Source organism: Crinia signifera, chromosome 2, assembly GCF_055691185.1.
Source record: "Crinia signifera chromosome 2, ASM5569118v1, whole genome shotgun sequence".
NCBI classification, from domain to species: Eukaryota; Metazoa; Chordata; class Amphibia; order Anura; family Myobatrachidae; genus Crinia; species Crinia signifera.
In genome coordinates this window covers 348,441,353-348,571,655 of record NC_139218.1, presented here as the reverse complement: position 1 = coordinate 348,571,655, position 130,303 = coordinate 348,441,353, and the positions used below count along the sequence as shown (strand labels likewise).

Here is a 130,303-nt window from a genome sequence, read left to right as displayed (position 1 = left end):
CTCCACCATCCACGGCACACCTGCACCCACCCGTCCACCATCCTCTGGATCTCCTCACCAATATGCCCCACACACGCACCTAACCCACCCACGGCACCCTGGCAGCTGCCCTTCCTTTCCCCTGCCACCCGCAGTGCCATCGGATCGCCAACCCCATCTGCAGCACCCACGCAGCCACCCCTCCCCCACCCGTGGCACCTCCACACCCCATAATTTTGCCACAGAACACTGCACCCGCCACTCACCCACCAGAAGCATCTACATACCCCCTCCCACATCTGTGCCACCCACCTGCACCTTGCCCTCACAGATACAGTACTTCTCGACTCCCTGCCTCATCCGCGGCACCCTCCCACGTGCCACTCTCACACCTGCCCTGCTCCATACTTACCTACTGCAAAAGTTCCTCTCCGCAGAGGAGAATAATTCAGGGGGAGTGGCAAGGCACAGACATTATAAAGACCCACCCAGTCAGGGCCGGCGCCACCACTAGGCAAATCTAGGCATTTGCCTAGGGCGCCGGCCACTGGAGGGCGGCATTTTGCCCCCCCCCCCCGTGCCGCCCGGGTACCTGTCCTGCGGCGCTGTCTATTTAAAGCTGGCGGCGGAGGCAGCGGGGGTCCCTGCAGTCCATTAGACTATGCGGGCTATGCGGAAGCGCTTCTGTTGTGAAAACACTGGCAGCACGGCGCACGCTGATCTCAGCCAATCAGCGTGCTGCCAGTGTTTTCACAACAGAAGCGCTTCCGCATAGCCCGGCGGATAGCTCTTGTTATTTCTAATGGACTGCAGGGACCCCCGCTGCCTCCGCCCCCAGCTTTAAATACACAGCGCTGCAGGACAGGTAACCCCCTCCCCCGCCACCGGACAGCGCCGCAGGACAGGTACCCCCCTCCCCCGGCTCCGGACAGCGCCGCAGGACAGGTACCCCCCGGCACCGGACAGCGCCGCAGGACAGGTACCCCCTCCCCTGGCACCTGGGCGCCCCCACCCCGACTCGCCTGGGGCGCTCCGGTGCCTTGCACCGGCCCTGCACCCAGTCACAGTAATATGCTACAATTTGCGCAAACCCCAATCTGCTACAATTTGTGCAGACCATAATTAAGGGGCAGGGCTAAATAATGCCAGTCTGCTTGGACCAACGTCTCAAGTAGTTGTCTCCCCATTCTTCCTGCTCCAACAAGAAGCAGGCAGAACGCGGGAGGAACAACCACTCTTAAGACCCCCATACACTGGCCTGATTTGTCCTTAAGACAAGTCGGACTAGTTTGCCCAGAGCACCCATTATTCACTGACACATTATAAAAGATCCACAGGTGGGGCTAATTACTTCACTTGAGATTCTTTTCTGTGTGGATACCTGGAAAACGTGAACTGTTGGGGGGTTCTGGGGACCGAGGCTGAGAACCACTGGCCTAGTGTGTATGGGGTTTTTGTGTATTAACGGGCTGGATGTAGAGATGATAATATTTCCATAAGTGACCATTATAATTTACAGATCCAGGTCACATATCCACACTGTATTATTAGCTAGTACACTCTTTGTTATATAGAAGTAGAGTAGCAACATCCCTAATTATAATACAGTTCAAACAGAGAGTCAACTAATCCAAATCCTGTTAATTAAATTATAAAATACAATTTAAAGGGGATTAAAAAAAGGTTAGATGTGGTGCTGACGTTTTACAACTAACTGGTTAATCAGATCATAAGAGTACTTTAAATGGCTGAAGCCATAAATGCTTAATTATCACTAAAAATAACCATGGGTCCACTATAGTTGTTCATACTGTATATGTATAAACTATGCTAATGTGTCTCAAACTTGACCCCGAATGCAGCTGGGTACACCCATACATTACCAGATCTTTGTTCACACCAGATTGGATAGATAAATCTGTAGGTGTGTACCCAGCTTAACAGATCAGATCAGGTTTAAAATATACCTATGCACATAGGCGTGCGCAGCCCATTTTCTTAGGGGGTGCACCATGGGGGGGGGCGTGTCCATCACCATCTATTGGGCGTGTCCATCACCGCCTATGGGTATCATTGCAAACTAAATAGGTGACTTAGTTATGTATATGCACTTCAGAATACCAAAAACAGGGACAGTGCGCGCCGAAGGTGCGCTGCAATAATTTACACTGTAATGCCCATTACACATAATGCCACACATAGTAATGCCCATTACATATAATGCATTGCACAGTAATGCCCATTCCACATAATGCCATCCAACATAATGCCACACACCATAAGGCCCATTACATGTTGCGCCTCACACCGTGATACCCATTACAAGTGCGCCTCACACCGTGATACCCATTACAAGTGCGCCTCACACCGTGATATATATGTATATACATAAACTCATACTGTACTTGTAAATGTGGAAGTGCTGCCTTACTTTCACTTATGTAGATGCCTGGCGGGGCAGACAAGCTGTGCACAACGTGACTCCTACAGCACTGCAAGTTCTCCAGACCACACCTCCTTCCTTCTCCCTGCAGCCTGCGTGCTCAGCCAGTCACTGAGCCGCAGGGTGCTGTGTCAGATATGATTGGACAGCTGAGCCATCGCTCAGCTGTCCTGTCCTCTACGGCGCCGGCACCCTATATGGTGCTGTCAATCAGCGTCAATTCGGTCCCGGGACCCGGAGCAGAGCAGCGCGATAACTGAACTAAACACACAACCTGTCCCTGGCAGGCGTCGGCCTGCTGGCGGGGTCTGCCTGGCTGCAATCGTGCGGGGGGGGGGGGTGCCCAGTCATTAGGAGGTGCCTGTGCACCCCCCGTGCGCACGCCTATGTCTATGCATAGGTACAGGTGACTTAATTAGAAGCTCAGTCGTTCTGATTTTATTAAGATGTATACACATGGGGCGATTCGTCTAATTCTGATTGCTAACTACATCTTGGGAACACTCAGTCCAAATCGCCGGGTCCCGTGTGTACACCCCTTAACTGTGTTTAAGTATGGACATCCTTAAAACCTGTACAATTAAGGTGTTTTGAGGACCGAGATTGTAAAACACTGATCTATGCAATTCACTATAGCTTCTTAGGGAATTGATGTGACATCACTGAAGCCGATTACCTTCAATAAGATCAATTCATTAAGTGACTTTTAAGTCAGGCTGCTGAGAAGTCACCTAACACGGGATCAGTCCTCCAGAAAAGGGGCGTACTGCTGCAAGCGTTGTATCTCGTGGGAAGTTTAGTTATATTAAGGTTGTCTGTCTTTTAGTAATGAATGACATCACTGAGGCGCGGGGTGTATTTTTTCAATTACGTAAAACTGATTGTTAATATTAGGATAATGGAGCTGGGTAAATTTTGTTCACATTTATATAGCCAACATCAAAATCTCAACATGGTCAAAAGGTCAACATAATTATCATGTTGATTTTGACTATATTGTTGACATTCATAGATCTAAAACGTTTTATCCCTAATGTGTTTCATTTAATTTAAAAGAGAATAAAGGGTTTCTTAAACAACCCAGGTTGAGTGTCCGCGGAATCTGACCAAGGCAGTTACCAAGGTTAGACCTGGGTAAGGAAGCAGTGTCTATTAAGGTATAGTAACATCCTACTCTAGTTACCCTATATAATCACTTAAAAATGGGTGGTGATATGAACATGTAATACCAATTTTGGATGCAGAGTCTTTCTTGTTTCCTCACCTTATTCCAATATGTAAATCAACATGGTTTGCTAAATGATATGTGTATATATGCACTTATTGTCCTCTTCTGTTCTCCTCCCTCCTTCTATAAATTCGCTTTGAATTATAGTTGTAAATATGCTTATATTTGTCTTTCCTATGAAATTTTAAAATTATATTCTACTTTGTAGATCTGATATTAAATTGTTCACCCCTGATGAAGTCTCATAAAGAGACGAAACGCGTTGGGTAACCTTTGAAAATCATCACGATCTGTAAATCTAAAGAATACGTCTGTATTAGAAAGTTTGTCTCAAAACTTGCACTTGCATTTTGTTTTAAATGTTTTAATAAATGTTTTATATTGAAAAATGTTGATGGTAATTGTATTATAAAGGAAAGACTGGAAATATCTTGATCAATTGTATAGGGCGCTACATAACACTATTGGTTTGGCTATTGGTTGTGGATCTCTCTAGTAGGAGATCAAGTGTTATAAAGCGACCGACTCTGCTTAGCGCAAACTCTAGAGATATTGTGTACTATACGATATATGAATGTATCTAATATGATAGTATGGATAGTGTACAAATAAACTGCTATTCCTTTATTTTGTGCAGTAAAATGCAGTAGAACAGGTAGACAAAATTTTATAGTAGGTAATTTTAAGATCACCTAGTTAACAAGAAGTCTAGGTTCCCAAAAAAAGATATTCACTAATAAGCAGATGTCACTCCACAAACATAGAAATGCAGATTTTTCTAAAGCTCAGAGAGAAGTGTGCTGTGTATCACAGGTTCACAAAGCTAGTGCCCTGATTCCGACTGTCGTGCTCCTGACAGTTGGGATTTCAATGTTGGCGAAACGACCGTCAGAACCCCGACAGTCGATCACTCATCCAGCACCCGCTATACAATATTGAAAAAGAGATTCCAATTCATCCAGTAGTTCTTGCGTGATGCCAGAACGAACATAGTTCATAATCAGTCCTCAAAAGTATAATTCTCAAATAATGAATTCTATATACAGATACATCCCTTAGAGTGTATTATATGTATATATATATATATATATATATATATATATATTAAAGGAGTATTTGAAATAAAAGAAATGGATATAGAAAATTGCAATTGCTAGAAGCATAAGCGAAGTGCACATTATAGTGTTGGTAGGTTAATTGGCTCCCAACAAATTAACCCTAGAATGTCTGTGTGTGTGTGTGCGTGTGTGTGTGCGTGTGTGTGTGCGTGCGTGTACACATTGTAGGGAATATAGGGCCTTATTCTAGTTCACTCTTTCTGACAAAATCCTTCTTAGATGGACAAAACCACATGCACTGCAGGGGGGCAGATGTAAAATGTGCAGAGAGAATTAGATTTGGGTGAGTTATTTTGTTTCTGTGCAGGGTAAATACTGGCTGCTTTATTTTTACACTGCAATATAGCTCTCACTTTGAAGTAAAACTCCACCCAATTCTAATTATGGCCCTTATTCTGATCGGTGCGGCCGGAGCCGATTATGCGGCCAGGACCGTGCGTGCGAAACCCCGCCTTCCATACAGATCGCCAACTCCGTCCGTATGCGGTAAGAAGCTGTCCGAACGGACCGCACGTGTATTTTTCACGGAATACGCCTCCTCCATCTAAGGGAACCTCCCCCATCATTCGATGGTCGCAGACCATCGAATGCAGGACCGTGTGCTCCACCAGCACCCGCAACCTCAGACCACACGGACATTTTTCCGTGCAAAAGCAGGGATTTGGGCGGGCAGCTGACATCCGGCGATGTCATATGTCCGCCCCCTACACGTGCGTCACGGCCGCATTACCATACGTACGCCCAGCGTTTTCATGGGAACTCCCATGAAACGCGGGGCGTATGCATATGGTAATGAGCCCAAATAGCCCTTCACGCCCCTCTCCACCCCCTGTTCGGAGTGTTCACATATCATGCGGGATTTGGTCGTACGCCCCGCTCGCACATGCGCAGAGACGCCTCTGCACATGCGCAGACACAAAACATCGGCGGGCCGAACGCACGTGGATATATCCGCACCGATCAGAATAAGGGCCTATATCTGCACAAGTTACATCTGCCCCACCTGCAGTGCACATGGTTTTGCCCATCTAAGAAGGATTTTGTCGGAAAAAGTGAACTAGAGTAAAGCCCATAGAGTGTAAACTCCACTGGGGCAGGGATTGATGGGAATGTTCAAATATTCTCTCTGTACATCACTACAGAATATGTGTGCGCTATATAAGAAACTGTTAATAAATAAAATAAATAAATAGTGTTATGAATAAGGGATGACGTCTGCTGATATTCTGAAGAGCATTTCTGTTCTATGGTCATAACACAATAACGTAATTATATGGTGATCAGAGCGTACCATTCACTGACATCAAGATCTGCACATTGCTAAAAACAATTGTCATTGTAATAAACAATGCTGCATTCTCTAGTTAAATAAAACAAGTCATTGTTTATAACATCAATCCCAAACTATCATGTCTGTCATTGATGTAATATCTATTGGTTAAACAAACTGTTCCATTGATACAATCATCCGCCATGAGCGCTATCAACAATAACCTTAGTCAGTTTTAGACACATAATTAAGGGGTTTATTCTAGTTCATTCTTTCTGACAAAATCCTTCTTAGATGGACAAAACCATGTGCACTGCAGGGGGGCAGATGTAACATGTGCAGAGAGCATTAGATTTGGGTGAGTTATTTTGTTTCTGTGCAGGGTAAATACTGACTGCTTTATTTTACACTGCAATATAGATCTCACTTTGTAGAAAAACCCCACCCAAATCTAACTCTCTCTGCACAAGTAACATCTGCCCCACCCGCAGTGCACATGGTTTTGTCCATCTAAGAAGGATTTTGTCAGAAATAATGAACTAGAATAACCCCCAAAGTGTAGAAGATATGTATCCCGTGATCACACAACCTGTGCCAATATCGACCAAATAGTTATGTATCGAATCATAACAATAGTTTTTTTTCTGCAAAAGGAATTAGATGCCTCAGCTATATCTATAAATACATATGACACATACATGCAAAAGAGCGCAGTATTTTGTAAGAACAAATGTACATTAGTAGTATGGCAGCATTCTCAGACAGCGGTGCTGTGTCCTCTCTCTGTATGCGCAACGTGACATCATATCACAGCTTGCATACAGCCAGAGGGAGATAAAGCCTGGGGCACTGTCAATTAAAACAGATAGATAGAAAATAAAATAACTGTATACATTCCCACAGACACAATCTAACCGCAAGACAATTGGATGAATATGTTCCAGTATTGTCAGCTGATACAATTCATTATTATTCTGCTAAACCTGGTCTACAGGTTCGCCAGTGGCGTAACTAGCTTTTGGGCGCCCCCCCGCCGTTAAAGGGAGGGCGCCCACCCACACACCCCGCCGCACCAACCTCCGCCCGCCTGCCCCGCCGCACCAACCCTCGCCCGCCCCGCCGCCCATGCAATCCCCCGCAGTCTTACCTACACTCAGTACGCGCTGGTCCCGGCTCCCTTCTTCTGCTATGAGGACCACCACAAAATGTCCGCCCCCATGCAGCAGACAGTTTCAGAGAACTGTCTGCTAAATGGGGGCGGACATTTTATTGTGGTCCTCATAGCAGAAGAAGGGAGCCGGGACCAGCGCGTACTGAAGACACTGACAGGTTAGTAAAGACAGCGGGGGATGGCGGCGGGGTGTAACTATAGCACTGCAGCCCCCGGCGCCTGCACAGCGCCCCCCCCCCCCCCCCCCCGCAGTCGCGGGGGCTGCGGTGCTATAGTTTTGCCCCTGAGGTTCGCTCCCGCTGTACTCTCTTTGGGTACACCTGAGCACCACTGGCTGCACGTTTCTCCAGTTCCCACTTGCATACCTCCCAACTGTCCTGCTTATCACAGGAATGTCCCCGTTTTTCGGACGTTACTGCATCCCTCCTGCGGCCAGCAGTGTCTCACATCTTTTATTCCTGCTGCCGAAGGGGCTGGGGGCATAGCCCCCACAGTGGCGAAAACATGCAACATCGGGTGCTGGAAGAGGGCACTTTTTGCACCATAAGTTGCGACAGTCGGGATCCCGGCAGTCATTTTCCCGATGTCATTTACCCGACTGTCAAAACTCCGACAGACAGTTGCTTGACGGCCACCGGCTATTCTCCCTCGTGGGGGTCCACGACCCCCATAGAGGGAGAATAGAATAGGTGGCGAGCGTAGCGAGCCACCGTGCCTGCAGCGTGGTGAGCGCAGCGAGCCCGCAAGGGGCTTTGTTGTGCTCACCATGCTGTCGGGATCCCGACGTCGGGCTAATGACTGTCGAGATCCCGACTGTCGGTACCCTATACCACACCCAAATGCGACCAGATGGTCCCATTGCATGCGATCACATAAGTGGATGGGCACTATTAATAAGCAGCTGCCACTTTCTTGCTTCCAATAATTTATTTACATAGTGTCCTCTGTTTTCCTTCAACAGTAGTTTTGATCTTATATAGATCTTAGTTCCACCTTTACATATATTTGTTATTTGGTCACCCTTTCCGTTAACTGTGGTTTCTTGTATATGCCCTTTCATCTGATCGTTAGTATGGCTCTCATTATTATGGAGCCCATACACGCTTCGTTGTAGTCCGGCTCCGTTCAGTACTATGCGATGCACGCTCCCGCGCATCACATAGGCCCTTATTCTGTTTCGTGCGGTACGGCCCGCGTGCGGCCGTACCGCCGATGTTTTTACTCTGCACATGCGCAGAGGTCAATCTGCGCATGTGCAGCCCCCTTCGCCGCAGACGTATTTCGTCCGCCGCAAAGGGGGCGTATAGGGGCGTGAGAGGCTTCATGCCCTCATTTCCCTATGTGTACGCCCCGCGTTTCATGGGCGTTCCCATGCAAACGCGGGGCGTATGCATGGTAATGAGGGCATGACGCAACTCATGGGGGCGGAAAGCTGACGTCGCCGGATGTCAGCTTTCAGCCCCCATACAAGCTACCACACGGACGATTGTCCGTGTGGTCTCAGCTTGCGGGAGCTGCCGGGGCGTGCGGACCTGCCTTCGATGGTCGACGACCATCGAATGCAGGGGGCAGCTCCCACCATGGTGGAGGCGTACGCCTCCACCATTTTTATGCGGATCGCCAGCCGTCCGTGTACGGACGGCCGTGGCGATCCGTAGGGTGGGCGGGGATTGGTTTGTGCGGCCGGAGCCCCGTGTGCGGCTCTGGCCGCACCAACCAGAATAAGGGCCATAGTATGGTACAAAAAGTATGTGCTGCACATACTTTTTGTTCTAGCTACACATCATATCGGATCGCAGTGCATGCACAATGCATACACAAGGGATGCGATCCGATACGATGTGTACTTTAAAAGTACATAACGGAGCCGCAAAACGGAGCGTGTATGCACTCCTTTACTGTGGCCAATATGCTTAAATGAACATTTTCTGGAAGCATCTGTATGTAGGGTACTTGTGTAATATCTGGGCGCCCGATATAGTTAATTGCATGTCTTAACTTAAGGCATGCAACGCGATGCGACCGACGCGATTTTGCAGAAAAATCGCGTAGATCGCATTGCATGCGATGCGATCAACGCAATTTTTACATAGTAATCAATGTTAAATGGTCCCAAATGGTCCCTGAGACCCGATTTCACATTAGGGGCAATGTTAAATGCCCCCCCCCCAGGCCCCCCCATTAGGTGTATTAGGCCAAATGCCCCCTCATTGTTAACGCCACCCCACCATCAACGCCAACCCAGAGCGTGGCGAGCGGCGGCGGTATGCGTCCTCCGACCTTTTCATACCCCCACTATCCACATCGGCGTGGAGTTGATTTTATATAGTGTGGCGAGCGCAGCGAGCCACCGAGCCCGAAGCGTGGCGAGAGCAGCTAGCCCCGCGAGGGGACCCGGATTACTTAACATGTATTTCGCGTCCCCTCGTGGGGCGCACTGCGCTCGCCACGCTTAGGGCTCGTATTCCTCGTCCGCTTGCCACGCTTTGGGCACGGTGGCTCCACGCCAACGTGGATAGTGGGGGTATGAAAAGGTCGGAGGACGCGTACCACTGCGCTCGCCACGCTTAGGGTTGACATTGATGGTGGGGTGGCGTTAACAATGAGGGGACATACAAACAATGGGTGGGCCTGGGGGGCATTTAACATTGACCCTAATGTGAAATCGGGTCTTTGGGACCATTTAACATTGATTCCTATAGAAAAATTGCGTCGATCGCATCGCATCGCATGCGATTTGGTTGCATGCGATGCGATCTACGCGATTTTTACGACCCGATGAAAAAAATCGGCGCCCAGATAATACACAAGTACCGTGTGTAGTTTATTTGTGCTCCCTCATATTGACCCATGCTCTCAGTGATTATGGTGCCTCATTATCACTTGTTGTGTCCAGATGTCATCTGTTGCATACGTTTAATGCTTTTCTTTACTATTGTGTGTTCTTTTCAGCCTGCCGTTACGATGTCTGATTTTTTTGTCTTTTTTTCTCACAGATAGTCACCATGGTGATGGAAACAGTTGTCTGGCCACTCCCACCTAGGTCTTTGTGGATGTCGGTGCTGGGTGGTGCGTATGACGTCTTCGGCCCCTGTCGGAATGGAGGGGCTGGAGTTCTGCTGCGCCGGGGCACACTCCATTCACTGGCAATATGGTCTATTTCCAGCAATTTCGGCCCCTATCGCCCCCGTGTGTACACAGCATTACTGTGATCATAGCTTTCTCATGCACCCTAGATAAGCTCATTTACCTGAAACCTGTGACAGCTGCCCCTTTAATACTAATTCAGGTGCTGTGTTTGGGATTGTCTCGCCTTTAAATGCCATAAGGTACTTGGCAGGTGAGCTTTAACCCAAGAAAAAATATGTAAGCAGTTGCCAGTTTCCTAAGAAAGCCAGTTGTTAGTGTAGGACTTGCAGTGAACATTTCACTTCATCGAAGTCCTCGTGACGAAATGCGTAGGGGCGTGGCCTGGCGTCGGTCAGAACTCCGTGTTGGACGAGAGAGTGGTGAGAGCTCTCAGATTCCAGTACAACGCTGCTTGGGGCAGCAAGGTTCATGCTGTTTATCACCCGCGGTTGTCTCTTGCGGTACGTGATACCAACCTGTACTTACCTTTCGGATATTTTAAATGTATTGAAAAATAAAAAGATAAAGCACTATTTGGAGCGCTCCTCTTTCCTTTCCTAGAGAATCCATTACCTGTGAATCCAGGTGCCCGCAAGGGTAATTGGAGGAAGCTGCCGGTCTAAGAACAGACCTCAAGTGCTGGGAATATTAACACAGAAGGGACGGATTTGTTCCAGACCATAGACATTCCTTAAGGACTTGCGCGCTAATTGGACTTTTTGTGATAGATATATATATATGTTTTTCATGTACTGTATGTCTTGATAAAGGGCTTTGGTGCTCAAAGCGGTACTTGTTTCCTAGTACGCGCCGTCGGGTCCCATCGCATACCATTACTTAAGGTATGCGATGGGACCCGATCTGACCCGATATTTGGGTTTTAAGACCTTCATATACAATTTAAATTGCGTCGCATTGCATGCCATTACAATGGCATGTGATGCGATGCGACGCGATTACACCCGATTTCCCATTGATTACAATGTTAAATGCAGCCACACTATATAAAATCAACTCCACACCGACGTGGATAGTGGGGGTATGAAAAGGTTGGAGGACGCGTAACGCCGCCGCTCGCCACGCTTCAGGTTGGCATTGATACTGGGGTGATGTTAACAATGGGGGGGGGGGGGGGGGGGCATTTGACATAATAATTACCCATCAGGGTGGGTGTACAATTAAAAATCAGGTCTGGGGGGGGGGGCATTTAATATAGGAATCAGCCATCAGGGTGGCTGTACAATTAAAAATCGGGTCTAATCTGTTGCATGCGATGCAATGCGACCCGATATCATAGACCCGATGCCATACAATTAAAATCGGTGGCGCCGTGCTAGGAAACAAGTACCCTCAAAACTTTGACTGTAACATAGCCATGTATTGGCTCATCATTATATTGCAAAATTATGCTGAGTACCACCGAGTGAACTACCTGTAGTTTCCAGTTTGAGTTGGATGAGAGGGCACTGCAGTTTATCATCCTGAGCTCTAGTTTTGTATTAGTGGTCAAGATTAATTTCTGTTTGTTAACATATGTTATGATTTTCAGCCACCAAAATGAGTTTTGCCTGTTAGATTGACCTTAAATAACTTGGTCCTGGACCACCAATCAAAGGCACCCCTACAAGTTCTCTGAGGCACCCCAGGGCACAAAGGCACGCTGTAGGCCATACTTACCTACTTTCTAGCAGCCAGCTCAGGGAGGGGGGTGGGGCCACTAGGAGTAAAAAGGGGAGGGACGGGGCAGAGTCACATGAGTGGTTACCTCTTTGGGGGCGTGGTCAGAGCGATCACATCGTTTTAGCCACGCCCTGACATGCAATACCGTTTTCAGTCATTGCACTGCGGTTAAAATGACAGACAGAGAGCTGGGTGGCTCTGCGGGAGGGTTGCGCCCCTTTTTCGGTGGCCGGGAGGGGGACCCCATTTTCCGGGACCCTCCCAGCCATTCCGGGAGGGTAGGTAACCCTGCTGTGGATCTTTTGGACGAGTAAGCGAGTGAGCTGCCGATCCCAAAAAGGTGAACCGTCATTCTTTTACTTTCAGTTTCGTTTTTCATTACAATTTCCTGAGCAATTCACATTTTCCAGAGCACAACACTGCCACCTGTGGCAGCTGAGATGTACTAACTCTGGAGACTGAGTACAGTGCTGTGACTGCAAGTGAAAGAAAGAATAACAAGGCTGCTGCTGCTAGGGATGGCCATCGGTACAGACGCCATCGATGGCGATTCTGCACCCAGTCATCAATCAGTGTTTTTATACGGTCATGTATGTTCTTATTTGTTCAGCTCACTGTTTTAAATTAAAAAAAAGTTTTAAAAAAATAATTTATTTATTTATTATTTACAGTTTCTTATATAGCGCAGCAGATTCCGTTGCGCTTTACAATAGTAGACAGTGATAAAACAAACTGGGTAACAGACAGACTTGGAGGTAGGAGGGCCCTGCTGCAAGCTTACAATCTATAGGGATATAGGAGGGAAACACAAGGACAGGCACCAGTAATAGCATAGCAGTCCCAACACGTTACAGGTCCAGAAGGGAAGCTATATATTACATAAGTGCCTCGGAGGGTTATGCGTGTAGAACTTAAATATGATAGGCTTTCCTGAAGAGGTGTGTTTTCAGGGAACGCTTGAAAGTTTGGAGGCTAGTGGAGAGTCTTATTGTGCATAGAAGGGCATTCCATAGGGTGGGAGCAGCCCGATGAAAGTCCTGTAATAGTGAATGGGAGCTAGTGATCCGTGCAGAAGAGAGACGCAGATCTTGTGCAGAGCGGAGTGGTCGAGATGGGAGATATTTTGTGATAAGTGCAGAGATATATGCTGGTGCAGTATGGTTAATAGCTTTATATGCGAGTAGAAGTGTTTTATATTGAATACGGTAAAACACAGGTAACCAATGGAGGGACTGGCAGAGCGGATCAGCAGACGATGAGTGTCTTGCAAGGAAGATCAGCCTAGCAGCAGCATTTTAAATGGATTGTAGTGGTGAGAGTCTGTTCTTGGGAAGACCAGTTAGGAGACTATTGCAATAATCAATGCGGGATATAATGAGTGCATGGATAAGAGATTTAGTAGTGTCTTGTGTGAGATACGGTCGTATTTTGGATGTTTTTTAGATGCATGTAACATGATTTGGAGGCAGATTGAATGTGGGGAAGAAAGGACAAGTCAGAGTCGAGGATGACCCCTAAGCAACGAGCTTGTGGGGTAGGGTGGGGGAGGAGGGGGAGGGTACAGAAGAGACTTAAAGGTGTTAAAAAGTCGGTTAGGGTTGGTGGCATGAGAAGAGATGAGAGATTGGTAGTAAGTTTGTTTGGCCGTGTCCAAAGCATTGCAGTAGGAGTGGTAGCTAGTCTTATATGTGAGGAAATCAGTCATACTACGAGATTTACGCCATTGGCATTCTACTTTACGTGACTGATTTCGTAGTTGTCTTGTTGTTTTGGAGTGCCACGGTTGGCATCTAAGCCTACGTGGGGTCATCAAGGGCTGTTTCAAGAGTCAGGTAGAGGTGGGAAACAGCAGAGTCAGGAGAGGTAAATGTAGAAATTAGTGAGAGCTGTTGTTGGAGGGAGGTGGAAAGTTGTGGAAAATTAATAGCATTAGTATTTCTGCGGGTTAGAGTAGGCATGCATGATTTCTGTGTCAGTGAGCTTGAGGTAATGGAGGAGAGTGAGAGGGTAATGAGATTGTGATCAGAGAGAGGGAAGGGAGTGTTCGTAAAATCAGAGACTGAGCACAGCCTGGTGAAGACAAGGTCAAGGCAGTGGCCTTCCTCATGAGTAGAGGAGTCAGACCACTGGGAGAGGCCGAGAGAGGAGGTTAGAGAGAGGAGTTTGGAGGCATGCAGATATGGTGGACTGTCAATAGCAATGTTGAAGTCACCCAGGATGATAGTGGAGATGTCAGAGGATAAGAAATGGGGGAGCCAGGCAGAGAAATCTTCCAGAAATTTAGATTTGGGAAGCCCAGGTGGGCGATAGATAGCAGCAACACGCAGAGGGAAAGGGGAAAAAACCCTAATGGAGTGTACTTCAAATGATGTAAATGTGAGTGAAGGAACTGGTGGTAGAACTGAGTATGTGAAGGCTTGTGACAGTAATATACCAACTCCACCTCCTTTACAGTTACCAGGCCTGGAGGTGTGTGTGAAGTGGAAACCACCATGTGACAGTGCTGCAGGCGAGACCGTGTCTGATTGTGTGAGCCAGGTTTCTGTAATGGCCATCAGGTTGAAGTTGTGAGAGATGAAGAGGTCATGGATGGATGTTAATTTATTGCAAACAGAGCGTGCATTCAATAGGGCATATGTAAGTTGTTTGGTGTGTGGTGGGAGGCATGTGATATTTATGAGGTTAGCTGAATTTCTAGGCTTAGAAGCAATGACATCTGAGTGGGACAGGTGGTTGGGGCCTGGGTTTGGTGATATGTCACCAGCTAACAAGATTAGAAAGGAGAGATAGATATCGGTGGATGTTTGTGTTTTCTTGTATTGGTGGTGGGATGTGGATGTAAAAGTACAAGTAGAGAGGTAAGTAAAGAGCTCATGAGTGTCTAGAAGAGGGGAGTGAATAATGGAAGAGGCAATGTGTACTGAGTGGTGAGTGTCAGGGAGATTATAGGATGGTGGAAGTTTGGTGAGTATGCCATGTAGTGAAATGAGAAGTAGCATTGTGGTGAGCATGGTGTGATAGTTTGTCTGTTGGTGACCAGGTTAAGTCGAGTGGATATTGTTTGAAATAATGTGAAATAGTATTGTATTACCTTGTTTGGTGTTGGTCAATGTTTTTCCACTGTTTCATACCTCCCAACTTTTGACCTGAAGAAATAGGGACACACGCGCGGCGAAGCCGCGCGAGCGTCCAAAAAGGGGCCGGCGTATGCAAATGAGGGCGCGGCTTATGCTAATTAGCCACGACCTCATTTTCATACGAGAATAGACGCTGTACGCATGCGCACAGCGTCTATTCTACTAGATTGGGGGGTCTCCCAACTGCCACCCCCCGCAGCGGGACAATGCCTGCCGCGGGTGGGACAGCGGGACAGGACCCGAAAATCGGGACTGTCCCTCTAAAATCGTGACAGTTGGGAGGTATGCTGTTTTATAATTGTTCTTTATAAGTAAATCCACTTTGTATATTTCCCACTTAGTAGATTTCTCAATTAAAGAACTGCCCAGGCAGAGGACTGCCTTCTATATGACCAGATATAGCAGGTATCATTAGGAGAGCCTACTACAGCTGAGGTCACATGACCAGCTAATCAAGGCCTGTGTAACATAAACACTAGCCAAGACATATACTACAATAAACTATGCCTCACTGAACACAGCTTCAAACAGGTACTATAAAGACTAGAAACACATTAATAATACAGCATTTGTTATGCAATGGGCAAAATACAGATTATAGTGTTTTATATACCAGTTTCAATCACATACATTGTATACTGCTGCAATGGGCTCATATGGGTTTATGCTGAGCAGAATGCTGGGATTTGTAGTGAAACAGGCCAGTTTAAATCACATACCTGTGAGAAGAGAAATAAACAGAAGATCAGTCCATATTCAGGGAAATTCATGCAGGATAACTGTTTTATAAATGGCAATAAATGATTGTAAAACAAATTATGCTGCGGTATTATCAAATTAACCCTTTTTCAAAGCGAGCCGATGATCCGTCTAAAAAATCCGGATCTTTTCACTGATTGATCACTTGATCCCAGTTCTTCTTAGTGACCCATTTTGCCCATCTCTAATATGTACAGGCATTCACTAGCATACAGATTTTAAATTATATCACCATCTAGTGGATATTTTAAGAATTGAACATAATATGTTGTATATAAAAGCTGGTAATAATACTTATTATTATTATTATAATTTTATTTATAAGGTGCCACAAGTGTTTCGCAGCGCCGTACAAAGGAACAATACAGGGAGACAAAGCTTGGCATAACATTGAATAAATAACAAAAATACAGTACAAATAAAGAGCGCCACAGATCAATACACATTACAGCTTGGATATAAGTAGTGAGGACTCAATCAACATACAACTAGAGGCTTGAGGCCAATGATGGAGATGAGTATGCAGACGAAAATGGTCACTGAGTATTGGAGTATAGGAGAGCTGTGAGTGACATGTGAAGAGAAGAGGGCTTTGACAACAGGAGGGAAGAGGGCCCTACTCAGAGGAGCTTACAATCTAGTAGGAAGGGGAGACAGACAGATTACAAGAGGTGCAAGCAAGTGGGTGGTGGTTAGATAGCAGGATGTAAACAGGCAAGGGGTCGGAGAACCATCTGGTTTATGCAGTGGAAGGGTGTGCTTTGATGAATAGGTGAGTTTTCAGTGCCCGTTTGAAGCTTTGCAAGGTCGGGGAGAGTCTAATGGAGCGAAGGAGTGCGTTCCACTGAAGGGGTGCAGCACGGGCAAAGTCCTGTACTCTAGCATGGGAAGAAGTAATCAGGGTGGTGGAGAGACGACAGTCGTCAGCCGACCGTAGAGGCGCTGGAGGGTGTATGAATGGAGATGAGGTTAGAGATATATGGAGCAATGGAATTAGAGATGGCCCTGTATGTGAGTGTGAGGTGTTTGAAGAGGATTCTGTAGGGGAATGGAAGCCAGTGCAGATTTTGTTGAAGGGGAGTGGCAGAATTAGAGCGGCGGGAGAGGAAGATAAGCCTGGCTGCAGCATTGAGGACAGATTGGAGAGGAGACAGTTGGGATTGAGCGAGGCCGCTGAGGAGAACATTGCAGTAGTCGAGCCGTGAGATGACCAATGAGTGGATGATCAGCTTAGTTGCACTCTGTGAGAGAAAGGGCCTGATGCGAGCAATGTTGCGTAACTGGAACCGGCAAGAATGGGCCAGGGCTTGGATGTGGGGTGCAAAGAAGAGGGAGGAGTCAAGAGTGACACCCAGGCAGCGGAGTTGGGGAACGGGGGAGATGATGGTGTTGTTAACAGTGATAGAGATATTAGTAGGGGGCATAGCTCTGGGTGGGGGAAAGATAATGAGTTTGGTTTTGTCCATATTCAGCTTCAGAAATCGCTCAGACATCCAGGTGGAGATGGCAGACAGGCAGTTGGAAACCTGAGAGAAAACAGTGGGGGACAGATCAGGAGAGGAGAGGTAGATTTGGGTGTCATCCGCATAGAGGTGATATTGGAAGCCAAAGGAGTTAATGAGTGCACCCAGAGAGGAGGTGTACAGAGAGAACAGAAGGGGGCCAAGGACGGAACCCTGAGGGACCCCGACAGTAAGGATAGAAGGTGGTGAGGTAGAGCCAGAGGCAGAGACTGAGAAGGAACGGTTGGAGAGGTAAGAGGAAAACCAGTTGAAGACTGTGCCAGAGAGGCCAATGTTTTGGAGTGTGTGGAGGAGGAGAGGGTGATCCACAGTGTCAAAGGCAGCAGATAGGTCCAAAAGGATAAGCAGGGAGGAGTGACCCTTGGATTTGGCTGACAGCAGGTCATTGGTGACTTTCACTAGGGCAGTCTCAGTGGAATGAAGTGGGCGAAAGCCAGATTGAAGGGGATCAAGGATGGAGTGGTCAGACAAGTAATAATACTCACAAATATATATGTGAAAGGTCCCATATCTAGGCAGAAAAGAAATACGTCTGCACTCAGCTTTACCCATAGTGTCCATGGTCACAGCCATATATGTAAACAAAACAGAAAGACATTGATTGTGTCACACTGGAAATAACCACAAGGGTAGGGGCAGGAGGCACCCTGGACAGTTAGACCAGAAGGAGGACCACAGAGATAAAACACAAGTCTTTATTAAGCCCACAGATGATAAGATTTGATATAACCAGGGCTATTTTTGGGCCGGAATGCCATTCCTGAAGCTCTTTCGCAAAATGACGTAAGCAGGAACAGCGTTCCGGGACCTCTGTGGCCTGCCCCGCTCTGATGCGCCGCTGCTCTGAGAGGTGTCCCTGCTGTCATCAGCGTCTCTTCTTCCCTTCCTAAACTGTGTGTCCTTGTGACATTAGACAATGATAGCTCGCGGGCTGGCTCCTGATTGGCTGCCAACTCGCAAGCCAATCAGAGCTCACGTGCCGGCAGTCAATCAGGAGCCGGGCCGCGAGCTTTGATTGTCTGATGTCACGGGGACACACAGCGAAGGTAGGGAAGGAGAGACGCTGATGGGGTATCGATGTAACCCGACGTCAGGCGAGACGTTCTGCTATTTCAAAGCCAGCCACCGCGGGGTTATGAGCTGCGGTGGCTGTTTTTGCACTTCTGCTGCAGTACAGGTGCTGGACGGTGGCTAGGAGAGGTATCCAGAACCTGTTTAATGTGAAGTGAGTCAGCTCTGCACAGCAGCGCACGGAGGCGCCGGACTCCCTACCTCTTCAGTGTCCACTGCTGCTGCACACTGACAGGCAGAAGGAGAGTAGCCGTGTGAGGGTGACACAGTACAGTACCAGCGGTATGATCGTGATGGTGGGGTGGGATGGGGAGGACTACCCTACAGGTGATTTAGATGGGAGCTTGCAGGGAAGCATCACCTTGGACAGAGTGGAGAGGGGTCTAAGTGTTTGCACATTGTGGTCATTGTGTATCTGGCATTACTGTGGGTATTGGGGGCATTGTGTAACTGGCACTGCTGATGGCATGTGTATATATAGCATTACTGTGAAATTAGGTCTCTATATGGAACTGCTGAGGGCATTATGTGTTAAAAAAGTTTATGCAACAATTGATGCCCCGCCCCTTTAGTAGCTCCACCCACATCACCGCCCACATCTGCCCTGCCCACAGTTCCTGAACCAATTTTCCTAGAAAAATAGCACTGGATATAACGATCTCATAATGGCAGTAATACAGGAGATCAAGTACCACTAGGTATTCCATACATTGGAAGACATACATTATCCCAACTTCCATGCTCCCAACTTCCATGCTCAAGCGGGACGTAGTCCTGAAATTAGGGGGCATGGCATGCCAAAAATGGGGCAGCATGGCCTATAATGGCGTCCTCCCGCGAGGCCACGCCCTATTTTGACGCTGTGGGGGCATGGCCCAGAGGCTCTGTGAGCCTATGGCCATGCCACCAGCCCCTCTGGCTGTGGGAATAGACGCTGTGCGCATGCGCACAGCGCTTATTCACCGCTGCTCAGTTGACGACAGGGGGACTCCCACCTGCCCTTCTCCGCCATGGGACACTGCTGCCAGGGCGGGCAGGATGCGGGAACGTCCCCCAAAAAAACAGGAAGCGGGACTGCTAGGCAAAGCTGCAAATGGTATAAGATAATAAAAAGACATGCATGCATTTATTATGTTTTTAAATCTTTATTAGTGCTGGACACATTAACATGTTAAAATGGCTTATGCAGCAGCACTATAATGGCAATTCTTTTTTTAACACTGTTAATGAAGGGGGCACATGGCGACAGAAGGGAGTGGCGTTGCGGAAGCACAGAGTCTCTCTCAGCATTACAGAGGCCCTGTGCCCCTCCAAAAATGGGCACCACCACAGAGAAAACAAGCTAGAAGTACCTCTGCACCTCTAGTGGCTGTCTCCTTTACCGCGGCCATCTCTGGAGGGAAGCAGGGTCTCTAATGCTGTCAGAGACTCTGTGCCTCCGCAGTGCTGATCCCCTTTCAATTAAAAGATTTAAATCCACCTGGGCAATGAGCATTTAACCCCCTATGGCAACAAGCATGTAATCTAGAATAACTCTTCCTTTTCATATACACCTGATGACAGGGGCGTAACTAGATATTCATAGGCCCCATAGCAAAAGTTTGTAAGGGCCCCCTATTTAGCAACTGATGGTGATAAATGTATGTAAAACATATTACTTAGACAGTAAAGATGGGCCCCATTCAGCTCTGGGCCCCATAGCAACTGCACCCCTTGCACCTATGGTAGTTACGCCTTTGCCTGATGATTACTAAATTGAATAAGCAGCTATCATTTTATATTGCTGTTCTGAGACGAATGGATGGGGCCTGCATTTTGTGGGCATGCTGGTCCTTGTAGTGCCATATGGACATACCTTCCAACATTCCTGAAAGACAAAACAGGCAGTGCCAGATTAAGGTCTAAATGGGCCTGGAGCTGAAAATTATCAAAGGGCCTATTATGCGCAATAATCGGGGTTGTGGCCAGCACCTAATAATGTGGGGGGCATGACCAGTGTTCTGTTTGGGTGGTCTGGTCATGGATGTGTCTCTATTTGTGTAAATACTTTCAACTAATTATGTATGCCTGGAAAAGGCAGGGTAGGATACATATTCGTGTGTGCCCTCCAAAGGTGCACCCGCAGGATGCCGATGTCCTAAGATACTTGCAGGGTCAGGCGACACTCCAGCCATAAAAAATACTGAAAGCCGAAACTTGGTAGACAACATTTCAGCACCTTTTATGTGGTCACCTAAGTTAACCACACCATACTGTATACCCCTTATACAAATCATGCAACACAATAGTAACCCCCTTATACTGTACTTGCCTCTTACACATTATGCCACATGGAATGAGCCAAAATTCACACTATGGCACACAGATTGAGTCAAAATTCACGTTATACCACATAGATTAAGGCAAAATTCACATGTTGCCACATGGATTGAGCCAAAATACACACTACACCAGGCCTGGCCAACCTGTGGCTCTCCAGATGTTATCAAACTACAAATCCCATCATGCCTTGCCAGTTTTGCTATAAGGGAGTGTTACAACTGTGGCAAGGCATGCTGGGATTTGTAGTTTCACAACATCTGGAGAGCAACAGGTTGGCCTGTCCTACACTACACCAAACAGTTTGAGCAATAATGCAGAATATGCTCCATAAACAGGGGCATTGCGCACCAAAGGCACGCATTAAAAATTTACACCATAATGCCCATTACATGTTAAGCCACATACCATAATATCCATTATGTATTTTGCCAAACACCATAATGCGTATTAAAAATTATGCTACATAAGTGATGCTTACCTACATACTCATTGTCTGGGGTTCCATGCTCATTGCCAGGGGTCCCATGCTCGGTGCCATTTGGCATTACATGCTCATTGCCAAGGGGGAATACATGATCGCAGTAGCTGGGGGACAGCCGCCGCCGGGCAGAAATGACAGCCATTGTCAGCCGGGCAGAAAGCAGGGGGCTGCCTGGCTGTATTCAGAGCACTACAGGTCCCAGCTCTTTGAAATAATACCCCTTTTACACCAGAAAATGCAGAGACTTACCCGGGAATATGGTCCCAGGATCATGCAGGTACATTCCCGGGCTGGCCCCTTTTACACCAGCCTAGCCCCTGCATTTTCTGGTGTGAGTAGTAATCAGCATTAATTAGCAGACCCAGGCATCCACTCTCATACGGTATCTCTAGGGGTGGTTTGAAGCTATTTTTGGCGTCCGCCTGTTTTTGGGCCAAAATGCACGTTGCGTTCGCTGATCGAGCGGTTGTAGCACCGTACATTTTTGGTGTACACCCCTGTGTACGCCCATGTTTACACCCAGTTTACGGACAGGTTTTTTCGCACGGAGAGACCCGTCCATGAGCGGTGTGAGGTCGCCGCACCTGCGCATTGCGAAAGCTATGCATGCGCAGATGAAAAAAAAACCTGATCCGACCGCGTACGGTCCCACCGCACCAAGCAGAATAAGGCCCTTTGTACCTGTATTAGTTTCTTTCATTACAAATATCTAAAACAACCCGACCTCTCTGTATTTTCTATTATTATTTAGCACATTTGGTCATGTCATTCTAAAGGCAATATGGGTGAACAAAAACCAGCTGACATGCTGTGGAATGGATTTTAGGTCATGGGAACATTACAATTGGCTTTTATTTAACCAATTTTTGTGTACTTGCATTCATTAACATGTTAGCAGATGTATAGTCACACTACTAAGGTTGAGAAAAACAATAATATATAAACAATATCCTCCTTCTTAAATACATTGAAGATAAATGCCACACTTAACATGACATATTAAACTATTACATTTTGTTGGTAGTTCTTACAGACGCCTACTCATATTCCAAACTCTCCATGGGATAGAAATAACTGTATCTAATAAATTAGCTAATGCAATGAATGTCTTCCAGACGATCCTGTATACCGTGTTCATTGCATCTGGTTATCTGACTCCTCCATTTTCTTAACAATAATCGGACACCAGATCCCCATGTGCTTCCCTGTCACCATGGAGAGGAACACTTGAGATGCTTTGTTGGAGACTGTATCAGCGATGAGTCTTTGTGTCTGGGCCGGCTAACTCTGCAGTGCACTTAAAGGATGTGGAACGAAGAAGCAATTTTTATTAGGTAACAATCTGTATGATAATATTGATGTAGAATTGCATTTTCTCTGCTTGAGAACAAGAAGTTCATGGGTGGACCGATCACAAAGGTCACAAGTGCCAGTCTTCTTCATGCACCAACCTATGATGTCTGCTTGCGGTTCCTCAAATAGGTTGGGTTGCCTGGAAGACAGTAGCTTAGATGCATATTGGAATTATACAGCAGAGTTTTGAAAAAATAAAAAAAACATGCTAAGAAAAATCCATTCAGCCTTTCACCCGAATTCCTGCAGTCGCGATCTTCTAGAAGGTAACGCATCTTACGATGGCACGCTCTCGCCAGTACGATTGGTCCGCAGCACCTCTATGTTTGTGGTTGGAGGTGGAAGACAGACTGGCTCATTAAAGAAATTCAAAAGCACCACAAATATTGAGGGGTCAGGATGCCATTACAAAGATGACGACTCAGCGTGGATGTTTGCCAAGACTCAGGATTTTCTCCAATACCTCCAGGATCTCTTAGCGCTCAGAAAAAAGTACCTGAGCAGTCTCCATAACTTGAGGTGTATGACTGGAGTCTCCGAATACTCTCCAATATCCACCAAGTCTTCCAGAGCTGGAAAAGTAACACCAACACATGAGACCGGTGATTGCAAGGTAAGAGACGGCTATGTCCAAAAATTTCAAATTTATATTTAATTTATGAATTTTGTGGGGTTTTTTTTACAGTAAATATGAATTATATGTAGGATTGAAGTTGTATAAAATTAAATATCATTAAAGAATGTTATAAAAAGCCTGTTCTGAACATGCCTCTAAAGAATATAAATTCATCTTGGTTCCTTCTTCTCTGGTCACATGTATTGTAGTAGTTTTTAAAAATTGTTCCATTATCTTTATAAAGAGGAGGGGCCTAAATCTATGGGTGGAGTTAGAATGTAGCCTAGTGACATCACTTACTGTAAGCAGACTGACTCATTCAGATGTGGCTGGATGAGCTATCACTGCTGACACAATTGGCTGACTGTGTGACCCATGGGGTCGCACCAGCTGGCTGCTGCAAGTCGTACCTAGAGACCAGAAAATCTCTGTCCACTGAGGGAGATAATGGCCTTTTCCCACCCCTGCAATGATGACAAATGGAGGCCATCGCGAACCCTTCTCACACTGTCCTGCATCCGTTGTTGCAGGACCCAAACGCACATGTGTAGAACGGGTCTGATACTGTACGGATAAATAATTGGTTCTTTGTTATGATCACAGCAAATCTTTAGTGCTTTATTGCAACTTTATGGCAGGTAATTGTATTTTTGTTCATTGTACCTTTCTGAGGAATACTCAATAGGCAGGTGCTAGATGTGACTGTGTTTGATAAGGTGTACAGTATGTGTTAGCTGTATCATATGAATCAAACCTTCACAAGAGAGAAAGTTGACCATAGCAACCAATTAGCGTCTGTCCTTTTGAAGTAGTCATATCGGTGGCTATATGCTAATGCTAGTATAAGCCCCTCCTCTGGTCTACAAGTGTGCATCTGACTGTGCAAGGACTGGGACACCCACTTTGTGTGTCTTCAGATGCTGTGATACCACTTAGTGTGTCTTTTGGCACTACCATTAATCGCACCATCAAAACTTCCAATAGCCCTATGGAACTGTAGCTGCAGGTTTTCCAAGAATGTAAGCGATTAAGCTTCTGTGTATACAGCCACTTCACTCTGACACACCCGCAACACTCCCGTAACACACCCATAGAATCGACCATCTCTGTGCAACTGCCACCTCACATGCATTGCCCAGGAACCCAAAAGCAGTTGTGCAATACACAGCCATAAATCATAAATATTAAATTGTGTTTATATTTTTCCACACAAAATCATGCAACTATTGTACTTTTACATTACTGGGCCCAATCCAGCCCTGGACCCCTAAGTGTTTGTTTACTATAATGTTAAAGCTCCAGACTCCCGTTTCCCTCAGCGCTTTGTGGTGCCCTACCTTGCCATGAAGATGGAGCAGCTCTCAATGGAGCTGCTCCTGGTAATAGAATCGCCAATCGCCGCCCCACGCCAACTGCCACTTTTCAACAGAAGGGAGTGCACATGCACTAGATGCTCGCGTGCCCCGTTCTGTCAGAGCTCTCCGCCGGCTCCCCGCAGCCCCACTCCACTCCCCCACATCTCCCCCCGCAGCCCTACTCCCTGTCTGTCTCCCTGAAGCGGAGACGGGCAGGGAAACTGCTCCCTCCCACCTTGCTGATAGGGACGCAAGAGAATGTGAGATGCTCACGCCTCCCCATCAGATGGAGCTCATGTCCGCCAGCCTGCGCCAACTCAGGACATCTGGTGATCCCGCAGGCTGGCTGACAGGCGCTCCATCTGTATGTTCATTAATCCAGATCAAATGACACTGAATCACACAGTGTTAGCTGCATTTAATGCAGATTTGATTCCGATGCGCGATTTGATCCTGATCTCCTAGATTGAAAGCAGCTGCCTCCCTCCTGGCTGATGCCTGTCAGGGTCCCAGCGGCTGTTGATATCGAATTGGTATCGATGTCCGCCAGGTCAGCCCGTGTGTACACCCAAATAAACTAATGCAGTACTATTTTTCTGGAAAAATAGGTTCAGGAACTCCAGGTCTGGGGGTGGATCAATAAAAAACAAAACAAAACATATATAATAGAGAGAGGGAGGGAGAAATAGATGTATATATTGTATTTAGAAACAAAGGCACTCACAGGTGACTTTAAAATAAAACTTATCTTATGAAAAGTACATTTTCAGTTCCTGATGTCATATTTAATTAGAGGTTCAGGAACTGAGTTCCTGGTGGTTTCTGCTGAAAAATAGCACTGACCTAATGTGTCCAGACATATGTGGTGCTATGACCAATGTGCAGAGCCATATGTGACATTATCAAGCCCCGCCCCCTCACAAAAATGCAGCAATTTGTACATCTACGGGGAGGGAGCAGGTCTAAAATGACGTGATTCACTTCTCTAGGCTGTAGATAGGATGCGGGACATCTACCTGTTTTTCCGCAGGCTTTACCAAAAATAGGGAGCCTCCTGCAACTTCCGGGAGAGTAGACAAGTATGTTGCAGAGTAACTGCAAAACAATCAGGTGCGATATGGAAATGGAATTTACATTTAACTACTCTAAACAATAAAATTCATACAGACGTATATCTATAAATGTTTGTCAATGTAAAAAAGAGCGCCACCCATCTGGAGAATTTATGAATACAAATAAATGGATATATTAATTAGCTACAATTCATTCTAAAACATATCATCTCCTTAATAAATTGATAGCAATTAATATTCTCATGCTGTATTAGCTCCGGAGTGGTACCACCTTTTTAATTAATGAGTAAATGGAGTCTGTGAATACTCAAAGGGCATAGTGTAAGATGGGCAGTTCTTTAGGGATCCCGTAAATTGGAAAAGCAGGTGAAATAGTGGTTTAGCCCACCTGACGTGAGGTAATAAGCAATCCTCAGATTTTTAATAGGGAAATAAATGAACAGCGGTAATACTGAATGAGTCCAATCCTCACGGCAGCCAAGAGATATTAAACACGAGTGTCAGGGGCTGCTCAAGCTACACCCGCACAGCGGTCGGCATAGAGCCGGCTGGCCGCTGTAGATGTTTGAGCCGGGAGCGAGTGGCACGAACCTGTGATGGAATGCAGGTATACTGTGAACGGCTCCGGAGGTTGTTAGAAGGCAGTAGGTAACGGCAGAGTTCGGCAGTTAGGAATAGGTACCGGCTGTTGTTTAGAAGGGGCAGGCAGTCCGAGTAGGAGATATACTGGAGATATGTGCTGGAAAACAGTCCTTGACGCGTTTCTCCGCTGTAGAGGAATAGCGGTTTCTTCAGAAGTATCCATTTATTTTTATTCATACATTCTCCAGATGTGTGGCGCTCTCTTTTACATTTACATACATTTATAGATATACGTGTGTATGAATTTTATTGTTTAGAGTAGTTAAATGTAAATTCTATTTACCATATATACTCGAGTATAAGCCTACTTTTTCAGAATATATTTTATGCTGAAAAAGCCCTCCTCGGCTTATACTCGAGTGAGGGTCCCGCTTGAGTCAATGAGTTTTCCCAGTTTTTTTGTTGTAAAATTAGGTGCCTCGGCTTATATTCGGGTTGACTTATACTCGAGTATATACGGGTATGTTGCAGAGTAACTGCACTGGGGCCCAGGATGGACCATAATAATACTGCACTGTAGTGCCCTCAGCTTATATTATGCCACATTGTAGTATGCTAAATTCCCTCTAGTGGACTCCTGCTTACCACATTGCTCACTGGCAGTATCTGTTAGGGGGTGTGAATCTTTCTGACAGACAGTGTAATTTTCTGCCCTCACTATCTGGCACATATGTGACCACAGGGATGGAGGCAGGACGAACTAGTGGTCTAGGCCCCATAGCAATGTCATCCCTGTACTCATTGCCTCTGATTGACCAGTATGAGTAGCAGACAGCAAAGCAAACATCCCAACATATGAACTTCGTGAAGAGATAAATATAGATAAAGTAGAATTGATAACGCACCAGTCAATCAACTCCTAACTGTCATGCAAGCCTAGGCCGCCCGTCCTGCGCCGTGCCTCGGCTTGATGATGTCACTGCGCAAAGCTGCGCATGCGCACTGACATGCGTGCCGGGATTTTATGGCCGTACAGGGTACCGGCGCAAAATGTTATATTGGTACGCCGTACCACCCCGTACCACCACACTTTCACCACTAGGTATAAGAGTCCTTGCAATGCAGGTTTAGTCATTTAGTTAATGCAAATGATTAGTCCCATTTAACGACATAGGTTAGTGATGAATTTGGTAGTAAATAGAACAGTGCAATATTGCAGCATAGGGTTATGAGTTAATAAAGATGACATGATATAGTTATCACTTTGTTGCAGTGACATTTGTGGTCAATGGCCTCAGGCAAATTTGGTTGGTAAAGGTGGCCACCCAGTGGTGATGGCTGAATTGCGGCTCCTGGCTTGGTCTGGTTAGCACTCTTGCCATATCTGTATCTGCCCACAAAATGGTCACCGATCAACGTGCAGAAACTTAGTACTAAAGGAAAGCAATCTCTGCCTCCTACTGCTCAGCGGCTTCCTCAAATAATGTCATTCCGCAGTTATGCTGTCTCCTGATTTACTCTGTGCTGCTGTCCCACCCCTGGGGGTGTGCTACCCCTAGAGTGTTCGTTCCCAGAAGTCATGTATGTACCAAGTTTGGTTTAAATTGCTACAGTCATTCCGGAGTTATGCTGGAACATACTGTACATATACAGTAAGTGTACAGCAAAAATTGTGTTTTTTAATTAATAAAAAATCAACAGTAATTCATTTTTATTTGGAATATTTTTAGTTGCCTAGGCCGTGTTTTAATACGCTCATATGTAAAATTTCATGATCTTCCTTTGTAAACTGTTGTATCAGTGGGTGTGATCAGTGATCTTGGTAATTGGAATGAGTGTAAAGCAAAAATTGTGTTTTTTTAATTAATTAAAAATTATCAGTAATTCATTTTGATTTAAATTGTTGGTACTTGTGTATTAGCAGGGTGCCCACAAAAAATCACATCGCATGGTCATTTTAGGGTCGTGCGATGCAATTTTCCTATGTAATTTATTCACTGCTCTCTTGGCCCCGGCTGATCGCATTGCATGTGATCGCACCGCACACAAAATCACATGCGATTTTATAGGGTGCGATGCCATTCAATTTACTATACACTTCTATGAGATGCAATGAGATTTCGGCACCCCCCACTATCCACGCCACCCTGAAGCGTGGCGAGCAGCGGCAGAACGAGTCCTCCTGACCTTTTCATACCCCCACTATCCACGTCAGCGTGTTGATTTTATATAGTGTGGCGAGCACAGTGAGCCACTGAGCTCAAAGCGTGGTGAGCGCACACGTAATACATGTAAAGTACCCACGGCCGCTCGCCACACTTCGAGATCGGTGGCTCACTGCGCTTGTCACACTATATAAAGTCAACTCCATGCTGACGTGGATAGTGGGGGTATGAAAAGGTCGGGAGGACGCGTTCCGTCGCCCCTTATGGGGCACGCAGCGCTCGCCAGGCTTCGGGGTGGCGTGGATAGTGGGGGGGGTGCCTAAAACCTCATTGCATGTCATAAAAGTGTATAGTAATTTAATGGCATCGCACCCTATAAAATGCGATTGCATGCGATTTTACATGAGGTGCGATCGCATGCGATGTGATGCGATCCGCTGGGGCCAAGAGAGCAGTGAAGAAATTACATAGGAAAATTGCATCGCACGGCACTAAAACGGCCCATGCCATGCAATGCGGTTTCCCTACGCTAGCGTACGCCTGCTAATTGGGCCTGCTAATACAAAGTACCCAATTTTATTTTATAAGTTCCCTCAGCCGTGTTTTCATACACTCGTATGTAAAATTCCACAATCTTGGTTTGTAAACTGTGGATATGTATAGAAAGACAGACAGAAGGACACATTTTCACTTTTGTATAGTAAATAAAGGGTTAACATATTCAGAGTGTGTGTGTGTGTGTGTGTGTGTGTACAGTTGACAGGAGACCCTAATGTGTGGCCTGTGTGGCCCCCACTTCCTGTGTAATTTCAGGCCTTGGGTTTGGAGCTTGTCTTATGTAACGGTAGTGGGACCCCATTATGTGCGTCTCCCTGGTTTAGCCTAGTATTTCCTCTGACCAGACCAGGCTTAGAGGACCGGGCTGGCTTTGGACAGGGGTGTCATATGCAGTTCCCCTAAGCATGACTAACATCTGATAACTGGCACCAGACTATACCAGGATGGGCTAGACACACTATAAAAGACACAAATCTATTCATGTAAAACTAGCCTCAACCAGGTCAGCATCAGGCTGAAATCCCTATAGACAGCAGACTCATAGTACAACAATTGGACCTTCCCTCAGAGACAACCAGCCTGTGCTGAATGGCATTAGCAATACAAATAATAATAAAACATAACAGAGCAACATTAGTGGCTTAGATTGGAGCAGTAACAAGAGTGAATGAACTTAGCTGACCTTGAGGGGTCCATAGAGGAATAGGCAATCAGAGCAGCAGTGTTCCCACGCCATCAGACAATCAGATGCAAGTGACAACCATACTGACCCCTTCATTCATTCTGGTCACAGCTTTGCTAGAGGAAAGTAACACTGTTCTGTTATTGCAGAAGATTCTCTGTGGATTTAGGAACTGAATCAAAAGATAAACAAAGGTTTTAGGGGAGATTTTAATTGAATTTAAAGACTCTTTCTGTAGTGATTGTGTTTCTTTTTCTCTCTTAGGTACTATTGTGCAACTACATATCCCAGCTGGCCTTCACTTCCAGGGCGTGCTGGTGCTTGTAGTTCCCAAGCTCTAGCATACTTTGGCACTACTGGTAGGGCAAGCTCTTACTTATAGTTCCACAAGTGTTAGCATGCCCAAGCTGCGAGACTTGACATTTCCCTATAGCACTTAATCTATAGTTCACCTTTGACTACTGGACCCAGGAACAACATACTGTAGCTGGGGTTTGATTGGCTCTGGCATGAACTGAGTTCCTGTATACAAACAGGAAACTGGAAACATGTTGCTGTAGTGTACCCTTGTCTGTGCGCATGGCAGGGCGAGCTTGCTTTTAAGGATTGTACAAAATGTTCAACCAGCCCCGTTGTAGCTGGGGAGGAGGTAATGTGATGTATTCCATTTGTCTTCATGAAGATCTGAAACTCGTCAGTGGTAAACTGAGGCCTATTATCACTGACTGACTGCTCTGGTATCCCTGTTCTGGCAGCTGTAGTAGAAGCGACTGTAACAACTGGAACTTAGGGCCATTTGGAATAGGCATCCGCCATCACCAGAAACATGGACCCCAGAAACGATCCCACAAAAGACCACATGAATCCACTGCCATTGGTGCATTGACACTGGACAGATTGGCAACCGGGACACTCTATGGCAGTGGTTTCCAAAAATTTTTAAATCATTGCTCCCTACAATATCAGAATTTATTTCACGGCACCCCTAGGCCAAAAGTTTCTTATTGTGAAATTTAGAAAAAAATAAAAATTTACTGAGTAAATTGTATATTATATTTCATCCTTAGGTTCAAGTATGTGATGAGGGACAGGTTTCACTTTTGTTTGTCCTCATGTGTTCTGATTGTGAGCCGCCAGCCCTGGTGTTGCCTGTTACATAGACCATAAATAAATTTAATTAAACCTAGACCACCAATCCAAGGCACCCCTACAAGTGCCTCGAGGCACCCCAGGGTGCCATGGCATATAGTTTAGGAACCACTGCTCTATGGTTATATCCTCCAACTGCTGCTCCAACCCTGCCCGCCATAAGAAACTCCTAGCCAGTGCCCTTATGTTGGCTACACTTGCCTAAAAGGAGGTCCTCCAAGACTCGTGCTCATTTGACAGATAAAGCAGCCAGACTCAACTAACAAAAGCCAAGCTGCCAGAAAGTCAGCTGCCGGCACACAACCCTCCCCCCCCCCTTTTTGTTTTGTGTGAGCACTTTAGCCAAACTGGGTTCTCGTGAAGTATTGTGTCTGATCAAACTGGTGGTTATGGATAGTCATTTTAATGACATCATTGTGAATCCTTGTTTTCCTGTGTCATTGTGGCAGCCTGTAAAGGCAATGGCAACAATCCATCTACATTAGCAGGTTGTGCACACTCCCCTGAGCCTGTGTCCATGTCACACATATACTGACTGGAAAGCAGCAGACAGGAGTCAGCAAGGATCCCTGCTTCTCATACTGCAAGCACCCTCCCTCCTGGTATCAGCGGAGTGTGACATACTCCTTGCCTGGGGTGGCCTTGTCATAACTCCCAACTTTGAGAGCATGTAAGGACGCTGGCCAGCTCTGTGAGCAGCTGGCCATGCTCCCATCCCTCTGGCCATGCTCCCATCCCTCTGTCTACAGTAGGGGTGGGGAACCTTTTTTCTACCGAGGGCCATTTGGAAAATTTGAAAACCCTTCGGGGGCCATATAAAAATTATCAATTATCGGCATATACACGTGGGCATTATACACAGGGCAGCGGCATATACATGTGGGCATTATACACAGGGCAGCGGCATATACATGTGGGCATTATACACACTGACAGCGGCATATACATGTGGGCTTATACACACTGTCAGCGGCATATACATGTGGGCATTATACACATGGGCAGTGACATATACATGTGGGCAGAGACACCATAAAAAGTGACAGTGTGGAGGAAGGGGGGGTGTTACCCCCAAACAGGTTAATGTGATTATGTCTGATTATGAGAATCAGACATAATCACATTAACCTTTTTGGGGGTGAATCCAAGGGGAGATGTGCAGAAGACGCGGCCGCCAATCACAGTGGCTGTGGAGGTGATGCGCCGGCAGTGATTGGCGGGCGCGTCTTATGCACATCTCCCCTGCGGCAGCAGCAGCAGCCATCCCCGTATGTAATATAGGCGGGCGGCTGATACTTCAGTAATATAGGCGGGCGGGCAGCTGATTAATCAGTAATATAGCGGGGCAGGTGGCTGTTTAAAAAGTAATATAGGCCCGAAGTGTGGCGAGCGCAGCGAGCCCGGCAGGGGCGGCGGTACGCGTCCTCCGACCTTTTCATACCCACTATCCACGTCGGCGTGGAGTTGATTTTAGATAGTGTGGCGAGCCCAAAGCGTGGTGAGCGCAGCGAGCCCCGCGAGGGAACGCGGAATACATGTAAAGTAATACGCGTGCGCTCGCCACACTTCGGGCTCGCCACACTATATAAAATCAACTCCACGTCGATGTGTATAGTGGGGGTATGAAAAGGTCGGAGGACGCGTACCGCTGCCCCTCGCGGGCTCGCCATGCTTCGGGTTGGCATTGATAGTGGGGGTGACATGGGGGTGCATTTAACATTGTAAGCACCCATTAGGGTGCTTAAATCGCATCGCATTGCATGCGGCTATATGGCATGCGATGTGATACAATGCATAAGATAACATATGACTGAAAGTCGTGGGCGCCAGGCTAGGAAACTAGTACCATCACTAAACTGAGAAAACTGAAAGTTTTGATAAGGGCTATGGGTACTTGTTTCCTAGCAGGGTGCCCACTAAGCAAATAGCTTAGTGAGCGATTCTGCGCAAGAAAATCGCATCACATGCCGTTTTTGCGTTCGATGCGATGCGATTTTCCTATGTAATTTATTCACTGCTCTTTTTTCTCCCTGGGCGGTGCGATCGCATCGCATGTGTTCGCATTGCAGTGCAAAATCGCATGTGATTGTATAGGGTGTGATGCCATTTACTTTACTATACAGTTGTATGAGATGCAATGAGATTGAGGCACCCCCCCCCCCCAGTATCCACGCCATCCCGAAGCGTGGCGAGCGGTGGCAGAACGCGTCCTCTGACCTTTTCATATCCCCACTATATACGTCAGCGTGGAGTTTATTCTATATAGTGTGGCGAGTGCAGCGAGCCACCGAGCCCGAAGCGTGGCGAGCCCCGTGAGGGAACGCGGATTACGTTACATGTATTCCGTGTCCGCTCGCCATGCTTCGCGCTCGCCACACTATAAAAAAACAACTCAATGTACAAAGATGTAGGAGACAAGCTATCAACAAAGTGTGACAATGTCTATTTGTTTGTGCAGATTTCAAAGGACAATGTAAGACCGCATCCCAACTGTGATATCTTAGATGCAATCGCTTATTTCGACGCGGTCATTGCAGAACTGGACACAGAAAAAAGAACAAGGACGACTACAAGTGATTTCAGGAATGCCGATGTGGACTTTGATGGTTTGTGATTTTATCCCAATATTACTAAGTAAAGAAAATACACTTATACTATTTGTTTAGACCCTTAAAAAGAGTGACATCCAATCTACAATTTTATGTTTTTACAAAATGACGTGTGCGACTACACTTAAAGTGAGCAAAACTTATGCTGGGTACACACTAGACCAGATGATTTTTTGAACAATTTGGATGATTCAGACCCACAGGCGGATTTAGACCTCATGGGCCCCTAGGTAGTATACCAGTTTGTGGCCCTCCTCAAACCATCCATAGCATTATTACTGTGAACGATATTGGTCAGTGTGTATGCACTATTTTGTTCTCGCCTGGCACCACCGATATAATTTACTATTTCTGCAGCCGCGGGAATTGGTAAGCGTGTACCCAGCATAAGTGTTCCAGTAAGAATATGTTGTAGCCTAGTTTACACCAAATGTAACAATGTAGAGACATTGCTGTGTAATACAGTATTCACCGTTTATAACACAGGTGCTAGTAAATATACTCCTGGGGTTCATAGTTAGTGGCAGCTGCCTCTTGTTGGCTGGACTGGTGGTTTTGGGATTTAACCCTTTCAGTGCCAATATCTGTGAGAGATGCGCAAAATATCCGCTAAAAATGCTGCTCACATTTTTTTTAATATAAATTGAGATAAAAAATGTGTAAAAAAAGATTATATTTAATATTTACTGTAAGGTAGTGTGTATGCACATCAATGATTCGATTCGAAATCATCGATGGTTTATGGGCGATGTTTAATACTTTTGCCATCGATGGGGGGAGAACCAGATGGTTTCCCTCCATCGATGGCACAGCAAAACTGATGTGTTTTTTTTTCCAGGACCCCGAAAACCCCGCGAAGCCCAGCCCCCATGTTTTGATTGGCCCACAGGCCAATCAGTCAAACAAAATGGATGACCATCAATATGAAAAGATATCAAGGTCATCCATTGCATAGTCTAGCACTATCGATGGTTAGCACTATTGGCATCGATGGCAACCATTGATGGCATTATGATGAATAACAACGTTTGCTTGCCAATTTTCACACCTATATTGACAATTCAACCTTACATTTAGTATTATTGCTGTTTTAATTCCTGCAGTCAGAACTGCCAACATGCCCCTAAAATATAGGTCAGATGCTTTCCATAGTAAAGCTTTTGCAACAGTGACATCTATAGTCCTAAAGAAAGCGCTGCAGCGTAGTAGAATCACACCAAGAAGCAAAACACTTGATGTAAATGAGGCATTCTTGCAACAAGATACAATTGAAAGGTTTTGCACAAAGCTTTACCGATATGAGTTTCCTTTGCGATTAGAAGGCTTCCGTGTTTATGACCCTGGAGTCCCTCTGGGCATGTGCGAGCCGCGGGTAACATAGCAAGGGTTGTCATTGGAACCCTCTCTGGTAATATTGCGGAGAGAATATGGTATATGCATATGGTAAATGCAGTCAGGACTCCATATTGGGGGTAAGACTGCCATATTGATGGTGCTGCATCTCACCCAATATTTTTAAAAGATAATGGGGAAAAAAATAGTGTGTGTCATAGTTGCCTACCCTCCTGCATTCTGCAGAAGACTCCCTGAAATAACACCAATCTCCCTCATTAGTCTAGCAATCTCCCTCATTTTACCTACTGTAGCTCACATTATACTGTTATATTTTTGGGGGTAAAAAAGGAATAAGAGATAGATACATTTACATTGAATCATCAGCACCATTTCCCAGCTCTTTACCAAGTATAGTAACTCACTAACTGCTTTGGGGCTCATTTACATTTGGATATGTAATTTTAAAAGATTCCTCTCAGATGTAGCAGTACACACCCACGCTTCTAGATGCTTCTTTGACAATCTATTTGCACAATCTCTCCATATATGGAACTAGACACGCCCTTTGGGTGGAGCAGGACAGGGCCCCTGAATGGGGCACTGAGCAAAATTCTACTATTCTACAAAAAACTATTAACTCCCTAAAACAAGTTTTCAAAAGTAGACCATTATGGTGTGTATAGATGTTAACAATGGCAACCAATCAGCTTCTAAATAGCATTTCTCAAGTAAATTCTTTAAATTGATATATAGGAGCTGATTGGTTGCCATGGGCAACTTCTCCATCTGTCAGTTATCCCCTCTTTAAAGGCTTCGGTACATGGTACATCTCCTCTATTATCTGAAGTCATAACTTTAAAATTACCTGAAATATTTTTCATTCAGTGAATTCTTGTATATATGTTGAATGAACCTGGATATGGTCTTGTCTTGTTTTCTCTTCTGCCAGTGGCCACCTGTAGCAGAGATCACACTCTACATTCAAACTGGATTTTACGAGCGTCACGAAGAAGCACAGAGGAGGTCTTCAGGATGTCTATTTACAGCCAGTCCTGGAGAGGCTGCAGCAGTAACACTGGCGTCAAAAGGATAGAGCGATATCCAATCTATTTGCCGAAAGCTGTTGAAGGGGCATTTAACACATTGAAGTTTAAACCTCGACCCAAAATAAAATAGCTAAAGTGTAACCGCTAAGTTGCTGCTAGCCCCAAAAACAAATAATATCAGTATTATATATGGGGTTAGGGTGACCCTGTGTAGCTTGTCCCAGGCAGATTTTTGTGCACTCTATAGTGCTTCTCCACATTTTACTAATATATAGTAGGGATGACCATTGATGATTTGAAATTATTGATGGTTTATGGCCGATGTCGAATACTTTTGCCATCGATGTTGGAAAACCAGATGGTTTCCCTACATCGATGGCAAAGGAGAACCAATGTTTCTGGGTTTTAGTTTTTTTCAAGGTATTGGGACACGGAGCATAGCTCTGCCTCCTGACACCCAGAAGTCCCAACTCCGAGTTCTGATTGGCTCACGGAGTCACGGGCCATTCAGTCATATATAATGGATGACCATCAATAGCTAAAACTATCAATGGTTATCCATCAAATAGTTTACTACGATCGATGGCTGGGTGCAGAATTGCCATCGATGACAACCATCGATGGCATCTGCACCGATGGCTATCCCTAATATATAGATAAGAAGTTGCTGATAACTGGTCTCACTCTCTTTAGAGTGTGACACAGATACAAATAAGGGGAACGGAGGAGCAACTTCAAAACGTCAAAAAGAAAAGAAAACAAGACGCTAACACAAAAATAACAATCCAATTTTAAGAACATGATATGTTCAGAAAAGGAAGACTCAAAATAAATAAAATGTTGGAGCTATTGCTAGTTATAAACTATGTGATACTCTGCGTGTATTGAATCTATTAAATAAGTCTTTGAAATCGGTCTACTGAAATACGTACGAGTTAGTCAATGTGCCACATAATATATAGACAGTAAACATATGATCGGTGCACAGATACCAGAATGTGAGACAGATCTGAGCTGAAGAAGGGATAAGTCAAATATAGAACAGTCAATAAAATAACACAACACAGTACAGTATATGACTTATATTGATGGTAGCTGTGTGGAATCTTCTTGGTCTTCCAGCTGTCTGATTATCATGAAATACCATTCAACAAAGAGGACTTTTTTTTTAAATGCAAAGCATTGTTTTATATCTGGTTTTATACAGTAATCTGTTAAGGTGGTACATACCAGTAGACACAAGCGGAGGATTCTGTTGAATTGTAAAGTTGTAAAAAAATGAATAATTTGTTTTTAATAAAATCATATGAAAAAAAATCAAAAATGTCTGATCTCATTTTGGTAAGTGTGAAATTCCACGATTAGAGATGACAATATTACAAAGTAAATAATATCATTAAAATAACAGACTTTGGGGCAGACTTATTAAGCTCGGTGAAGTGATAAAGAGTCTGGTTTTTATCACCAGCCAATCAGCTCCTACCTGTGAAGTTACAGGCTTGGTTTGAAAAATGACATGTAACAGCTGATTGGCCGGTGATAAAAACCAGAGACTTTATCACTTCACGAGCTTAATAAATCGACCCCTCTATTACCAACCAGTTGCTGGCCTGCGTAGGGGAAGATCAACCACAACTTGCTGCAGTAATATAACTGTACAGATTGGTGGAATGAAACATAGGGGCCAAACCAGTTATGTCTCTGCATAAAGAACATTGGGCCTGATTCAGGCCTGTTCGCTAGGCTGCATATACCCGCAGCCTAGCAAACAGGTCAGCATTGCCCAACAGCCCACCAAACCCCTATGTTGGGCCCATTAATCACCTGTCCGCGAGCGGTGGCATTCTCCATGCTAATGACAGGGCATACATGCACTAGAAGAGGAGTCTCTGAGTTGTAGCGGAGGTTCAGTAGAACAGTCAGTACCAGGGGTACTGTGAGGCTTGGTTTCTGGTCAGCGCTGCCATCTTGGATAAGGGCAAAAGTACTATTGGCCAGCCATAGCTTTCTTCCTGGGTCCTTCTCTGTTAGCCAATCGCTATGGTTCTCAGCATATTTAGCCAGGCTAAGCTGTCTCCAGAGCGCTACACTTCCTAGAACTTCCTGGTGTTTGGGTCTTGCTTGGTACTCTGCTCAACCTACCTCAGCGGTGCTTCCTGGAATCCTACTCGGCTTGCCATACTTATCCCTGACATTCGTCATATTTTTTCTGGACTACCCTAGACCTTGTTACATTCAGCTAAGTAGATGCACTACCCTCTTATTTTGGCTCCTCCCCCTCAAATTGTTCACCATCTTCCAGCACCTCCTTCTGAACGGTCATCTCATCTTCTCCAGTTTTTCACAGTATTTATATTGGATTCTGTTTCCAAAGCTTAGGAGCTTTCTCAAGAGTTATTGGGATTGCTTCAGTTATGTTTTTTATCAAAATATTCTATATTCATGATTGTGTTGTTCATTGTTAGATTAAATCAGCTTGTTTTATTCCAAAACTCTCTGACTCTCAGTTATCCCTGCAGAAAACACAATACCACCCATACCACATTCTATGACACGCACCTTATACCCATTTTATCAGCAGCGCCTCTGCACAAAAAAAATATGTTTTCAGTGTTTTGGGCAATATGGAATTACCAGGACAATAACCAATGTATAATTTCTACGGAACCCTGTGCAGTAGTAGTCTGACACAGCATTACGTCTACTAGTGAGAGAAGGGGGCCCGGACAGGTCCTGTGAATGGGGTTCTACCTTTATAAATACATCCCCGTGGGGGCTGCAGGTTAGTGGACAGATATATGTCGTAGGGTTTAGTGTTGTCCTTGGCTGATGAAGTTTCATGTTGATAGTTGTATTTGTTTTGAGGGTGGTTTTAATTGTTTAAAATTTTAAAGCATATATGTTACACAACATAACACCATATATGGGTATCCAGACGGTAGATCAACAGTGTCTGGTCAACAATGACACAATTCCAACACAAGCAGAATATCGTCATTGCAATGGTGACACATGAAAAATTCATGTGAATTTTTCAAGATTTTATGGGACTCTGACTGCGAATGGTATAGTGTGCCGAGGGCAGTGGTAGAGAAGCAAGGATCTTGGGCTGAAGCATGGTGAGCAAAGCCATCTATGCAAAGGTATGCGGTTCACTACTTGGGGGTCCAAGTGCTCAGGCACCAAAACCCCCCTGAAAAAACTCATGGTGACCTGGATTTTGCTTGTGTTGACCTTTTGTTATTGCCATTCTTGTGCATGTCAACCTTTTGTCAATGTCGACCATTTATATATCAAGCTATTGACTGTCTACCAAGACATGTCATGGAAGTGTAGGCATGCAGTGGACATGGGACGGATCTTATGCACCCGCAGTAGGGTGGGTGCAAGCCCAGATACCAATGCTGATGGTTGTGGATGGTAACACAGTGGAGGGTAGCTTCATGTGCAGTCTAGCATAAGCTAGTAAGCCGGCTGCCATGGGTGTCCAGAAATCTCAGAGTCAGCCCTGAAATGGAAATGTTCTTAAAAAAAAATAAAAAAAATGCCCAGCTATTCTCTTATGGCTCCCTGTTACACAATCTGGATGTTGGCTTCCTACTCATGTAGAATGTTACCTGATTAGCATCCAAGACCTCCCTCCCCTAGGTGTGCTGAGATGTACAGTGCGTCTATATAATCTGCTTTCTTGGCAACCTCTAATAGCACAAAGGGTGACATAGAAGATATTATTAGTCCAGTGAGGAGCTGTCTGGCACAGAGACAGGATCATTATCTGCAGGACCATGGTAAGAAAATCTTCAGACGCTTCTTTCTTTTCAAGTTACAGTACAGACAATAAGACATCTATTTTATATTGATTTTTTCATTATTATTTTTTACAAGAATATTAATCATTTAAAATAATTGTTTACATTACAAATGTCAATATTGTTCTAATTATACATTCATTAAAATAAAAGCAATGATATATTATAATGAAATGTTAAAAATTGCTAACAATGCTACAATACAAATTATATCTGAAGTTATCATCAGTAAATATTTCACGTTATTTATTTCTTTACTTAGTACGGATTTATCAATACATGTTTAAAATCGCTGGTAATAGAAAAATTTGGGGAGGACACCTGGCTAAAACTGAAGTAAGTAAGAATGTAATTGAATGTACTGTACTTTGTTATAGTACTAAAGATGATGAAATATTTGGCTTGGGAACTATTTGTGTTATCAGTGATTGTAGCATAAATGATCCAAGCTGTGTACACCCCTCTATAGTTATAATTAGGGTTACTGCCTCATCCCTTTAATTCTGGACACATATTAATTGCACAGGTTCTGTGGCTGGCTGACTTCAAGACTCCGTTTCACCTGGTTTTAATCAGCCACAGAACCTGTGTAATATGTGTTCAGAATGAAAGGGATGAGGTGGTAACCGTAGTTATAAGTTATCAGATGTTTGTGGGACTTCACTAAAGATATAGTATTTGGGAAGGTCTATAATGTTAGAGCAGGGATCATACGTGCACGCAGGGGGTTTTAAGTACCTAGAATCCCCCCTACTTGCCAATCTAGCGGTGCAAATTACCGATTTTTATTTATTAACTTTATTAACTCTTGCATTAAGAGCTGTCTTTTGCGGTGAGCCGGCGTTGCGCGGCGGGTCCCGGCGGCTCCCCCCTCCCTCCCTTACCCAGTTAATTTTGCTGCTGCTGCAGGGGGAGCAGGCTCTCCTCCTCCCTGCACCCGGAAGATGATTCTCAGTGCAGGGAGGAGGAGGTCACAGGTCCGGGCAGCGCTGTGCTGCCAGACACAGGTGAGGGGGGGTCGGCGCAAGTCGGCGGTGGTCCGTGTGGGTCACGTTAAGAAGCCCATATGCCATACCTCCCAACATGACCCTCTCCAGGAGGGACACAATGCTCTGCTCCTGCACTTTTCTCTTAATTAATGATTGCCATCACCTGTGGAGAAACACCTTTCTTATTAGTAAAACTGTTCAACACAGGTGATGGCAATCATGCATTAAGAGAAAAAGTCCAGAAGCAGAGTAATTTGTCCCTCCTGGCATGGGTCATGTTGGGAGGTATGCATATGCTTCTATGGGGTATCGCCAGCTTTTGCTGGTGATAGCCCCCGCAGCGAAAACCTGCCTTGCGGGTTTTGCTGCATATCAATATGCGGCAAAAACCCTGATAACGGGGGTTTTACCGCATTTCTGTTTTAGAGAATCTCCCCCAGAGGCTGCTGCTGTGCTGGCTGCAGATAGGGGGAGCTAGCTGCAGAGGCAGTGTGCAGCTCCTCCTAGGCAGTCCTTAATGTGGCTCTGAGAGAGAGCTTGTCAGGGAAGGTACGCATTTCACCAGAGAGGGGCATGGTAGTTTCTTTAAATAATATTTGAGCCACTGTGATTATTTTTTTAAACTGTTATTTGTGTGTAGATCTTTATTAACCCCTTCCTGACACAGCATGTTTTTGCCTTCCTGACAGAGCCATTTTTTTCAAATCTGACATGTATCACTTAAGTGGGGATAACTTTTTTTTGCTTTTACTTATCCCAGTGATTTTGAGATTGTTTTCTCGTGACACATTGTACTTCAAATTAGTGGTAAATTTGGGTCGATACAGTCTGTGTTTTTTTGTGAAAAATACCAAAATGTCGTAAAAAAATGGAAAATTTAGCAATTTGCAAAATGTTAAATTTTCTGCTTGTGAGACAAATAATCATACCACTCAAAATAGTTAATAACTAAAATAGACCATATGTCTACTTTATGTTTCCATCATTATTTCAACTTCCTTTTAATTTTTTTGGACACTAGGAGGCTTACAATATGAATAGCAAATTTTCAAATTTTCAAGAAAATTTCAAACACTGATTTTTTTAGGGACCAGTTCAGTTCTGATGTGACTTTGAGGGACTTGTATGTGAGACACCCCCATAAATGATGCCATTTCAAAAACTGCACCCCTCACAGTATTCAAAACAGCATTTTGGAAGTTTGTTAACCCTTTAGGTGTTTCACAGGAATTAAAACAAAGTGTAGGTGAAATTTCAAAATTTCATTTTTTTTGCAGATTTGCAATTTTAATACATTTTTCTAAGGAACACAGTAGATTTTACTAGAGAAATGTGACTAAAAATTGATTCCCCCAATTCTTTTGTTTTCATAAATATCCTATATGTGGCCCTAGTGTGCACGTTGACCAAACCACAGGCTTCATAATAGAAGGAGCACCTACTTGATTTTGGAGCCTCCTTTTTATGAGATTATTTTTTAGGCACCATGTAGGTTTCTAGGCACCATAAGATGCTAAAAGTTAGGAACCCCCCCACAAGTGACCCCATTTTGCAAACTACACCCCTCTGGGAATTCATCTAGGGGTATAATGTACATTTCAAACCCCCAGGGGTTTCACCAATTGTGGTACAACTGGGCAGTGAAAATGAAAAATTAAATTTTTTACACAAAAATGCAGTTCTGGCTCAAAATTTTTCATTTTCATAAGGTATGAAGGAGAAAAAGCACCCCAAAATCTGTGCCCCAATTTCTCCCGAGTATGGCAATGCCTCACATGTGACCAAAAAATACCAGTTGGGTGCATGGCAGGACTCAGAAGGGAAGGAGTGATATTTGGATTTTGCAGCACAGATTCTGGTGGAATTTTGGTGGGTGCTATGTCGCATTAGCAAGACCCCCAAAGCACCAATACAGTGGAACCCCCCCACAAGTGACCCCATTTTGCAAACTACACCCCTCAGGGAATTCAACTAGGGGTATAGTGTACATTTCAAACCCCCAGGGGTTTCACCAATTGTGGTACAACTGGGCAGTGAAAATGAAAAATTAAATTTTTTACACAAAAATGCAGTTCTGGCTCAAAATTTTTCATTTTCACAAGGAATGAAGGACACAAAGCACCCCAAAATCTGTGCCCCAATTTCTCCCGAGTATGGCAATGCCTCACATGTGACCAAAAAATACCAGTTGGGTGCATGGCAGGACTCAGAAGGGAAGGAGTGATATTTGGATTTTGCAGCACAGATTCTGGTGGAATTTTGGTGGGTGCTATGTCGCATTAGCAAGACCCCCAAAGCACCAATACAGTGGAACCCCCCCACAAGTGACCCCATTTTGCAAACTACACCCCTCAGGGAATTCATCTAGGGGTATAGTGTACATTTCAAACCCCCAGGGGTTTCACCAATTTTGATACAACTGGGCAGTGAAAATGAAAAATTACATTTTTTTACACAAAAATGCAGTTCTGGCTCAAAATTTTTCATTTTCATAAGGAATGAAGGAGACAAAGCACCCCAAAATCTGTGCCCCAATTTCTCCCGAGTATGGCAATGCCTCACATGTGACCAAAAAATACCAGTTGGGTGCATGGCAGGACTCAGAAGGGAAGGAGTGATATTTGGATTTTGCAGCACAGATTCTGGTGGAATTTTGGTGGGTGCTATGTCGCATTAGCAAGACCCCCAAAGCACCAATACAGTGGAACCCCCCCACAAGTGACCCCATTTTGCAAACTACACCCCTCAGGGAATTCATCTAGGGGTATAGTGTACATTTCAAACCCCCAGGGGTTTCACCAATTTTGATACAACTGGGCAGTGAAAATGAAAAATTACATTTTTTTACACAAAAATGCAGTTCTGGCTCAAAATTTTTCATTTTCATAAGGTATGAAGGAGAAAAAGCACCCCAAAATCTGTGCCCCAATTTCTCCCGAGTATGGCAATGCCTCACATGTGACCAAAAAATACCAGTTGGGTGCATGGCAGGACTCAGAAGGGAAGGAGTGATTTTTGGATTTTGCAGCTCAGATTCTGGTGGAATTTTGGTGGGTGCTATGTCGCATTAGCAAGACCCCCAAAGCACCAATACAGTGGAACCCCCCCACAAGTGACCCCATTTTGCAAACTACACCCCTCAGGGAATTCAACTAGGGGTATAGTGTACATTTCAAACCCCCAGGGGTTTCACCAATTGTGGTACAACTGGGCAGTGAAAATGAAAAATTAAATTTTTTTACACAAAAATGCAGTTCTGGCTCAAAATTTTTCATTTTCACAAGGAATGAAGGAGACAAAGCACCCCAAAATCTGTGCCCCAATTTCTCCCGAGTACGGCAATGCCTCATGTGTGACCAAAAAATGGCAGGACTCAGAAGGGAAGGAGTGATATTTGGATTTTGCAGCACAGATTCTGGTGGAATGTTGGTGGGTGCTATGTCGCATTAGCAAGACCCCCAAAGCACCAATACAGTGGAACCCCCCCACAAGTGACCCCATTTTGCAAACTACACCCCTCAGGGAATTCAACTAGGGGTATAGTGTACATTTCAAACCCCCAGGGGTTTCACCAATTTTGATACAACTGGGCAGTGAAAATGAAAAATTACATTTTTTTACACAAAAATGCAGTTCTTGCTCAAAATTTTTCTTTTTCAGAAGGTATGAAGGAGAAAAAGCACCCCGAAATCTGTGCCCCAATTTCTCCCGAGTACGGCAATGCCTCACATGTGACCAAAAAATACCAGTTGGGTGCATGGCAGGACTCAGAAGGGAAGGAGTGATTTTTGGATTTTGCAGCTCAGATTCTGGTGGAATTTTGTTGGGTGCTATGTGGCATTAGCAAGACCCCCGAAGCACGGTGAAATTATGAACCTAATAATCCATAGATGTGTGGTATATTTTAAAACACTCCTTTATACATAGGCCGGGTTTGTCGGGGCAAGTGTCACACTGGAAAATAGTTTGCTTTCTTATTCCCTTTTTATAGCAAACTTTGCACCTTTTTTGTGTCCTGCCCTTTTTTCCAGTGGAGGGGATTTCATCAGGAAAATGCTGCCCTGGTACAATACGGGGGCCAGTACTAGAAGTACTGGGGCCCTCTGCCTGCTGGTTCCCAAATATTAGGCCCTTTATGACTTCCTCTTGAAAGTGCATAAATGTCCCCCTCTGGCTGGTAGAACGGAATAGCACGTAAGCGTTATACAGTGCCATCTGGATGATATACACGGCCAGCTTCTTGTACCAGATTTTTGTTTTCCGCAGGGCACTGTACGGCTTCAGTACCTGATCTGAAAGATCCACTCCGCCCATGTACCTATTGTAATCCAGGATACTCTATGACACTGCAGCAGCAGCACTGACAGTTATATATATAAAAAAATAACCCCTGCACCCCCAAAAAGTTGCTGGGGGTGCACAAAAGGGGGGCAGCCGACACAAAATATAGCACTCTCTATCACTATCTCTCTCTATCTCTCTCTATCTATCACTCTATGACACTGCAGCAGCAGCACTGACAGTTATATATATAAAAAATAACCCCTGCACCCCCAAAAAGTTGCTGGGGGTGCACAAAAGGGGGGCAGCAGACACAAAATATAGCACTTTCTATCACTATCTCTCTCTATCTCTCTATCTCTCACTATCTATCACTCTATGACACTGCAGCAGCAGCACTGACAGGTATATATATAAAAAAAACCCTGCGCCCCCAAAAAGTTGCTGATCAGTTAATTTATACTGATCAGCACAAAAGGGGGGGGGGCAGCAGTCAGTTGCACACGCAGTACAGCTGTATATATATAAAAAATATATAGCACAATCTGTCACTATCTCTCTATCTCTCTCTATCTCTCTATCTATAACTCTATCACACTGCAGCAGCACAAAATATAGCACTCTCTGTCACTAGCCCTCTCTATCTCTCTCTATCTCTCTCTCTCTATCTATAACTCGAACACACTGCAGCAGCACAGCAGCACAACACAGCACAGCACAACACAGGAAGTCACAAGATCCAGGAACGCTACAAGCAGTGATCAGGTAAGTGTTTGCAAGGATCAGGTCAGTATATCGCGGCAGATAGGCACGGTGACCGCACTGCACGCAATTCCAGACCGGAATGGCGTCTGCAGTGCAGTCACCGTTAGTTTAAATCACCCTCCATGGCTGTGATTGGTTCGTCGGTCCGACGAACCAATCACGGCCTTTGGGGGCGGGATGGGTGAGGTGGGGTGACACCAGTGTCACCCTTACACCCCGTGGTGATTGGTGCTGTACTTTACAGCACCAATCACCACCGATCCCTGTGTCACCGGCGAACGTTATTCGCCGGTGACACAGAAAACGCTGGAATTGGCTGTTCACACTGAACAGCCAATCACAGCGATCGCCGACGGGGGGGCGGCATCGCAGCCCCCCCTGGGCATGCAGGGACATGTCTGCTGTCAGGGACAGCAGACATGTTTAAACTGTCACCGCGTCTATAGACGCGGTGACAGTTTAAAGCCATGACGTACATTTACGCCATGTGTCGGGAAGTACATCCCGGCCATGACGTAAATGTACGTCAAATGTCGGGAAGGGGTTAACAGTTTAATTGTGTGTACTTTAATTAATATTTACATTATTAATAGTTTATATTTAGCTCTGTAGCATACCTTCCAACATGGCCCATTCCATTAGGTACAAAATGCTCTGTTCCTGGACTTCCTTACCAGTGGCAGTTGCAGAGGTTGGACTCCAGCACAGTCCAAAATTCCAAAAGGGGAGCCACACCTACTGCCACTCCAAACATCACTGTCCTGGACTCACTGGCAGTTGATGTGACCCCCCTCTTTGAATTTTGGTCTGTGCTGGAGTCCAACCTCTGTAACTGCCACTGGCAGGGAAGTCCAGGAACAGAGCATTTTGTACCTAATGGAATGGGTCATGTTGGAGGGTATGCTGTAACTGTGTTTGTGTGCATATAAGTACATCATTTATTCACAGTAAATGCACACAAACACTGGTACAGAGAAAATCAATCTAATAACCTGCAAACATATAATGACCGTTTGCAATGAGCAGTACCCAGGAAATTGCAGCCCCTCTCTTAAGTCTAAAGGCAGGAGCCGCCACTGCTCAAAAGTCAGGTTGGAATCACAGTGCTAGAAGTAAAAATAGTAACTTTAAATAACAATACTGACGTGTCTGTGGGAAGCAGACCATCTTTATCATGGCACTGTACAGCATTGCACAAACAGTATTTATAGCCCATTTGAAAACTGGAGCAGACCAGTTGCCTAGCAACCATGGATAAAAAAGCAATAAAGCTGCAGGTAGGAGTGGTATGAGGTGGGCGTGGCAGTACATGTGATCACCAATGACAATTAATACCCAGAATAATGCAAATATATACAAGCTGGAAAATACAAAGAATCAATCAATACAATACTACAAAACAAAAACAAATGCAGGGGCATAGCGAGGATGGAGCAGGTGGAGCCTGTGCTCGGTGCCCAACTCCGCCCATGGGCACCATTCGGGCCACATACATAGCCCCTGCCCACAACCACTGCTGACCACCGGGGATTAGAAAAAGGTCCCATTATAGCAAAAGCAGAAAAGGTTCACTGCAAAGCTAACGAACCATTGTTTAAAAAAATATTCTGATGGATCGTGCCAAACAGAAACATCTTTGTCTATACAAATGCAATACAATGCCATTCTCAGGGTTAAACAGCTGAATTCTGCTTGGATGGCTGTTGCTTTCACGCCTGTTGATGGTGGCTAACATCAGAATTAAATGATGGAATCCTCTAAATTCATCAGAAATACAATGCCTATCCCTACACTACATAGAACTCAATATGAATGCTGTCCCTTCCTCTATCTGTAACTTGTATTCTGCACTGGCTAGAACCACAGGCGGAGCAGTACAATGACAGGAGTGATCAGCAAGAAGAGAGATAAGTAAACAGGTGACCACAGTAGCTCCAAGCCACCCCCCCCCCCCCCCCACACACACACACAGTGTGTATTTATCTGTCATTCACTGTCTATGTCTCTACCCTTTTATTTCCCTGTTTTATCACCAATTCTGTTTGTTTCAATTTGCCCATACCTATTTGTGCCACTGCCCCTTTGTGCCTCAGCTGTAGCTCATGTGTGCCACTTGCTTTACTCATGTGGGTTTCTGCTCCCTACCCACTGTCAATATACTGTTTATGCACCTCTGCCCCTACCCATGTGAGCCTCTGTCCCCATATGTATTACTGTGCATCCCTGTAGGCGTTTCTGACCATTTCTTTCTCCCGTCTGCCTCCTCTCTTATATAAATACACAACACATAGCATATATGAAATTTATGGTTTTAGACAATTTTTCCCATAAGTTACAGTGGATATCACTGTATGTCACCAGTGATGTGCTGATGCTTTCTCTAACAGCTGGCTTTAAATATTTTGGGTGAAATTTGCTAAGATGTGAAATACACTTCACAGGTCATGTTGCTGTGGGCAACCAATCAGAAGCTACTTCGATACTTGTGTATTTTCACGGCGCCCCCGATATTGATTGCGCGATGTTTTAATCGCATCGCATGCCATACACCCGATTGTATGCGATGTGATTTTAGCCCCCTATTCGATGAAAAATTGTATAAGCACCCTAATGGTTGCTTACAATGTTAAATGCACCCCCACGCCACCCCCCAGTATAACTGTGAACCCGAAGCGTGGCGAGCGCAGCGGTACGCGTCCTACGACCTTTTCATACCCCCACTATCCACGTCGGCGTGGAGTTGATACTATAAAGTGTGGCGAGCGCAGCGAGCCCCGCGAGGGAACACGTATACCTGTGAAGTTATGCACGTCCACTCGCCACGCTTTGGGCTCTTTATAAAATCAACTCCACGCCGACGTGGATAGTGGGGGTATGAAAAGGTCACGTACCGCAGCCCCTCGCTTTTAAAATTGTATGACATTGTAGAACATCGCGCGATATCGCATCGCATGCCTTATGGTATGCGATGCGATGGGCGCTGTGATAATGCACAAGTACCGCTACTTTTTATTTATTTACCACCCTCTAGAAGATAGTAGACAGGATGTGATTGGTTGCCCATAGCAACATGACCTGTGAAGTGTATTTCACATCTTAGTAAATTTCACCCTTTATCTCCTTGTCTTATGGCTATGGCAATGGCAGTGTCCTCCTGTCTAGTCCTCATATAATATTGGACTCTAGCTACAGCTTGCCATATTTTTACAGGTTAATTACAAGTTTATTAACCTTTTCTTGCATGAGTTAAGGTGCCCATACACAGTACAATTATTGTGTACAATATCTCATCGCATTGCATAGGTTCTGCAGTGCAATGAGATGAGATCTAGTACAAAAAGTATGTGCAGCAAATACTTTTTGTACTAGATCTCATCTCATCGCAAAACCAAGATGCAATATTGTATACAATAATTTTACAGTGTATGGGCACCTTTACATAGCAAAATGTTAATCTTTGTTGACTAATACTGGGTGACGTTTTACAACAATTTGTTGATGACAGTGAGGCTGCCATAATAGAGAGGAGAGGGATTGTAAGTGGGTACTATGAGTTCAAAGAGGTCCATACTTTAATAAAACAGGCTATATTTCATTGGCCACACCATGTATATAATATGTTTTGAAGTTGGGCAAGACCAGGCCATCACCACAGGAATTTTTTTGTAAAACCTTGAGGCTTTTGATGGTCCAAATAAAGGTCTAGGTAATGTGCTGAATGAATTCATCTCAGCAGGGGACAGTGGTTGTTTGGAACAGAGTGAAGGCTTTTCATGGAGAGCAGAGTCTCAGTGCCAAATTCTGGTGCCACCTCTAGACAAGCTATGGACAACCTCCAAAGCTTCAGATGCTCCAGGAGCCACTCATGATAAGGTCCAGCCATGGGATGGAAGATAGAACCCTGGGAAGTGAGTGTGGACAGCAGGAAAGCAACTATCGTCTGGCTCAGATGGCTGGAAGAGAGGCTAACCCTATAACAATTGTCTTCAATTTGTTCGGCCAGGGAGGATCAGAAAAAACTGCATGGAGGACCAGACAGAGACAGCGTCTAACAAGCCTGGTGGTGCTCCAGATCTCTGCACAGGTCTCTCACAACAAAACAAACAAACAAAAATAAAAAACAATGCAAATGGTGGACTGTCAAGTCAAGGACGATGTTTTTGAGGCTCTAGAGTGGTAAATTCAGCCAATGGGCCAGATTCTCTAAGCTTCAAAAGTGATAAAATGGAGAGTAATAAACAGCCAGACAATCAGCTCCTATCTGCCATGTCACAGACTGTGTTTGAAAAAATGTCAGACAGGAGCCGATTGGCTGGCTGTTTATCACTTTCCATTTTATCACTTTTGAAGCTTAAAGAATCTGGCCCAATGAGAGCAGAGTGCCATAGAGTATCACACTCTCCTAGAAAGGGAAGACCATAGTAGGCTATCATGCCACAGCCCTGAAGCAATTCGTTTTCAAGCATAACCAGATTGTCCTTAAAGCTAGCTACCACCTTAAATCCAGTGGCTGTATCATCTAAATTGCATTAGTCCCTGAAAATCCTAAACTATTACATTTGGGCCTTGATGCTATATTAATACAATTTGAGGAGCACAGTAAACTTATGTGCTTTCACCTGTTATTTCTCATCCTCTTTTGGAATATGTTAAAATGGATTAATGGAATCATCTAAACAAATTAATGGAAAAAAAACTATTTTTAGCCCATCCATAATCTTATTTGTAGGTACTCTGCTTTAACATAGGCTTATTGTAGTACAACTAATCCTATCTCATTTTCAGAGGCTTGGCTCAAGTTCAGGATACATTTATGACCTATGAAGTTTATGACGATGTTATTACATTGAGAATGATCAAAGAAGCTTGCAGTATGCTTAGTAAGTGCCTTATTCTAAGTCCCTTTATTAGAGTGTAATCTGATCGTGCCCAAATTTTGGGTTTGGGGTCCAAAAAACCTGTATATACAATACATTGAGGTAATACTGCTAAGGTTGTCAGAAAATATAGGGACCGGTCAACAACTTTGGAGGTCGATATCATACTCACCGGCATCATTATTAGGACATTGTATAAGGGTGTAAGAATATATGAAAGTGGAGGGTCTCTGAATACGTTCCAGTGGGGGAGAATTTGCAGATCTGACTGTACATGGTGATACTGTAAGTAATGACAATGTAATTCTGTCTGATAATTATAATAATGTGGATTTGCATGAAACTAATGACACATTTCATATTGTCACTGATATAGGCCCTTATTCAGATCTGATCGCAGTACACATTTGTTCTTAAAATGGGCAAAACCATGTGCACTGCAGGTGGGGCAGATGTAACATGTGCAGAGAGAGTTAGATTTGGGCAGGGTGTGTTGAAACTGAAATCTAAATTGCAGTGTAAGAATAAAGCAGCCAGTATTTACCCCGCACAGAAACAAAATAGCTCACACAAATCTAACTCTCTCTATACATGTTACATCTGCCCCACCTGCAGTGCAGCATGGTTTTGCCCATTTTGAGAACACATTTTCACTGCGATCCGACCTGAATAAGGGCCATATAGTGCAAAATATCAATGAAGACAGTCTGATGCCGACCTGCATCAGTTGTCGCAGAACCCGCTGATACATGTGCAGAATAGATCCTGCACATGAGCAAGGCACCAATAATCGGTACTTTGTGGAGGACTAAGCAACTACAATAGCATCTGAATTACCCCCAATGTGTGTGTGTTTGTACGGTGTCCTGCCTGGTTCAGTGCATGGATCCAAAGTCACAAAACCATCATTTCTGTATGTGGTATACACTGTGATTGGCTGCATGGTTTGCAGTCTGTGTAATAGACACATTTTAAATTGAAGTTTTGGGAAAACTGCGCTTGGATACATCCTTCCACGTGGAAGCCTAAAATATGTGACTTTTATTTCTTTATTTTATGTATAAAATCATCGGGATGGCGAGTTATAGCCTGCCAGGTTTTAAGAGGTCTTTGCAGCAATCTTCCAGTCACTTTCTCTTCCATAAATACAGTAGTTTACACCACCCAAAAACAGGTGAAAACTTAAAGAAAGAAAATTGTTGATAAATCTCCCCCAGTATCATTCAATGCTGCTGGTGTTTTCCTTTCATTGTTAGATGTATCTGAGGAAGAAGTTCTCAAGATGTTCGGAGTCTATTTCTTCTCCTTCTGTAAGCAGTCTGGATATGATCGAATGTTACGAACTTTGGGAGGGAACCTAATGGAATTCATTGAGAATCTAGATGCTCTTCATAGCTACCTGACACTTTCCTATAAGGTAATATTCTGTATCCATTAAGGGCAATTTGGGCTTTATCCCAGGACAATGAAAATAAAAAACCCTGCCTGATTATATAAGTGCATAACAGATGCGGAGTATTACATGACTTTGAAAACCTTTTTAAGAGGAGAAGATAATAAGAACCACAACATGCCACTAGTCAGGGCAGTCGCCGGGTGATAATAGATCCTGTGTTGGCTCCAGGCCCACAAAACTAATATAATGGCCACCAGGGTGAGGAAGTAGCTGAGCACCAAAAGTGTACGTACATAAGCGCTGGCATTGCGGCGGCCGGGCGGTGAGGGGCGGCAATGTATATTAATACACTAAAACCCCCTAAGGGGGTTTTACAGACCTGATCAGGTATACACTGCCCAACACGATAATGGGCGGATACCAACCCCAAATGCCAGCTTTCTGTCATTCAACTTACGTACTGCCGGCGATAAAAAAAGTAGCAGTACTTTATCGCAAAACGCCTTGCACATGTCACTCACCAAGCATTTCAGTCTAGTCATCCTCCCCTCATACTCTGGTTTCCCTAAATTTGGATTCACGCTCTTGCCCTTTAGAAATCATTTTATGAAACATTGCCCAGATCATGTTGCTGTACAAATATGTCTGATTAATGTATAAACTGCATATGTTCTACAGAAAATGAATGCACCTTCCTTTCGAGTGGAAAAAACAGGTGATGGAAGAATGCTCCTTCATTATTACTCGGACAGAAGCGGCTTCTGTCACATAGTTCCAGGTATGAGATCAGCTGGCTGCTTATTAGGCGTTGTGCTGCTGCTCGATAATAGGCAATAGATAACAGGTACAAACAATATGGAAATACTCTGCGCTAAAATGCAATCTTAATTGGGAAATTGCTGACTGACAGTAAAGACTACAGACCACACAGATTAATAGCAAAGAGAATCTTTATCTCGTAAAATAATTGACCGGTCAATAACAATTAAATTATATCATAAAACAGCAAAGCGAAAACATGTACAATAAAATATGTCAACTGAAATCATTTTCATGTAATTACATATTGAAAAGGTGGATCTCTTCAAAAGTGGAATATGGATAAACTGTAATAACCTTTGGGGGACAGAAACAAATTCTGCTCATATACAAAGTCACAGTATTCTGTTGAAATGATGTTATTTCTTTAGTAGGAATAATTGGTATAGTCGTGTGCACGTTACTACAGGTAAGTATGGTGTTGATGCACCCCCAATGAATGCGGGAATCCGCTCCCAGGAGACTGCCATATGTATTGCAGCAGGAGCCAGGTAAAGATGGTGAAAGCTGCTTCAATATCGTGCCGAGGAGGGCCCCAAATGCAGACTTTGGGCAACATCTTCATTTTAGCTCTATCCAAGGCTTGATGCAGCCCTCCCTAACAGCCAATCAGCTTTGAGGTGACTTTGATCTGGCGCAGTTTTTGAATCGAAAGTTAAAAGCTGACTGCTTTGGGTACTTATTCATTTTCTCAGTGTCCAAGTCTTGATACATCTCATATATACAGTTTATTGCAATTTCTTAGAATGTGCTGGACGCAAGAGAAATGGAAAACAAAAAAAATTATTGTCTACATAGGTGTGCGCACATTGAGTGTTAAGGGTGCACAGGCACCCCCTAATGCTGTGCCCACCCTTATGAACACCTATGAATACCAGCAATACCTTTTACCAAAGACTTTTGCTTTTTAGAACTGTATTCCATTCAAAGAAGAGCCCATCATTCAATTACAATAGGTGTGTTTGTTACTTGTACTAGACCATTGTCATATCACTACATACCTGCGTCATCCATATATATTTTTGACTTTATTTGCATGTACTGTTACACAGAGTAATTATAAGATTAAAACTGAAAGAGGCAGGAGATTATGGTGTGTCTGAGAGACGTTTTATATTGTAGTTAGTGCCCATATATGATGGTAGACACGCCTGATTGGCGGTGTTAGACATGCTAGGCACACTCCTTTGATGGTGCACCCCCTAATAAAATGTTCTGCGCACGCCTATGATTGTCTACCATTGTATCCACTTCTTTATTCTGTCACAATACCTTAAACATTACCCCTGATACATTCACTAAGAACAATGTGACAGATGTCGAAGAGATGATTACACTGTAAATGTTTCACGGCTAACCTATAACTTGGTTTCACAGGGATAATAGAATCTGTGGCCAAAGATTTCTTTGACAGTGATGTAACAATGAGGATCATTTATCAGAGTGAGGAGATGGAGCGCACTGGGAAGAGGGAACACGTCATATTTGAGGTTCTGCAGACGGTGACAGTGAAAAAGAAAATGTCAAAGCCGAGGCAGAACTTGGTAGGTACTAATCATAACCAGTGTCAATATCAGAGAGATCAGCTAGAGCTGGATCTGTGACTTCGGTATATGTCCAGTTCTATCTGATATACAAGTTCTTCTATGGCAATTTTTTTTAACATTTGCTAAGATAAGAGTTTATGGGGCCCATTTATTATTGGATCGCATATTCAATGCGATCTGGGTGGCATTTACTACCTACTCGCAGCAGGTATCGGCCATTCCTGCTGCGGTCCCTAAATATATTCTGGTGATACATAATATTTGCGGCTAATATTATATGATAAATAGGCCCCAAAAGGAGACGGTTATGTTTCATCACCTGTAACCCCACAAAGCTGCACATGGTGAAAGAAGAAGAGCCAGAGACGATGCAGCCCTTACAATAGTTTAGAATACATTTTAATATGTTCATTACAATTGCACCTACAATACACTTTCACTTATTAAGGGTCTAGTGCAGTGATGGAGAACCTTGACACTCCAGCTGTTGTTGAACTACACATCCCAGCATGCTGTGCAACAGTTTTGCTATTTGGCTATGCTAGAACTGCTGCAGGGCATGTTGGGATGTGTAGTTCAATAACAGCTGGCGTGGCAATGTTCTACATCACTGGCTTAATGGTTGTACGTAAATAAAATTGACTAGGTTACGGAACTGGTAGTGTTAGCAAGCCAATCTGCTGGCCAGAAATAAAAGATGTCCATAGGAACCAACACAAACTCGCAATTGCGCACACATTCACAGCCTACTGTATATGCTAAAATGAGGAACGTCGAGTTTAAGAGATGGTCACAGCAGTAGTGACGGAGACGCCATGCTTGGCACGTATGAGCTCACAAGTGATGTCAGACACACACCATGAAATCGTCACAATGACAGGCCTACAATTTTTCAACCACTCCTCATTAACACTTATAAATGGTCTCTTCCTGCAAAATCCTCTTTGCGAATGAGATGGCAGCGGCACCTTGGCGCTTGATGAGATGAGCTGAAGAAAATTATTGATTTCTTAGTTGTAAATTGTAAATCTAAGTCATGGAAACAAAGTTCATTATCAACAATTGCCTTATGGATCTTAGTAAATCTATTTGATTAAGCTTATGTGAAAGTTTCTCTTTATATACACAGGATTATAATAAGGAAGAGTTACAGCAAATAACTGATGGAAATAATATATCACCTTATAATCAGTTAAAGAGATCACATTGGGACATCATCAGAAATGTTGTCAGGTTTGGAAGAGGTACTTATTGATATCACTTCAGTTATTACAGTAATACAAACCAAAAGCAATGTTTCAATATGCCTAGAATTGATATTCAATGGCGTATCTATAAAGGGTGTAGTGTGTGGTGCCCGGTCCAGGGATTCCCACTCCATATGCCCTGCACCCATATATTATGCCCATCTCTCTGGCTTCCTGTGTTGCTCATATCACTTGGAAAATAGCATGGTGGCCATTTTTGTGAGGATTTCAGCATGAGCAGTACAGAAGTCACCAGGAATATGGCTCAGGCGCCATGTTCCCACAGACCTGCGAATGAGCAATGCCGGAGTCTTCTGCTCCATGAGAGAGAAAGGGGTTAACACAGAGGCCGCACATGGCCCCCTCCTCATTTGACATTTCCTGTTTGTACATGGGATGCATGTGCCAGTACAAGGAGAGGAACTTATGATCTATGCACTAAGCTTGGCGAAAGATAAAGTGGATGGAGATAAAGTAACAGCCAATCAGCTCCTAACTGCCATGTTGCCAATGACAGGAGCTTGTTGGTTGTCACTTTATATACATCACTTTATCTGTGTACAAGGCTTAGTACATCTGACCACTGATCCAAGCACTGTCATGATGATACCTGCTAGTGCAGAGTTTAGTTACAGCAGGGGGACTGATGATCCATCTCCCATGACCATTCTCTCCTGATCTCAGCTTAATGCTGGAGTTGGGTGTCTAATTGCGCATAGGACTATTGTCAATGGAGGAAAAGGGGGGTGGTACTGTCAGTATGACACATGACATTGGGGGGGAGAGAGATAGTAGGTGCCACAATGTAAACTGTTGATACTGGTGGTGCAGGGGTTAATGTCACTGGTATCTATTACCACTAGTGAGTGTAGAATAATACTACTAGAGATCTATTGGCACTGATGGCTGGGAGGTAATTTTTCAATAGAATCCTATGAACAAGGAGGGAAGGGGTGCGTGACCCCATCTGGGCATATATTTTAAAAATAAGTGATTTTTTTTTTTCCCCAGGAAGTTTGCTATATTCCTTTCAGCCAGTTTATCCTACTAGGCTATGGATGGATGAAAAGGCCTTTTGCAATGAGTTTCCCTTCCATATCGTGTTTGACAAGCAAGTAAGAGCCATCATTTTTGCATTGTGGTTTTTGAACACAATACAGTACTATTGCATTAGACACAAGCCATTATAGTCATGGTAACATCTTCGTGCACTAATGGGACCTGTCACCTGCACACAGTGGAGGGAGCCATTTTGTGGGAGTCCTTAATGCAATGATGTCACTGGTTTCTAGAAAACAGGCTACATTCTCAGGAAAATAGTTTTAGTCACAAAATGGATATTTACAACTTAAGTGGCTGATATGTAGACCTGAGAGACAGGGATTGGGAGACCCGCACCATAAGTTTAGTGGTAATAGTTTGTATTGTTTTGTGGGTGGAAGAACGGTCAGCCTGCCAGGAGTTTTATCCAAATACAATTCCTGACCTGCTAGGGTGCAGCCCCCTGATTTAATATTGACACATTTGAAACAAAGAGAAAGAAAAGAAATCAGTTTGGACGGGACGCACTCCTCACCCACAATGTCTATTTTAGACTCTTTATAAAAACATACCTACAATTAGGTGTATACTTTATTGGTGTATATTTACACATTGACCTAACCGGTCATCATTTATTTTGGAGGTTCTCAATTTTATTAATTGTATGCAACCTTTTTTATATATATGTTCCCTTTGCAAGGGATAATAAGTAGCAAAATTATTAAAAACAAAGTGAAGATATAGAAGAAGAAAGGTATACCTAGGTGTTGAGCCTTTGAAAAAGCTACTGAGCGAAAGTACATCCCCACTGCTTAACTACCAAAGTGCAAATATCTGCAAGCGCGGTCTACTGTACTAAAAACATCCGCAACTCTCAGTATTCTGACACCTTGCGGCTAGTGTTTAAAAGGTGTGGAAACACTGTGTTGTATTTAATCACCACCATTTACAGGCAGTGGAAATAACCATTGCTTGAAAACAAGTCCAATTTAGGAACCAATTTCGGGATTGCTCCATGTGTACGCAAGATGTGATGAGATTAATAACATCTATAAAGTGAATCCTACTGATCAATGTGCAGATGTAAGGGGAATTAATCACTAAGTAAATACCAGTACTAATAAAATCTGCACAACTATTTGACACACAACCGCGATCAAATCTAGTGATCTCCTTGTGTGTATGCAAAAATTCACTTTTTTGCTATAAACAATAAAAATATCTAACATTGATATGTGATACACATTTGAGAATATAACTCATTTATAGATTGCAATAAAAGCATCTAAGTATAGTGTCTATACACATGTACATCCCCACTGCTTAACTACCAAAGTGCAAATATCTGCAAGCACGGTCTACTGTACTAAAAACATCCGCAACTCTCAGTATTCTGACACCTTGCGGCTAGTGTTTAAAAGGTGTGGAAACACTGTGTTGTATTTAATCACCACCATTTACAGGCAGTGGAAATAACCATTGCTTGAAAACAAGTCCAATTTAGGAACCAATTTCGGGATTGCTCCATGTGTACGCAAGATGTGATGAGATTAATAACATCTATAAAGTGAATCATACTGATCAATGTGCAGATGTAAGGGGAATTAATCACTAAGTAAATACCAGTACTTATAAAATCTGCACAACTATTTGACACACAACCGCGATCCAATCTAGTGATCTCCTTGTGTGTATGCAAAAATTCACTTTTTTGCTATAAACAATAAAAATATCTAACATTGATATGTGATACACATTTGAGAATATAACTCATTTATAGATTGCAATAAAAGCATCTAAGTATAGTGTCTATACACATGTACATCCCCACTGCTTAACTACCAAAGTGCAAATATCTGCAAGCACGGTCTACTGTACTAAAAACATCCGCAACTCTCAGTATTCTGACACCTTGCGGCTAGTGTTTAAAAGGTGTGGAAACACTGTGTTGTATTTAATCACCACCATTTACAGGCAGTGGAAATAACCATTGCTTGAAAACAAGTCCAATTTAGGAACCAATTTCGGGATTGCTCCATGTGTACGCAAGATGTGATGAGATTAATAACATCTATAAAGTTAATCATACTGATCAATGTGCAGATGAAAGGGGAATTAATCACTAAGTAAATACCAGTACTAATAAAATCTGCACAACTATATGACACACAACCGCGATCCAATCTAGTGATCTCCTTGTGTGTATGCAAAAATTCACACTTTTTTGCTATAAACAATAAAAATATCTAACATTGACATGTGATACACCTTTGAGAATATAACTCATTTATAGATTGCAATAAAAGCATCTAAGTATAGTGTCTATACACATGTACATCCCCGAATAAAATCACAGTCGTGCACCATTTCGTACTACCATTTATGCACACAAGCAGCTGTGACCCTCACACACTGCGCGCACCCCCATGGGAATTTTCCCCGATCCCAAACATTAAATAGAAGAGAGTGCCGGGCTGAACGGCAAGCACCCCTCTCACATGATGTTTGGGATGCATTACTGTATCTTAGGATACTAGGCATTTAGAGACTTGATGTGTAAGTGAAAATACAAACGTACACTCAGAATAAATACACCAAAGCTTGAATAGAAATAAGACGATTTATACACAATTAAATACTCCAATGAATACTACATTTGTGTGACATAAAGAATCAAAGGAGGAATGTAAAAATCGAATCTAGACGAGAAACATAGCAGACTTGGAAATTCACTTTATTATAAAGTAAATACAGATTTGGATACATTTGCAACAAATTAAGCAAACTAAATACAGCAACAAACAGATCACAGAGATACTTTTAAATCTTTATTAAACCCTTTCTTCTTCTATATCTTCACTTTGTTTTTAATAATTTCGCTACTTATTATCCCTTGCAAAGGGAACATATATATAAAAAAGGTTGCATACAATTAATAAAATTGAGAACCTCCAAAATAAATGATGACCGCTTAGGTCAATGTGTAAATATACACCAATAAAGTATACACCTAATTGTAGGTATGTTTTTATAAAGAGTCTAAAATAGACATTGTGGGTGAGGAGTGCGTCCCGTCCAAACTGATTTCTTTTCTTTCTCTTTGTTTCAAATGTGATATATAGACCTGAAAGAATCCCACATAACATTAAGTGTACTGTGTACACACACTTGCTATAAGATATTTTGTGATCATAAGATAAAATAATGAAATACTTATATGGGTATAAATCCTTTCATTGCACAGATGAAGGTAACAAACAGCGAAAGAAACAAGAATTCCTACAAGGGGCACTCTGGACTGACATATGTGAATTTAATCAACATATGTTCCATATTTTGTGTTTCCAGTGTCCCAAGAAAATTTTAAAACTTAACTTTTATTTATTCTACTGTTAAGAACTGCGAAATATTAAAATAAAGTGAAAAAAAAGTGTATTAAGGTGATCAAAAATATTAAAATAGAGCTGTCCGTCTCCAATGTGTCTTAAATCTTTTACGTCAAATGACTTATTGGCTCTATTGCTGTACCGCAAGAAGGCAGAAATCAGTTATAATTGTTCCTTTGGTAGTATGGGATTTCTCACGTTAATTACTATGTGGAGAGAATTCTTTGTCACTATATGTATTAGGTGGAAATAAATTTCTATGGTGTGGTCATCTGTCAATCACTAGGTACCTTGTAACTACTCAATCCTTGTAGTGTACTATGGAGTGAGTTAGGTGTAATTGTGGGTTAAATTACCCTTTTATGTTGGCGTATCACCTCAGTATATGATTGAATATTCACCCAATGATGTTGCCTGATGAGTGTATGGCACCTTAAATTAGCAGTATAGATGCCTGCAATTTCTCACCGAAAGTGATTTTATATGAGTGTGTGCCATTTATCAGGGTTGGGTATTAAGAACTGAGACAGTGGTCCCTATTTAGTGATGACTGTCTTCCACACTCCACTGGAAATCAGTGGTTTAGTAAGATTAATATTGCAATGGAGGATGTATTGTTTGCCAATCCTCCATCAACTATATAGTAGGTTGACAAAGATATCTTTGTTACAATATCAGGTTGATACAATAAGTGTCAAGGTATCCACATAGTAATATCCTCTGGTGAGTATGTAGCAATAATTTGGCAGTCTGAATATCTGCAGTTTTTCACTGGACATTAGTTTTATAGTCCCATATATTACTCATCAGGGTTAGATATTAAAATTGAGAGAAATATCCTTTTATAATAACTGATAGCTGCAGTACATATTAGACCTTCCACCTGTTTTTTATTTTATCTCTCCGGTCAGTTTTAACAAATATAATTAGCGGTATAAATACCCGCAATTACTTGCTGACAATCGGTTTGATAATCAAGTGCACAAAGTGCCAAATAGGTGGATGTAAGTGGTATTGGTATCAATTCTATATATATTTTATCCTCCACTTATCACAAAGAGTTTCTGGACATGTAATATTAACCATAATTAGCGGTACAAGTATCCGCAGTTTTTTACAGACCAGGTGATGTGGATTAGGATACTGTTATATTCAGTATGTACTGTTAATAATTTATCACAGAAAAAAAGGGTGCTATTCATGTTTATTATATCACTGGAATAAATTCATTTGCCAAGCCTATGCAATATTAAACACTGTGTTTTAATGGTTTCTAAAATGTGGCTGTGCTGTCCTGATCAATTAATTATTGTCAGGGATATCACACAGATCACAAGTCCAGTCCCATTCACAGGATAAATGTCAGACAGTGATTAGCAATATGGTTACAAAGTCTGTGACTAATAGAGAGTCATTTGTCACATTGTACTAATATGTATCCATTTATTTCATTTGGGAACGCTCACAAATATCTGCTTTATAGCATCAGCGTTTCCCTATATTGCAGGCTGGTTCATATATAAATTTTTAAACATGAAAGCAATTAGTTTAAAACTCTGCAGACATTTACACAGTAGTTTTAATTAGCAGCGGGCCACGTGTATTGAGCCCGCTGTGCACAAATAATATATTCTGTGTATTATCAACAAGCGCGGTACAGCGCAAATAGCCTTTGATTAGCAGCGTGTGATTTCGCACAAGGCTTATTCATAGGACCAAAGTTTGGTCCTATGAATAAGCCTTGTGCGAAACGTACGTTAGGAGAAGACACAGGGGGGATACGGCACTGATGTATATGTGACCGACCCACCCTGTTAGAGCCTGTCCGCCGGTGAAATGTGCTACAGCACACGCTGCTAATCAAAGGCTATTTGCGCTGTACCGCGCTTGTTGATAATACACAGAATATATTATTTGTGCACAGCGGGCTCAATACACGTGGCCCGCTGCTAATTAAAACTACTGTGTAAATGTCTGCAGAGTTTTAAACTAATTGCTTTCATGTTTAAAAATTTATATATGAACCAGCCTGCAATATAGGGAAACGCTGATGCTATAAAGCAGATATTTGTGAGCGTTCCCAAATGAAATAAATGGATACATATTAGTACAATGTGACAAATGACTCTCTATTAGTCACAGACTTTGTAACCATATTGCTAATCACTGTCTGACATTTATCCTGTGAATGGGACTGGACTTGTGATCTGTGTGATATCCCTGACAATAATTAATTGATCAGGACAGCACAGCCACATTTTAGAAACCATTAAAACACAGTGTTTAATATTGCATAGGCTTGGCAAATGAATTTATTCCAGTGATATAATAAACATGAATAGCACCCTTTTTTCTGTGATAAATTATTAACAGTACATACTGAATATAACAGTATCCTAATCCACATCACCTGGTCTGTAAAAAACTGCGGATACTTGTACCGCTAATTATGGTTAATATTACATGTCCAGAAACTCTTTGTGATAAGTGGAGGATAAAATATATATAGAATTGATACCAATACCACTTACATCCACCTATTTGGCACTTTGTGCACTTGATTATCAAACCGATTGTCAGCAAGTAATTGCGGGTATTTATACCGCTAATTATATTTGTTAAAACTGACCGGAGAGATAAAATAAAAAACAGGTGGAAGGTCTAATATGTACTGCAGCTATCAGTTATTATAAAAGGATATTTCTCTCAATTTTAATATCTAACCCTGATGAGTAATATATGGGACTATAAAACTAATGTCCAGTGAAAAACTGCAGATATTCAGACTGCCAAATTATTGCTACATACTCACCAGAGGATATTACTATGTGGATACCTTGACACTTATTGTATCAACCTGATATTGTAACAAAGATATCTTTGTCAACCTACTATATAGTTGATGGAGGATTGGCAAACAATACATCCTCCATTGCAATATTAATCTTACTAAACCACTGATTTCCAGTGGAGTGTGGAAGACAGTCATCACTAAATAGGGACCACTGTCTCAGTTCTTAATACCCAACCCTGATAAATGGCACACACTCATATAAAATCACTTTCGGTGAGAAATTGCAGGCATCTATACTGCTAATTTAAGGTGCCATACACTCATCAGGCAACATCATTGGGTGAATATTCAATCATATACTGAGGTGATACGCCAACATAAAAGGGTAATTTAACCCACAATTACACCTAACTCACTCCATAGTACACTACAAGGATTGAGTAGTTACAAGGTACCTAGTGATTGACAGATGACCACACCATAGAAATTTATTTCCACCTAATACATATAGTGACAAAGAATTCTCTCCACATAGTAATTAACGTGAGAAATCCCATACTACCAAAGGAACAATTATAACTGATTTCTGCCTTCTTGCGGTACAGCAATAGAGCCAATAAGTCATTTGACGTAAAAGATTTAAGACACATTGGAGACGGACAGCTCTATTTTAATATTTTTGATCACCTTAATACACTTTTTTTTCACTTTATTTTAATATTTCGCAGTTCTTAACAGTAGAATAAATAAAAGTTAAGTTTTAAAATTTTCTTGGGACACTGGAAACACAAAATATGGAACATATGTTGATTAAATTCACATATGTCAGTCCAGAGTGCCCCTTGTAGGAATTCTTGTTTCTTTCGCTGTTTGTACATTTATACCAATTCCTGGGAAGCACCTCCCTATATATTAATACCCGAACTTTGGGTGATAGAATTAATAGGGTGACTGATTGAAACATATATAAGACTGTGCGGATTAAATTCTCTCGCTCTCTAACAGATGAAGGTAAAACAGGCTGGGGTGAACATACAAAAATATGTCCCAGGTATACAAACCATGGAGATCCGACTAGATGAATATTTCACCATTGTCCATCCACAAGTTACTTTCACCATAGCGAATATTCAGATGTTTGTGAATAGTCAATTTGTACTAAAGACAAAGCGGGAAATGATGCCGGAATCCTGGAAGAAACAGCCAATGCTAAAGCTCAGAGGTACCAAGTACACCAGGCCTGGCCAACCTGTGACTCTCCAGCTGTGGTGATTGGTGAATCTACAAGTCCCAGCATGCGTTGCCACAGTTTTGCTATTAGAGAATTCTAAAACAGTGGCAATGCATGCTGGGATGTGTAGTTTCACAACAGCTGGAGAGCCACAGGTTCGCCAGTACTGTGTTTTGAATTGTTTTCTGTATTTTTCTATACCATTCATCTAGTTCTCCCAAACCCAGTAATAACTACTGGGGGGGCAATGCTTTGTACAGACAAGCAGCAAAGTTGAAAATTAGCTGTAACCCATAGCTGTTTTTGAGAGTCTATTGAGCTAGGACTCCTACTTCTAAAACTGAAATGGCACTATAAGCTTTGCAACATTCCAACTGGCACTATTGGTTTTACAGCCACGAGCAAGAGCTGTAAAAGCAATAGTGCCATTTGGAATGTTGCAAAACTTATAGTGCCATTTACATTTGTCAGAGTGTAATTTGTTAGGCAGCTTAACCTTTGAGTGCCAACATTTTGTGGTTAAAAATGCCAGCGTCACGCACATTTGTTATATAAATTCAAATTAAATAATTCAAAGTAAAAAATATTACATTTCCTACATAAAGTAAACATTACAGGTCATTATGATGAATAAAAATCTTAACAATTTTCACACCTATTTCATCATATTCACTTGTCACAAAAAGGGTTAAGTTGTTCCCCTCATGCATTGCATCTTTCCCCCCTCTAAATTAAAGGTTTTTCTTCCAACTTAATTTTATCGCCTCTTCATGTTATTCTGATTTGTGTTTATTTTTTTTCTACCCACTTTAGCTTTCCCTTTCGCTCTTTAAAACTGTTTCCATCCCCTTATGTTTTAGCTGTAAAATATACTGCATGTTATGTTGCTATATAAAAGTTGCACCTACATAAATAGCCCTCCTTCTGATTGCTATGAACTTGCATTTACAAATACACTAGAACAGGGGTGGCCAAACCTGTCCTCAAGATCTACCAACAGCTCACGTGTTTCAGGCAACCTGTGGATTCATAGTAGGAATGAATGCAGAATTTTTCAAAAAGTGACAGTTAGTAATGACTACAGCTGTGCACCTGCTAGGTGATTTGGAAAACGTGGACCATTTTAGATTCTCAAGGACTGGTTTGGCCACCCCTGCACTAGAGCTTAGCCAGTGCATCACAAAGGACTTATTGTTTCTTTAAGGCCATATGATTTGGATGGAGTCCATACAATGCATGATCTACATGTGTTCTCCTAAGCTGCGAAGTCTGCAGGAACTGGAAGAGATAAATATGCATATGTCTGACATTGCAAAACATGATGTAACTAGAGACCTGATCCTGCTGAATCATCAGAGACTAGCGGAGATTGAGCTGTCCAATCAGCTGGAGAGAAAAAAGGAAGAGCTGCGCATACTGTCAAAACACTTGGAGATTGAGAAGAAGAAAACGGAGACCTTGCTGTATGCGATGCTTCCCCAGCATGTGGCCAATCAGCTGAAAGAAGGCAAGAAGGTTCAAGCAGGTACTTCCCTTCCACTATTTAACTATATAGGGGAGTATTCAATCCTGCATTCTGACTGTTGTAACGTCCCAGCCGTTTCTGACGGGTTCCGACAGTACATTGACAGTCAATATTCAATGTATTGACTGCCGAGTGTCAGAAACTCTATAAATTGTCTGAAATGGCCACAGATTGCCGGAAAACGGCCGTTTCCGAGAAAACAGATCCGACTTCAAAGAAAAACATGGATCTGAGAGCCTTCGATGCTGTCGTTAATGGCAGCATTGAATAGGTGAGTGCCGATATTTCCCCTGTTGGGAAATATTGGCACAGATTGAGTACCCCCAATAGCCTCACCTGCCCAATGAGTGATTGTTCTATTGAAACCTACGGGAACCCAAGCGCAGGGCCAGATTAACAAAGGTGGAAGATAAAGCCACAGCACCAGGCCTTCACATAAAAATAGACCCATCATCAAGGCACATGATAAGGATCTGCTGCCCAGCTGGCCACAACGTCAGCCATGAATCATAAGTATTAAAATGTTGTCTAATTTTCTCACAATAATTAGCTTTTTCTATTTTTATGTATTTAGGAAGACATTGGGGTTCATAGTGTAGGGAGCGCATGCACCCACATACACTGACCACACCCACAAAGTAGCAGCGAGGTGGAAATGGTGAGTTCAGCCATCAAAACGGCAAGGCTTGCCGCTATATGCAGCGGGCTCCCTGCATTTGCGGCAAACCTCGCCATTCTGTGGAATCCTTGCCTCCCCTGATGGCGAGGATTTCCCCAGAACATAGATTACAGCGAGCAGCCGGCGAGGGGACTGGACAACGAGGATGGCTTTTCCTTGCTTAAAAAAAGCCATACTCACCGTACAAACCCCCATCTCCACCACTCACCCTTCGCATTGAATACCGCCCATTGTCATATTGGACAAAGCCCTAAAAAATTATTGTCTCTATAAATAAACAAACAAACACAAGGGGCAGACTCGCTGGAAACATTCTAATGTCTGCATCTCACTGGATATTACATTCCCTGCATGTTATGTTCCAAAATTAAAATAAGTTTTGAAACAAAATATTCCAGTGTATGTTTAGCATATTAGCAAACCTTTTTCAGTATTGGACAAGCAAACGTCAATGCAGGATGCATACTAACATATCATTTCCCACATACAGGAGAGTTTCAGACCTGCACAATACTGTTCAGTGATGTAGTGACATTTACCAACATATGTTCTGCCTGTGAGCCCATCCAAATAGTCAACATGCTCAATGCAATGTATTCAAGATTTGATCGACTTACAAGTGTCCATGATGTATACAAGGTATAATTATGGCTACCACCTAAATTCTTCAACACCTATCAACTTTTTTGTACTTTTCACTATAGTTATAGCATCTATTGGGGGGTATTCAATCTTGGCCGCTATTTCCACCAAGGGAAATAGCAGCCGCCGCATATTCAATGCTGCTGTTTCCGACAGCATTGAAGGCAAATTTAAAACAAGTCTGATCTGTTTGGTCGGAAACGCATTGTTGAATTAATGGCCGTTTTTCGACAATTTGCGGACGTTTTCACTGGCGCACACTTTCATTTCACATTCCTCAGGCGGAACATTGACTGTCGAGGTTCTGTCAAGCTGAGCAAAAATGGCCCAGCATTCCTACTGTCGGAATGTTCTGACAGTTGGAATCCCAGATTGAATACCGCCCATTATATTCATTCTTCAATAACAGTTACACATGGACATTCAGAAGGGGGCTGGAAATTGAGAAACTTAATAAACTGGAGCACAAGAATGATTTCGGGTTTTGAAAGTGACTTGTCCACTTGGGTAATTTGGCTACATATGAATGGAGGAAATGTGTTCTATATAAGGGCTGGCACGTGTTCAGTTGCATGTGGTCAACTCAGTGCCCTAACAATCTTCCTTGTGAAAAGGTTTTAGCCCAGTCTATGAGGTGTATTGAATGCCACATTGAGGGAGGTTTGTACGGAGAGGATGGCTTTTTTTCGGCGAGTAAAAGCCATCCTCTCCGTCCAACCAAGATAATGCAGCAACTCAGCTGCATTTTGTTGCGAGCCCCGCCTTTTAATGGGAACACTCGCCGTGAAGGGGAGGGAGTTGAATACTCTGACGGCGAGCTGTCGGCACTGCCCGCCATCATAGCTCCCCATCAGGGGCAACTGTTTAATCCCACAGTCATCTTTAAAGCATCTACTACCACAGCATAGATCGCACCTTACAGTATATTGCATGCTGCCTTTCATCATAAGCTATCAGTCAAAAGTAAAACCCACAAACTAGGATTGGAAATTTTTATCTTGCTGAATGAGTTGTTTTACTATCTATAATATGATGTACTGTAGCTGTATTAAATAATAATGGTTCCACAAAAGCAAGTCAAGCAACACATATAAACATTGTGAATTTCCCAAGGCCTACATTAGCAGAATGTGGTAAAATACTGTAGCTGGTAGTCCATAGCTAATTGCCTTTCCTGCCATGTATTACTAACATATTTTGGCCATCTTGTGAACGGGTAGGGCTACTGCGGCATCAGGAGACAGACAAATCACCAATCACTGATGACATAACATACCAGCATGATGTAGGTACTGACACAGGATGTGCAATTTAAGATCCTATTACAAATAGACATATACAGAAGGGGTTTATTTACTAAGATGGGAGTTCTACTTCAGATGGGATGTTGCTCGGGGCAACTAAACAGATTCTATCTATTATTTTCTAGATAGAATGTGCTAAATAAATAAGAAGTAGATTCTGATTGGTTGCCCATAGCAACATCCCATCTGAAATAGAACTTCCATCTTTGTAAATAAACCCCATATGCTTCTATTGACTACATACCGACCCTGCATGTTTCATTTGGATGGTACATTGGGGTTGATTCTAGTTGACTCAGTAAACTGCGAAGGTTGTTGTGACACCGCCCCGGTGATGCACGCCCCCGCCCGGCACCATTTCCCATCACAATTATGTGTAATGAAGACACATCCCCTCACATGTGCCCGCAGCAGGAGAAATCATTCGATGGTCGGCAACCATCAAATGATTTCCTGTCTTCGCAAGTGGAGACAGAGTTATATATGCGGGCAGCGGGATGAAGACAGGGTGGGCGGCTGACATCATGGGACGTCAACCGCCCGCCCCGGCAAACCTCGTCCTGTCCGCAATCCCATGGGAACATCCAGATTTGTCATGGGGATGCCCATGAAATGCTGGGTGTTCCCAATGGCGGCACCCAAGCCCGCTGCCACATGCATGCGGCCTACACGGCATGTGCAAATGGACCAGCAACATTGTAAATCACCGCGGCCAACGGGGGAGGGGTTGAATTTGGTTCACTCCGAGTGAACCGGAATCGGCCCCATTGTGCCATGTGTTAGTTTGAGACCTTGCTCACTTCTGTTTTCTACATATAAATGAATGTCATATAATCAGTAATGTATCTTTTTCACAGGTTGAAACGATCGGTGACGCATATATGGTGGTGGGAGGTGTACCGGTTCCCATGGAAACCCATGTGGAGAGAGTTGCTAATTTTTCCCTGGGCATGAGAATAGCATCAAGGGAAGTGATCAATCCTATATCTGGGGAACCAATTCAGGTGAATAATGTGCTCTATAGATGTAATCCACTGGATTGTTCCTATTTATAACTAGGAAAATGTTAGATATTCAAGAGCCACCATCACAATTATTATGCACTGTAATAAAATAAAGTGGGCAATGTATTCTCCGAGTAACAGATATCCATATACTTTCATATTTCAGATCAGAGTTGGCATTCACACTGGGCCGGTGTTAGCGGGGGTTGTTGGGGATAAGATGCCCAGGTACTGCTTGTTTGGCGATACAGTGAACACTGCTTCCCGAATGGAAAGTCACGGTGTTCCAGATAAAATTCACCTCAGTCCAACAACATTCCAGTAAGAGTAATGTGTATGTGTTTTGTGCTTTAGGCTAGAATGTGAACTATGAATGGGATAAAGAACCACCAATGAATGTGTCATGTCTTCTACCCCTGCCCCATCTTGTCCTTTTGTAAGAATTAAGGTTACCACCACCCATCCAGGAATAACTCATGTCGACCTTTCGACTGTTGACCTTCCTATTGTTGACCTAATGCTTGTGTCAATCTTCCAATCCTGTCACCATTTAGTGGTCGACCTTCGTAGTGTCAAACCTATGACCCATACCGTCTCAAGTGCATTATTACATAAACTGCATGACTATGGCCCTTATTCAGATTTGATCACAGGGTAAATTTAATCTGAATATGGGTAAAATCATGCTGCACTGCAGGTGGGGCAGATGTAACACGTGCAGAGAGAGTTAGATTTGGGTGAGGTGTGTTCAAAATGAAATATAAATTGCAGTGTAAAAATAAAGCAGCTGGTATTTACCCTGCACAGAAACAAAAAACACCCAAATCTAACTCTCTGCACATGTTACATCTGCCCCACCTGCAGTGCACATAGTTTTGCCTATTTTGAGAACAAATTAGTCATGCAATCAGGTCAGAATTAGGCCCTATATCTTGTTGAAGGCTAATTATATGCATCTTGTATGGACTGTCCACAATCACTCTCAAATCAAACATTTGGAGACCCCCCCATCCAAATAGGAACAGAAAAACATTGGTGAACCCTGAGTGTTTTCATGATCGCATCCCCAAAAAAGCCAGCATTTATCATGGATTTTGTTTTGCCTGCTTTAGGCAGGTGAAACATAATCCCTGATCATTTCATTTTTTCAGGGGCAATAGGATATTGTATTGGTTACAGGGAAAATGACTTGCTGAATATGTACACAAAAGATTATATATATTCATAGATTCTACATTTTATAACAGTGCCACAGTTTACCTAGAACTAACTTTGGTTTGCAAACATATACAGTCTCTGTTTAATTATCAACATACAATAAATTTTGTTATGCCCACAACAAATGTAATTAAGCCATTTTCAATTTTGGGATTACCTGTTATTTCTGCAGTGCTCTGAAACATGAAAACTTTGAAATAACAGAAAGGGGAGTCATTGAAGTAAAAGGCAAAGGGAAAATGAACACGTATTTTTTAATAAAGAATTTGTGCTTATCGGAAGAGGAAATTATGTGTGGGACAAAATGCTGTGACCCTCGCCCAAATTCTAACAGCACTGTAGGTATGTGATCATACTGGTATCATCCATGGGACACAATTAGGTTTTGTTTGTGTACCCATTTAGCATATTTTGCCATCTAAACCCATTTCTTACTTTTTTGGGGCATTTTAAGAAAATACGAAATCCAATAACAATGTCAATAAGTACATAATGCAACAGAAAATTAACTAATGCTAGAGGATTATTTCATATTTGTAAAGATAGAATTCTGCAATCAATTTGTTTGCATATTACGCAAAAAACATACTGCAGAAAGGATGCTTTCAAATATAGATGACAAAAAATATATATATCCAAAATTAAAAATACCTGTTTTAATTTACTTTGGTAAAGTCATTATTTTCACATTTTTATTATTGCTATCAAAATAAAGTTCTTACTAACAAGGAAGCCACAGAATGTTTTGGGCTGCTCACTATGGCCCTTATTCTGGTTCACTCACAAAGGCAAATTCCTTATGCACAAAACCATGTGCACTGCAGGTGGGGGGCCGATGTAACATGTGCAGAGAGGAATTAGATTTGGGTGGAGTTTTATTTCAAAGTGAGATCTATATTGCAGTGTAAAAATAAAGCAGTCAGTATTTTCCCAGCACAGAAATAAAATAACTCACCCAAATCTAACTCTCTCTGCACATCTACCGCCCCTGCAGTGCACATGGTTTTGTCCATTTGAGAAGGAATTTGCCTTTGCAAGTGAACCAGAATAATCCCCTATATGCAACCATTGTGTGGGTTGAATGGCAATTCTGCTTTATTGTAAGTAACCTTACATAGCTTTGTGTCATCAATAAATAGGACACTAAGGGGAATAATTCAGCTTTGATGGTTAATTAGAGAATTCGTAATCCGCTTGATTTTTTGAATGACTGTGCCATAAATGCAGTTAGCGAATAAATATTTGTATGCATATTGGTCACACAGTTTGATTGACAGGAAGGCAGTATTTAAGAGCGGAAACATGGGATTTGTCTGGGTGGTTTTTAAAAAAAAACTCAGATGTGCCCTTCTTTGGAAGGGTTTCTGCCGTCAGCGAGGATGACTTCCAGCTTGGTTCTTTAGCAGATTAATGTAAGCCCTAGATTTACGGGGCATACACATAGGGCAATTTACAGTGCTTTGCACGGGGTGTGTTGTAATCACACCCCATGCCATTTTTTTTTGGTTGCCTCACAAACTGTAATTAAAATGGATTGTTTGAAGGTTTGAATCATTTCATTCACAGACCATGCCTACAACTTTGAAGAAGTTCTTTTTTTCTTTTTTAGTGCAAAGCAAACAACAAATAGGACAAAATAACAGAAAACTATTCACTACCCTAAAGTCAGTACTTTACACCTTTGCGGCAATTACAGCTGCAAGTCACTTTGGATAAGTCTCTATGAACTTGCCACTGGGAGTTTTGCCCATTTCTCAAGGCAAACTACTTCAACTCCTTCATGTTGGATGGTTTACGCTTGTAAACAGCAATCTTCAAGTCTGACCACAGATTCTCGATTGGATTGAGAACTGGGCCATTGCAACACATTTAAATGTTTCCCCTTAAACCAGTCGAGTGTTGCATTAGCAGTATGCTTCAGGTCATTGTCCTGCTGGAAGGTGAACCTCCGTCCCAGTCTCAAATCATAGGCATAGTTTTCCTTGCTCCGAGGAAGCCGACCAATCATATAGGCGGAGAAACACGTAAGGGCTATCTGGTACCAGCATCTACTTTCTGTCCATCTGCGGTAACTACTCTAAAGATGGACTCAGGATAAAGCAGACTGGAGTGCTAACCGAGCCGAGGGCTGTCATGCCCTGGTGGCCACCTCTTTACAACTGGATATTCTGGTACAATTCGGTGATTGCAACAATACCAAACAGAAAGGAGTGGTAAATATACCAACAAAAAGCAATCCTTTAATATAATTATTTGCCAGTAATGTGCACATTTTTTCAGAGTTTTTAACAAAAGGAAAAATCAATTTGTACATCTATCTCTAAATGGGACTCTATAAGGTTTATTCACTAACAAAAGAATCAGCTATTTAACATTAGAGACTCTTTTTCTTTGCCATCTGCATGTGACTAACCTAGAAAGTTGGAATTCCATACCATCACTAACCCTTATGAACATACCAACATGTATTTGAAGTACTAATACAGGGGTGGCCAACCGGTCAGAGGTAAAGAGCCAAAAAATATCGGTAGTCAAGCTAAAGAGCCAACATCATGCGCGCGCCGAAGACGCATGCGCCAAAAAAGGGGCGTAGTCTATTTTGACCGCTTGGGTGGATGTGATACAAATATGCCTCCAATAGTGCAGTGCCATATATACATATGCCCCCAATAGTGCCAGATACACATATGCCCCCCACACGGTGCCAGGTATGCCCCCACAGTGCCAAAAAGCTGGTATGCCCCCACAGTGCCACAAACTGCTATGCCCCCACAGTGCCACAAACTGCTATGCCCCCACAGTGCCACAAACTGCTATGCCCCCACAGTGCAAATTTCCCAGCAGCAGCACTCACCGTTGTTGCTGCTGCTGCCGGGCGGGGAGAGGACAGTCTGGCATCCCCCTGCAGTCCTGTGATGTCACCGAGGGGAAGGAGAGCACAGCACACCGCGCGTCTCCTTCCCCCTCACTTCCCTGTGAGTGGGCCGTCCACCAATCAAATCTCGCTGGCCGGCTCCTGATTGGCTGCTGGCCCGCGAGCTCTAATTGGCAGACGGCCCAGTCACAAGGATGCACAGTAAGGGGTAGGAGAGATGTGCGATGCGCGCTCTCCTCCCCTCAGAAGGAGAAGGGATTCCGGGAAACGGCAACAGGGGGGACTGGGACAGATGGTGGGCGGCGGGCAGCAGGAGCCACACTTTACAAGGGGGAGAGCCGCATGAGGCTCAAGAGCCACAGGTTGGCCACCACTGTTCTAGATGAACAAAATCTTTTTTCTTCTAATCTAAACTCATGCCCTCGCATCCTAGATTCCTTTCTAGTAGAAAAAGGGGTGTTTGACAGTTCCTTATATTGGCCCCTAATATATTTATACATGTTGAGCATATCCCCCCTTAAACGTCTTTTCTCTAGTGTAAATAGTCCCAAATTGTTTAATCTTTCCTCATATCTTAAATTCTCCATTCCCCTAACAAGCTTTGTTGCTCTTCTTTGGATTTTTTCTAATTCTATGATGTCCTTTTTATCGTGCGGGGCTCAGAACTGCACTGCGTATTCGAGGTGCGGTCTAACCAATGATTTGTACAGAGGCATAATTACTTTTGAGTCCCTAGTTTCCATGCCCCTTTTAATACATGCTAGAATTTTGTTGGCCTTTTTTGTTTCTATATTACATTGAGCACTACACCCCAGTTTGTTGTCTATTTGGACTCCTAGATCCTTTTCGAGCACTGATTTACCCAATTCATCCCCGCTTAGGTTATAACTAGCACACTGGTTATGTCTCCCAAGGTGCATGACCTTGCATTTGTTCACATTGAACCTCGTCTTGCACTTTTTTGCCCACTCATCTAGATTGTCAAGATCATTTTGAAGCGTGGTGACATCTTCTGATGATTTAATAACTCTGCTCAGTTTTGTATCGTCCGCAAAGATGGATACATTGCTGGGTAACCCCATTCCAATATCGTTAATAAAAATGTTAAACAAAATGGGCCCAAGAACCTAACCCTGTGGCACTCCACTTAGTACTGGTATCATATTTGATACGGCACTGTTCACGACCACTCTTTGTTCTCTATTACACAGCCAGTTCCCTACCCATCTACAGATATTTGCCCCTAATCCCATGTCCTCCATTTTATTTATCAACCTCTTGTGTAGTACTGTGTTGAAGGCTTTAGCAAAATCTAGGAAAATCACATCTACAACGTTTCCATTATCAAGGTTTTTGATAACCTCTTCATAGAAACCAAGTAGATTAGTTTGGCATGAACGATTTTTCACGAACCCGTGCTGGTTATTACTGAGTAAACCATGAAGGTCTAAATATTCCTGGATACCATCTCTTAAAAATCCTTTAAATAGTTTACCCACTATTGATGTTAAACTAAGAGGTCTGTAATTAGCGGGATCCTCCTTTTTGCTTTTTTGAATACTGGCACTACCTCTGCTGTTCTCCAGGCTTTTGGTACCTTTCCTGATGATAGTGAATTATCAAAGATTTAATGTAGAGGGGAAGCTAATTCCTCCCTTAATTCCATTTGTACCCTAGGATGAATTCCAATCGGGCCCAGGTGATTTATTTGTTTTGATTTTGCTGAGCCTTAATATTATTTCCTCGGTAGAGAATTCAATATTGAGGTCCGGCTTGTTCATCCCATTTGTGGTATGTGTGCGTTCCACAGTCTGCTCTACCTTAGTAAACACTGATGAGAAGAACTCATTTAACAGTTCTGCTTTTCCCTTGTCCTCCGTAAAAAAATTTCCATTGATATCGGTTAGTGGGCCTATGTTGTCCTTAATTATACGTTTACTATTTATGTATTTGAAAAACTTCTTGGGGTTAGTTTTACTTTCAGTGGCTACGCGCTCTTCATAATCCCTTTTAGCTACTTTGATTGCCCCTTTGCAAATTTTGTTTGATTCTTTGTATTTGGTGAACGCCTCCTCATTTAAGTTATTTTTATAGAATTTAAATGCTCTTGTTTTATTGTTGATTGCTGACCTAACTTTTTTGTCCAACCATGGTGGCTTTTTTTTAATTGAATTTACTATTTTAGTTACTTTAGGAATGTATTTAATAGTTAATGATTTGAGTATATTTTTTAGAGTATACCACATTTCCTCAGCATTTATCCCCTCAAAAACTGTTTCTCACACAATTTTTTTTAGGGCTTCTCTCAATAATTCGAAGTTAGCTCTTCTGAAGTTTAGTATTTTTGTCGAACCTTTATGATGTAATTTACTGAAGTTGATTTCCAGTGAAACCATATTGTGGTCACTGTTCCCTAGGTGTTCAATTACTTTTGTGTTTGAAACTAAATCTATGTTATTTGTTAAAACCAAATCCAATAATGCCTTATTACGAGTTGGAGCTTCTACCATTTGTGTGATAAACTGGTCTTTAAGTAAGCTTAGGAACCCACTGCTTCTTGCTGTTTTACATGTTTCGTTTTTCCAACATGTAGCAAGTACTGGGATTGGATCTACCTATCTGCATTGCAAAAATATTTCCCTTACTCTCCTTCAGCTTCCGGTGAGTCTGGGACTACAAAGGCTTGTTCTGAAAATGGTCTACAAGAGAAAGAAGGCAAAGAGCAGAGAATGATTGATGTCAATGATCTGGACAAGACCACTGGCACTTCTAGAACATGCATAATGTTGTAATAGTTGTATATATTTATAGATATGCATTTAATATAAATATGGTACAACAATCATAATGGGGGAAATGTAATAGGGTGACAGAATCAGAAAGTGAGAGATTTGTTAAGAAATCTCCAGGTTTTTTTTAAAGAGGCAATCATTTACACTGCAAAAACAGTTTGATTTTTGCTGTTTAAATAATTGCCGCTTGAAAAAAACCTGGAGATTATTTACCAAATCTCTCACTTTCTGATTCCCTCACCCTATTACATTTCGCCGAATGTACCTATTTGACTAATATCCCATTAAAAATGGTGCCGGCGCAATGAAGGACTTTTCAGCTTTCACTACCTTATATGGCTACGGATGACTACAATATGCATGTTTAGCAGTAATAATGTCTCTGAAAGTAAATGTTCTGGGGGGGGGGGGGGTTTCCACAATCTGAAAGGCAAAACAAAGATCATCAACAAATTAAATGCTCAATATACTCCATCAGGTTTTCACCCTCAGATTTCAGGGTTCCATTTTACCAGGTGTAACCTGGAGTAAGACATCTTAGTTATCACCCTTCAAAACTATGGGGCCAATTCAGACCTGTTTGCACAGGTCAAAATTCGGTGCGGTCAAGCACATGCGCACAAACTCCTTTGCCCGAAAATTTCATCAGTGCCCCCTCTTCCCCCCAGTAAAATGAAACCCCCCCAAACCCTGCCTTACCCCTCTGCTTGTCGCCGGGTCTGCAGTCCAGGCGCTTCTCGTGGCTACTGCTGCTAATGAAATTGACCCTCACAAAATGGCTTCCTCTAACAGCAGACCATTTTTAGGATTGCTAGAGGTGGCCACCATGGCCGCCTTTAGCATCCTCAAAAATGGTCTGCTGTAAGGGGGTGGACATTATGTGAGGGTCAATTTCATTAGCAGCCGTAGCCACTGTGTTCACTTGCCAAGGCATTCGCAAAGTGAGTGATAGGCAGGGGGGCAGTCGTTGGGGTCTGGCCAGCGTTTCATGGGAGTGCCCACAAAAATGGTGGGCGCACCTATGCAAACGCTGGACAGACATCTGCGAACGCAAATGTGCTTCTTCCTGCTTGGGGCGGGCAGATGCCGTTACACGGAATTTGTCAGGAAGCATCCATGAGAAAAGTATACGCTTCCTTTTCTTTACGAACAGAGGTAAGCGACCATCAAATGTTTTCTACTAGCTAACTAGCAATAAAATATATATTAACTTTATATCCTCACTATAGGGACATTTCATTATATCTCCTACCCCTGTAAAGGTTTAAATTGTATCAAATGTAATGATAGTTTGACATCAGGGACTAATTTCAGAGGAAAATTAAGAGATCTGTATTTATACCATTCAGGGATGGCTTTCCCAACAGCACTATAATGTTTATTCCCAGCATTCAACATGAACATAAAATGCTGACTGTGGCGGTTCGTCCTCGCAGTCTGAGGTTTGGCGACTGATTCTAATAGGCAATTACAGGGCTGCAGGGATGAGTGACCATATAAAATGTGTGGGGGTCTTTGCAAGGAACCACCACAGTTCTTGCAGTTGGGGGAAACAAGTGTTTAGGAAGAACGGAGGCAAGAAATCAGGCAATAGTGCACAGTAACACAAACGTAGGTATTAAGCAGCATGAAGCTTAATAAAAGATCTGCCAAGAATAAAGTCACATTTCTTGTGACCCCCCCATGGTGAGACAAGTGATCCTGCAGAGCAGAATAATCCCGCAATATGAGTGACCATATTCACTTATACAGGCTCTGGAGCATTTAAATGGTGGTTACAATAAAAGAGAACTGATGCAGCCCTAGAAGGAAACCACTATACAGTATATCACTGCAAGACTAATGTACAAATAAATGTGTGGACAGAGGCTGCTTGTTTTCTGTGTACAGTGATAACAGATAACATGTCACAAGGGTGGGTGGCCTGGGTATTGGACATGCTCTCCAGTGTATCAGTCTTCCTCAGAAACAGATTTCCTCTATTGTTTACACGGTACACCAGTTCCTTCACCTAAGCAGGTGATAATTGGCTGTGAGCTACAAGGGGAACAATCATTCCCATGAAACATCACATATATTTCACACATCATTAAAAGGCAGAAGAGCCAAGGGTTTCTTATGTATAAATTTAATCCAGAATAGATTATCTGTATGTCTAAAGATATTAAAAAGATGATATATCTATTGATGTGAGAACCACAAGAAAGTATTTGTTTTATTATGGAGAAGGGGAAAAAAAGAACAAAGGAAGTACAGTACTTGTTGGTTCTCCCACTGGGGGAAATTTACTAATATGGGAATTGTATTTCAGATGGGATGTTGCTATGGCCAACCAATCAGATTCCATCTATTATCTTCTAGAAGGCACTAAATAAATAAGTAGATTTTGATTGGTTGCCCATAGCAACATCCCATCTGAAATAGAACTCCCAACTTAGTCAATTTACCCCCACTGTGGGCCTTGATTCAAATGAAAAAAATATAGAGATTGGAGGTATACAGTATCTGTAAGATAAAGTATTTTCTTACTGCTAATGATCAGCAGCATTTGAATTACACAGAAGATTTTTACTATAGGTGAGATAATATGGCAAGGAAGCTCTTCATCATGATGTTATTTTGTGTCAGTGCTGAGGATTCAAATTTTACACTCAAATCACTAACATATTGACTTATTTTGAAAGTTTTACGAGGACATATATAGCCCAATTCCAACATAGTATCTTCTACATCACTTACTGAGTGAGGCAGCTTTTCCTAAGCTTACTCAAAAGCAAAAGGGATATGCTGGCTAGGGAGACTACAGAGGAATTGCTTGAGGTGTTAGAAAAGCAGCATTCGCAGAAGATGCTATAACGACAATAACATATTCAAATACTCTGAAAAACCACTGTTTTTGGAATATTTCTGTTTTTAGAATGCACCGGTAAGGTAAACTCGACCTGTATATGTTTGAGTTTTTGAAGACAAACATGCAATGAGCAAGGATCAGAAGACCATTAGCGTTGGAATTCTATCTGAAACCAGTATATACTCAGTATATATCTAACAAAGTAAATGGGCTCTGTTAAATACTATATCAGCTCTCTAGCAATAGCGCGCACAAAACAAAAAACATATAAGACAAAGTCCAGACGATAAAGAGGGGGAGGGAAAGTTAAGGGAGGGAAGGATGGAGGCTGGAGTAGTATAACCATTGTGTCCAGATCCTAAACTAACTCAGCAATATAAGCTACAGACAATTTAGATTGGCAGCACCTTTCCAGAGTCAAAAAGTTGGCCAACTCTTAGAATGCCCTTCTGTATCCAAATACGGAATTGTTTGCCAGAAGAACCAGGAGGGAAATCAGGATTGTCAAAGAGTGGGTTCAGAGGAGAGGAAGAGGAGGAAATCCAGGGCTGTCTCCTCAGCTTGTTACATCTACCCAGTGTGGGGTCAACTGTGGGATGGGATAAGAGAGGCACCCTGGATCTCCATGGATAGAGTATGAGCAGCAGAAACAGAGCAGCCCTCCAACTGAACCCACTGCCGGTCATCCTCAGATCTCGTCCAGTCCATTATTCTGGTCAGCATGATTGCATCATAATATGTGGGGAAGTTGTAATCCACCCATGTACAGTATTTCCATCTAAATAAACGGGCCTGCTTGGGAAGGCAGAAAACCGTGCTTCAAACTAATTGTCGAAACCAATGCTTGGAAATATGGATAGGGAGTGTCTTTAGTTAATATAAGACTCTATGCTGTATGTTCATCTTCACAAGACTAACCATTACCAACCAAGAAACCGCCCCCCCCCCCCCCATTACAGAGTGCAAGGTCTGAAGTAAGGGTTTGAAGTTGTCTGCAAGCAGGTTGCAGAGAACCTTAGTAAGAAAAATTTCTCAGAGAAATGTAGTAAACTAAAATAACACAGTGGAGGCTAACAAGCGGTAAGATATTCTCTGGTAAGAAATCAATACTCTGTATCCAGCAGGATATCAGTTCCTTCTCGAGAGGTAAAACAGGCACTAAAGGGGATTTTACATGAAATGAATAGGACAGACCGGGAGTCTCCATTTCAAAAGCCAGTTTTATGGATAATTTTGAGCAGCAATGGTGGAGGAGAGGGGTCCTTCCAGTTTGAGCTATTGCAGCGCTAGTGACTATGCAGATATGGCTATACATAGCAATCAGCTTGCGAAAGGCTTGTGGGGGAAATATGAAAAAGAGACAGGAGACACTTATGAGGCAAAATGCAAAAACAGCATTCCAAAGGGGGCGAATCCTGGGGCACAACCAGAATATATGAAAAATATTGCCTACCTCTGATCAATTCATAAATCTCTTTTAAAGTGGCAACAGCAAAAATTTAACGGGAAGGGGGGGGGGGGGTATTCATTTCCTACACATTCAACTTTAAGATATCTAAAAGAGATATACATATCTCACTATGTTTGTCCAAACACTTCACTAGAGAGGCAATTTCTTCCTGAAAGGTAATTTGATGTCCTTCCTTCATGATTTCGAGGCGGAGGTCAATCAATTCATTAAAAGACAATCCTCTTTTATGGTCAATTAATCAATTCTGGCATACATTTAGATGTAGTTGGAATTTGAATGCTCATAAAATTGATGTTCTTGCCATTTCTGCATAATGAGTTCCAGCATGGGGAGGCTGCCTTTCCTTTTATGGCATTTTGGCATGAGGGGCGTAGAGACATTAGTTGCATAGTTAATCCAGCATCTAAAAAATGTTGTCATTCACACAAACCTGTCAGAAGTTCCCAATATTCACTATACTCTGGCATACTTTCAATTACAACATTATGTGAGTGTCGTGACTGTTCACTTTTCGGATGCAGATTGGTATAATGATATGGACGGCATTTTGAGGTCTCTTCCTGTGACTAATAAAGCAAAATCCATTAACTATAGATATTTTAGGAAGTCCATTGAGCATTCTTAATGTCAGATCAGGTTGAGTTATTGGATATAAGATTTTCCGACACTCACCTGTGAACTCTTGTTAAAGATATTATTTGCTGAACACTTCCGCAAGTATGGATTCTCCTACAACTTCCTTCCCTCACTCTTTTTAAATGGAAACTACATCTTTTTCAGATGGAGTTGCTGGAGACAAATCTAAATAGAGAAAAATCTGTAACCACTCTCTCTCAATTGGTATCTTTACTTCTCTGTTTAAGCATGCACTTATTACTCCCATTCTAAAAAACACAATTCTGATCAAAACTCTCGTTCTATCTCTCAGCTCCGATGCCTCTCCAAGTTACTTGAGAGGTTTGCCTACGCTCGCCTCATACACTTTCTAAACTGCTACAACCTATTGGACCCACTTCAGTCAGGCTTTCGCTCTCAACACTCCGCAGAGACAGCACTGACTAAAGTAGTCAATGATCTGGCCACTGCTAAATCTAAAAGGCCATTTCTCACTTCTTATTCTTCTAGATCTCTTAGCTGCCTTTGACACTGTCGACCACTCTCTTCTCATACAAACAATACAATCCCTAGGTCTTCAGAGCACAGCCCCTTTCATGGTTCTCTTCCTACCTATCTAATCGCTCTTTCAGTGTTCGCTTCTCTGATTCTACCTCCTCCTCACTACCTCTGTCCAGTGGAGTACCACAAGGCTCAGTCTTAAGTCCTCTGCTTTTATCAATCTATACCTCCTCCCTTGGGAAACTAAAATTATTTTGGATTTCAGTATCATCTGTATGCTGATGATACTCAATCTAGCTATACTCCCCGGAATGGTCACCATCAGTATTGCTCAGTGTCTTTCTGCCATTTCATCTTGGATGTCATCTTGCTACCTCAAACTCAACATTTCCAAAACAGAATTAATTCTATTTCCACCAGCCAAGAGTAGTTACCAACCTGATATCTCTATCACTGTTGAGAACACCACAATTAATCCTACTCCACAAGCTCGCTGCCTAGAGGTCATCCTCGACTCTGAACTGTCCTTCATTCCTCACATTCAATCGGTCTCTAAATCACATTACATGCATCTAAAAATCATATCCAACATTTGTCCGTACCTTACACAAGACACTGCAAAAACTGTAATCCATGCATTCATTATATCACGCATTGATTATTGCAATAGCCTCCTTACCGGTGTACCTAAGAAAAGACTCTCACTGATACATTCTATTTTGAATGCAGCTGCGAGGCTGATCTTCCTGGCTAGACGTTCATCGTCTGCTGATGCACTGTCAGTCCCTCCATTGGTTGCCTGTATATTACCGCATTCAATATAAAATACTTCTACTTACATATAAAGCCATCACTCTGACTACACCGACTTATATCTCTTTGCTTATCTCAACATATATCCCCACCCGACCTCTCCGCTCTGCACAAGATCTGCGTCTCTCATCCACACTCATTACTCGCTCCCACTTACACTTGCAGGATTTTTTGGGTAGCACCCACCTTATGGAATGCCCTTCCATGCACACTAAAACTCTCCTCTAGCCTCCAAACTTTCAGGCAAACTGATCATATTCAAGAACCCCCACACAACCTCCAGTAGCATTCATATCTAATTGCATCCCATCAGGACTGTCTTGCAATCTGGTGGGACTGCTATGCTATGGAATTCTATCCTCATGTATCCTTCCTATTATCCCTATAGATTGTAAACTTGCGAGCAGGGCCCTCCTACCTCCATGTCGGTTTGTATCTACCCAGTTTGTTTAATCACGGTTTCCAATTGTAAAGCGCAACGGAATATGCTGCGCTATATAAGAAACTGTAAATAAATAAATATTACTGTATGTAGATAAATAAAGCTCTTTGTAGCGTAAGGGGAGATTTATCAAAGCTTGGAAAGAGAAAGAGGAAAAAGATAACTGGCTGATTGATAATTCATCTCTCTCTATAATATTTGCTCTCATAGCTTTGATAAATATCCCCATAATTTGGCCAAGAGCATTGCGTTAAAACTTTTATTCATTTTTATTTTGGTATATTAGTGAGCCCTAAATTACTTCTTAAGGGGCAGCACAGGTTAATGCACTTGATTCCCCTCCAATAAAGGAGTCATCGCTGGTATGGCATAGTGAATGCCATGCAGTAATTAGTAATTACTGGCAAATGGGCCTAATTCAGACCGGATTGCCAGACAAATTTGTGCTCAAAATGGGCAAAACCATGAGCAATGCAGGTGGGAAAATGTAATATGTACATAGAGAATAAAGGTCCCCATACACTTATGTGACTTCTCCCTCCGAGAAGTCGCATAAGATTTCCCTTGAACGGCCCAGGAGCTTTCTGAGCGAGAGGATCAGAAAGCGCATGGGCCGTGCAGGGTAAATACTAACTTTTTTTTTTATTACACTGCAATTTAGATTTCAGTTTGAACACACCTCACCTACTGTAAATCTAAAGCTGGTCATACCCATCGCATAAAAAGCATCCAAAATCACCTGTACTTGACAGCAGGTTCAATGCACGGTCCTGTGCGCATCACACTGGAGGCTGCAAGTTGCAACAGCTGTAGGACAGACCGGGCAGGCTTGGCTGCTATCGAATGCGATCCTGGGATTGCGGGCGGCTTCTCCGCCCGGCACATTACATTTGCCCCACCTGTAGTGCACATGATTTTGCCCATTTTGAGAACAAATCAAATCTGAATTAGGCCCAATAAAACAATCACTACAAGACCCAATGCTTAACCCTTTGAGTGCCAACGTTGCTGTGAGTAATCCTCAAAATATCTGCTAAAATTGATCACAGCGCCTGTTTTTAGTATAAATACAACACATACAGCCAAGTCAATTAATTGAACTTTAGTTAAATATTGCACCCATAAAAAGAACAGTTGTTGTGAACGATGCCGGTGTTTTTAATGGATATTTTGAGGATCTCTCACAGCAATGTTGGCACTCAAAGGGTTGATAAAAAGGTTTGTTTGCCAATTTTCACACCTATTTTGACAAATTGCCTTGGCACTCAAATGGTTAAGACCTATAGATATGCATTCGGTTTAACCTACGTGACAAATCCATTTTAAAAGGCAAAAGGGGGTATTCAATGTAGGGTCACGACTGTCGGGCTGGCCGTGACAATGTCCCGTTCACGGCCGGCTCTACACTGATTTTGCAGGCCGGATTCAACATCCCGCCAGCCGAGCGCTGAGAAGGTGACGTGGCCGCGAGAAGCGGCCGGATAACAGTGAAGCTGCAGACGGGAGCTCGACAATTCCCGGCAGAAGGTGCCCGACTGCTTGTGAAGTTGGGCACGTTCTGCCGAGATCCCTGTTCAATGGTGTCGAAGAGGACAGCGTTGAATAGGGCCCTGCCGCTATTCCCCCTTAGTGTATTTCCCTTTTATTAAGTCGGATGTATAAAGTATCACCTTAAACAAAAATTCAGTTTACCATATAAAAATATATTGAAATGAGTAAACTGCAACTAAACAAAATCCTTTTTATTAAATAAAAAACATTTGATTCCTGTATAAAGACTCGTCCCTGGCAGGTTATTTTGCAGCTTTGCCTTTTGGACTGAAAAAAGAGGAAATGTTCTTCATACCACTTCTGTCCACCTTAGCGAGTGACTTCTGAGCTGCCGTCACTTTGCTATTACTCTGCAGGAGGAATAACACATAGGACATAGAATAATCAGACTAGCAGGGGAAACACAGCATTACAGTCAGTGTTACGCATCAGCCAATTACATCAATGCTGACTAACAATACACAAGGCACTAGAAGATTATGGGGCTCATTTATCATATAATATTTGCGGCTAATTCCCTAAGAACTGGTTAGCCCCAAATATTAGTATCCAGTATGTAGGACTGGATACTAATTCTGCAGATGGCTGCTGCAGAAATCTCCAATCCCTGCTGCTATCCCTCCTGCCTGCTTGTGGCCGCATCCCTTATAGGTTACTATGGGGGATGCTAAGCTGCCCGATTTATCGGGAAGCATCGCAGTGGGTCCCGGAGCTACCGCCATTCTGTGATGGAGGTACCCCATTGCAGCCTACGGGCTACAGACCGCACTGTCATCGGGACAGTGCGGTCAGCAGGGTCAGTGCTAACCACGCATGCGCTGACCCCCTGGCACCCGGCAAAGCAGAGCACAGGGACGGTCCCTGCAGGCTGATACATTCAACCAAAGGATCAGATATTGGAATGTAATCCTGGGGCGGTAAATGCCACCCAGATCGCATTGTATATGCGATCCAATGATAACTGGAACGCATAATATGTAAATGAGACAGCACCAAAGCAGGCTGCGCAAAGCTTGCTCATACCACACAGTGACTGCAGGCTTGGGCAGGTGTTGCATGCTGTGCTCTAATTACAGTATTGGGAACTTTGAATGTCACATGCAAACTGAAGTGGGATGGAGGGCACGCTCTCTAGGTTGGTCTAACAGCTTCTATGGGTGGCCGGTCCTCCTCTAATCTATAGCACACGACTGCTTAGCTGGGTACACACTAGATCACAGGTTCTCAAAGTCGGTCCTGCATGTTTTGCAGGTCTCCTCACAGAATCGCAAGTGAAATAATTCACAGAATCACCTGAAGATCTCTTAAAATGTGTCATTGAGTAATGAATGCACCTGGAAAACGTGAACTGTGTGGGGTCCTGAGGACAGAGTTTGAGAACACCTGCACTAGATAACACTGCAAGCGATACAATGTCGCTCACCGTTTCCTTTGAACTCCCTGACAAATGATATTACTAAATATATAGTCAGTGGCCAAAATCAGTAGTATACGGTCACTGACCATACTGTATCCTCAAATTGAGCTTTATTTACAGATGACAAAGGACGTCTCTAACCATTTACAGGAGCATGCATCGCTAACGATATAGTGCCTACTAATGAAAATTTGATTATCATTCACATCATTTAAAATATCACTAACTGCGTATGCAACATTAGACTGACAATGGCGGCAGTTTATAATATCAGAAGTGACTATATTCTTTGTTTCACATCTTTCTTCTGTTCAGCGCACACATGCTGGTAAATGCCTTGGAAGTGTGTTTTCTTTTGGTAGTGGGTTGAAGTGTTGCTCTATGACTTTCTCTGGTAGCAGGGACAGACAGATTCTGAGCACCTGGCTATCATACAGAGTAAGAAAGGCACCCAGGTAACAAGAGCATGCGCTACCTCCGTATACATACATAATTACAATATATGCAAAGCACTGCACTCCATTAGCGTTAATCGGAGAATGAAGATGCACGCTGCTTTTTAGACACATGCTTACATAGCCTGGTCACCCATTATAGACATGCATAACATAAGCAAGAAGCAGCATAGGTCAATCACAGACAGATATACATATCCGGCGACACTATATACAGATAGAAGCTGCGTTATTGTGCTTAAGCCTAACCCAATTGCATTGCTGAGGTAAAGCATTGTGCGCTGCTGCCAGGAGATACAGGATTGTTGTACAATTGTGGCAGCTAGCCATATTTAATAGCGAACTAAAGAGTACAGTAATAGCTGCTCTGGTCTGTATGCAATCCCTAATATATAGATACATACACACACACCAATAAAACGGGAAGAGGAATGGATAGGTAATAATGAAGTGCCCACCTTTTTCAGGGAACTGGAATTATATTTTGTGTAGTCCTCTTCGGCTTCCACGGGCTTGTCAGAAACTTTCCGTTTCTGCAAATTTAGATTGGGGAATATACTTAGAACCAATATCCAATCACATATTCCCCATATAAGGATCAGGAAACCAAAGTTTTAAACAGAAATATAAAATGGTCCCTAAAAAGGGCAGTAATACAGGAAAGCATTAATTAGGACAGAAAGGATTCTCTGGCTTGCCTCATGAACGTCCTACGGCCATCCTCGACTCTAATGATATAGCTAAATAGTAAGAGGGAGATGCATCAGGACTTGGACAGAGGTAAAGCGGCTCAAGGTCAGCTCTTGTCATTTAGCTAGCAATCTATGAAATGACAGTGAGAAGCCAATTGGTAACTTTTGAGCAACTGCTTCACTTTATCTCACACCAAAGCTTGATACCCCTCCTCCTAATAATTTGCAACCAGTGCAGAATCCACCATATTTGTAATTGGCATAGAACTGTTCTTACTGCACAACAAAGAAAAAGAGATAGTTGGATGATTGGAAAGGATACATGTACAGTAGCTTGTGCAAAGCGAGCAGGTGTGGTAAACACATGTATTGCGGCACAGTACCTTAGTGGGAGGCTCTGGGGTTGGACTGGAAATATCTGGCAGGCTGGGAAGAAAAAATGAAAGAAATACAAGTCATAAGCATTTGCAGATGGATTTGGAATATTTTAAGTCAGGCAAAATGAAAAACTATTGTAATATTTTACAATTCACCTTGATGCTTACCATTTCAGAAAAACCTCATCCAATGAACAGGATTTGCAAACATTTGCAGCGGGGTAAATTGACTAAGACGGGAGTTCTATTGAGAAGGAGAGGATTCCCATAGCAGATTATATTTATTATCTTCTAGAACAGGCATGTCTAAACTATGGCCCTCCAGCTGTTGTGAAACTACACATCCCAGCATGCCTTGCCATAGTTTTAGCATTCCCTAATAGCAAAACTGTGGCAAGGCATGATGGGACTTGTAGTTCCCCAACAGCTGGAGGGTCATAGTTTGGACTAGAAGGTGCTAAATACATAGGATCTAAATGGTTGCATGGGCAACATCCTGTCTTCAATAGAACTCCCATCTTAGTAAATTTACGTCATCATATTTTCACGTTGATCACTTATACATAAATGAACTGTTTTTGTTGAATCCATGTCAATTACCATTGTTCAAAGCAAGGTGGCGCTAGAACACCTATAAAAGACACGATTGATCTCTATTATAAGCAGGGTTTCTGCATGCACTGAAATATAGACATGGTAAAATGATCTTGCAAATATTTAGTAATTCCACCTGCGTCCACTGTGGAAACGGGTGTGGCATATAGGAATCCGACAGTCGGGATCCCGACATCGGGATAACAACTGGCTGAACTCAGACAGCATGGTGAGCGCAACAAAGCCCCTTGCCGGCTCGCTGCGGGTACGGCGGCTCGCTACCTATTCTATTCTCCCTCTATGGGGGTCATGGACCATCACGAGGGAGAATAGCCGGTGGCCCCCATGTCTGTCGGTCTTTTCACAGTCGGGATCCCAACGTCGGGTAAATGACTGTCGGGACCCCGTCGGGCGGCAACATCAGACTCCGCCAAAGATAAATTGTTTTAAAATAAGCTATAAACTCTAATGATTTCTAATTCCATATTCCTCCAAATAGATCAGAATAGAAACAGGCACACCAGTGGTGCAAGTAAGGTGGTATGGCGCACCTTAAATAAATGTATGCCCAGTACACTGTACCATTGACCACCATAGCACGGCCACCATTCACCGCAAGACATATGCCAGGTCATGAGTGATCTATAAACGCCCAGTAGCACTCTGAATGCTGAAAATGCTGCCAGAGTGATGAGAAATGGGTGGCAGGTGATACCTGCACGCGCCAAAGCTACGCGGTCACAGTACCGGGACACAACCCACTTGGCTCGCTGCAAAGTCCAAAATATTGCATTCAAATTAGTTCAAGTTGTAAAACACTCTTGGCCAAAGCTCAAAGCCAAAGCTCTGAAAAGTAGTTCCAAAGCTCTGAACCCAGTTCCATTTCATATTGAAGCTAAAATCCAGTCTCCCTTTTTTTCCCTTAAAACAAACATATATTGTGGTTTGTGTTACTATGGCAAGTACAGTATATCTCTTTCAGTTACAATTGCTGCAGGATGTAACGTTTGTAGTCTTACTTCAAGTACTGGGACAGCTCATTGCGGAGTTCTTCAGGTATGTACTCCGATATCAGTCCATGGGCGTAACGAATGTAGTCCTCTGTCCAAATGGAAAGACAAGATATACACGGGTTTACAATATATGCCTTTAATTAAAGCATACCGACTACCTTTGATTAAAAATTACCATTAAAAAATATTGGTGGCCATAAAAGAAAGAACGATCACCGCCCCTAGTGACTGCACACCCCAACCTTCCCAGCGCTATGCAATCAGAGTGCCTGATTCAAATATGAAATCATTTATCATATGAAAATATACTAATGCTGCAGAAAGCGTCTGAGGACAAAAGGCGCCCCCGGACAGCATTGGATCACCGTCGCATCCATCTGTCGCAGCCCTGAGCCATCTGAGTAAACGTTAGCATAACTGCATCCAAAGAAGCATACTTTTGGTTAGGCACCCCTACAAAACATGGCCGACCCAACCATGTTTTGTAGAACAGAACCCTTCGCCATTTCCCAAACATGGCAGCAATGCTAAGGGGAGACTGAAAGAAATGTACTCGGTACAGATCCTATGCATGCCCCAATCTCTAACCATCACAGATGTGCACGAAACATTGAGTTTGTGCACAACTCTGAATGAGGTGCACAGATTGTAATCAATTTCTGCTTTCCGAGACAATGCAAACATTTTGGAAAAAGATTGTCCAAAAAAACTGCTTGCCACTCCCACAAAAAAAAAAAAAAGAGAAGAAGCTAAGCTAAAGGGGCATACACACAGTGCGATATGGACTATATAGTCCATATCAGTAGAAAACATAGTACATATTGCACCTTGTGTACACAGCTTGCTATGCCGAGAGAAGGTGGCAGGGAAAAAAAGATGAGATGAGAGGGGGTGAGGTGCCACGGGACGAATGGGTAAGGTGATGGAGGGTAAGGTGACGGTAGTGAGGTGACCAAGGGATAGGTAAGAGGGGGGTGAGGCGAGAGGTATAGTGCAGGGGGGTAAGGCAACAGGGGGCGATAGACAGGGTGAGGTTATGGGGGGTGAGGCGACAGGCTTAAGAAGATTGAGTGGGGAAGTGAGGCAATTTTTCTCACCAGCATCAGCTGGTCTCTTGGCCCCCAGCGCCAGCCGCTCCTCTGCATCCGCTCCCTGGCCTCTGCTTGTCTCTTTATCCCTGTTACCAGCCGCAGGTAAGCAACACTCCCCTGGCTGCTGCTCGGAAACACACCCCCCGACCACTGCTCGGCAATACACCCCCCGACCACTGCTCGGCAACACACACCCCAGGCGCAGGACGCCCAACAGCTTCCACAGCTACACCTGCATCAATTCGCATCCCCAGGGACCCACTCAGTTTGTAACAATGAGTCCCGGGTCCGCGATTTACAAAACATTATGCGCCGAAGCGCATATTTGTGAATCCTGGCAAGACAAAAGTAGCCTCTTCAGGCAGCTCAATGTTGACTAGAAATTGTACAACCTAGTGCATCGTACAGTCCAGGAGTAGGCAACCAGTGGCTCTCTGTCTGTTGTGAAACTAAAAGTCCCAGCATGCCTTGCCAGTTTTGCTATTAGGAAGTGCCAGAACTTGTAGTTTCACAACAGCTGGAGAGCCACAGATTGCCTACGCCTGATATAGTCGAAATCAGCCATAGCCAAAATCGCACAGTGTGTATAGTCAATACTGGTGGCTCTGGATAGTTCAAGTGAAAATCTTTTTTTTTTTATTTATTTTTTTTCCTGACCAGAAGAAACCTGTGTAAGGGCCTGTGATTAGCAAAAGCAAACCATGCAGCAAAACAACAGGATGTAAATAGAAGTAAGAAAATCACCAGCGGTCCAGCACATAGAATCTAATCCACGGTCAACAGGTTTCTTATGCGAGAAGCAAGAATGTTTCTAAGTTCAACTCAAACATGACCTGACATTTTTACAGAGGGTGTATGATGGGGCTGTGTCAATACAACACAAACCAATCTATGAACCTAGAGAAATTCAGACTAGCGAGAATAGTTTTATCCAAGTTCTGCTGAATTTAATGGAAAGTGCATGTTTAATGTGTTACTACTTCAATAATATATATACTTTCATCTAAACGCTTATAAATAGTATTACAGTAGATTTGGAAAATAAAAATATAAATGACATATATGGCCATGTTGTCCATCTTAGTCAGTTTGCAAACAAGATTTTTTATTAATGTTCTTATCAACCGAACAACTGGTGTCTCCCATCCACTGAGAAACATTGACTGTCCTGCTGGGTCGAGCCCATCTAAGATGCCCCCAAGAACATGGAGAAGCTTGCTGTTCATATCTGCAACACGACTAAACTACAGCTAGCTTCAGATCGGAAGAAAGCCCTTCGCCTTCCTTGGACACTATTACCAACAATATATATAGGATGTGGCCCCATGGAACATGTTTGTGGTGTTTTACATGACACAGTGCACTCAGTACATCTGGTCTGGGCTCCTTGTATGGCACACATACGTCTCCTCCAGGTTTTATATGTTGACTGATTTCTTTGCACAACTGATCTGCTCATTCAGAGTTTGTGACCCAGATTGGGCATCTCCACTGCCCCCGACACTTCTGTGGATTTGTTTACCCCATCCCCATGTGTTTTCTCTTCTTCTTCTCTTTCTCCCCCTTCTTATTCCATAAATCTTGTACGGTTTTCTACCGCATAAGAAAGGTTATAAAACAAAACCCCAAACAGCCCAATTCATCTGTATACTGGCAACTATTCAACGGTTGTTCTCAGACTAGCTGCTTGTGACAGATTTCTTATTTATCATTTCTGTATTATCAGCTACTCAAAAGTTATACTGAAGGTCAGTTGTACTATATGCCTTTTTCTCTCTGTGGTCACAAATAAAAAAAAACAAAAAAAAAAAAAAACACAACAGCACCGTCAGAGAAACTTCTCAACTGGATCTGCTTGGAAAGAGCCAAATTCAGTCCTCAGTATCTAAAATTGGCTCTTCCCATTTGGCTGCAGGCAGTTAGGTGTGCCCCAGTTAGTGCTACAGGCAGTTAGGTGTGCCCCAGTTAGTGCTACAGGCAGTTAGGTGTGCCCCAGTTAGTGCTACAGGCAGTTAGGTGTGCCCCAGTTAGTGCTACAGGCAGTTAGGTGTGCCCCAGTTAGTGCTACCGGCAGTTAGGTGTGCCCCAGTTAGTGCTACAGGCAGTTAGGTGTGCCCCAGTTAGTGCTACAGGCAGTTAGGTGTGCCCCAGTTAGTGCTTTAAGTGAAGACAATTGTGCTTGAGAAGTAAATTAAAAGCTTCACATCTAACACATAAAACGATACCGGAGCATCACTGTTCCAGAGAACTTAACAGACATTCATCACTTGCAAAGAAAATGTAAGCAATGGATCTACCAGTTGCCCTAAACTGCTTGTTGAGAGGACTGTCAGGAGGAGGGCTGCAGCAGACACAATGTGAGGGGGGCTTTTACAATGTGCCCTTTGGTGGTATCATGTAAAACATACAGCATGAAATAGCTTATGCAGCAGCTGTACGTGCTTTATACTGGTGGTATGATGGAAAGAGCAGCACACATTTTGGGTAATGTACATGAACTACTCATTCGGTCTACAGCAGGATTTTAAGGCTTGATGTGACATGTAGTTCCATAATACCTTAAGCAGGGATGGGGAACCTTAGGCCCTCCAGCTGTTGAACTACACATCCCAGCATGCCCTGCTAAAATGTTGCTATTTGGCCATGCTAAAACTTTTGCAGGGCATGCTGGAGGGCCAAAGGTTCCCCATTCCTAAAGTGTCCAAAATTGCCACACTCTGCCCTAGAGATCATGGCACACAAGCAGTTTTACCTTCTTTGACATCAGATCCCTGTTTAATCCGAATAAAGCTGGCAGACTGGACGCCGCCTCCAACACACACGTCGCTGGTTTTTAGTCCTTTAACCGTCTGGTCAACCTATAAAAGACATACACGTACAACATCATAACCAGACAAATACATTGTTCTAGGATATCTAAACTATATATATATATATATATATATATATATATATATATATATATATATATATATATATATATATATATGTGGAGTAGGGGGCACATGTTGCTCTATTAATGGAAACTATGAGCATGCTATAAGTATGTATAATTATTGTAGCAAATGTACATATAGATTAAGACCAGTGACATACACTGTATTAAAGAAAAACAAGCCACAGCAAAACATATTGCTGCTTGCAAAGCATGTGGCTGGAAAGTCCTAGTCATGCAAATTAAACAGTGTGCTTTAATTGTGCAATTAGCATGCGAAAAAAACATGTATCCTATATAATAAAAGGCTAATGCTGCTCCTCAACTGTAAGGAGGCATGGCACTACATGGTCAACAGGCACAAACTGTAGAATGGTTGACATAAAAGAGGTTGTTGTGTTATTGATCCTCCCCTTAGTGCTGAACCCTAAATGTCCCCATCCAAAGTCTAACCCTCCGGAACATGTATTACCCTGACTGTTCCCTATGGCTGCCTAACCTCAACTCTAAATATCATGAAAAACAATATATATATATATATATATATATATATATATATATGTCAACCTTTTGACTCCGTCGACCATCTGGTGTCAGCCTATTGGCTGTCTATCGTTTATCTGAATACTATTTTGACTGCTGATCTTGCTTTGTATATATTTCAGATGTTTTTAAACATCAATTTTTATCTGTCCCCTTAACTAGTGACCCTTCATGACTCTAAGCAGGTGGTCTTCTCAATAAACACATTTTATATTTTTGCTCAGAATTATTTATATTTCATAACCTGACAAATACAATATTGATTTAACGATATTTCTTTTTGTAACTACTTGAAAATAATCAAATTTTATTTGCATTCAAAAGGGAAACAGAAGGAAGAAAATGGTTCTTTAATGCTTTACTCTAGTGCAGGCATGTCCAACGTTGGCCCTCCAGATGTTGTGAAACTACACATCCCAGCATGCTTTGCAATAGTTTTAGCATTCTCTAATAGCAAAACTGTGGCAAAGCATGCTGGGATGTGTAGTTTCACAACATCTGGAGGGCCAACGTTGGACATGCCTGCTCTAGTATCTAATTAGTGTAATGTGGTCTAGTTTAACCTGAACACAGGATATAAATAACCGGGGAAGATCTCGACACAACCGGTTTCCACAACCTTAGCAAGAAAACCAAACAACATAGAAGGTACACCTATTAATATCTGAATAAATTCCTTATGAATTTATTTGGATTGGCTTGGCTTATTCAGGCTCGCAATGCAAGAACAGTACTCCCCATCCTTAAACCTTTCAGGTCCAACGTCTAGTCAGGCTCAACAGCCAAAGCGCTAATAGCAGATCCATTAACATCAACATCCCTCAACATTTAATGTACACCATTTTTGAATAAGAAATAAAAATGACAATTAATTTAAACTAGACTGTTTGGATTGCAAAGGGTTAATAGGACTGTTTGCATTGCTTTTAAAGTGTTGTCACTTGAACATCCCATCTTGGAAGAAGAGGGGAGATTAGCAAAAGTTGGAGAAAGTGGGGAATGAGAAGTGATCACCTCCTGTAATTTTTCAAACACAGCGGCAGATGTATTCAGCCTGGTGAAGAGATAAAGTCAAAGGTGATAACGCCACCAGCCAATCAACTCCTAACAGTCATTTTTCACACAAAGCTGATTGGCTGGTACGTTATCACCTTCAACTTGATCTCTTCACCAGGCTTAATACATCTGCCCCACTGTCTGTAAATTAACAGAAGCTGAATGGTGGGACTTTATCTCTCTTCAAGGTTTGATACATCTAGCCCACAAAACCAGCCAAACTGTTTCTATGGCTATGGGTCACTAGTTCGACCCAAATTAGGTCATGGCTTAGGTCAACACGTGAAATAGGTCAACATGGCTAAGGTCAAAAAGGTTGAAAGGTCAACACAAGCATTAGGTTGACAATGGGAATGTCGATCTGAGTTTTTCACTTTTTTTTGTCCCAAATGTCAACATGGACACCGTCAAAGTGAACCGCGTCCCCTAGCATGGCACACTATTTTATTCTCCCACCATGCCATAGTGGATGGTAGAGCATGAAATACCTCCTGCCGGCACGTTGGCTCCGAAAACGTGAAAAACTCATGTCTACCTTTTGACTGTCAACCTAATGCTTGTGTCGATTTATTTCATGTGTTGACCTAGGCCATGTCGACCGTCAGAGGTCAGCCCAGTGACCGTATCCCATTTCTGCAAGGATTCAGGTAAAGCAGAGCTCCCGGGATTAAATAATACATTAGTACAATTCATTTGAAATAAAACATGCACACAAAGAAAATGTAAAACCAAACAAAAAACATCAATAGGCAAATTACTTCATTTTCCCCTAAAGTGTGATTATTACATCAGGTTCAAAATTTTCACATGGCAAAAACCTAAAATTAGCCAGTCTCACAAGAATAAACTCTAATGAAACTAAAACGGATGTTAGATCCTTTAAAAGAAGAAAAAAAAATTACCTTTTTCTTAAGCCATGCAAGAGTTTTCTCCTTACTGTACTTGTAATATTTTTTGCTCCCAATTTCTAGGGGGTAAGAATAATTGATCAAATAAATATTGTAACAAAAATGGTACTAAAGAAAATAAGTTTAAAAAACCCTATCGCTACTTTGATTTTACTTTGCGTTATCATTCAACTTTATTGTCAGCAGACGTACAAATAAGGGATACATAGAAGGAAATACAAGGAATAGTATCGGCGTAAGGCCACGCACAAAGCTATATCTATTTCCCTGCCCCCCTTCATGGGGTTACAAGTTTCTACATGGGAAAAGAAGAAATAGTGCCTGGCTTGCAGACCATTGATCTCTATGCAGTAACAGTCTGACAGTGCACACAGGAACACTAAAGAGATAGATGTCAGAGAAAGAGCAGGAGGAGCATGTTAACTTTTGATCCATATCCCTAAGCAGCTAGAGTATATGTCCGATCATTCAATGATACATGTCATTCTCCATTCCCTTGAAGCACAAAACAGAGGGGGCACAGTAATAACAATGGAGGTGTATTTCATTCTGGTTACAAAACCCTTAAAAGGCCCATACAGACCATGGTTTCATAACCTATACCACAGTATAGTAGTTCTTTAGGAAGCACATGCTTGTTAGTAGTACCTACTTCTACAGCTTATTAATGTCTAGGAACCATCATCAGTATAATGCAACCAGGGTAATGCTAGACTTTCCTCACACAACACAAGAAGAAAACATATACTGTAAGTAGGTTCTGTAAGATAACATAACATAATGCTATGGACCTGTATCTTGTAAGCAAACTAAGTAATAAAGTTATAGAAGAACAGAACATTATTGCAAGAAGGGCCCATAAATCACTATATCCAAATTTTAGTGTTCCCGCTACGCTTATTTCACAGGGTGCTGTGCCCTGCTCCTTTGAAAGCCGCTGAATTCCGCCCTGCCCAGTTTTTGACACCCTGCGCCTTAAACAGTAAATAGCAGTCGCTGACAAAATAAGGTCTGTGGGTCCCTGGGAGGCAGGTTATACCTGGGCAGCAGGGTCCGGACAGCGCCGGCGGGCAGGGGGTCCCTGCGGCATATGGACTATCAGTGGTGGGGTCCCTGCGTCAGATGGGATCTAGTTCAGTTCCCATCCGCCACAGGGACGCCGCCGCTGATTGTCCATACGCCGCAGGGACCTCATGCCTGCCCGCGCTTCCTGGACCCCGCTGCCCAGGTACCACCTGCCTCCCAGGGACCCACAGACCATAAATTGTCAGCGGGACCCTTCCCACCCCCCCACCTTCGTCCCGATCACTGTGGCCAGCAGTGAACGGGAGGATGCGGAACCGTCCCCTTTCTTTCCGGCACAGTGGCACCTGTATCTCTCTGGCCGGAAGAGACAAGGTGCCCCCACGTGCTGTCGGCAGAGTATCAATGTGAGTCCAGCGCCAATGAGAAGTAGACCCGGCGCAAGGCAGAGGAACTGCTAGCGGTGGAAAGGGAGACAGTGCCGGGAAGGAGAAGCCCTGCACTGGCAAAGAGAAGGAGAGTCGGTGCCGGGTGTGTAGACAGGGAGACCCTGTGCCAGGAAGAGGAACCCTGCACTGCTGGGGACAGAGTCCATGTGCTCCGGGGAGAAAACACCCTGCACTGGTGGGAAGAGTGAGACCCAGCTCAAGGGAGAGGAACCCTGCCCTGCTGGCGGTGGGAGAGGGAGATCCAGCACCGTGGAGTGAAAGCCTGCGCTGCTGGCAACGAGAAAAGGAAGCCCTGTGTTGAGATGGGCAGAACAAGGTACACTACACATTTAAAGTGTCACTATGCTTTCAAACCCCTGCTCAACCTTCTGCCCCCCTTCCTCTCACCATGTGTACCCCTACCCACATTTTACTCTGTCCCTGCCATGTGTGCCCCTATCAGTGTGTGCCCCTGCCCATGTGTACCTCTGTCCCTGCCTGTGTGTTCCTCTGTCTAAGCCCATATCCATGGGTGCCTCTATCCCTGTGTGCCCATGCATGCCTCTCTCCCTTTGTCCCAGAATTTTGGCTCAATCTGTGTGAGTGTATGTAAAGTTTGGCTCAACCGTGCAGCAAAACATTAATTTGTTTCTTAAACTGGGTGGCATGACATGAATTTTGGCTCAATCCTGGTGGCTTGAGGTGAATTTTGGTTCAATCCGTGTGACATGATGTGAATTTTTACTCAATATATGTTGCATAACGTGAATTTTTGCTCTGTGAGGCATGATGTGAATTTTGGCTCAGTCCGGGTGGCATTTATGTGAATTCTGGTTCAGTCCGGGTACCAAGAAGGGGATTTTTGGCTCAGTCCGGGTACCAAGAAGGGGATTTTTGGCTCAGTTTAGGTACCAGGATGTAAATTTTGGCTCAATCCAGGTGGCATGAATTTTGGCACTTTAATTCTGGCATAAAGGTGTCATACACAGAGCGATCCTTTTTTGTGAGGTGATGGGCGGTCCCTCGCATCGCACATCGCAAAGCACAAAAAGGATGTGCTGCACGTACTTTTTGAACTAGATTGCATCTAGTTCAAAATGCATGCTGCTTTAGAACATCACATACATTTTAAATAGATGCGATGTGATCTAGTTCGAAATGCATGGAGCACATCATGCATGGAGCCCATGTATGGGCAACTTAACATGAAATTTGGATCAACTATTGATTTTAAAGCAACTTTATATGGTGAAAACTTTCTGCACATTTACATGTGTGTGGGGAAGATGACATCACAATCACTTTTTATGTCACAATGATGTCATAGAGAGACGGAATCTTCAGGACTCCCTTTATACAAGGATCAGGGAGGATTTCTTCTCACTCTTGTTGAAGCATTGAAAGGAGACAGAGTTGTTAGACAAGGGATTCGATAGTATACAAATATTATCAGAAGTTATGGAAAGAAAAACCTCTTTCCCTGTTGGTACCTCATATGGTACAGCAGGGAAGTCTAAACATGAGATTTTAAAAGATCACCATCATGTTTTTAATAAGGATCAAGCGCATGAAGCTCAGCGTCCAGCGGAGCCAAGCTTGACTAATGGAAAGAAGAAAATATTAAGGCCCCAAATACCACCATTACGTTTACAAACATTGCCAGGGAAGGAGAAGTGCTCAGATACCACAAAATCCAGGTATGGCTCCACAAAGTCCATCAAAGCCACCACATACCTGAGTCCTGAGCAAGCACTGAAGCAATACAAACACCTACTGACAGCTTACGAAGTGCAAGAGATAAGAGACTTCCCTCAGATATACTTTGTGGGTCAAAATGCAAAGAAGAGCCATGGAGTTGCTGGTACACCTACCAACAGAGGGTACGATGATGAAGAAGGACGCTATATATTGGTACCACACGACCACGTAGCTTATCGCTATGAAATACTGGAGTTTATTGGGAGTGGTTCCTTTGGTCAGGTGGCAAAGGTTTTTGACCACAAACTCAAGAAGCACGTGGCCCTAAAGATCATCCGCAAAGATAAGCTGTGCCAGCAACAAGCCATAAAAGAGATCAGCATCCTGGAACATCTAAGGAAGCAGGACAAGACTGGAAGCATGAATGTAATTCACATGCTGGAAAGTTTTATATTCCGAAATCACACCTGCATGACATTCGAGCTCCTGGACATGGACTTGTATGCCCTTATTGAGAAAAACAAATTCCAGGGATTTAGTATGGATGAAGTTCGTAACTTGGCCCGCTCCATCCTAGAGTGTCTAGTGGCTCTTCATAAAAATAACATCATGCACGGTGATCTAAAACCAGAAAACATTATGCTTAAGAAACCAGGGCACAGTGGAATTAAAGTCATTGACTTTGGAGCAAGTTGCTTTAAGCACCAGAGAGTCCTCACATACTTTCAGACCCGTTACTATAGGGCACCTGAGGTCATCCTGAGAAGCGACTGTGGCATGCCAATCGATATGTGGAGCTTTGGGTGCATTTTGGCAGAGCTGCTGACAGGCTACCCACTGTTCTCTGGAGAAGATGAGAACGACCAATTAGCTCTCATAATGGAACTTCTTGGATCTCCACCACCAAAGATCCTACAAGGAGCTAAGAAAGCCAGGTGTTTTTTCACTTCCAAGGGCTACCCTCGTTACTGCTCTGAAACACAACATTCTGGATCTATAGTCCTAAACAGAAGCAGGCTACGCAGGGGCAAGATACGTGGTGCTCCCGGAAGCAAAGACTGGTTTGCAGCATTAAATGGGTGTGAAGATGCTCTTTTTATTGACTTTCTAAAAGGCTGTTTAAATTGGGATCCAACAGCACGCATGACCCCCAGTCAAGCACTAAGACATCAGTGGATCTGCAACCAGAGGCCTCAAATGCTAGTAAAAGACAAATCCTCAGAAAAAACTAGGATTACTGCCAATACCAGCAGCTTACCAAAGATGGACTCCAAAGTACCCTCATTAGGCCGTGTGGTCCCTAAGTTAAGTCACAAGCTGATCTAAGACTCTAAAAGTGCCCATACAATTTACAATTATTGTATACAATATTGTATACAATATAGTATACAAAAATTGTAACATGTATGGGCACCTAATAGGCATATCTTCTTTTCCATCATAACTCAACATCTGGGGATTAGGGCTACAGGCGACACCCCAAAAACAAAAACGACATCAGGCAGCCACCTCATGGGTGTGTTGGAAGAGCTGCTAATTATTTGTAAAATGTTGACAGTTAAGGTGTCCGTACACTGCTGCAATGTCTGACCGCCGGCTCAGGTCCAATGTGCACATCGGACTTGAGGGGACATCAAACGGAGTCGATTTCACGGAATCGGCCCAAATCGGCTCAGTGTATGGGCACCTTTACATCCAAATCATTGATAACTTCATAACTTGAACAATTGCTGAATACTATAGCTAGTGATCAAATAAATCTCACTAGATAGCTAGAACTGCTTACAAATAGCAATAGCTGTGGGGTTTTTCATGCAGGGGACAATGCGTGTTTTTTCTTGTGTCATTTTTCATCTGTGCATGAATCTGAGTTACGCAGCACATGCTTGTTCGTGATGGGGTTCCTAGAGAGTGGAAGTACAGATTCAGACCCATGTACCAAGTGTATTACAAATGTGTTGGGCATTTCTAGGTAGATAAACATGGTTGGCTAATCAGATGCAATGCAGCGTAGGCGAGTTACTGAAAGTGGTTGCATACAGACATGCTGAATTGCTCACATTGCTGGCCATATTCAGACGACTGATCTACACCTAGCATTGGTCTGAATGAATGCTGAATTATACTCAGGTATAATAGCCAGAATTAATTATTATGTAATAGTAAAGGGATCCAGATTATGTAAGTTCAACTCAGTCTGTTCTCGGCTCCACCTCGACATCTGGGCTGTCCGGGCACACTCACTTTCTAGTGTTCACGCTAGGCTTATTTCACAGGGCGCTGCGCTCTGCTCTTTTAAAAGCCGCCGAATTCGGCCCTGAGAGTTTTTTGTCGCCCTGTGCCCTGCACAGTAATTAGCAGCCGCTGACAAATTAAGGTCTGTGGGGGCCCTGAGAGGCAGATGGTACCTGGGCAGCGGGGTCCGGGCAATGAGGGCGGGCAGACGGTCCCTGCTGCATATGGGCAGTCAGCGGTGGGGACCCTGTGGCGAATGGGAACTAGTTCCCATCCGCCGCAGGGACCCCGCCGCTGATTGTCCATACGCCGCAGGCACCCCCCTGCCTGCCAGCGCTGCCTAGATGCGCTGCTTACCACCCACCCACCGCCACAGCAGTGTACGCTGCTGAGCGCGGCAGCGGGTATAAACTATCCCCTCAGCCCTGCAGTCTCCCTAGCTGTGCTGACAGTCCCGCTCACCTCAGCCCCGGCGGTGACTGATAGGTAGTCTGGCCCTGGTGTACGCTGCAGTGAAACTCGAGCAGGGGAGAGGTAGGGAGGGTGAGAGCAAGTGGGCAGCCAGGCACGGGGGACCCAGTTTAACAAAATGTGTGGTTCCCCAGGTAAGAACTGTGCTGGACCCAACAGGAGCACAAGGAGCTGCAGCGGCGGCCAGCGCTGGGAGAGGAGAGCATGTAGCAGCGGCGTCCGGCCCTGAAAGACAAGGAGCTGCACAGCTGCGCCCACTGCTGAGAGACCAGAGACCTGGCGATACTAGTAAGAACTAGACCTGCCTCCTCTCGCCCCGGTCACCACAACCCGTTGCCCTTTCACCTTACCTCCTCCCTCCCATGTCACCTTAACCCCTTTCGTCCCCCATCACCTCACCTCCTCCCCCTCATGTCACCTCACCACTTCTTGCCCCATTACCTCAGCTCGTCACCCATCACCTCACCCCCATCACCTAAACATCTCTCGCCCCTTCACCTCACCCCCTTTCACCCCTTCATCCCACTCTGTCACTTCACCCCCTGTACCCTGTCTCCAGGTGTCATTTTTGAAGTCTGGGGAGTGGCACCTATTCTCTACGATGTATATATAAATAAATATAAAACTGATTTCACTTTCTAAAGTATCGGAGTTGTCAAGTGTGGTAACGATCGCCGCCTTCTGGCATGACTGTACATGACATTACATTAACAAGGAGGTTCCATGATGACCAATCATCTATCGATACGTGGAGAATTATAATGATTATAAAGATACACGCCCAATTATAATTATGTACGCCCCTACATTAAAATATGTACGCCATGTTTGTAAATAATTTATGATTGCATTACTCAGCATCCCTTACTGTAGAAAAGAGACTGTATTCTAGCCTAAAGCTAGAGATTGAAATGCCCAACTCTCTGTAAGCTTGCATAATAAATATACTTTATCACTGCCTCATATTAAGGATACATAATTCACGTTTATCACAGTAAATGTGTTTTTCCGACACTCAGGATGATACTCTGTAGGTTGCCGAGGTGTACAGTGTGGGGCTTAATGTGTAATGTGCTTTACAGCATGTGACATAGGGGGTTATTTTGGTTCACTCTTTCTGACAAATTCCTTCTTAAGGTGCGTACACACGGGGGCGATTTAGTGCAAAATCGCGGGAAATATGGTCGCTGAGCGACCATATTGCCCGCAATGGGAGTGTGCACCGGCGATATATCGCCGGGTGCGCGCTCCCGTTTTTGCCCCTGTGGTGATCGCTGGTCGCAGGAACATGCTCCTGCGACCAGCTGATTACCTCTGCGGCTCCCCCCGGCAGTTTCTTTTTCATCAGCGACCATCTCTGGTCGCTGATGTAAAGGAGAAACTGAGCAATATATTGCTCAGCCATATATGGCTGAGCAATATATCTCCCCCGTGTGTACACAGCATTAGATGGACAAAACCATGTGCACTGCAGGTGGGGCAGATGTTACTTGTGCAGAGATAATTAGATTTGGGTGGGGTTTTACTTCAAAGTGAGATCTATATTGCAGTGTAAAAATAAAGCAGTCCGTATTTTCCCTGCACAGAAACAAAATAACTCACCCAAATCTAATTCTCTCTGCACATTTTAAATCTGCCCCCCTGCAGTGCACATGGTTTTGTCCATCTAAGAAGGATTTTGTCAGAAAGAGTGAACTAGAATAAGGCCCATAATGTGTAATAGACATTACAGCACATGGTATAATATGTAATGAGCATTACGGTGTGTGGCATGATGTGTTATGGGCATTATGGTGTACTGTATAATGTGTAATTGGTATTTGCGGCATGTAGCGTAATGTGTCATAGGCATTAAAGCGTGTGGTATAATATGTAAGGAGTATTATGGTGGGGAGCGGGTGGGCCCTGCCTATTGTGTCTGTCCCAGGCCCCACAATTTCTGATGGCAGCACTGCCTGCAGTCTCCCTAGCTGCGCTGACAGTCCCGCCATTCTCGCCCCTAGCGGTGACTGACAGCATCTATCAATTCCTCCTGCATGCAGACTATAGGTCTGCTGAGGATCTGGTGATACAGGAGGGCTGAGTTTGCTTCTCCCACCGAACCAAACCCAGCCCTCATGGAGTCCTGTGTAAATTTATAAAAGCAGACGCCAGTGAGATTGATCAGGGCGGCCATATTTACACAGCTTCCCAGTGTATGGTTGGTCAGGTCGTGTCTAGAACTTCACCACCTCTGTGTTCTGGGTTAATAAAGTCCATTCATGGGTAAGTGCTTCAGTTACCAAAGCCAGTTTAGTATAGGTAGTCAGTTTTGTGCTGCAAGAATAAGATATATCTAGCTATAGATATATCTATATAGATATGTATATCTCGCATCAATTTGCTCTTTAAAATTAAAATGTGCCTTCCTGACTGAAAAATGTGCCCTCCCCATGGCCAGCACCCTGGCCTAAAAAAATTCTAGAGTGAACACGAAATTTTACAATAGGCTAAAAAACAGAACGGAAAAATAAAGTACAGTTCCTTTTTATAACCTGATATAGTTACTATCAATAAAGAATATGTTGAAAATGCAAGCCCATATCCATGTATGCCTCTGTCCCTGCAGTGTGTGCCCCTGCCCATATGTGCCTCTGTCTCTCCCCATGTGTGCCCATGCATGCCTCTCTCCCTTTGTCCCTGAATTCTGGCTCAATCTTTGTGAGTGTATGTAAAGTTTGGGTCAACCGTGTAGCAAAACATTAATTTTTTTCTTAATCTGGGTGGCATGACATGAATTTTGGCTCAATCCTGGTGGCTTGAGGTGAATTTTGGTTCAATCCGTGTGACATGATGTAAATTTTTAATCAATATATGTTGCATAACGTGAATTTTTGCTCTTTCTGTGAGGCATGATGTGAATTTTGGCTCAGTCCGGGTGGCATTTATGTGAATTCTGGCTCAGTCCGTGTACCAAGAAGGGGATTTTTGGCTCAGTCCGGGTACCAAGAAGGGGGTTTTGGGCTCAGTTTGGGTACCAGGATGTGAATTTTGGCTCAATCCAGGTGGCATGAATTTTGGCACTTTAATTCTGGCATAAAGGTGTCATACACAGAGCGATCCTTTTTTACGAGGTGATGGGCGGTCCCTAGCATCGCACATCGCAAAGCACAAAAAGTATGTGCTGCACGTACTTTTTGAACTAGATTGCATCTAGTTCAAAATGCATGCTGCTTTAGCACATCACATACATTTTTAATTAGATGCGATGTGATCTAGTTTGAAATGCATGGAGCACATCATGCATGGAGCCCATGTATGGGCAACTTAACATGAAATTTGGATCAACTATTGATTTTAAAGCAACTTTATATGGTGAAAACTTTCTGCACATTTACATGTGTGTGGGGAAGATGACATCACAATCACTTTTTATGTCACAATGATGTCATAGAGAGACGGAATCTTCAGGACTCCCTTTATACAAGGATCAGGGAGGATTTCTTCTCACTCTTGTTGAAGCATTGAAAGGAGACAGAGTTGTTAGACAAGGGATTCGATAGTATACAAATATTATCAGAAGTTATGGAAAGAAAAACCTCTTTCCCTGTTGGTACCTCATATGGTACAGCAGGGAAGTCTAAACATGAGATTTTAAAAGATCACCATCATGTTTTTAATAAGGATCAAGCGCATAAAGCTCAGCGTCCGGCGGAGCCAAGCTTGACTAATGGAAAGAAGAAAATATTAAGGCCCCAAATACCACCATTACGTTTACAAACGTTGCCAGGGAAGGAGAAGTGCTCAGATACCACAAAATCCAGGTATGTCTCCACAAAGTCCATCAAAGCCACCACATACCTGAGTCCTGAGCAAGCACTGAAGCAATACAAACACCTACTGACAGCTTACGAAGTGCAAGAGATAAGAGACTTCCCTCAGATATACTTTGTGGGTCAAAATGCAAAGAAGAGCCATGGAGTTGCTGGTACACCTACCAACAGAGGGTACGATGATGAAGAAGGACGCTATATATTGGTACCCCATGACCATGTAGCTTATCGTTATGAAATACTGGAGTTTATTGGGAGTGGTGCCTTTGGTCAGGTGGCAAAGGTTTTTGACCACAAACTCCAGAAGCACGTGGCCCTAAAGATCATTCGCAAAGATAAGCTGTGCCAGCAACAAGCCATAAAAGAGATCAGCATCCTGGAACATCTAAGGAAGCAGGACAAGACTGGAAGCATGAATGTAATTCACATGCTGGAAAGTTTTATATTCCGAAATCACACCTGCATGACATTCGAGCTCCTGGACATGGACTTGTATGCCCTTATTGAGAAAAACAAATTCCAGGGATTTAGTATGGATGAAGTTCGTAACTTAGCCCGCTCCATCCTAGAGTGTCTAGTGGCTCTTCATAAAAATAACATCATGCACGGTGATCTAAAACCAGAAAACATTATGCTTAAGAAACCAGGGCACAGTGGAATTAAAGTCATTGACTTTGGAGCAAGTTGCTTTAAGCACCAGAGAGTCCTCACATACTTTCAGACCCGTTACTATAGGGCACCTGAGGTCATCCTGAGAAGCGACTGTGGCATGCCAATCGATATGTGGAGCTTTGGGTGCATTTTGGCAGAGCTGCTGACAGGCTACCCACTGTTCTCTGGAGAGGATGAGAGCGACCAATTAGCTCGCATAATGGAACTTCTTGGATCTCCACCACCAAAGATCCTACAAGGAGCTAAGAAAGCCAGGTGTTTTTTCACTTCCAAGGGCTACCCTCGTTACTGCTCTGAAACACAACATTCTGGATCTATAGTCCTAAACAGAAGCAGGCTACGCAGGGGCAAGATACGTGGTGCTCCCGGAAGCAAAGACTGGTTTGCAGCATTAAATGGGTGTGAAGATGCTCTTTTTATTGACTTTCTAAAAGGCTGTTTAAATTGGGATCCAACAGCACGCATGACCCCCAGTCAAGCACTAAGACATCAGTGGATCTGCAACCAGAGGCCTCAAATGCTAGTAAAAGACAAATCCTCAGAAAAAACTAGGATTACTGCTAATACCAGCAGCTTACCAAAGATGGACTCCAAAGTACCCTCATTAGGCCGTGTGGTCCCTAAGTTAAGTCACAAGCTGATCTAAGACTCTAAAAGTGCCCATACAATTTACAATTATTGTATACAATATTGTATACAATATAGTATACAAAAATTGTAACATGTATGGGCACCTAATAGGCATATCTTCTTTTCCATCATAACTCAACATCTGGGGATTAGGGCTACAGGCGACACCCCAAAAACAAAAACGACATCAGGCAGCCACCTCATGGGTGTGTTGGAAGAGCTGCTAATTATTTGTAAAATGTTGACAGTTAAGGTGGCCGTACATTGCTGCAATGTCTGACCGCCGGCTCAGGTCCAATGTGCACATCGGACTTGAGGGGACATCAAACAGGGTCGATTTCACGGAATCGGCCCAAATCGGCTTAGTGTATGGGCACCTTTACATCCAAATCATTGATAACTTCATAACTTGAACAATTAAACCTGGGCAATGCTGAATACTATAGCTAGTGATCAAATAAATCTCACTAGATAGCTAGAACTGCTTACAAATAGCAATAGCTGTGCGTTTTTTTTCATGCAGGGGACAATGCGTGTTTTTCTTGTGTAGTTTTTCATCTGTGCATGAATCTGAGTTACGCAGCACATGCTTGTTCGTAATGGGGTTCATAGAGAGTTACTGTAGATTCAGACCCATGTACCAAGTGTATTAGAAATGTGTTGGGCATTTCTAGGTAGATAAACATGGTTGGCTAATCAGATGCAATGCAGCGTAGGCGAGTTACTGAAAGTGGTTGCATGCAGACATGCTGAATTGCTCACATTGCTGGCCATATTCAGACGACTGATCTACACCTAGCATTGGTCTGAATGAATGCTGAATTTTACTCAGGTATAATAGCCAGAATTAATTATTATGTACTAGTAAAGGGATCCAGATTATGTAGGTTCAACTCAGTCTGTTCTCGGCTCCACCTCGACATCTGGGCTGTCCGGGCACACTCACTTTCTAGTGTTCACGCTAGGCTTATTTCACAGGGCGCTGCGCTCTGCCCTTTTAAAAGCCGCCGAATTCGGCCCTGACAGTTTTTTGTTGCCCTGTGCCCTGCACAGTAATTAGCAGCCGCTGACAAATTAAGGTCTGTGGGGGCCCTGAGAGGCAGATAGTACCTGGGCAGCGGGGTCCGGGCAATGAGGGCGGGCAGACGGTCCCTGCTGCATATGGGCAGTCAGCGGTGGGGACCCTGTGGCGAATGGGAACTAGTTCCCATCCGCCGCAGGAACCCCGCCGCTGATTGTCCATACGCCGCAGGGCCCCCCCTGCCTGCCAGCGCTGCCTAGATGCGCTGCTTACCACCCACCCACCGCAGTGTACGCTGCTGAGCACGGTAGCAGGTGTAAACTATCCCCTCAGCCCTGCAGTCTCCCTAGCTGTGCTGACAGTCCCGCTCACCTCAGCCCCGGCGGTGACTGATAGGTAGTCTGGCCCTGGTGTACGCTGCAGTGAAACTTGAGCAGGGGAGAGGTAGGGAGGGTGAGAGCAAGTGGGCAGCCAGGCACGGGGGACCCAGTTTAACAAAATGTGTGGTTCCCCGGGTAAGAACTGTGCTGGACCCAACAGGAGCACAAGGAGCTGCAGCGGCGGCCAGCGCTGGGAGAGTAGAGCATGTAGCAGCGGCGTCCGGCCCTGAAAGACAAGGAGCTGCACAGCTGCGCCCACTGCTGAGAGACCAGAGACCTGGCGATACTAGTAAGAACTAGACCTGCCTCCTCTCGCCCCGGTCACCACAACCCGTTGCCCTTTCACCTCACCTCCCCCTCCCCCATGTCACCTTAACCCCTTTCGTCCCCCATCACCTCACCTCCTCCCCCTCATGTCACCTCACCACTTCTTGCCCCATTACCTCAGCTCGTCACCCATCACCTCACCCCCATCACCTAAACATCTCTCGCCCCTTCACCTCACCCCCTTTCACCCCTTCATCCCACCCTGTCACTTCACCCCCTGTACCCGGTCTCCAGGTGACATTTTTGAAGTCTGGGGAATGGCACCTATTCTCTACGATGTATATATAAATAAATATAAAACTGATTTCACTTTCTAAAGTATCGGAGTTGTCAAGTGTGGTAACGATCGCCGCCTTCTGGCATGACATTACATTAACAAGGAGGTTCCATGATGACCAATCATCTATCGATATGTGGAGAATTATAATGATTATAAAGATACAAGCCCAATTATAATTATGTACGCCCCTACATTAAAATATGTACGCCGTGTTTGTAAATAATTTATGATTGCATTACTCAGCATCCCTTACTGTAGAAAAGAGACTGTATTCTAGCCTAAAGCTAGAGATTGAAATGCCCAACTCTCTGTAAGCTTGCATAATAAATATACTTTATCACTGCCTCGTATTAAGGATACATAATTCACGTTTATCACAGTAAATGTGTTTTCCCGACACTCAGGATGATACTCCGTAGGTTGCCGAGGTGTACAGTGTGGGGCTTAATGTGTAATGTGCTTTACAGCACGTGACATAGGGGGTTATTTTGGTTCACTCTTTCTGACAAATTCCTTCTTAAGGTGCGTACACACGGGGGCGATATAGTGCAAAATCGCGGGAAATATGGTCGCAGAGCGACCATATTGCCCGCAATGGGAGTGTGCACCGACTCCCGTTTTTGCCCCTGTGGTGATCGCTGGTCGCAGGAACATGCTCCTGCGACCAGCTGATTACCTCTGCGGCTCCCCCCGGCAGTTTCTTTTTCATCAGCGACCATCTCTGGTCGCTGATGTAAAAGAGAAACTGAGCAATATATTGCTCAGCCATATATGGCTGAGCAATATATCTCCCCCGTGTGTACACAGCATTAGATGGACAAAACCATGTGCACTGCAGGTGGGGCAGATGTTACTTGTGCAGAGATAATTAGATTTGGGTGGGGTTTTACTTCAAAGTGAGATCTATATTGCAGTGTAAAAATAAAGCAGTCCGTATTTTCCCTGCACAGAAACAAAATAACTCACCCAAATCTAATTCTCTCTGCACATTTTAAATCTGCCCCCCTGCAGTGCACATGGTTTTGTCCATCTAAGAAGGATTTTGTCAGAAAGAGTGAACTAGAATAAGGCCCATAATGTGTAATAGGCATTACAGCACATGGTATAATATGTAATGAGCATTACGGTGTGTGGCATGATGTGTTATGGGCATTATGGTGTACTGTATAATGTGTAATTGGTATTTGCGGCATGTAGCGTAATGTGTCATAGGCATTAAAGCGTGTGGTATAATATGTAAGGAGTATTATGGTGGGGAGTGGGTGGGCCCTGCCTATTGTGTCTGTCCCAGGCCCCACAATTTCTGATGGCAGCACTGCCTGCAGTCTCCCTAGCTGCGCTGACAGTCCCGCCATTCTCGCCCCTAGCGGTGACTGACAGCATCTATCAATTCCTCCTGCATGCAGACTATAGGTCTGCTGAGGATCTGGTGATACAGGAGGGCTGAGTTTGCTTCTCCCACTGAACCAAACCCAGCCCTCATGGAGTCCTGTGTAAATTTATAAAAGCAGACGCCAGTGAGATTGATCAGGGCGGCCATATTTACACAGCTTCCCAGTGTATGGTTGGTCAGGTCGTGTCTAGAACTTCACCACCTCTGTGTTCTGGGTTAATAAAGTCCATTCATGGGTAAGTGCTTCAGTTACCACAGCCAGTTTAGTATAGGTAGTCAGTTTTGTGCTGCAAGAATAAGATATATCTAGCTATAGATATAGCTATAAAGATATGTATATCTCGCATCATTTTGCTCTTTAAAATTAAAATGTGCCTTCCTGACTGAAAAATGTGCCCTCCCCATGGCCAGCACGATGCCCTAAAAAAATTGTAGAGGGAACACTAAATTTTACAATAGGAAAAGGAAAAATAAAGTATAGTTCCTTTTTATAACCTGATATAGTTACTATCAATAAAGACTTTGTTCAAAATGCAATTAGCACCATGTGCTCAATGAAATCAGGAAAGGTGGGCGAGTTTCCGCTACAACAGCTGCAGCATCCGAACCAGCCACCTCGTGGTCCTCTCTTTCTAAATTTGTGGACTTTTTTTCATTTATTTTTAAAAATACATTTTTGCACACAAACATTGACGAATCCGACGGTACTTTAAATGCAGTATATAGCCGCATTGATTCACACCTGCGAGTAAACAGTGTTAAAATTAAACCACTATGGAGGGAGGGTGATAGGGTACAAAATCTCCCTGCACACCTCTACTGGTCGGAGCACTCCGCAGCAGGAGCTGCATTTAGAGTTGGGAACAAATCCAGTTAAGGTGGACGATGCAGTTTTGCATTGTCACGAAGCCATGCTGGGATGCAGAGTCTGGTGGTATTTAAAAAGGTGACAAATTTAGAGTTGGGCAGCTTGTGTATCCTAGCTCAACTCTAAACTGCGGTGATTAAATAAAGAAGCCTGCGACTGTATTTGTGTTGCATGTAAAAGGAGGCCGTCTTCTTCCCTGTATACTAACAATAAAAACATTTCCAAAAAACTTTTGCACACTTGTATTGCAACATTGTGAAAGTTTGCACAATGTAGCTGAATTTGTGCCCAGTGCTAAATGAAGCCCCACGCCTTCACGCACATCCATTTATTCCGTTTCCTTTGTGGCAGGTGCATTATGCGGAGCAATGCACAATATGGGTAAAACCAAGCGCAGTGTCTAGATAGACAGTTAATTGGTCTACCCCAAAAGATTGATATGCATTAGGTCGACAGGGTCAAAAGGTCGACACCTGGAGAAGTCAACATGAGTTTTTCGCCTTTTTTTCAGGTGTTAATGTTGACAATTAGTGAAGTATTCAAGGGTGCGAGCTGTGACAGCGAGCAGGGCTGCCAGCTCGCAGGGTCAGTATTCAACTGACCCCCCTGCATACACTGCTTCCCCCTTGCTGAGTCTTTGGAGCGAGGGGGAAATGGCGTATGCAGCCTCTGAAACAGCACGGCTCACGGCTAAATGCAGCGGGCTCCCTGCATTAGCCGCAAGTCTCGCTGTTTGGGGGAATGACCCTACATCGCTCTGTGTGTAGGGGCCATAGCGATCACGATGCGCGGCCCACAATAAAAATCCTGCATGCAGGATAAATGTAGTTAGATCGCAAGTCAGGGCCAATGTTCTCACTGAGGGCGGGATGTACTTAGTGGAAAAATGCGGTAAAACCCCCATTTTACCGCATTTTCCTATGTATTAAAGCCCAGCCGCCACGTTACCGCATTGTACGGCATTGCCACCTTTGGGTGGCGATACCCTATAGAAGCCTATGGGCTTCTATCGCCGCCCCCGACGACCCCCCTGTCCTCCTCCCTCTGGCTTACCTTCCGGGTCCAGGAGGACCTGGACTAAGGTAAGCCCTTCCTCCCCCTAGTAACGCAGCTGGACGTCCTTCCGGCTGCAGGGGGGAGGAGGAGGCGCCGGGTACAGCCTGCTTAGCTGTCCCTGGCGAGAGGCCGGCGGCAAGGAGATGACAGTACAGGTATCGCGGGGGGTCTCTGTCACCACACCGCAATGCCAGCCGCATATGTTCGTACATATGCGCTGGCATCGCGGCAGGCAGGCGGTGATGCATTTTAATACATCCCGCCCTGAGAACACTGGCCCTGACAGATCACTCAGCACACATCGCTGTGTGCTGAGCGATCTAGCATCACTCATATTGCTCAGCACAGTTGCCCCATAAGGTTATCCATGTTTAGGCACAGGTGATTTAATTAGTACCTCAGTCTGATTATACCATCTGTGCTCAAGCAGGTTTATCCCCAAGGCCTGGACTAGTGCCTTGAGGGCCGTGTTTTGGAACCACCAAAATACACACATACTGGCATTATATTACTGTGGTACGCCGATTCCAAACATCTTTCGGGTTTGTATTGTGGGGAAGATCAACATGAAGGACTAAACAAGCTTTATAACAGCAACATTATCTGTCGGCAGGAAGATAAAGCACCTTTTTCCTCTGTGACGTGATGAAGGGACTGTACAACTTTCGTGCACTGTAGTAGCAGGTTACATGATGGAAACTCTTCATCTACCACAATCTGTTCCACAGGCTGGAATTTTCCTTGCTTAAAGAAACATATATATATAGATCATTAACACTCAGGAAATTGTCAATACAGACACAATCATATACCATAATGATGGGAGATTTTATTTTTTATTATTTTTTGTCTCTTTATGGCCAGTCCAATTTTTGTGTTACGGTGTTACTGAGGGCCAGATGCACTAAGCTTCAAAAGTGATAAAATGGAGAGTGATAAACAGCCAGCCAATCAGCTGCTACCTGCCATGTCACTGGCTGTGTTTGAAAAAGGTCAGCCAGGAGCTGATTGGCTGGCTGTTTATCACTCTCCATGTTATCACTTTTGAAGCTTAATGCATCTGGCCCTGAGCGCACTCTGACAACATACGGGTCTGGAGTGCAGTACAGCTCCAAAGGAAAGATAATGTTCCCTACATTGCTTTCCATATTTCTACCCATAGGATCTTTCAAAGGGTCCCCATCTTCGAATGGCTTAGTGGTCTTGATGCAAAGACAAAGTTAAGGTACCAAGACCACCTCCAAACCACCCCATCATGGAGAGGATACAGGAAAAGAAGCCTATTCAGATTAGGCGGAAATCTGCCCAGTTGAAAACCAGGTGTAATTCAAAAGACCGTATTTGAAGGGAAAAGGGATCCGGGACTGATGTGAATGTTCAAATATTCTCTGTAAAGCGCTGCGGAATATGTGTGCGCTATATAAGAAACTGTTAATAAATTAATAAATATATGTTCTGCACCCTTTAAGCTGCGGCAGCATTGTTGCCCCCCCATCTTTATATTGCCTGCCTCTAAACTTCAGCACTGCCAAAACGGCTACCTATCCTTACCCCATCCCTCCTCCTAGCACTGCCAGCTCCTAACCACCTTTTCCCCCCACCACCGGATTCCCACATCTACCCCCCTCCCCAGCTACCACCTCTTCCAAAACTGGTGCCGGCTCCAAGTACTGCTCAAGCCGACAACTGAACCCAACCTCACCCCCAGTCTCTGCCCATAGCGCTTCTCCTGTTGAATATGTGAGAACTAGTCAATGTATTTACAAACATTATGCATACTGTGAACTTCCATAGTGTATGCATAGGGCATGTGAGAATGAATCACTTCCCAATCACCAGTATCTGATTGGTACGGATCCCGCGCCGTTACTCGTTTCCTCAGTATTCTGAGAGCCATTGATAAGATCAGCCCTCCACAAAGAGGAACTGGATATGCAGAGCAGGCTGCAGCAAAACCGTATGTTGGGCTTTACCCACTATGAATGCGGACACTGCAGCCAGCCTGCCACAATAGCAACCTCACTAATACTGGAGGAAACCTGTATGTGAACAGCACAATTGTCCTTTAACAAATCTACATGTCTGCAGGAGAATCCAGAAACCTTACAGGAACACACGTTGTTTATGCTGTCAATAGTCCCTAGTTTGACAAATTCACAACATACTGGTTTAAGGGAGAGATAAATTCAAACTAGTGCACTTTACCCTAATCAGCAAAATGTGGGAGCGATGATTACAAATAACTTTATTATTAAAAAAAAGTGGATGGATTTGTGGGGTTTTTATTTTGCACTTGGGAATTGTTTATATAATATACTCATGATGCAAGGATTTGATAACTTTAGGAAGAAAGACTGATCATGCAGCAATTATGCGCACCACCTTTTGGGCGTGTAAATAAACTGGCACACGCATTATAAATAAATGTGGTGAAACTGGTGACTGCTGGTAGAACAGGTTGTAGAAACTGGACAAGATTCATCTTATCTACAGTATATCAATAGGGAAACACATACTCCACTCGATAGCGGTTATTCGAGTCAACATCCATTCGCATGCTGTGGGGAACACCCACATCTTTCAATGGTCACCGGCCATCGAAAGATGTGGAAGGTACACGCATATAAAAGTGACTTTCAAGTAACGTCCATGTGCACGCACACTGGGACGGAAATGGTCGTGCAGCTGATATCCGATGAGGTCAGCTACCTGCCCCCCGCGTCACGGCCTCATTACCATGAGAACGCCCAGCATTCTCAAGGGAACGCCCATGAAACGCTGGGCATTCCCACATGGTAATGGGGCTGCACGGTGCCCCGTGGCCTTCTCTGACTCCCCTGCATGCCGTGTAGGGTACTTGGCATCCGGCAAACCGAAAGTTCACCGTGGGTGCACGCACCCTACGTCTGCACATGCGCAGAAACGCGAGTGCACGTAGGACCAAAGGAACATGAATAACCCCCGATGTGTGCCGACTGGTGAGGCACTTTTTTTTTTAATAGCTAGATATAATAGGATAACTACTATACCTCTTTGTCTGCTTTCATTAAATAGTAGATCACATAAAATAAAGGATCCACAGGTGATGCATATAGTAGTCGTCCATCTAGAATACAAAAGGGGAAAAAAAAGGTGACCAATATTATATATATATATATATATATATATATATATATGTACTTTATCTCTCCCTGCGTGTCTTCCATCTTCTCTCATTCACTGACACGGTCCGGTTCTCAGCTGCACTGCTATATGCAACAACTGAACCCGTGAGACTAAGGATGTGAACAGCAGAAAGATTTATATCTATCTCTCCTGACCAATTTTCAGGTTATATGATATCTCTCCCCTGTTCTCTCATCCATCACCCGCTATTCAGTGAATATGATGATAGGACAGCAGAAACAGGGTGAGCACAAAGATATTTAAGCCGTCTATACTGGAATTTTCAATTTCGCTCTCTTGGTAAAGAAAACTGGGTAATCTCAGGTGTGCTAGCACGGCAAACCGAATATAGTTTTCTGTTGTGGCAAACCTGGAATTGATACAGATTTGCACATACAAATGTTTGTTATAATTTTCAGAACAGAAACTGTTACTAATGTTGCGTGCAACACTGGTTTAGAGGCAATCTAGCCATTTATTATTGGATACAATATACAAGTATCTCTCTGCTTTAATCCATCATTGTGAACAGGGGTGCAGTTATCTGCCTTTTAATACCACTTTCACATCGCCGACACGTTTTAAAAACCGGTATTTAAATATCAGATTATTACCTGGTAATATGTTTTCCTCTACTCCACCATGGCAGCCATTACTATGGGTTCCTCCCTTCTGGGTAGTCCTTCGGAAAAGAAAAAAAGACACCAGCCCCTATAAGAAGGCTCCACCTCCCTGCTCCGGTGTCTTGCATTCTCCAGCTTTAATACATAAACAGAAATAATGATTCCACATAACACAATACACAACAATTCGTAAGGGATGGGAATATATGCTGCCATGGTGGAGTAGAGGAAAACATATTACCAGGTAATAATCTGATATTTCCTCTACCTTCCCCCATGGCAGCCATTACTATGGGTCATACCCCAGCAGTTATTATTTTCGGGAGGGCATACTCACAACCAGCACCGAATTGTTGCCTCCTCGAAATCATAATAATCATAAATCATAGTTTCAGAACAACTTCTTCAAACTTTCATAGAGCTGCGCTAAGAACTTTCCTCCCGAACTTAGCGTCTGCTGAAGACATTACATCCAGTCTGTAATGTTTTGTAAATGTATGTATCGACGACCATCCTGCCGCCTTACATAATTCTTCCACTGAAGCGGATCCTTTCTCCGCCCAGGAAGCGGCCATTGCTCTTGTAGAGTGTGCCTTCAAGCTCACAGGTGGCTCTCTCTGCCTCACTTGATACGCTTTGAGGATACAGTCCTTAATCCACCGCGCCAATGTCGCCTTTGAGGCCATTTGACCCTTTCTAGCACCAGTTGTTAGAACAAACAGATTCTTGACTGTTCGAACTTCTTTTGTTCTCTGAACATAAACTTTTAGCGCTCTCACAATATCCAAGTTATGCAAACGCTTCTCCTTTTCGTTTGTAGGATTCATACAAAAAGAGGGCAAAACAATCTCTTGATTTATGTGAAACTCTGTCACAACTTTTGGTAGGAATTGTGGATTAGTTCTTAGAACTACCCTATTCTCAAAAAAATTTAGAAAAGGCTCTTCTGCCCACAACGCTTGCAATTCTGAAATTCTTCTTGCAGACGTAATTGCCACCAAAAATAAAACTTTCCAGGAAAGAAATAATAATGAAATTTCGTGTAAGGGCTCAAACGGAGGTTCCATAAGCACCCCAAGCACCAAATTCAAGTCCCAAGGTGCCATGGGAGATCTAAATTTAGGTTTCAGTCTTCTTACTGCCTGAATAAACCTTCGGACATACCTGTCCCCTGCCAAGTCCCAGTCCAACATTGCCGACAGGGCTGAGACTTGTACCTTCAAAGTACTTAAGGACAGTCCCATCTGCAGTCCTACTTGCAGAAAACTTAGTACTGATGTAACTTCCCTCGGCGACTGCATCTTCTCCTTACACCTTGATACGTATTTTTTCCACACTTTGTAATACGCTGCAGAAGTGGATCCCTTCCTAGCCTTGAGCAGGGTTTGGACCACTTCCCCTTCAAAACCCTTTTCAGTCAATGACCTGGTTTCAACTGCCAGGCCGTCAACTTCCAGGTCAAAGGTTGCGGCTGACATATTTGCCCCTGAACTAGAAGATCGGGTCTTGACGGAAGCGTCCACGGTTCTTCCACCGCCATCTGGCGTACTGAAGCAAACCACGCCCTCCGTGGCCAATAAGGTAGTACCGCTATTACCTCTGCTTTCTCCCTCTGAATTTTCCTCAACAATCTCGGAATTACCGGAATCGGTGGGAAAACATAGGCACGCCTCATCCACCAGGTGGCCGTCAGCGCGTCCCATTGCTCTGCTTGCGGATCCTTGAATCGAGAAAAGTACACTGGTACCTTGTTGTTCTCTGCTGAGGCCATGAGGTCCACTTGAGGTAGACCCCATCTCCTCACTAACATGGTGAAAACTTCGTCGTTGAGCGACCATTCTCCTGGTAGACAGGTCTTCCTGCTTAATTCGTCTGCCCTGTAGTTCTCTTTCCCTGCCAGAAAGACCGATGTTATGTTTAGAACAGAAGTCTCTGCCCAGGCCAACAACCTGTCTGCCACTTCCATCAGACTGCGACTTCTTGTTCCGCCTTGGTGATTTATATAGGCCACTACAGCCCGATTGTCTGATCTGATGATGAGCTCTTTGCCCTGAATCTGACTCTGGAACTGACGACACGCTCTGACCACTGCCTCCATTTCTCTCACATTGGAGTGTGCTTTTCCCCAGGATGGGGACCATCTTCCTTGTGCAATCCCTGGACCACAAGTTGCTCCCCAGCCTATTTGACTGGCATCCGTAGTCACGACTACTTGCTCCATGGGGGCGAACGACCTTCCCTGTCTTAGCCGATCGTCGTCTGACCACCAGGCCAAATCTAATTTTGCCGCCTTTGTCAACACTATTCTTTGCATCAGATTTTTGCTGTCCTTGTTCCATTGTATGAGAAAGCAGGCCTGTATTTTCCTCATATGAAATCTGGACCATTGCACTGTCTCTAATGCGGCCGCCATGAGACCCAGCACCTTCATACAGTCCTGTGACCTCACCGTTGATCTTATCCTCATAATATTGGCTTGTTGTATCAACTTCAACCTCCTGTCGGCGGTTAATGCCACCTTCATTTGGGCGGAGTCTATTATCACTCCCAAGTATTGTATTTTCTGAGTTGGCTCTAAATGACTTTTCTTTCGATTTATAAGCCACCCATGTTGCTCCAAACATTGAATCACTCTTTCTGTGTGACGTACCACAACGTCCCTGGAGCTTGCCACTATAAGTATGTCGTCTAGGTAAGGCCATAGCTTTATGCCTTCTTGCCTCAGTCTTGCCACTAGTACTATCAGTACCTTTGAGAATGTGCGTGGGGAAGTTGCCAACCCGAATGGGAGGGCCGTGAATTGATAGCTCACACCTAGAATCTTGAAACGTAGAAATTTTCGATGTCCCTCGAATATTGGCACATGAAGGTACGCATCTTTGAGATCTATTGAAGTCATAAAATCTCCTGGACCTATCTCTGGAAGTATGGACTTGATTGATTCCATCTTGAATGGCCTGATGCGCACCTTTTTGTTGAGACGTCTGAGATCCAGAATGGAACGAAAACCTCCGGATGCTTTTTTTATAACAAAAAAACGAGAGTACCACCCTAGAGGCTCTTGTCCTCTTGGTACTACAGTGACCACGCCTTGGGCCATCATCTCTTCCAAACTCAAAAACAAAGCTTCCCTTTCCTCCTTGTCCCTGGGAATAGGGGATTCTACTACCAGATTTCCTGGCCACGTTTTGAACTCTATCTTGTATCCTGACTGGATGATTTCCAAGACCCACCTGTCTGTGGTGGACCTTTGCCAGACCTGATGAAACTTTAACAGTCTGGCACCTACCCTTTGAGGGTCGGCGTCATTGCTGTTCCTTCTTGGAAGGGAATCTATTTTCTCTGCCCCTTTGGGCCCGAAAATTTGCCCTGGATATCCAGGATCCCCTTCTATAGGCCCTGCCAGGCCTATAACTCCTGGCTTCCCTATAATCCTGTGGCTGGTATCTGTTGAACCTACTAGGCACATTCTTCTTGGCAGTTTTGTCCTGGGGCAACCAAACCGACTTGCCCCCAGATATCTTTGTCACCAGATCATCCAGCTGCTTTCCGAACAGGTAATCACCCTGGAATGAAAGAGACATTAACTTGTTCTTTGACTGAACGTCTGCAGCCCATGGCTTCAGCCACAAGGCCCTTCTGATAGCTGCTGTAGTGGCCCCTGCCCTTGCAGCCAGGCGCACTGAGTCCAAAGAGGCCTCACACAAGAACTGTACTGCCAGTTGTATGTCCTGAATCATTTTGATTAACTCAGACCTCTTTATGCCATCCAATATATCAGCCTCAAGCTGCTGACACCAGCCTCTGAGAACTCTGGAGGTCACCGCCATTGCTGCAGCAGGCTTTAATGCCGCCCCTGCTACCAAGTGTTGCCTTTTAAGGCCCAATTCGATCCTCCTTTCCATGGGATCCTTAAAAATGTTTGCGTCCTCTAGTGGAAGCGTAGTCTTCCTGGATATCCTAGAGACCGCTGCATCCACCCTAGGGGCCTCATCCCAGGATGAAACTTGCTCCCTCTCAAATGGATACATTTTTGCAATCCTACTTGGTATAGCAATCCTTTTATCTGGGTGTTTCCACTCATCAGCAATCACCCCTTTTAAAGTCTGTGATAATGGAAAAACTTTACTCTTTTTCCTTTTATCTTTAAACAGCAATTCTTGCAAATTAAGATCTTCTGCTGGATCCTCTATGTTCAAAGACTTGTGAATCAGTCCCAATAAGTTATTAATCATGTCTGTACTGAAGTCAGACTCAGACTTATCCTGTAATTGATCCTCATCATCAATGTCAGGATCTTGATCCAGCACATGCACACTGCCAGCTGCTTCCACTGATTCATCTGAATCACTTAATACAGCATGTTTCCTTTTAGATCTCATTTTGGAAAAATCCTCCTTAGTCATAAAGGTATCTGACAGTGATTTTCTCAGCATATCTACCAGACTGTTCATCTGAACCATAGGTATTTGCAGCGGGGTCTTACAAGCCTCACACAGGCTGCCCACATGCCTCTCAGGCAAAGATTTGTCACAAGAACTGCATTTAGCTTTGTGTGATCTCTTCTGCTTAGCTTCCTTTTCTCTGCTGGTCTCAGACCTACCAACAAAGAATATCACCTAAGTAACAAACACAGTGGTGCCACAACAAAAATAAAAATAAAAAACTAATGACCACCACCATTAAAAAATTATTCCTCTCTTAGGGCTTACCCTGACTTCCTAACAGCCTGCCGGTTTTCCTCCTCCATAATCTCAAGGTGGTGCGCTGAATAGAAGCATATACAACTTTAGCTTATGCAAAAAAACACTGCTCATTCAGTAAGAGAGTACTGCATCCACAATCACCTCTTCAATCCAGCAGGGAAAGAGTTACCGCCTCAGTACTACTCCAACACACCTGCTTCCAAGCAGACAATCCTTTCCACAGAATTCTGACAAAAGCAAAATACAAGGTGCTTACTTCTCTCTCTCTCCCCGCAAGCATTGGTGATGCAGTGGACAACAAAAAATATCAGACTCTCTCACCCGTCCAACTGCGCTCCGTGCAGCAGTCGCAGCAGCGTCCACGCGACCCGGCGTCTTCCGGCTTCTTCCTCCAGCCGGCTACTTGTTATGCACGCGTCATCTCCCGCGTCGCGCACCACCTGACACCCGCCTGTTCTCTACGGAGATTAACACAGGCCAGGAGTTACACTGCAAACGCTATCCCGCGCCGCTTGATAGTGCACTCCTGAGGATGCCGCCGACTCAGCTTACCCCTTTCTGGGTTTGCATGCGGCACAAACTCTGGGACCGGACCCCACCAGCTGCAGCAAAGTCCTCACACCTGAGCAGCGGTATCCAGGCAGCACTTCACAGGGTAAGCCCTTCCAACTACCCGGAAAAGAAAAAAAGACACCGGAGCAGGGAGGTGGAGCCTTCTTATAGGGGCTGGTGTCTTTTTTTCTTTTCCGAAGGACTACCCAGAAGGGAGGAACCCATAGTAATGGCTGCCATGGGGGAAGGTAGAGGAAAACGGTAATTAAAACGGGTCAGAGCCTTAACATTGCCGCAGATTACCGTTTTAAATACCGGTTTATACCCCTTTCACATCGCACTTTTAAAACGGTAAATTGCCGTTTTTTTTTTCCCTTTTTAAAACGTTGAAGCCAGCTGTATAAAGTCTTTACATCATATTGCTTATTACAGTCACTATTTCTCCATCAAATAATATTAGTCAGGGAAAATGACGACTTCTCTCCTGATGAGGAAGCACATACATGTCTGCCTGTCGTACAGTTATCATCTGAGGTAACCGCAGTCTCTGTGTTACCCCTGCATTAGGGTGTTGGCGTCTTTTAACCTTCCTGGGATACTACATCTTTCAATATATACATTTGGGTGAGAGAAGAGCGTATTACAGCCTGAGGTAAAATGTCTCTTTTCTGTCTGTGGCTTGTGCATAAATATAGCTGACTTTAGTTCTATGAGGTAAAATGTCTGTAAACTGTATACAGCTGTGTAGGTAAATATGAGAAAACCCCTTTCCTGGGCTGGTACAGGTATGTATGTATTTTGGGGCTGGACTCACCACACCTCTCCTTTATTCATTTACAGTCCAACAGGTGATAGCAATAACTTGAGAGGGAATCCCAGCAACTGATGAGCCGTCTCCGCATACCCCCAGTAAGTATAAGCGTCCTCCATGCTCCCTCTGTCTGCCACACTCTTTCTGCCTGGACCTTTCCACACCAACTGCCCTGTCCAACTGCTCACCCTCCTCCTGACCCAGATCATGTGACATGCTACAGACTTTCTCTGCAGCTGCCGAGGCTGCTGGGAATTATTCACCACTGTAAACAAATTCACCATAACCTTATATACAGATATCTGATATTTTCATAACAATGCAATCAATATACAGCAATATAGACAACTCAGATACAAGAAGGTCATGCTATACATTTCAGGGTATCACACATACTGTAGAGCATTTACAATGTAGAGAATTTATGGAGGTCAGGCACATTTATGGAACGGCTCAGAATCTCCGTTCCAGTTCACCCCTAATGTGCGCGATGAGACTGCAGTCAGAGCTCTGTGCGGGACAGACGTGTTCTTCCACACAACTCATACAACCATGTCTTTATAGTCCTTGCTTTGGCCACTGTTGCAAAGTCATGTTGGAATAGAAAATGTATTTTCTCAAACAGTTACCACAAAGTTGGAAGTTTAGAGTTTTTTTTTTTTTAAATGTCTGAAGAAGGTGCAGCATTAATATAGCCCTTCCCTGGAGAGAAGCGGCCTAGCTCAAGCCCTGAAAACAGCCCCGTACCATTATCCCTCCGCCGTCAAACTTCACAGTTGTCATAACACAGACAGGCAGGTAACGTTCTTCCGGCATCCCGCAAAACCAAGACTGGCCCATCAGACTACCAAATAATGGAGCGTGATTCATCACTCCACAGAACACGTTCAAACAGCTGAACAGTCCAGTATCAATGTGCGTTACTCCATCTGAGGTTTGGCATTGGGCTTTGCGATGTGAGACTTGCATGCAGCTGTTCAACTTTGGAAACCTATTCCATTAAGCTCCCGATACACAATTTTTGTGCTTACATTAATCCCAATGTAATTTTAGAACCCTTCAGCTATGGGATCAGTAGAGTGTTGGCGACTTTTACACACCATGAGCCTTCGCAGTCATTCATCCCACTCTGATTTTACGTGGTCTTCTAATTTGTGGCCGAGTTGCTTTTGTTCCTGAATACTTCCAATTTCTAATGGTACAAATTTCACATAGTTGACCATGGAATATTCAGAATGAATGAAATTTCACAAGCAGTCTAATTATAAAGGTGGCAACCTATCACAGCACCTCATTTGAAGTCACTGATCTCTTCATAATAACCCATTTTGTATCACAAAGTTTTGCAAATGAAGATTGCATGGATAGGTGCTTGATTTTATACAACTGTGGCAACAGGATTTGATTGAAAGACCTGAATTAAATAATTAATAGGCTTGGCCAAATACTTTTATCCATATAGTGTATAAATTCCCCTTAACAACAATGGTGAAGACTAAATGGATCACAATAAATTATATGGCCAAAAAAAATCAGAAATCAGCTTTATTGGCCAGGTATACTTGCGTATACTAGGTATTAGATTTGGAACAAGTAAACAGTGACAGTACAGATATATATCACATGTACAGATATACATTAGACGTATCCTGATGAGAAACACAGACATGGGGAACATATGTTTCCTGAGCTGTACAGCACCCAGGCAGCCATTCAGCGGCACCACTTGGTGACTGCAAAAGCCAGATAGGTAGACAGTAAAAACACTAGCACAGATACAGAACACGACAGGAGAGACCCAGGGCACACATTTTGGCTAGCGGCACAGTTCCTAGGCAGCCATCAGTGGCGCCATCTTGATCATTGCTACTCACAGCACAAGGCAGCAGTAAAAAAGGCTCAACAGGTCATCTGCCTTTCAGCACACCACAGGGATCAGCCAGTGTGGACGAATCCTGAGGCTGTCCCTCGGTGGGGCCAGAGTGTCAGGGGCCCTGGGTGGAGCAGTGGCTGGGGAGGGGGGGGGGGGGGGGGGTGAGCCAGCGTGTGTGTGGGGCAGGGGGAAGAGTCAGTCTGTGAGGCTGGGGGCCGGAGTTGGGCCCACTCTGGGATGCTGGAGCCGTAACTACTCCCCTGGTGCACCTCCTGCAGGAGCCGCTGTTTTCACCCGGAGCTGGGATTGGGGGCGTACAGGCCCTCTCAGCCCACCGGAGGTCTCTCTGATCTTTGCGCATTAGCAACAGTTACTCTAGGAAAGTGTCAAGCAGCGATGGCCAGCCAGCTACATTTTTTCCTCCATGCTGAGAAAGGTCATTGGTTGGCTGAAAAACCATCAGCAGACACTGGGCTAGACTTTTAGATAAAACTTTAGATCGAAGACATGTGAAAGAATGTGAGTATATATTGAAAATGCACAGGTTTAAGATTTTAGTAAATAAGCGATGAGACACCATTTAATTGCAATACAACCACTTAGTCCATTTGATAATCTCACCTTGTTGAACGGTTTGACCTACAAACCACGATCGTAGTTTTTCATTGAAAGCTTTTACTTCACAGAGCTGCTGTCCAGCGTTGATAAACAAGAACATGGCTCCTTCATCTATAAAGACCCAGGAACCGATATCAGTATATTTCACAAGGAATGACTACACTATTAACAAAATGAATAAATGTTAAAGAAAAAAAAAAAAAATTGATCACCGCTTTAGATAATTTATTACAGCACTTTTCATAGCTAACAATGTAACTTCAGCATGTTACAAAATAATTTTGTGTGTATTGTAAGCTTATGCTGCGTCTACACATTGGGGTCTACTCAATGCCGTGGGGGCAAGCGGCTACAGCGAGCAGGGCTTACTGCTCGCTGTCACCACTCGCCCTGTCAGTATTCAACTCACCCCCCTCATACGCCAATTCCCCCCCCCCCCCCCCTCATACGCCAATTCCCCCTTGATTTTTTGAGCGAGGGGGAATCTCCGTATGCCGCTGCAGAAGCAGCAAGACTCGCTGCTAAATACAGTGGTTTCGCTGCTTTAGTACTTTTTTGTACTTTTACACGCTACGTGCACGTACAGTGCCACTCACAGAGTGAGTAGGGGTACGCTCACCCTCAGTTCTTTCTGTTCGCTCCACCTGTGAAATTTATCTATGTGTCTGAACTTAAACTAATTGCTGGTTTCTCTGGTTTATGTTTTCAAAAATAAACACGGAGGGGATTCACACACACGGAGAAACTTGTTGAAAAGCTTGTCGGTCCGAACATCATCAGGATCTTTTTGCGCCTCATACAGTTTGGAAATCTCAACTTTGTATTATATTGTATCTTGTCTGGTTGTTGGGTGATGACCACGAGTTAGTACGAATTGAGGGCAGCAAAGCGCTAAGTAGGGGTCTTATTCTATACCATTTATTGTTTGTATACACACAAGAAACTGCATCCTGCTAAACTGGATCCTGTTCAACTGCATCCTGATAAAACCAAATGTGTAGAAGCAGCCTTATAAAGACATTCTAGAAACTCACGGCACCTGTAAATGGACTTCGGAGCTTTGCGAATAACGTTTTATCACTGGGTTGCTTGGCATCATCTTTTAGGGTTTCTGAAATTAAAAAGAAGTTTGAAAAAAAAAATTATACCAAGCCCTTATTTGATTGCAAGCTCACTTGGACAAGGCCATCGTTACATTCTGTTTTATAGCTTTGAAGGTTATTAATAAGTATCATGGTACCCTCAATGTGCAGTAAGTGTGGACCTTAATAGTGCATCCACACTGAGCTATTTTCCCCAAAGAGCGAGAGATTGCAATGCATGTCTTAACGCCATACTATACATTGGTGGGCATTGGCAGTGGTAACGCAAACATTGCTGGCACAGGTGTGTGTCTTATATGGTTGACATTAGTGGCAGTGGCTTCCCACTTAACAAAGTGAGTATTTTTTATGCTGCCTGCTTCCTGATGCTGGGTGGGCTGGAGGAGGGACCGACTTGGGGACAGCCAGGCTGGAAGGAGGGGCGAACGTACAGGAAGGAGGGGGGCGGGATACAGAGTGGACGGATGGAAGGGCGGGTGAGTGCTCATGTGCAGCTTCTCCCTGCGGCGTACAATACGGAGCAGGGGAGGGTGAAGGGTAGGCTTCAGGGCGGTCCGCGGGCTGAAAGTGTACAATCTTTCAGCCCGCGCTGCGTACACACACAGCAATGATGGATGATAAATCATCCATCATCGCTGGCATGCTTTAGTCCAAACAATGTTTACAATGGCTTTATGACCACATAATAAATAGACCCCTAAAACCTATTTTAAAATTGGAACATAATTTGATAAATTAGTGGGTGCATTTAGCATTCTGGTAGTCAAGATGACAGAGTTCACTATACCAACACTGGCATCCTGACTACTGCCGGGAGACCAGAGCTGGAATACCGACAACGGAATCCCAACTGCCAGAACACAGAATGGTGAGTAACCAGGGCAGGTTAGCGTAACGCCTGAGATGGGGGAGGGTTAAGGTGCCCATTGACTTATACGATTTGGGCACATTTCACCCAGTTCCCTACACATCAGGCCATGAAATCGGGTGAAAAGCGTCCAAATCGATTGTGCCTAACCTCCGATACGGATCCGATGTACCGTGCACACTGGATCGGATCTGGAGATCGCAAGTGTTGCACTTAGGATTTAATTGATCCAGCAGTACTTGTTAAGGTGCCCACACACGCACCGTTGCCGGCGGTGCGATGCTGTACGATGGGGTGCGCGCCCCCCGGCACCTCATCGTACAGTAAAAAAAGTATGTGCTGCACATACTTTTTGTACTAGCTTTTTCTAGCATAGCATGCACATCGTATGCACAAGGCATACGATGCGATGCTATGTGTGCTAGTTAAGCTCACAACGCACGCCGGAATCGGTGCGTGTGTGGGCTCCTTTACTCACATGCAATTGCTGAGATATCACATACCAGGTGATGAGCGAGAACGAGAGAGGGATATTTCCTCACAGATGTCGGGATTTCCTCTTTCGGAATGCCGGCATTGCTTTTTAGACCGTAGGCATCCTGACTGCCAGACATGTAAATCCAAGTTAGAGCCATTTCCAACTACGGGGGTGTTTGAAAAATGACTGGCACTGATTGGCTGCTAGTTTATCTCTCTCCACTTTATCCCTTATTAAAGCTTAGTACATCTGGTCACTGACCTCAAACTGAATGTAGCTGGGGGCAGAGAGACCAGTATATAGCACTGCACTGTCACATGGTGTGCACTGTGCAGGCAGCCGATCATGTGCCAAGTGTGTATGTATGTAGAAGTAACATGCTCGGATGTGGGCTCTATCCGGAACAGTATGTAAAACAGGTTACAGGCTCTGGGAACACCACAGGATGAGTACCTGGAGCGATCAGCACCCACTGGTCACTTTGCACATCCCCGAGACGCTTCTTCCTGGACAACATGGCCACAGAACACAACAACCCACTACCGCCGCGGCCGCTGTAGCCTGTGCATTGGGAATTGGCGCCCTCCCGGCCACACCACTGCTGCTGTGCAGGAGGGGGGGGCGCCGACGCCTGCTATCACTCATAGCACACTGTATAGTAACAGCAGCGCTACATAGCCGCCGGTAATCCGCGCACTGATATCATTGCTAGGTCACCGTATTTTTAGGGGGACTGTAGATGCAATAGCTATTCCCTGTCCGGAAGCGCAGCATAGGAAACCCCTCGTAGGGCAAAACATGGTACGCGCCGTGACAGTGTTGCAGGAAATAGAGTAGAGATGGGCAAAACGGCTCTTTTTGCGGACCCGACTCGACCCGGGTCGGTCACTGAAAAGCTCTAGATCCTTTGGGCGGCTCTGCGGATCAGTTTGTGAAAAAAAGACAGTTATTTATGGTTTGAGTTAGTGTACCATACCTCCCAACATGACCCTTTCCAGGAGGGACACAATGCTCTGTTTCTGGACTTCCCTCTTCATGTTTGATTGTTATTACCTGTGTGGAAACACCTTTCTTGCCCATTTACCTGTTTAGAACAGGTAATAGCAATCATTCGTTAAGAGGGAAGTCCAGAAACAGAGCAAAGTCGTAGGTCAGAGATGGGGAACCTTTGGCCCTCCAGCTGTTGTTGGACTACACATCCCAGCATGCCCTGCTACAATTTGCTATTTGGCCATGATAACACTGTTGCAGGGAATGCTGGGATGTGTAGTCCAACAACAGCTGGGGCCAAAGGTTCTCTAACCCTGACCTAGGTGGTGCACTTAACATAGATTGTTCTCCACAGTATTAGCCCGTAGAATCTATGGTTTTACACACAGGGGAAATTGACTAATAATTGAATAGCCCTGCGTGGTAAACACAGTAGATAATTGAATATTGAATACGTCGGGTTTGCCCCCTTATATATCTCAGGGTCCCTACCGGTCTCTGTACTACTACTACAATTAGCCTGTAGCCCCTCCCCTTGAATATCTCCCCAATAGGCCCTCAGCATTTCAGGCATACATGCCGCCGGATACGGCAGTAGGGGGAGGTGGGGTCTGACATTCTGTGGCTCACTGTACAAATCAGGCCTCCCTCTTGAAGACCCCTTTTCATTGCCAGTTTCGGGAGGGAGGAGGGGGTCCCTATGATATAAAAATAAAAGTGTCTACTCACCCATTAAATACAACCATTTCCCTCATGCCTACCTATATACTTGTACAATGACAAATACAGGGAATAATCCTTTGTGAGGTGGTGTCCTGGGGTATTGATTATATTGGGGCAGTTTATCAATTTTGAGGGCGCAGGGACAGGGCTCCGAAAGGAGCCCGTCCCTGCGAAGCCCTAACCTGGAAGCCGGGGGGTCAGACCCCCGCTGACCCCTCTCATCCGAGCCGGGCAGTGCGATGTGTAGGCATAGACTACAATGGGCTATCGCCATCTCAGAATGGCGGTAGCCCAGGGGTGCGAAGCCGGGCTGCCCAATGTTGATACGTCGGGCAGCTTCGCATCCCCCATAGAAACCTATGGGGATGCGGCCGGCGGCGCTGAAAGGGGGATCGCAGCAGGGATCGGAGATTCCTGCTGCGGTTCCCCGATGATACATTTAGGGGATACTTAATGTTTGCTGCTAAACCCCGAAAACGTGTGTTTTCAGGGATTTAGCCGCAAATATGGTTTGATAAATGTGCCACTAAGGGGTTTAAGATTTTAAAGCTCGGTGAAGTGATAGTGTCTGCTTTTTTTTTTCACTGGCCAATCAGATCCTTCCTGTGAAGTTAAAGGCTTGGTTTGAAACATGACAGGTAGGAGCTGATTGGCGTCAATACTGTTCAAGTTGCTGTGAATTCTTGAAAGGGTAATTTAATAATAATGAAGCATAATTTGTTCAACAATCATTTATTTTATTCAAAATAAACTGTAAAAATATGTAAAACTTTTTTTTTCAGAACATACTCGACTGAGTAACATTTACAGAACTTTCTTGTTCTAAGTAAGGTGCAAGTTGTTGTCAACATGAGGAAGGTCGACAGGTCATAAGGTCGACATGGGGATTTTCACTGTTTTTTGAGCCGACATGTGCCGACAGGCGGTATTTCATGCCCTACCTTCCACTAGGGCATGGAGTGAGATTATAATAGTGTGGCGAGCGAAGTGAGACACTGTGCCCAAAGCATTGCGAGCGATGCGAGGGTCCGATTCTCACTTCCAACTGTGTCCATGTCAACTGTGTTGACATTCGGGTCAAAAAACAGCGAAAACCCCATGTCGACCTTATGACCTTCCTCATGTCATCCTAACGTCCATGTCTACCTTTTCCCATGTCAACCTTTTCCCATGTCGACCTTTCTGCATGTCGACCTAGTGACTGTCTGACCAACGCTTGTCTGACGAACAATCCAGTTCCCAGGACCTGGGTAGAAGTCCCGTATAAAGGGACACGGCGTGTCCCATTTACACTGCCGCTGACAGGGGTCTGACCCGCTGAAGACCCGGGGTTTTGCAGCGGTGTAAAAGGGGTATTAATTTGCTCGTTGCCAAGGGAGACTAAATTTGCTCATTGCCAAGCCCCCCCCTCCCCCCCAAATGAAAGTTAAAAGAAGGCCCCCTCCCCCTCCAAATTAAAGTTAAATGTACTACACAGCCCAGCAAACACAGATCTAGTAAAAAAAAAAACACATGTGCACTGCCTAATTTATGTCTGTGTGTCTGAGTGTTCATACTTCTACTACACACCTTTCTGTGATACTACTGGTGAACTCAGGTGAAGCAATCTTGAAATGCCTGCCAGTGCCAATGCCTCTGCTCTGCTTAGTCTGCTGTTGATGTGTAGTCACCAGACCTCCCTCAGGGCTTCCAGATTCAGAAGAATCTAGATCTGCACGTGACACAGCAACAGCAGCAGCAGCACAAGCAGCCAATTAGAAGAAAATATCTCAGCTGCCAAAGGGGGCAGTGCTGAGCTCAAGCAATGTAATGTGCATTGTATTGTATGTATTGCTAAGCGAAACCGATCCGGATCACCATTTTGGGATCGGCGGCTCGTTCGTTCTTTTGATGGATCCGTTCAAAAGAACCGGATCGTTCGCGAACGACACATCTCTAAAATAGAGACCTGCAGCCGGCTTCCCGACACACTCATGTGCTGGCTGCTGCTGAGCCTGACTGAGGTGAGGGGTAGATCTATTGAGCTCGGTGAAGTGATAAAGTAACTGTTTTTTATCACCAGCCAATCAGCTCCTACCTGTCATTTTTTTTCAAACCAAGCCTGGAGCTGATTGGCTGG

The 130,303-nt window shown here is 43.8% G+C and overlaps 3 protein-coding genes and 2 pseudogenes across 7 annotated transcripts; 4 read left to right on the top strand and 1 right to left on the bottom strand.

Annotated features, from left to right (window-relative positions):
* Positions 1-22,447: 22,447 nt before the first annotated feature.
* C2H13orf42 (chromosome 2 C13orf42 homolog) lies at positions 22,448-36,110 on the top strand. Its single transcript, XM_083171303.1, has 3 exons — positions 22,448-23,277; positions 33,303-33,450; positions 35,738-36,110. Exons 1-3 carry the CDS (start codon positions 22,870-22,872, stop codon positions 35,962-35,964), a joined length of 783 nt encoding a protein of 260 aa, XP_083027429.1. The 5' UTR covers positions 22,448-22,869; the 3' UTR covers positions 35,965-36,110.
* A 3,411-nt stretch (positions 36,111-39,521) lies between these two features.
* Positions 39,522-76,134, top strand: LOC146057890 (guanylate cyclase soluble subunit beta-2-like). Of its 3 annotated transcripts, XM_083169699.1 has the most exons (15): positions 39,522-39,622; positions 39,906-39,979; positions 50,464-50,558; positions 51,812-51,972; positions 52,630-52,729; positions 54,148-54,314; positions 55,447-55,561; positions 56,576-56,679; positions 63,791-64,007; positions 65,221-65,541; positions 66,711-66,859; positions 69,024-69,170; positions 69,337-69,491; positions 70,561-70,730; positions 75,919-76,134. In XM_083169699.1, the coding sequence occupies exons 1-15, from the start codon at positions 39,620-39,622 to the stop codon at positions 76,053-76,055; spliced, it is 2,115 nt and encodes a 704-aa protein (XP_083025825.1). In that variant the 5' UTR covers positions 39,522-39,619; the 3' UTR covers positions 76,056-76,134. The 3 variants fall into 3 exon arrangements, with proteins under 3 accessions (XP_083025825.1, XP_083025827.1, XP_083025826.1); XM_083169701.1 differs by lacking the exon at positions 70,561-70,730 and having other exon boundaries at positions 75,919-76,038; XM_083169700.1 differs by lacking the exon at positions 50,464-50,558 and having other exon boundaries at positions 39,608-39,622.
* An 8,341-nt stretch (positions 76,135-84,475) lies between these two features.
* On the bottom strand, positions 84,476-129,894 carry RNASEH2B (ribonuclease H2 subunit B). 3 transcript variants are annotated; one of them, XM_083169698.1, is made up of 11 exons: positions 129,754-129,894; positions 125,062-125,133; positions 124,026-124,133; positions 114,704-114,780; positions 112,301-112,418; positions 95,375-95,439; positions 92,691-92,796; positions 88,854-88,935; positions 87,247-87,289; positions 86,630-86,704; positions 84,476-84,649 (listed from the first exon to the last, which is right to left on the bottom strand). In XM_083169698.1, the coding sequence occupies exons 3-11, from the start codon at positions 124,120-124,122 to the stop codon at positions 84,542-84,544; spliced, it is 771 nt and encodes a 256-aa protein (XP_083025824.1). In that variant the 5' UTR covers positions 124,123-124,133; positions 125,062-125,133; positions 129,754-129,894; the 3' UTR covers positions 84,476-84,541. The 3 variants fall into 3 exon arrangements, with proteins under 3 accessions (XP_083025824.1, XP_083025822.1, XP_083025823.1); XM_083169696.1 differs by lacking the exon at positions 129,754-129,894 and adding an exon at positions 126,925-127,165; XM_083169697.1 differs by lacking the exons at positions 86,630-86,704; positions 129,754-129,894 and adding an exon at positions 126,925-127,173.
* On the top strand, positions 98,290-99,855 carry LOC146059493 (dual specificity tyrosine-phosphorylation-regulated kinase 3 pseudogene; annotated as a pseudogene).
* On the top strand, positions 104,800-106,365 carry LOC146059460 (dual specificity tyrosine-phosphorylation-regulated kinase 3 pseudogene; annotated as a pseudogene).
* Positions 129,895-130,303: the final 409 nt, after the last annotated feature.

What these genes read in the sequence shown, in the direction of transcription:
- C2H13orf42 (XM_083171303.1), top strand. Translation starts at nt 22,870, where the DNA reads ATGCTAAGAAAAATCCATTCAGCCTTTCACCCGAATTCCTGCAGTCGC. An exon ending in ATGAGACCGGTGATTGCAAG is followed by an intron (nt 23,278 to 33,302) that starts GTAAGAGACGGC and finishes TTGTTTGTGCAG; the next exon opens with ATTTCAAAGGACAATGTAAG. An exon ending in TGCCGATGTGGACTTTGATG is followed by an intron (nt 33,451 to 35,737) that starts GTTTGTGATTTT and finishes CTCTTCTGCCAG; the next exon opens with TGGCCACCTGTAGCAGAGAT.
- LOC146057890 (XM_083169699.1), top strand. An exon ending in CTTCTGTCACATAGTTCCAG is followed by an intron (nt 52,730 to 54,147) that starts GTATGAGATCAG and finishes TTGGTTTCACAG; the next exon opens with GGATAATAGAATCTGTGGCC. An exon ending in GTGTCCATGATGTATACAAG is followed by an intron (nt 66,860 to 69,023) that starts GTATAATTATGG and finishes TCTTTTTCACAG; the next exon opens with GTTGAAACGATCGGTGACGC.
- RNASEH2B (XM_083169696.1), bottom strand. Translation starts at nt 126,988, where the DNA reads ATGTTGTCCAGGAAGAAGCGTCTCGGGGATGTGCAAAGTGACCAGTGG. An exon ending in TCACGTCACAGAGGAAAAAG is followed by an intron (nt 95,440 to 112,300) that starts GTGCTTTATCTT and finishes CTTACCCCCTAG; the next exon opens with AAATTGGGAGCAAAAAATAT. An exon ending in GAGCTGTCCCAGTACTTGAA is followed by an intron (nt 87,290 to 88,853) that starts GTAAGACTACAA and finishes TTTTCTTCCCAG; the next exon opens with CCTGCCAGATATTTCCAGTC.